The sequence below is a fragment of the Mytilus californianus genome, unplaced genomic scaffold, assembly GCF_021869535.1.
Source record: "Mytilus californianus isolate M0D057914Y unplaced genomic scaffold, xbMytCali1.0.p SCAF_3, whole genome shotgun sequence".
Classification (NCBI taxonomy): Eukaryota; Metazoa; Mollusca; class Bivalvia; order Mytilida; family Mytilidae; genus Mytilus; species Mytilus californianus.
Window position 1 is genome coordinate 35103911 of NW_026262679.1, and position 144179 is coordinate 35248089.

The 144179-nt window shown below is 32.0% G+C and overlaps 3 protein-coding genes and 2 long non-coding RNA genes across 8 annotated transcripts; 2 read left to right on the forward strand and 3 right to left on the reverse strand.

Moving 5' to 3' along the window:
- Positions 1-12234: 12234 nt before the first annotated feature.
- On the reverse strand, positions 12235-48387 carry LOC127734436 (probable ATP-dependent RNA helicase DHX34). Of its 4 annotated transcripts, none has more exons than XM_052244291.1 (28): positions 48340-48387; positions 43564-44221; positions 42668-42765; positions 42049-42183; positions 41375-41466; positions 40947-41084; positions 39330-39464; positions 38719-38773; positions 37325-37542; positions 36995-37114; positions 35936-36091; positions 34759-34866; positions 33220-33316; positions 31064-31211; positions 30130-30196; positions 29421-29528; positions 26283-26369; positions 25547-25621; positions 22736-22846; positions 19997-20152; positions 19536-19637; positions 18225-18371; positions 17587-17732; positions 16639-16871; positions 15904-16071; positions 14327-14435; positions 13705-13856; positions 12235-12490 (listed from the first exon to the last, which is right to left on the reverse strand). In XM_052244291.1, the coding sequence occupies exons 2-28, from the start codon at positions 44217-44219 to the stop codon at positions 12336-12338; spliced, it is 3972 nt and encodes a 1323-aa protein (XP_052100251.1). In that variant the 5' UTR covers positions 44220-44221; positions 48340-48387; the 3' UTR covers positions 12235-12335. The 4 variants fall into 4 exon arrangements, with proteins under 4 accessions (XP_052100251.1, XP_052100252.1, XP_052100249.1 ...); XM_052244292.1 differs by having other exon boundaries at positions 48286-48376; XM_052244289.1 differs by having other exon boundaries at positions 42049-42180; positions 48303-48358.
- Positions 48388-48614: 227 nt separating this feature from the next.
- LOC127734440 (kxDL motif-containing protein 1-like) lies at positions 48615-57080 on the forward strand. Its single transcript, XM_052244304.1, has 4 exons — positions 48615-48753; positions 51183-51335; positions 51715-51761; positions 54675-57080. Exons 1-4 carry the CDS (start codon positions 48644-48646, stop codon positions 55037-55039), a joined length of 675 nt encoding a protein of 224 aa, XP_052100264.1. The 5' UTR covers positions 48615-48643; the 3' UTR covers positions 55040-57080.
- A 7265-nt stretch (positions 57081-64345) lies between these two features.
- LOC127734441 (NADH dehydrogenase [ubiquinone] iron-sulfur protein 4, mitochondrial-like) lies at positions 64346-80666 on the reverse strand. The gene is made up of 5 exons (XM_052244305.1): positions 80526-80666; positions 76913-76994; positions 76046-76221; positions 74713-74786; positions 64346-64512 (listed from the first exon to the last, which is right to left on the reverse strand). Exons 1-5 carry the CDS (start codon positions 80588-80590, stop codon positions 64409-64411), a joined length of 501 nt encoding a protein of 166 aa, XP_052100265.1. The 5' UTR covers positions 80591-80666; the 3' UTR covers positions 64346-64408.
- LOC127734443 (uncharacterized) lies at positions 69527-73590 on the reverse strand. Its single transcript, XR_007997600.1, has 2 exons — positions 73460-73590; positions 69527-70102 (listed from the first exon to the last, which is right to left on the reverse strand). It is a non-coding gene; the product is annotated as an uncharacterized LOC127734443 (long non-coding RNA).
- Positions 80667-80714: 48 nt separating the features above from the next.
- On the forward strand, positions 80715-81757 carry LOC127734442 (uncharacterized). The gene is made up of 2 exons (XR_007997599.1): positions 80715-80905; positions 81627-81757. It is a non-coding gene; the product is annotated as an uncharacterized LOC127734442 (long non-coding RNA).
- The last annotated feature ends 62422 nt before the right edge of the window (positions 81758-144179 follow it).

A 144179-nucleotide genomic window follows, 5' to 3' on the forward strand; every position in this document is an offset into this window, starting at 1 on the left:
ACGGCCACTTTTAAGTCTTGACTTATAAGTAAGGGATATAAATCTAAGATGTTTTCAAGGTGATTGTATTGAGCCTGTATTATTAAATGTTAATACTGCATGTAAGACTTTAAGTACAAATGTATAGTTAATATCGAAAGTCCATATATCTATTTTTTGCCAAGGCAAATGATCGCAGAACTCTCTCGGTGAAACAGGTATGAGCGCCAACGAAGATACAGTACTACCTGTGACATTATCTTATTGATGGTGGCCCTAAAAATAATGTTCACCATGATGGCCCTATATGTCCATCATTATACCCCCTGTTGCTTAATTAATACACAATGTATTAATCAAAAACTAGTCAAGGATAAAGGGAAGTCATGACTGCATTGAAGTGTTAAAATTATATAACTTACAGGTAAAGTGTCTCAGGTAAAATATATGTGTTTGTCAAATTTAGTTAATGTGATTATGAAATGAAAATTCAAAAATAAAATGAAATAATAAAACTAGTTGAACATATTGCTTGATAAAAAAATATTGAAAAAATTGTCATGACAGTTTGTTTTTGATATTATACCTTTTAAATAATTCTATCAATGTAAGTAATTTTTTACATGTATTTTTTTGGCAAGTTAAGAAAAAATGAATATCAGTCTATCATCATCTGATATAATGCAAATATAGATCTGCCTTTTTCTATTGAAAAGGTGCTTCTTAAATTAATTTTCTAAAATCAAAATTGTTTATACTTAGAGAGACTGATCTGCATTCAACATTGTTTAACAAATGTTTAAGATTATCTTTATGACTTATTCTAAATAAAATTTAGGTAATTCATTATTTCTCTATTTAATAAATATGTTCAGAATAATCATTACAGCAAAATTTGATAATATTTTTGTCATATAAACATATTATAATTAGTTTGTGACAAAAAAATACAAAACGGAACAATATAATACGAAGAAATAACAATTCTATAAGAAATCAAAACACATGGAAAAAAAATATTATGTTTCTGCCCTCAGTTCTAATGACTATTTGATAATGGAGCCAATATTTTAAACATGTTCCATGTTATAGAGGTTTAGCATTTCTTTTACTTTTTATACGACCGCAAAAAAATTTTTGTGGTCGTATATTGGTATGACGTTGGCGTCGTCGTCCGAAGACGCATTAGTTTTCGCACTCTAACTTTAGTTTAAGTGAATGGATCTCTGTGAAATTTTACCATAAGGTTCAATACCACAAAAGGAAGGTGGGGATTGATTTTGGGGGTTATGGTACCAACAGTTAAGGAATTAGGGGCCAAATATAAGCATTTTCTAGTTTCCAGACTATAACTGTGGAACGGTGTATGGATCTCTCTGAAATTATACTACAAGTTTCCATACCACAAAGGGATGGTTAGGATTTGCTTTGGGGGGTTATGGCTCAAACCGTTTAAGAATTAGGGGCAAAAAAGGGGGAAAAACAAGGTTGTCCTGGTTAATGGACAAATACTTTAGTACAAAACATAATTTAAAGCAGTGTAAGGGAGATAAATCAAATACATCATTGAAATTATCTCCCTTACACTGCTTTTAAATTATGTATAAAGTAATGGTTAATGAACAATTAAGATAATTTAAAACAGTGTAAGGGAGGTAATCCAAATACAACGTTTTGGTTACTTCCCTTACACTGCTTTTAAATTATGTTTAAAGAAATGCATATTTATAAAGGAAGACCAGTAAAAATATCTGCAAATGTTGCATCTTTTTTTTTACAAAAAAATCCATATGAAAGATTTGACACTATATTTTAAATTTTATTATAAAATAGATTAAGTTAGCACTATGGTAAATTTAAATGGGTAATTATGGTTGCAAATTCCATTGGAAATTTGAATTGAGATTATGACCATATCTTGACGGAAAGAATTTTTTGGGGGAAAAAAAGGGGGGGGGGGGGGGGGGGGGTAAAAAGAAATTGTGGGGGGTCAATTTTTTCTCATTTCAGATTTCTGAAATTAAAAAGAATTATTCTTCAAATATTTTTTTTTTCTTCAAATTTCAAATATTGAAAAATTTCAAGAAGTAATCTTTAATTGCACAGTATGGCGCATTAGATTTGTAAAATCTTTGACCACATTTATTTATTTGTTATGCCGAATCTAACCGTGTATTTAGATTTTTAATTTTGGGTCCAGTTTTCAAATTGGTCTACATTAAGGTCCAAAGGGTCCAAAATTAAACTTTGTTTGATTTTAACAAAAATTGAATATATGGGGTTCTTTGATATGCTGAATCTAAACATGTGTTTAGATTTGTGATTTTTGGCCCAGTTTTCAAGTTGGTCCAAATTGGGGTCCAAAATTAAACTTTGTTTGATTTCAACAAAAATTGAATATATGGGGTTCTTTGATATGCTGAATCTAACCATGTATTTAGATTTTTTATTTGTGGACCCCGCTATCAAATTGGTTCATATTGAGGTCAAAAGGGTCCAAAATTAAACATTGTTTGATTTCATCAAAAATTGAATTATTGGGGTTCTTTGATATGCCAAATCTAACCGTGTATTTAGATTTTTAATTTTGGGTCCAGTTTTTTTAAATTTGTCTACATTAAGGTCCAAAGGGTCCAATATTAAACTTAGTTTGATTTTAAAAAAAATTGAATTCTTGGGGTACTTTGATATGCTGAATCTAAACATGTGTTTAGATTTTTGATTATGGGCCCAGTTTTCAAGTTGGTCCAAGTTGGGGTCCAAAATTAAACTTTGTTTGATTTCAACAAAAATTGAATATATGGGGTTCTTTGATATGCTGAATCTAAACATGTATTTAGATTTTTGGCCCAGTTTTCAAGTTGGTCCAAATTGGGGTCCAAAATTAAACTTTGTTTGATTTCAACAAAAATTGAATATATGGGGTTCTTTGATATGCTGAATCTTACCATGTATTTAGATTTTTTATTTGTGGGCCGGCTATCAAATTGGTTCATATTGAGCATGTGTTGAGGTCAAAAGGGTCCAAAATTAAACTTTGTTTTATTTCATCAAAAATTGAATTATTGGGGTTCTTTGATATGCCAAATCTAACCGTGTTTTCAGATTTTTAATTTTGGGTCCCGTTTTTTAAATTGGTCTACATTAAGGTCCAAAGGGTCCAAAATTAAACTTAGTTTGATTTTAACAAAAATTGAATTCTTGGGGTACTTTGATATGCTGAATCTAAACATGTGTTTAGATTTTTGATTATGGGACCAGTTTTCAAGTTGGTCCAAGTTAGGGTCCAAAATTAAACTTTGTTTGATTTCAACAAAAATTGAATATATGGGGTTCTTTGATATGCTGAATCTAACCATGTATTATGATAGGTAAATTAAAAAAATTGAAGTTCTTAGACCAGATTCTTTCTGTGTCAGAAACCTATGCTGTGTCAAATATTTCATCACAATCCAAATTCAGAGCTGTATCAAGCTTGAATGTTGTGTCCATACTTGCCCCAACTGTTCAGGGTTCGACCTCTGCGGTCGTATCAAGCTGCGCCCAGCGAAGCATTTTATTGTTCTTTGTTAAGATTTTATAAGATGTAAGATTTTATTCATAACCTGGTTAAGAGACATTATCATGAGAAGGTAAACAATTTTCAAATAGATTGTCTCTAAGTTATTATGTTAATTTTACAATCAAGGCGGAAGTGTTCTTCATCTTCCAGCAAGAGGCACAGTTTACATATATATTCTATCCTTTCTAGACATTTTATCCACTAATTTCTATTTCTAAATTATGACCACTAATTCTTACATTTGAGTTTACTGTTTTCATCATAGGTTTTTATTTTATTTTCAAAAATATTCTTAGTTTTGTCAAAGATTTGTATACAAATCCTTGGTTTTGTTCTTAAAATTCATTTTTAATCAAAGGCTTCAAAGAGTCTAATTCATTCAAGTCCCTGCAATTATTAACTTTATCTAAAAGGCCTGGGTTGAGTGAAATATTCTTTGCAAATGTATACCAAGAATATGTATCATGCCAGTCCTGCAGTTTTGATAATATAATACACAGAACAAAAAGTGATTAAATTAATAGACTATAATTATATAAAAATGCCACAATCTATAGAAGTGTACTTTATTTTTTCTGGAGACAGAAATTAGCCAAACTGAAGATAACATAATTGATAAGTAAACAATTGTTTCAAAAAGCAAGACATTTTTTTCTTTAAATAAATTCTTGTCATAAGATTTACTTTATTTAGAAATAAGAACATATCTCATTATGATTAGCATTTTTGATGATAACTAGGTAGCCATTTGGAAAATTGAAGTCTCCAGTTTTGAGATTTGAAAAATATAAAAGATAAACAAAAATAGTGTTTTCCTATACCATATGGTGATATTTGTAGTTTTGCTGAATAATAATAGACTGTACAACTTTGTTAACAAAATTTATTGTAAAAGGATTGATATTGATAATTTAAATTGTTAAGAAACAGGCTTTTTAAATAACTTGCTTCATGGTTCCTTTAAACTTATCATTTGCATGATTATAACTTATAATTAATAATACATTTTGTAATTCATTTAATAATGCAAATGAACAATTGAATACAATGTAATGTACATCATGTACAATAACTTTTTTTTTACTGAAAAATAATTATTTATGGATTCTCGATTTTGTTTTCACAAAGTGCTAGTCAATAACTTGACTTTTTGTAATTTCTACTCAAGATTCTTACCAAGAAGCGATTAAAAGAATAAAATGCCAAAAAAATAAAAAAATAAGAAAATAAAATAAAATAAAAACATTAGAAAAAAAGGAAAATATATTAATATTTAAAAAATCAACAAATAATATGAATTAACAAAGACTAAAACAACATTCTAATCTACTTTTTCAAGAAAAGGTGAAATGTCAATTTTAGAATCTCAGTTACCTGTACAGGTAAATTTTAATGAAACATACAAGCTGAAAACTTCAACCCTGATTGATTTCAACAGGTAACATAATTAGATAAAACATCAACCTATGTTTTATAACCCCAATAAATGGCCAACATCTCAAGATTGAATACCCCAATAAATGGCCACCATTTGATGGTGACCATACAAGAGGGTGGACATAATTAAGAGGAAGTCACAGGTTGTACTGTAGTCTGTCCTGTACCATGGTTGAACGGAGATAAGTTTTCGGTCGCCTTAATGCACTAAATGACCATTCAGTAGTTGATGTAGTTACTGGCATTGTAACTAGAATTGAGAAGATTGCGAATATTGAAGGATATATAGTTCCTTATTAGTCACTGCTACAGACGACATCAGAGATTTGGGCTTTAAACACCGCCCGACACGATAATCTGTAAAGACTAAAGACTATCCGTAATTCAATTTCAGAATTATTTTTTTTTGGTGAAAAAAATGTGCAAGCAAATGATTTTTTGCGTAAAGGCAGCTACGCGCCTGATCTAGAAATACAATAAAGTAGTGTTAGTCAACAACAGCATTTGAATGCAAGGTCTCAGGAGTTGAATTTGACAGTAAATAATTACAAAGTTGAAGATGGTAGATTAAATTCTATGGGGAAAATGTAACATCAATATAATTGAAATACAGTTCCAGTGTGTCCAGGCTTAAAACACAGAAAACATATATACATGTATGATATACAGGAACGAACAACAACCACTGAATTACAGGCTCCTGACTTGGGACAGCGTTTATAAATGGTTAAACATTTTTGTTGGGGCCAAACCCTTCCCCTAACCAGTGACAGTGGTGTAATAGTATACATACAATATCAGAATAAACTATAAAAATCAGTGGAAAAGGGCTTAACTCATCAAATCGATACAAGGCACAAAAACACAAAAGACAAAGTACAAACTACAAATCTGAGAGTACTTGCAAATACTGAGAGCTACATGTAGTTCAAAAACAATACCCAATTATTAATTAGGATCTGTCCAAACCTGGTAATTCAATTTAATAGAAGTCTCAAAATGTCTTGTCTGCAGCCAAGTTGCTTAATACACTACAGGGAAATAAAACTCATTTTAGAGAGAAAAAAAACATTTTTGAATAACTCTATGTTCACTGTCTGTGTCATTTGGTTAAAAGTAAATGTAATTATTTGACCTACATGTATGTGAATTGAAAAAAAAATACTGTAGAAAGTCATTTGTTTTGTTTAGACAACTTGTTCTTAAGTTAGAGGTCATAAAGTTGATACAGTTAAACCATGTGTAAACTACATGTACACATGCTGCTCCTTCAGGTATTGTTGTGTCAAAGCAGTACTTTGATAGGTTTGTTAAATTAATCCATGAGACACTTATTAAATGTCCCATAAACATGTACATTCAGTAATTGTCTAAACCATTAATTTAAAAAATAAATTTTAGTTGCTTTAGTGATAAACAAAATGTACCCGTGGAGTTGACACCACAAGTACATGTACATTGTATCAGTCTGAAAGGATGGATTTTTAAAGATAAAACATTGATAGATATATTTCAGCAGCTCACAGGGTTCTCACTAAGGCAAGTCCTTGTATCCTGGACTCATGAAAATCTGGTAACATCTCCTGATATACATGTATTGACAGGTGCCATCACTTATCAAAAATAAATCTGTTCCAAAGTGACACACTGGCATTGTAACAAGGGTGACTAAACTGACTATCTGTACATTGATGATTGATAATTGTTTTCATAGAATTTCTTGTTCTCATACAATGTTGTCCAGGCCATATCTTTTTATATTTTGACATTGATTTATTTCTGGTATGAATGAGTATTACCATGTGTTGCTTATCCTTATGAACTTCATGTGATCTTGAGGACGAATATCTGATGTTTTCTGGACATTTTGTTGTTTGGGCCACAGCTTATTATACAAATTTTGCAGACTGATAATGGTATGACGTTGTCGTTGTCATCTAAAGACATTTGGTTACTAGACAATAATTTGACTTTTTTTAGTACAAGTGTATGGATCTCTATGAAATTGTACCACAAGGTTTCAAACCAGAAAAGGAAGGTTGGGATTGATTTTGGAAGTTATTGTCCTAACTGTTTAGGAATTAGGGGACAAAAAACAATAATTTTTCTTGTTTCAGGACAACAACTTGTGTATAAGTGTATGGATCACTATGAAATTGTACCACAAGGTTCCATACCTCAAAAGCAAGGGACCACAAAACTAATTTTCTGGTTTCCAGACAATAACTTGAATATAAGTTTATGGATCTCTATGAAATTGTACATTGTACCACAAGGTTCCATATCAAAAAAGGAAGGTTGGGATTGTTTTGGGGGTTATGACCCTAACCGTTTAGGAAAAAGGGGCCAAAACAATACTTTTCTAATACTTTGTATAAATTGCTTATTTCTTGACCAATTTCAATGGGGTTTAATTCAAAGTCTAGAATACTTGGGGTTCTTTAATATTCTGAATCTAACTGTGTATTTAAATTTTGGATTTTTGGGCCCCATTTTTAAATTGGTCCACTTTGAGGTCCAAAGGGTCCATTTAAATTAAACTTTGTTTGATTTCATCAAAAATTGAATTATTGGTGTTCTTTGATATGCCAAATCTAACCGTATTAAGATTTTTAATGTTTGGGCCCGTTTTCAAATTGGTCCACATTAAGGTCCAAAATTAAACTTTGTTTGATTTCTTAAAAAATTGTATTCTTGGTTTTCTTTCATATGCTGAATCTATTTAAACCATATATTTAGATTTTTGATTTTGGGACTGGTTTTCAAATTGGTCCATATTAAGGTCTATAGGGTCCAAAATTAAACTCAAGTTCGTTTTTAAGAAAAAAATAATTGAGTTCTTTGATATGGTGTATTTTAACATGTATTTGGATTTTGGGCCCAGTTTTCAAGTTGGTCCAAATCAGGGTCCAAAATATAACTTTGTTTGATTTCAACAAAAATTGAATATATTGGGTTCTTTGATATGCTGAATCTAACCGTGTATTTAGATTTTGGATTTTGTGTCCCGTTATTAAATTGGTTCACATTGATGTCTAAACCTTTGTTTGATTTCATCAAAAAGTGAATTCTTTGGGTTCTTTGATATGCTGAATCTAACCATATAGTTAGATGTTGGATATTAGACCATAATAGGTAAATGTCCAATTTCAAATTTTTAAGTTCTTAGACCACATTAATTCTGTCATTGTCAGTGTCAGAAACCTATGCTATGTCAAATATGTGATCAAAATCCAAGTTCAGAGCTGTATTTCACAATTAATAGAAATTGTAAGTAGATTCATAGTTACAGCATCAAATTCTAATTTTAGAGGAGAAATTATGAATAAATATAGGTTGAAATTAACTGTTCATTTATATTAGATATTTTGAAAAATAATTGAAGGTAAGTTTTATAGATTTTTTAAAGACATTGTATTACATGTATTAATGATGAATATTTTGAAAAAATTTCAAAATTTTTTTTTCATTTTTTTGGAAATTTTTTGAAGAACTTGGAGGTATTCTGTATAAAAATAATTTGCAGAATGCTATTTATATATATATATATTTTTTATGGAGGGAACACTTTTAGAAACTTGGCTATTAAATATTGTCTATTAATAAATAATTAAATTAAATTCTTGGTGTACTTTGATATGCTGAATCTAACCGTGTTTTTAGATTTTGGATATTGGACCATAATAGGTAAAAGTCCAATTTCAATTTTTTCATTTATTTGACCACATTCATTCTGTGTCAGAAACCTATGCTGTGTCAAATATTTAATCACAATCAAAATTCAGAGCTGTATCAAGCTTGAATGTAGATTTTATACTTGCCCAAACTGTTCAGGGTTCGACCTCTGCAGTCGTAACGAGCTGCGCCCCGCTGAGCATTATTATCCTTTGATATATAGGTTTGATCACATCCAAGCAAGACATTTGTAGCTCATAAAAGATCACTTCAGACCGTGGCCTTTGGTGGCTTATTCACATAAGTTTGTGAGTTCGAACCTTACTTGTGGCAAGTGTGTTCGACTGATCTAGGATTGCCAGTTTCCCAGCCAAAGGTCTTTGGGACTCATGCTTTCTTCACCAAAAATAACTTGCCGCCAATACATATCCAAGGGTGTTGAAAGTGGTGGTAAACATAACAATAACTCAATCAAATTCAAATTCATTTTTTTTCCAGGAAAATTTTGTGCCTTTCCATACCAGTTTGAAAGTCAGTGGGGATCAACTATTTTTAAATGAGTTATACTCATTGGAAATATTAATTATATACGAAATTGCTTTGTAACCACTCTCACACCTACATTTCTTGTAGGATTGTTATGAAATTTATATCAAAGATTTATATTTGCAATGTCTTGGGCGAGATCGAAAATCAGTACTGATTTATTATTTTTACAGGACTTAATTCTCTTTGAAATGGAATCTATATTGAGCATTGCATTGTTGGTACTTTTACACCTACATTTGTTGTCAAATTTTTAGGAAGTTATATCAAAGGCATATATCAGCAAGGTCTTGGAAGAGTGCAGACTAACATTTTTTATTGGAATTATGCCCCTTGGAAATAGAAATTTATAGAATATAACATTGTTAGTGATCTCATGCCTACATTTCATGTAAGAATAAGTTTATAAGCACAAAAAAAATGGAAAATGGTTGCATGACCTCAAGACAGTGTGTTCAACTGTAGATGATCTCTGATCTTAATCCCAGGTTTAAACAATTCTTTTTTGTTTTGTGTCCAATCCATAATTTGATATCTTTTGTTACTTGACGAGTTGATGCATCATTTAAAAACATTATGTCACACACAATTTCAAATGATATTTGCCCTTGACCTTTGACTGAAAGGTAAAAATTTAAGTACATGTACTGTGGATTTATTAATATTCGTTGGATACTAATTTTAGTGGATTTAGTGGGAACAAGGGAACCACGAATTTAAATTTCAACGAATTACAAATTTTCTAAAAGAATATATGCAGACTCTGCCAAAACCACGAAATTTAGTATCCACGAAAATGCAAGTTTTCCTCAATCCATGAAAATTGGTACCCACGAAAATAAATGAATCCACAGTAATTGATTTGGCGGCTTTTTGGCCATATCTGTGTACATTGGCCTTTGGTGTTTAGAATGTGGTGCATCATTCCAAGACAATGTGTCACATACAATTGTAAATGACCTTAACCTTAAAAAGTGAAAATTAATAACTTTCTTAGATGCATCATCATTTTCTTTCACTGAAGTGGAGATGTATGGTTAAGTCTGCTTAAACAGTTCCTCCTAGTTTGATTTTTTCAATGAATTGTCATATCTTTTAGTATCAATCTGTCACATAATCACAGGTGAATGAAAAACAAAATGCCAAGAGTGCAAATAAAAAACCCACATATAGAGGATAGGTGGACATCATCATGGCTAAAAGAAAAACACATCAGCCCAGAAAAGTAAAGATTGAGCAAAATGAGCCCAACAAAAACAAGGGTTTTCGTAAAAGTCAGCAGTTCCTCCTCTACTAGTAACTATTGCCTTGTTTCTCCTGTTTAAATCTGTTGATGACAAAGCATTGTACAATTGCGGGTTGGTAAACCTTGGATATAACATAATTTCCAAGAGTGCATACACTGAATTTGAAATGTTTTACCTGCCTTACTGATTATAATTGAATATGTTTTCAGTTATTTAGATAAGATTTTACAAACTTAACATTACCAATGATTCATATGATGAGGTTAAGGTCATATGAAAACTGACAGACATAATTCCATAAAACAAATATAGATGACCTATTGCTTAAAGAGTATCTGAGAAACTGACCCAACCACAAAACTGAATAGATCTGTGCATGAAATGAGGTTTAGGTCAGATGAACAATTATTCCATACACAAAATATAGCTGACTTAGAAATAGACATGACCATTTAAATTTAACATCATCCAATGTACCATGAAAATAATGTCAAGGTCAGAGGGACGACATGAACGCCTTACAATCATTTCATCAACCAAATATAGTTGACCTATTTCTTGTAGCATCTTAGAAATGGACCTTACCACTTCACTTAACGTTGTAAAAGAGTGAAACATGACAATGAGGTCTATGTCAGATGGACAAGTACACCTTGCAGTCATTCCACACATCAAATATTTATCTATTGCTAACAGTATCTGAGCAACTGATATAACCACCAAAATTTCATAAAAACTATTATTTCAGAGGCAATAACTCTAAATTGAGTTGTCAGATTTGGCTGAAAATTTCCTAGCAAATACATCTGCTGATCATATTTAACCATGTCAGTTATGCTCTTACTGCTTTATTTTTAAAGGTATAAGCCAAAAATAGCATTTTACCCCTATGTTCTATTTTTAGTCATGGTGGCCATGTTTGTTGACTGACTGAAATAAAAAACACAAACTCTATACTAGATACCAAAAAGATCATTTACCCTAAGTTTGGTTGAAATTGGTTAAGTAGTTGCAGAGGAGAAGATCTTTGAAAAAGTATACGACAATGATGTCAGGCAACAAAGACGGACACCAAGTGCTGGCAATTGCTCACATGGCCCTTTTGACCAAGTAAACTAATAAAAAGGAAAAATCATGTTAGAAGTTAAAAAAAATCCAAAATGGCTGGGCCTTATATTCTGCTTGCCATTTTGAGCATAATTGCTAATTGTACAAAAAAATCAAATCTGATATTTAACAATCAGCTGTTTTTTATTGCTGTTACTATAATAAAGACACCCTAAAAGTAGCAAAGTTTTTCTCCAAAGGCACAATAGGCTAATATCAAGATTTGAGCTGTAAACTTTTTTTTTTATAATTAATTTTTTTTCTTTATCATGGATTGACAGGCATCTATCTATAGTGGCATATAATTCAGCAAGTGAGATAAATAAGCATAATCCAGCAAATGAAAGGAAAAAAATTATTTAAATAATAATACAATATAACAAAAATAAAATATATGGACGAATGTTTTAACTTTTTTTTTAATATAATGATAATTGTAATTACAGTACAAGCACATTTATACATTAATAATTCATCATTAAAATATAAACAGGAAACTTTTAACCATATTTGGTTTCTTGTTGGTTCATCATTTTAGCAAATTTTTTTGTATTTGTTTCCCAAAAGTTCCAATCTAAAATCTAATAATATAATTAGGGAGGTCTGTACTTGGACAATTGATACATTAGCAAACTCTCAATCATTACTTTACATGGATCAGAGTAATTACTACAAACTAAGTTTTATTTATAATACTTTTATTTAGACATAACTTTTTAGTAAAACTTAATTTCATGACAAAAAGTATTTATGAAGCTAATTTTGTTGCAGTTCTACAAGATTCAGCTTCCACTGCAACTTTTTTTATGTTTCAATATTTCTGTATTTGTAAAATGATAATCCTTGTCACATTTATCACAGTGATAAGACTTTCTTAATGGATTCAGTTGTATATTCTTCTCTTCCTCTATTTCCTTCTTCACTTCTTCTTTTGTTGCTGAAGTAAAAAAAAAAATTATCACAAAACTAGTGTGTTATCAAATCACAATACCTCATGCATGATATTGTAAGAACAAATGAAAAAAGTTCAGAACTTAAAAATCCTTTTGGGATTTCTTGGATAATAGATAATGCCGTTTCAATGTTAACATTTGAATAATCAAACCACAAGATATTTTTTTAGGCATTGGCCACATCTATTTAAATGTGAATTAAGCAAATTGATTGAATTTAAAATTTTTCAGTAAAATATATCACCTATTTTGTAATTATACCCTCATGATCCTGTAAACCTAAGAACTCTCTAAGAAGTACTGTATTATAAAGTATGGACTATTATCTATCTTGTTTTTCCTTACTCAGATGAAATAACGTCTTAGAATTAGGATAGAAATAAATTAAACTTAAGAGTTGTTACAGAAATAAATGTAGCATAGGTGTCAACTTTCAAAACATCCAACAAAAATGTTTTAGGGGGAGATTTACTGTTGCACCATTTTTTGTGCTATTTCATTGGCTACTTTCTGTTACAGGGTATGTGTAATAACAACATAAATGTAAGTTACATATTTTATTTTGACATTTAACAATTAGTTAGATTTTTGGTTGATGTACATAACAGCAGCTGATTTAGCAGCTTTTAACAGACTTTCAGACAGTTCTAAATCCTAGCAAGGCACGTCTGTGTTTTATTTACAACATATTAATAAGCAAATTGTCATTGCAAAGTTCACTTCAAAATTCAGTTTGAATATTTTTCAACATTGAAAATATCACACAAGACATGCTTTAGCTAATTTTGACAAAATCATCATACAACCCTCTTGAAGTGACCAATATATTTATCTTGCATAAACTGCAGTGAAACAACTTGGCTGTATAAAATATAAAGCTTTTGTCGATTCTGGGCAAAATTTACATGAATATATTTTTAATTTTTTTGTGTCCCCTCTAGTCCAAAAAGCAGCTGGTGAATAAAAACTTATGACCAACTTACAATTGGGTTAACTAAGACTGGTTCTGAATAGCAGGAGATTTATCTCCTGGGCAGAAGACTGAGCAGCAGACTCTGGAAATTTCAGAAAAATATCTGTAGGCTCCTGATGAGATTAGGAGAGTTGACACCTATGATGTTGAGATGTTCAACCTGATACCCTCCTTTCCCCCTTAATATCTATAGAACAATGTTAAAGTCTAAGCTTTCTTTCTTACCATTAATATTTGCACTTTGGCATTCTGATTCATGTTGTAACCTTTCTAAGACTGTGATGATTAGAGAAGCTTTACATCTAGGACAGGTCCAATGTTTCTGCATACTAGATGTGTATTCTCCCCAAACAGCGGCTGAAGCTTCATCTATCAAGCTGTATAAAAACATATCAACTTATAGCAATGGTTCAGTACAAATATTTGTGAAATGTGTAGACCTTTTGAAATAAATTGTGTTACTTGATAACTATTCTTGCTTCAATAATTTAAGTTCACCCCGTAAAAATAATAAGCAGATCTTGGATAGCGTAAAATGGCATATTATCAATATCACCAAAACAGTAATCAACATTTTGAATAACAGTTTTAAATTGTAATTATATTGAAAATTAGTAATTTTTACCACTCAACAGATTACTGACCGGGTCAGAATTTAAAGGATGACTGTCATTGACCAAACCTCGGTTACCATGAATAGTTTATATAAAATTACCCATTATCTGTCAGTCTTTTTTTAAAGATGTCCTTTCTTTCACAGAAATGTTACACTTATATTTGTTATGTATCTGACAAGTATTTTGTACGTAAGAATATGTATGGCAATAAAACATACTGAGCAACTCACCAGTTATAACATAAGTAATCGTTAATTTGAATTCCACCTTTCACTGGATGGATATCATTCTTCATGTTTGACAAAAATAATCCACTTGGTAGATCTGAATTTTCATCAACTGAAACAAAAGTAAGATATCTTAAGGGAATATTGAAATAAAACCCACCTTTCATTTGAAAAAAGTAAAAACATGTGTATTCCTGCCCTTCAAGGGGGTCTCATTGAGGGGATATGATCCCGGATCCCGCTTATTGTTTTATCAGATTCCTGTATCCCGTTTATCGTTGTAATAATAACACTTATAATTTCACGTGTCCCGCCCTACTTCGTTTCCCGTTTTCGTGCTTAATAATTTGACTTTTAGGTGTCACGCTTACAAAAAATCAGCCAATCCCGCGTCACGCTTAAGACCCCAATGAGACCCACATTCAAGTGTCTGGCCACCACTGCTAATGATAAGGTACACTTCTGATATATGTTTAATCAATCAAAAGATTAAGATGGCCATTTTACTATATAATTTGATATTACTTCTTTCTGAACTGGTTTAGTTAGTTATGCCTTTTATAGTTATCCTCGTCTCATGGGTTTTTGTGCTAATAAGAATGCATTGTGACGTCACAATTTCCGTTGAAAAAACATGCATAGTACTAATTCATATGATATATAAAAACATATGATCTGACCATATGTGCTAATTAAAACATCTCAAATTCATTGGAGTGGGTATTACTTTTAGAAATTAAAATAAGATATTGCTTTCTTTAGTATGAAGAAATCATCTGACTGGGAACTGTATCAAGCTAATTAGCATCCTATTTCCTTGGAGTCGATTCTCACTGGACTACTTCAAGAAAACAATAGAGCCTTCATAAAGGTCAGCTTATTCCCTTGCCTGGTATTTATTTTATTTGTTTTATTCAAATCAATATGAAGATCACTGTGACTTAAATTCAGTGCGGATCTTCATCCTTAACAAGATGCATCAATTGACAAAAGATTATATACCTCTTTGAGTTGTAGGTATTTATATTTGGACTTAACCGAAGCCATTGAAGTGTAAAATAAAGGTCAGTCTTTATCTAAGTGTGGACTTTGCTCACATAACATGATAAATTATGTGACAAAAGATGTATATAACTTGTAGTTGCTTATATCTGGACCTCAACACAAATCGTGATCAGGTTGGAAGAAACACTTTTATCCCTCTTTAACTTAATTGGTTGAGGGGGACAATCAATAAGATATAATTAACTGTGTTTTACAATGATTAAATAACAAGATTTCAAAAAGGAGATAAAAAAACTCTTATATAGATGATAGAGAGCAAATATCATCTAAAGATATTATAGGCAGGATAATTTCATCATAAAAGTTTAAAATGTTAGTATATATGCTTCACTAGTCATTTTTGGGGCCCTTTATAGCTTGCTGTTTGGTGTGAGCCAAGGCTCCGCGTTGAAGGCTGTACTTTGACCTATAATGGTTTACTTTTACAAATTGTGACTTGGATGGAGAGTTGTCTCATTGGCACTCATACCACATCTTCTTATATCTACTTCTTGTAAAAACATGTAGAAACCAACCTCTTCCAGGTCCCTTGTAAACATATTTCATTTCAGCAGTCATAACTCTTCTGACAGCATACAACACATCACTACTCAGGAACTGACTCAATTTCTCTGCTAATATCTTCTCAAGTTTTCTAGCTCTAGGGTTTATCTTTTTTTCACTGTTAAAATTTTTAAATGTATCTGCAACAAAATATGAATGAATTTTCATTAAAGTAAATTTGAATGCATATTTGCTATTGAACTTGTCACACAAAATTCCAATATTATATAAAGTAGAAATATAAAGGAAAGATGATCCTATGAGCAAAAGCAATAAAGAGGCATTACACTACAAAATCACTTATATGCTAAATGACAAATCTCACAATGAAGTACATAGTCCCTGAGTAATCTGCCATGAAATTTTTTTTACAAAACAAATAGTAAATAAATATAAAGAGTAAATATGTTATTCAAGAATCATAGTAACAAAAAGCCATTAAAATGTATATCAACTAACAGTTCTAAAACATCATACTTATTTCTAAATTTCTAAATCTGCTACAAAAATGTCTATCTTGCATACACACAATCAACAAAAAAAATCTTTTTTTTTCAGATCAATAAAAGAGAAAGAGTTTCTTCTTATACAAAGTTATAGAGAAAGTGTATTGGAAACTTTATATTATCATAAAATATAAACATTACTCATCCTGCTATCCAAGTTTTTGCAATGTAGCTCTAAGCATTAAAACATTAAATACTCACCCTGCAATCTTAACTGAAGCAAGTTTTGCCATGTAGCTCTGAGCATTATAACACTAGACAGGATATCCTGGGCGATCTCAGCATCAGGGAATTTTATTTCTAACCATCCATCACAGATGAGTCTGGTACAATCAGAACTTGTATCCAGGAAGTTAGAGAATAGGGTAACAGTCTGTAGAGCAGGAACTCTCATTGTGTTCACTAAGTATGGTTTGTCTGTTTCCAGTAATTTTCTATAAAATATAACAATTACTGTGTTATCTTACTGATCAGAGTATAGACAATGTGTCAGATAAGTATCAGAAAAAATAAATTCTAGATATATTTTGAACAATAATTGGTGCCCATACGACAACATGACCCTCACTCTATCACTTTTCCATATTCAGTATACCACAAATCTAAATCAAAACCCTAATTTGGTTGTATTTTAAACAGTGTACATCATAATGAATTTGTGTACTAAATTTCAAGTTGCTGTGACTAAAACACCCACCCAACTATCACAGATGGGCATTAAAACTAATGTCCATTTATATTCTGGCCACTTTCAAGACAATCTTTCATAATAATCACTATTGGAACAAGTGGTGATTAACTGATAGTCCTGACAGAATACCAGGCACTTTGCAAACAAAATTTCATTTATCTTCCAACTTTCTGCTGCATATAACAAGACAGCTGTGTTGCTCTCATAACACTCAGTATCACAATAAATGTAGCTGAATTATCTGGTTATACATTGTTGATAAAGTTGTTCTATTTTGTCTCTTTGAAAACGTATTTATTTAAATCTCAGATAATTGGATTATTTGTTTTGCATCCAGAATATCAAAATTTGGAATCCTGATAACTCCATTGTTTATACAAGTAAGATTTAAAGTTTAATCAATTAAAATTGCTGAACTTGATATAACACATTTACATGTAAGTGGTTTTGATACCTACACATAAGTTAGTAACTGGTGTTTGTTACTTAGTTTCCCTCTTAAATCACTTGGTCCAACATTCTGCTTTTCTGGCTCTGGTGGCTGAAGTAACTCTGGCTGACTTGCAAACACAGAAGTTGGATGAAGAAGCAAAAATGGTTTGTTCTGTAAAATACATTGAGTTCAAAATAATTCAAAAGTAAGACTGTCAATACTAAATTATAACTACAGTGTGTCAACTTTACAGATAATTCATGCTAATTTCATATGAACCAATCCATAAAAAGTCTGAGATTTACATTTATAGATTTATGCATATTCATTGTACTGTAAAACTACAAAACTGCTTAATTAAGTCACCATTTTAATTTTTTTGAAATCCCTGTATCAAGTTAATCATCTTCTTAATTCAGTCTACAGTTGTTTGATAAGTCATTTCTTTCTTTTGTCCCCTTTCAGCATTAGGGATTATACCTGCATTTTAGATTGTGGTAGATTGTGGTTTCTTTTTTTCAATTTTTTCGAATTTACTATTTTTGATTTAACTATGTTATCATTTTATGTCATCCCTTACTGAATCCAAAGACAGGCTTTGTGAATGACATTTTCACATCAATGTGACTTTCAGTTTACACTACACTATAAGATATAACCAACCTTTGTATGGAAGGATTGTTCCGAGTCAGATTTATAGGAGTTTGTATCATCATTTATAGCTACTTGTGGATAAAGTCCACTACACAATATAATCTTCAACAAATTTATATCCTTTAAGGTGAAACTTCTACTTTGGTTTGAAATAGTCTGCAAAAGATAGATGTAATATATATATGTATATACGATAGGTTGATTTATTTCAGCACAATATGCCATATCATGGTGACCACTTTTTTCTGGAGGAGGAATCATAAATATATAATCCAGAGACCAACAAAATATTGAATCTTTTTGAGTGATGCCATCAGACATTCTTCCCTTTTTAACATGCTGTCATAATAACTACATCATAGAATGGTTAGGGAGTTAAAATAACTGAACTTTCTGTTTCAAAAAATTACAACAGATATACACATATATAATACAAATTGGTGCAAAATTAGATAAAAAAAAAAACATTTACTATAAATTTCAAAATTTTTTCAATGTTTATATAATTGCAAAAATTGCAAAAGGATAGGTTTTGCACAAATAAAAACGTAACTCATTGCGGGGGACATGGAAATACCGGGCGTATGTCCGTGTGTCCGTCCAGTCTTGTTAGCGACTCACAGCTACAATTCTTGCCAGATTTTTATAAAACTTACACTATAGGTTAATATCAGCAATATCTCAGACAAGTTCTATAGTCATGGCCGATCAACTTCTTTTAAAAGAGTTATGCCCTTGGAAATATTAAATTTATGGAAAATGGCCTTTTTAGCGCTCTCACAGAAAAAAAGAATAACTAATCAAAGAATTCAAATATCGTGAATGAACAACACTGATAATTAACTCATGCGCCTCACGCATTCGTGAATTAATGTGTTGTTCGGTCACTCGTTGAATATTTTTCTCTATTTGAATTCTTCGATTAGTTATTCTATAAATCTTGGACAAGTTCTATAATGGTGGATGATCAGTTTTTTTTAAAAAGAGTTATGCCCCTTGGAAATATTAAATTTATGGAAAATGGCCTCGTTAGCGCTCTCACAGGTACAATTCTTGCCAGATTTTTATAAAACTTATACTATAGGTTAATATCAGCAATATCTCGGACAAGTTCTGTAATGATGGCCGATCAACTTTTTTAAAAAGAGTTATGCCCTTGGAAATATAAAATATGTGCAACACGGGGGACATTGGAACTCTGTTCTTTTATTTATCTTGCATTTATTGTCTGTTGTTCAACAATCACAATATTAAATAAATGCCAGCAAAAATTTCAGAATTTACAGTAATATTTATAACACTAGAGTATAGTTACTTTACCTGTAATTTATTTAGGTCATGTGATAACCTGAATTCTAGATCTTTGATATCTGTTCCTTCATTGTCATCATCTTCTTCTTCTCCTTCACTCAATCTGTACTCCTGAAAATACAATGTGTCTCCTTTCAAACATTTTTTGAAAAAAAAAAAAGCTTTTCAAAGGTCATTTAACTGAAGCAAATAAGTTTCAAGTTTGTTTTTGACACAAAAATATAACGTTTCCCCTTTTTCCCCAGCTTAGATATAAAGGACAGTAACTAGAAAATCAATAGAAATACATAGTCACATATGTTATGACTCAAATCTTTCTGTAGGTTATTTCTAATTCAACTTCCTTAGTGATCTCTCTGTAGCTGCTAGCATAATCTTTTCAAAGCCATTAAATCTTATAAGTCATCCAAAATGCATGAATAAAATTAATTAGATCTCATTCATATATATGTGACAAATTTTGAACATACTGAATCTTCCAACTTCAGAACTTTTCTTTTCTTTGATTCATTTCGTTGTTCCTTCTTTAATTCTCCCAATCTCCTTCTGTCTCCATGCTGCCTTCTCCTTTCTTCACTTGTCAAATATCTTTCTCCTATTAAAGTTTTGTCCAACAAATGGTGATCCTGAAAAGACCAGAAAATCTTAATTAGAACTCATGAAAAACAACTGACTTGACAATACTAAGTAACTGTTGCGGTTTGTCTTCCCTTCTAGTTTTCTGATGAATTTTTATTAACAATCATGAGGGTCATGTATGATCAGTCTTTTTTATCTTTAATAAAAGTTATTTAAATGATCTTTATTTTTTCTGTACCAAAATATTTTTGGAAGTGCCAAATATCTGAAGGATGTTGAAATACCCATATCTATGGATAACAAATTTATCCCTGGTCTTATTTTGAATTGGGCGATTTTTTTAGGGAAATTCTGGCACAAAGTGTAATGTGAAAGCAACGTTTTTTTTAATTATTTCAAAAAGCTTAATCAAAATTTGGAAATTTGACATAATTTTTACAAGGTGTAGGGCACTACTTTTGGTAGAAACCTACAGATAGTCAAATATAAGACGTTTTTAGTCCAAAGACAAGAGAAACTAAAATAAATCAAATTTGGCACTCAATGTTGCAACACTGTGGCTTTAATTTGTTATAAATGTTTTACAATAAAAAAAAAACTGCTATAGTTAAATCTATATTATCATAAGCATTATCATTATTGTTTTTTTTATATGTCTATTTGTAATCATTATATGAGATGCATTGGATAGAAATCGACCTTATGTAAGTGCACATACTTAAATGTATACATGTACATGTAAAGACTTTGATTGATTTTGGAACATTTAAATACGAAACAAAAGATGAATTTTGGTCTGTTTTGTAGGGTTCTTATAACAACTCAATTTTCAAACTGTTACAGACTTTCTGTAGAGAATTTTTCAACTCGAAAAAGGTTAACAGATGTATTGATATTCATTTGCATAAGGTTGGTGCAGCTCATATGTAACATGCCCTTTATGGTTCGATAATTGGTTTAATAAATAAAATTGAGAATGGAGATGGGGAATGTGTCAAAGAGACAACAACCCGACCAAAGAGCAGAAAACAGCCACCAAGGCCACCAATGGGTCTTCAACACAGTGAGAAAATCCCACACAGAGAGGCGGGCCTCAGCAGGCCCCTAAACAAAAATGTGTACTAGTTTAGTGAAAATGGACGTCATACTAAACTCCAAAACATATAATTGAACTAAAATTAAAAATCATACAAGACTAACAAAGGCCAGAGGCTCCTGACTTGGGACAGGCACAAAAATGGGATGGGGTTAAACATGTTTTGTGAGATCTCAACCTTCCCCCTATACCTCTAGCCAATGTAGAAAAAACAAACACACAGCAATTCACACAGTAAAACTCAGTTTAAAAGAAGTCTGAGTCTGATGTCAGAATAGGTAACCAAAGAAACTAAGCAAAATGACAATGATACATAAATTAACAAAGGACTACTAGCAGTTACTGACATGCCAGCTCCAGACCTCAATTAAACGGGTTGAAAGATTATGTCTTCATCATATGAAAATCAAGCACAATCCCTCCTGTTAGGGGTTTAGTATCATACCATCATAAAATATATGAGATGAACATAACCCGTATCATGCCAACAACTGGTTTTAGAATAAATGTGTTTATTTCCGATGCAAAGACCCTATGAGTGAATCAATATTAACACCAAAATATGCCATCTTTAATGACCTGACAACAGTATCGTAACTATATCAATTCTGAATAAGTCTGTTTAAAGGTTTGGTTAGCTTTTGAGGTGAATGCTGACATTTTTGTGCTTTGTAAAGAATATTTCCATAAAAGATTGGATGTGAAATACCTGAACATACAAGACGTCTACATGTCGAAGGCTCGACAAAAATGGATAATTAACAATAGGAAATGAAAAATCCTCTCTTTTATCATAAATTTTGGTATTAAGCTTCCTGTATTCATATTCGTATTCGTATTTGTAGACGGTGTGACGTCAACTTGGGTCATTTGTATAACTAGGTCAGTACTCAGTAGTCCCTTTCATTGATGACGTGGTAGTCAAGTGATGCATTTACTAAAATGAATGCCATAATAGCATAATAGGATAAAATTGTTAGTGGATTACATATTTAATTCAGACAACATGGATAATCTACAGAATTAAGTTTTTCACTGGGAACCACCACAGAACTTAGGAAAGGGCACGTGAAGTTCCCTGGGGTAATGGGTGGCAACGCCCAGGTATATGGGTTAGCAACACCCTGGGCTACCGGTTTTTTAAAAAAGGCCATTAGCCAATCAAAATCCGAGAAATATACTAAGCCGGGATAAACAGATAGTATTGGTTTCCTAGTATTTGAGTTTTTGTTGTCTTTTGTACCATTATCATATGAGTTTTGATTTTTCTCAACTGAATTTTGTAGTATACTCTAATATGTATCTTTTGATATTTCATTGATTGAGATTAATTCAATGACAGTTGCGACTCAATTCATAAAATATCAATTGGAATTAACTTTTTAAAAATATATTTGTGGTGAGGATTTAAAAAAAAGGTCTGCAAAGAAGTGGTTCCTTTTGCAATCATATTGTTGGTATAAAAAAGCAACCTAGAGAAGCAGATGATCTACATGCAGAACATTTAACCAGAAGGCTGTTTGACAGTACTTACTTTCAGCAATTCCTTAAACTGATTACGAAGTCTTATTATTTCATAAAATCTTTGTTCCTCAAGTCCTCTCCTCTTACACCATTTCTTTGTACCTCTTCCTTCAGCTTTTACCTGAATTATATAGCAATCTTAATATCATATATCAATCATAATGTTATATAGAGGTAGAAAAAGACAATTCAGAAACACATTGTAGCTCAGTAATAACCTTTTGTATATTTAACTGAGGTTACAAGTTTCTAAAAGGGTGTTTGTATTCAGAACCATTTTAGTTCTGCAGCTCCTTACATATTTAACCATTTTTGGCTGCTCCAACTGTTGTCTCAAGCTTTTCTGCTGAAAGTAAATTCAAAAATGTGCTTCAAATTCAGCAAACCTGATTCTTTTTACTTTTCACTTGTACCTCCTTGTGATTAACTACTGACTAATCATGGTAAAAGCTTTTGTGATATTTCATAGAATGATTTTGAACAACTTGCTGCAAATCTTATGATAAATTAAATTAGGTGAAACATTATTGACTGGCACAAATAGTAGAACCAAAACTCCTCACCATACAAGAACACCAGAATTCACCTCTGGTTTTTCATTTCACTTCATTTTAAACATTTAATTGATACACTCTAATAAATCAAAAGGATTTGATCAACCTCTGTTTTTTTATGTGGTACCTGTATGTCAACTTGAAGTTATCCCTGTGGCATTTTGTGAACTGGTGTTTGATCCTCTCTTTCTTTTACCAGTAATTAAAAAATGTGAACCCTGCCAGTCACACATGTACACCTCACAATTGTTCCATACACTAAATATAATTGACCTAATGCTTATAAATTTGAGGAATACACCAAACTACAAAAACTAAAAATTGTCCGATGAACCATGAAAATTAGGTTGAGGTCAGATGAAACCTGCCAGACAGACATGTACATCTAACAATCATTCCATACATCATTTATAGTGGCCCTATTGCTTATGGTATCTGAGAAATAGATCAAACCACAAAAACTAAACATTGTCCAATGAACCATGAAATTGAGGTCAAGGTCAGATTAATCCTGTCAGTCGGACATGTACACCTTAAAATCATTCCATACACCAAATAGTTTGAGTTTGACCTACTGCTTATAATATCTGAGATATGGACTTGACCATGTAACTTTAACCTTGATCACTGATCTATGGAATAAGGTCTAGGTTATGTGAATCCTACCTGATGGACATGAGACGTTGCAAGGAACCTATATACCAAATATTGTTTTCCTATTACTCTTAATAAATAAAGACAACAGTAGTATACCGGTGTTCAAAAGTCATAAATCGATTGAGAGAAAACAAATCCTGGTTACAAACCAAAACCGAGGAAAACACATCAACTATAAGAGGAAAACAAAGGAACAACAGGAACACCGAAGTGCAACAAAAACAAACACCAACACACATAGAAACGAACTATTTGATAACAACTGCCATATTCCTGACTTGGTACAGGACATTTTAAGAAAAAATGATGAGTATTTCACTTAACAAAATAAACTGTTAACACAGAGATATGTCTCGCCTATTTGTTATTTTGATAATGCAAATGTTGAAATTAAAATAGCAATACTTTAACATGTAAGTTATGCAAATATTCAAAGTCAATGAACCATGACTGAAGGTACAGGGCTAAACAATCTCCATTGAAATGAGATGTGCCAATGCTAATAAAACTGCAAACCAAATACCATTGACTATTCATAAGTCGTTCCCTTTAAACAAACCTAAACACAAACATTAACTTGTAAACTATGTAAAAGTTTCAAAGTTAATGAACCATAATAAGGGGGTGTGGTTATATAATCTCCATGGAAATGAAACTTGCAAATGCCAATACATTTGTATACTGAATATCATTGACTTAACATTAGTGGTTCATCTTAAACTTAACTAATCACAAACTAATACATGTAAACTAAGCAAAAGTTTCAAAGTCAATAGACCATGACTGAGGGGTAGGGACCAACATTCTCCATGGAAATGAGATGTGCTAATGCTTATAATACAACTGCATACCAATTATCATTGACCTACCACTAACGGTTCCCCTTAAACTGAACTTATCACAAATTAATACATGTAAACTAAGCAAAGTTTCAAAGTCAATTGACCTTGAATGAGGGGGCGGGGCCAAATAATCTCCATGTTAATGAGATGTGCCAATGCTAATACAACTGCATACCAAATATCATTGACCTACCACTAGTGATTCACCATGAACTAGACCTAATCACAAACTAATACATTGTTGACGCTGCCGCCGGAAACAGCATACCTATGTCTCGCTTTTTGACTCCGTCAAGGCAAGACAAAAACTGTAAAAAAATTTTCAAGCTGTCACTGAATCATGAAAATGAGGTCAAGGACATATGACAGACAGAAACTTCATAGCATAAGGTATCGCACACAAGGTATGAAGCATCCAGGTCTTTTAACTTCTGAAATATAAAGCTTTACACAAAAAGTTTACATTGTTGCCCGATTGTAATACCTATGTCTAACATACTGCGACAGACGAGGCAAAAACCCCATTAGTTTATTCATACTTTTTTCTCACCAAAAAAGGTCTGTTGTATTAAAAAAATGATATTTTAAAATATAAACAGACACTTGTCAGATCATTTTGCCAAGATGTGAAGTAATTCTAAACTTAACAGATGGCATAAAATCATGTTTTCTTTTAATGACAGTATTTTGTCTTCTTTATTTATTTTATTGTGTTGTTGAGTTACTGTCTCATTAGCATATTCCACGTCGCCTTATATTTTCACACACCTGTATCCATTCATCAAAAGTTTCTAGTAAGGTGAATGGGTCGCCATGGTCTGATTCTAGTGGTTTTCTTGCTTCCTAAAATATAAAACACTTATAAACAAGGATTGGAGTAGTCAATATTCATCTAGATTCTGTATAAAATGCTAACTTGCTTTAATACAGATATTCTAAGGGCTATTCATGGAAAAAATTTAGGGAAGGGGTGGGACAACACTTTTTACATACACCACCACGTATAATTTTTATTTTCATTTGCTTCCACCCCTATAATACCCACAGAAATAAATATCATGTGGTGTCTTAACACTCCCATACATTTTTTCCTGCAATAGCCCTAGCCTAAGGAGGACTTTGGTAAACCTTATTTGGTTCAGATCAAAAGTTTAGATTTATCCAGATCTAGAAGACTCAGTGTAAAAGTATACTCTTCAAGGACAGCAACAAAGATACAGGTAAAGGTCATTTCACTTTTTCTTAACTTACAAACATTCCTCCCATTTGGTGCAAGTTTTTCAAATCAATTATTTTATAAACAAAAAAATTTGAATATTTTTCCAATATTAGAACATTTACCATATTAATCTACTTTCTCATTCATCTATTATAAGCTTGTGAAAATCGAAACATATGCTTCCCTAGCTGGAAAACCTTTGACTGCAATCATATCTTTTTTATCTTTTTCAGTACAAAACATGTATAACCATAACCTCATATGAAATAAATAACAAAATATTACCATAGCATCTCTATCAACGTAAGCTCTATTCGTAAATGGAGACTGAACACTCATAGCTGCTGCTATTGATAGTACTGCATCTATCATCTGAAAAATAAGATGAATTTATCCAAAATCAATAAAAAGCAAGATGTGGTGTGACTGCTTGTGAGACAACGTTCCACCAGATTCCAAATGGCGTGGATTTAAGCAATTATCAGTCACTGTATGGCCTTAAACAATGAGCAAAACCAATACCATATAGTCAGCTATAAAAGACCCTGACATGACAAAATTTGAGACAATTCAAACGTAAAAAGCGACAGCTTGATCTAAGCTTGATCTAAGCCTAAAACAATGATGGAAAAACAAATATGACAGACAGCAACCAACCACAACCACTGATTTACAGGCACATATAGAATTTGGGAGTGGTTAAACTTGTTTGTGAGTATTTAACCCTCACCTAACCTATTTCTGTATTGTAACAGAACAGCATAAGAAAAAACTGTAAAATTTCAATAGGAACTGGCTTGACTCTTCAGATTGGCACGAAGCACAAAAAACAATTAACACGAAGCCAAAAGACACAAAGTATTGATCTAAAAGTACTTCTAGTGACAGAAAGTTAATTCAAAGCCAATAATAACTTATAAATAAAATATATTCTCCCAGATTAAAGGTATGGTTTTCTTTGAAAAATAAGAGGTTGCCATAACACATTTTTCTGTTTTTCATAAAATACTATATTGAATCCCAAACATATTTCAATAAAATGCTCCGCAGGGCGCAGCTTGATACGACCGCAGAGGTCGAACCCTGAACAGTTGGGGCAAGTATGGACACAACATTCAAGCTTGATACAGCTCTGAATTTGGATTGTGATTAAATATTTGACACAGCATAGGTTTCTGACACAGAATGAATGTGGTCTAAGAACTTAAACATTTTAAATTGGACATTCACCTATTATGGTCCAATATCCAAAATCTAAATACATGGTTAGATTCAGCATATCAAAGAACCCAAAGAATTCAATTTTTGATGAAATCAAACAAAGTTTAATTTTGGACCCTTTTGACCTCAATGTGGACAAAGTTGATAACGGGGCCCAAAAATCAAAAATCTAAATACATGGTTAAATTCAGCATATCAAAGAACCCCATATATTCAATTTTTGTTGAAATCAAACAAAGTTTAATTTTGGACCCCGATTTGGACCAACTTGAAAACTGGGCCCATAATCAAAAATCTAAATACATGTTTAGATTCAGCATATCAAAGAACCCTAAAAATTCAATTTTTGTTAAAATCAAACTAAGTTTAATTTTGGACCCTTTGGACCTTAATGTAGACCAATTTGAAAACGGAACCAAAAATTAAGAATCTAAATACACGGTTAGATTCGGCATATCAAAGAACCCCAATAATTCAATTTTTGATGAAATCAAACAAAGTTAAATTTTGGACCCTTTGGACCTCAATGTGGACCAATTTAAAAAAACAGGGCCCAAAATCCAAAAACTTAATACACGGTTAGATTCAGCATATTAAAAAACCCCAAGAATTCAAGAATAAAACCCCATTGAAATTGATCAAGAAATAAGCAACTTATATGAAGTATCTTCTTTTGCACAATACTGTGCAATTGAATATTTCTTGCTATTGCGCAATACTGTACAATTGACAATTTCTTGCTATTGCGCAATATTGTGCTATTGGATATTTCTTGCTATTGTGCAATACTGTGCAATTGAAGATTTCTTGCTATTGCGCAATACTGTGCAATTGAAGATTTCTTGCTATTGTGCAATACTGTGCAATTGAAAATTTCTTGCTATTGCACAATACTTATTATATAATAATTTACACATCCTGTTTGGTGTGTATCTCCTACCATATCATTATTATTTGCTTTTAAATATTAATCAGAAATAACCAACTTAAAATGGAAATTTTTAAAAGAAAAAAAAAAGGAAAAAAAGAAAAAAAAAGTAAAAAAAAATCCCCCCCCCAAATTTTTTGAACCCCCTTATGATTCATCACCCCCAAACTCAATCCCAGCCTTCCCTTTGTGGTATGGTACCTTGCAGTACAATTTCAGAGAGATCCATACACTTGAACACAAGTTATTGTCTGGAAACTAGAAAAATGCTTATTTTTGGCCCCTTTTTGGCCCCCAATTCCTAACGTTTCGGGCAATTACCCCCAAACTCAATTCCAGCTTTCCCTTTGTGATATGGAACCTTGTAGTACAATTTCAGAAATATCCAAACACTTACACACAAGTTATTGTCATGAAACTAGAAAAATGCTTGTTTTTTGCCCCTTTTTTGGTCCCTAATTCCTAAAATTTTGAGGCAATTACCCCCAAAATCAATTACAGCCTTTCCTTTGTGATATTGAACCTTGTGGTACAATGTCAGAGAGATCCATACACTTACACACAAGTTATTGTCTGGAAGTTACAAAAATGCTTATTTTTGGCCCCTTTTTGGCCCCTAATTCCTTAACTGTTGGTACCATAACCCCCAAAATCAATCCCAACCTTCCTTTCGTGGTATTGAACCTTATGGTAAAATTTCATGGAGATCCATTCACTTAAACTAAAGTTAGAGTGCGAAAACCAATGTGTCTTCTGACGACGCCGGACGACGCCAGAAGACGACGACGCCAACGTCATACCAATATACGACCAAAAACGGTCGTATAAAAATGTTTTTACATTGTGTGAACTGTTTCTGGATATACTTAAGCCATTATCATTTTTTTCTATCTATCCATTGAGACGACTATCCACCAGAGTTCAAATGAAGTCAATGTAAGTCTTTATAGGTCACTGTAAATTGATTACTAAAAGCTTAAAAACTAAAGTAAACAATACCTACTTACCTCACTTCCTATTCTACATAAGTGATCTCAATGAATATGTACAGTTATGGGGAAAAAATGTACCGCATGCTATGATTTCTTATCTATTCATATATTAAAAAATAAATTTGGAATTACATCACTTCTCAACTAATTTTAATGAAATTTCTTTTTTCATCTCATTTAGGGTAAAACTCTTCATAACTTTTTGGAGTATTAATTTATATTTTACTTATATCACCACTGGTAAATAATCACCAAACAAATTCAGTGTCCTGTAAAACTTACATGAAATATAGAACCCATGATTAACATTTTACCAATAACAACATCCACTGGTAGCCTTGATAACATATTACCAATGGGTGTTAATGTCTCATCATCTTTCATAGCTCCCTGAAAAATATACACAATGAACTGTATTATACCGATTATTTGTTGGCTTTCTGTCTTTCTGTCCTAAGATAGAAATCTAGTCTGTCTACTTCCAGTTTAATGTTTGTATCATAGTTTTGGTTCTATCTATTGAATTTATAAACAACTTGCTTACAATAAATATGAAGAGTGTTAGCACACGTCTTTAGATGACAAAATGTGATCTTAAGATGTATATTTTAGTTTATATCTGTTCTTGGGTTGCTGACTAACTTTAACCCCACATCTCCATTTATTTATACATATTTGTATTTGAATGAATTTCACATTTAATGACAAAACTTGTATCATTGTCATAAATGAAGTTTGTTGGAGAATTTGGTGTTGCTGACAGAACTTTGGTAGCACTTTAGATGTCTTTTCTATTTATACAATGTTTAAGGATCGCTGGGTCATTGACATACACCCTACTGCATCTCTTTTTATTTATAATTCTTTTGAATAAAATCTTAATGTGAAAAGAAAACAGTATTATATAATATCTTTAGCAATTCTATGTCTATCAATCATCAAAATTATTATGCAATAAATCAAATAAGTTGGAAAAATTAATAACACTTACTTGTTCTTTAAGAAATATAATTGCATTTTCAATACTAGTTATGTCTGGTGCCTCTAGAAATGGAAATCTGAAAAACATAAGATTAGAAATTGTAAGTTTACCTTGAAATATGAAAAGATTAGCCATAATCATGAAATAGTCCATTGGTTAGACTTTCTGCTTTTAGCACATATAATAAATATTACGACACTCAGGAATCTTGTTAGTGGTTGCATTTTGTTATACATGTATCTTTAATATATGTTTTGTCATTTATGAAATTAAGTATTGATGGCAGATCTTCTATAGTTGATTGCCAGTTTTCCTGCCGAAAGTCAGTGGTTCTATCTGGGCACTCCGGCTGCTTCAACCAATATAAACTGGTTGCCATGATATAGCCAAATGTGCTGAAAAAATCGCTGAACACCAACAATTACAGTATATACAGAAATTATTTTGTGCATTTATCGTTGCCATTTTTGAAACTGAACTAAAATGTGAGATTATTTTTTGCAATTTCAGGAAAAGCTTCATACAGATATATGTATCAGATATCAGAATGCAAGTTTTTTTATTGTGATAATCACTGTCGCATTATTCGCATTAATAAAAACCTTCTGAATTTACAGTAATCAATCAATTGATCTTCAATATCTCTGTTAAATAAATTCACTCAAAACTTACAAGGTAATTCAGAGCTTAACAGATTATATAAAGAGACTCGTATATAGTGGAAGACCATATGTTTACTTTCAGTTGTCTTATGGTTTGATGTGTTATTAGGATGTTGTCTTCTTATCTATACCCATTATATCATTTTATTTTGATTAAAATTTCACAACATTTAAATATTTCTGATGTCCTTTTGACAATGTCCTATGTAACCCAATTGTAGTAATGACATATATATTAACACAAAAATCTATAAGTAAACTATTTTTTCATAGACACATACTTCCTAGCATCAGGAAGACCCATGGAGACCATCTGTAGGATTAAAGAGTCCAGAGTGACCCGCTGTATTTCTGGTGTAGCATATTCTTGAAAGGCATCATAATCAGGACTATCATACAGTCTATAACATACTCCTGGTCCTGTTCTACCTACAAATCAAATATCATATCCAAATTAATAATGATTCCTAACATAACACTTAGTCCTGCTTAACCTAGATAATTATTTAGTAACTATGTTCATTCTCAGGGGACTCGCCCTTTCATTTGATTTGTTTTTTTGTCCCAAACAAGAATATATATGGTTTAGGGGTGGGGATCTCGACCGTTTACAAGTTCTCAAACAGGAAGGGGATGGGAGTGACCCCAGGGGACTTGCCTTTTATTTCATTTGATTTGTTTTATTGTCCCATACAAGAATATATATGGTTTAGGGGTGGGGATCTCGACCGTTTACAAGTTCTCAAACAGGAAGGGGATGGGAGTGACCCCAGGAGACTCGCCTTTTATTACATTTGATTTGTTTTATTGTCCCATACAAGAATATATATGGTTTAGGGGTGGGGATCTCAACCATTAACAAGTTCTCAAACAGGAGGGGGTGGGGAGTCCTCCAGGGACTTCCCCTATATTTCATTTGATTTGTTTTATTGTCCCACACAAGAAATATATATGGTTTCCGGATGGGGATCTCAACCGTTTACAAGTTCTCAAACAGGATGGGGTGGGGGTAACCCAAAAGGACTCCCGCTATATTTCATTTAATTTGTATTATTGTCGCATACATGAATATATATGGTTTAGGGGTGGGGGTCTCGACTGTTTACAAGTTCTCAAACAGAAGTGGATGGGGTGACCCCAGGGACTCAACCTATATTTTATTTGATTTGTTTTATTGTCCTGTGATCATTACTGAAGACCGTGTGTGTCTATCACTTACTGTTTTCAAGTTATAGTCATTTGAAAATTTAAAAAAAATATATCCCATAGGGTTCTATAGTAAAACCCTCCCTTCTGTAGGCCCCTCAAAACCCCTAAATAGACCCCAAGAAGAAAAATAATAAGAACTGAGCAAAAACTAAAAGTCTCCAAACTTTGTTTTGGAGACTTAATAACAAAAAGTATATATACGAATTTTGTTATAGTCCGATTTTGTTATAGTCCGATTGTGATGAGATGAGATACCAGGATGTTTTCGATACACTCAGGCTTTTACGTCTTTAATAAACATTTGTAAAAATCGTAGTAAAAATAGCGTCGAAAAATGTGCATTCATGAAATATTTTAAACACGGTATTTATTTTCTCTTCAACCGGAGGACGGGAGGAAACCCCTGAAACTGGGATTATTGTACTCTTGTCGGGAGGCACACATATACATGGATCTCACGCATGTCTGAGGAATACTGATAAAAGCATAACGTAGAAACTGCTGTCTCGTGTAGATGTGTATTGATTTTATATTCCGTGCAGCGCAGATCCGCGAAGTAGTGTTTGTGATAGCCATTTTCAAAATGAAGTTGAATTCATTTGAATTATCGATGAACATTCAGTACATTTTAATTCAATCTGTAAGCTAATCAAAATAGAAGTAACTCAAAATTTCAAAAGCATCTTCCTAGAATTAGTATTCAAAACTAGTACTACATTATCTAATAGAACACACATCCTATAGTAAGATAGCCTGTCCAACTTCCGGTTTGAGGCTGATGCCTTAGGAAAGTATATTGCTATAACAAACTTTCCAAAAACACTGAGACATGGCAACATAATCTATGACAATGAAAGTTGAAAATCTGAATTGGTCAAGTAATTTCAAACTTAAAATAAAGCTTAAAGTAAGACCATAATATAAAATACGTAATTTCATAGAATTTTAATTTTGCTAGTTTAAAGTTATTCCTTATGTTAAAACAAAACAAAAATTACAAAAAAATATTTATTGAGTGTGTATTAAGTTGCTTAAATTAACTTTATTTGAACTGTGTTGGATAGTTCTCTCATTGGCAATAATACCACATCTTCTTATTTTCATACTAAAATGGTAAATTGTAATGCTCCAAGTAATGTTTGAAATTTGCTCAGCAGAACACCAACTGATACTGAAAACTTTCTGTGTATATTGGAAGACGTGGAAAAAGGAAGAAACATTTACATACCAGCTCTTCCTTTTCTTTGTTCAGCACTTGCTCTACTGATCCAAAATTCTTGTAATCTTTGCATTTTATACTTTGGATCAAAACTCATCTCTTTGACCTAAATCAATATTTAAAATGATTTAAAAAAATAATAATAATTAATGCTGTTATATCAAACTTGTTCATGATTTAAGATACTTTACATTTTAATACTATTTCAGAAACAGTTTTGACTAAAACTTGAAAAATCAACTGCATACCTGATAAAATTAATATTTCTGAATTATTATGAAAAGATATATATATAAATTAAATCTAACACATTCATTTTGTTACTTCATAATGACCTTGGTTGCCTATAATTGCTTACATCCACTTCATTTGAACTTGGGTGGATAGTTGTCTCATTGGCAATCATACCACATCTCCTTATTTTTATATTGATCTTGACTTTTTAAACCATTATAAATTCATACAAATGTCATTTAAAACCAGCATTCTCAAAACATATAATGAATCAAATTTGTTGGTTTTTAGAGTTCTTTTTTATGGTAAATCCAGAAAATCATTTTAGACACAGCAAAACAATAAAGTGTTATTTTCATTTTTTTTACCATCATAATTTGACTTAAAAAGCTTTCAGGCATGTACAATGCATTTTTTTTTTTATCAAATTCAAGTAGAAATAAAGCACCTTTGAAGTGAATACAAAATCAAATTAAAATTATTTTAATAGAAAGTCACTTGATATCTAATAAACTCTTAAAATGCAACAAAAACCACATAAATATTAAGCACAAGCACTGCATCCCATCTTTTCTTGTTTTATAAAATCCTTCAGAAATTGACCTTTACTTTAATATTGTTTAAATACATTTTTTTTAATACTAACTTAAGTGTTATGCCAAAAGTATTTGTCAACTTAAATTTTTTTGCTATGTATATATACCGGGTAATACTATTGTAAATTTAGAAATTATCGCAAACATTTATTATTGCGATTTTGGCATGACCAACCTGAATTCAGGATTAAAAATTGTGATTTCTTGAAAAGTTGCATACAAATATATAAGCATCAATAAAAACCTTGCAACAATTTCTGAATTCATAGTATGTTTTTTTTTCTAAGAATTATCGTGAGGTCATTTCTGATTTAATTTTAATCAACATAAAATAAAAAGAAGTAGAATTGTCACAGGTTTATTTATTCATTTAGTTGTATTTTTTTCTGAAGCAGTCTCATTTTGTTGGTTATTTAAACACAAGTATAATTTTTTACCAGATATTTGCAGTATTTATCAACCAAATAAATTGTACAAAAATATTATACATGTTTGCTTCACAACAACTAAGGACAAAACTATGATGAAACAAAGAAACATACTTCAGAGAATTTTGAATCTTGCAATACATAATTTGCTTCAAAAAAACAATAAATGCCTGCAAAATATTTTTTCTAATAATTTTGTACTTATAGGAAATATAAAAGCAAAAAATTAAAGGAGATGAATACTTGTGGTATAACGCTGTATATATATATATGAATAAAAGTTGCCATACTTTTCCTGAATCCACTATAAATCTAACTCCATCTATTGTTACAGAAGTCTCTGCTATGTTTGTAGATACAATGCATTTTCTCACTCCTTCTGGGGAAATATCAAACACCTGGGAACATAAAACAGAAACCATTGTAAAAAGAAAGTTTTGGAGAAACTATCATTGTATGACCTTTATTTTGTAAAGGTCGTCAGCTCTAATGATTGCCTATTTTCCAATCATGTTTCAGTGATTAAACTAGAGGCTTTCAACAATGGACACTCTCCAACATTGTGGACTAGAATAGAATTCATGACAAAAACCTCTTTTTTGTTGATCTTGTATTGCTGATCATTTTTTCTGTTTACTTACTATGAGTTTCTCTCTATCTTCTTAAGTTTTTTCCCAAAACACAAAACAGTATAAACAAATTGTCATTCATGAGCAATATCCCCTATAAAGAGTAAATTTAGCCCTGTGTTCTTTTTTTAGCCCAGTTAGCTATGTTGGTTGCACTTGGCAGGCAGGGTTGTTCGACAAAGATTTTAAATCCTTGTGACCAAATTTGATTCCAATTGGCCCAGTTATTTCGGGGGAGAAGATTTTTGTAAAAGTTGTACATATGGATGTTTAACAAAGTATTTGGTGTACACAGGGTTCACTTTAATCAGGTATTTGGTGTACACAGGGTTCAGTTTAGTCAAGTATTTGGTGTTCACATGGTTCAATTGTGTCAGGTTTCACTGTATCATCAAAGATTCCAAAAAATAAAGTATCAAATCAATGAGACAGTCCTGAAGCAAATCTTTGATGGCACCAAAAATTAACATGAGTTAGTGAGTACATAAAGCTTGTAGCTCTAGCTCTTTGAAAATGTTTGAAATGTCATGAGGTTACATCTATCATTTTTCAGTGCTTTAGTGTTATTAACAAAACCACAATACTAGAGGCTCCTACATTCAGGTAAAGTTTGATCACATTTGGCACTGTAGTTTCAAAGGAGAATTTTGTTTTAAGCTAAGGATATCAGACTGGAAAACGAAGGAAGACAATGACAGACACCAAGTGATGACAATAGATCACATGGTCCTTTGGGTCAAATGACCTAAAAAAAAACCACACAATTTTATGGTCTGCTTCCTAGAACATGTTTACCAAGTTATGTATCAATTATTTATAAAATAAATCTATCAATCACCTTATCCTGTTCATCAGCAGACAGTGCACTGTGTAGAGGCAGTATGATCCATCTCTTGGTATTTGTTGCATATGTTTTGGCTGCCTCTACTACCGACATAATTTCTGACATACCACTCAGAAATATAAGTAAGTCACCTCTTTCTGATTCTGGGTACTAAAAAACATAAGAAAAATAGGTTAGCACATATCCTCTCTGAATTTAAAAGAAAGAGATAACGAAAACTAAATGATGTTCTGCATAAAATACAAATAGATATTTAAAATATTTGCACTTTATATGAAACAAGTAAGATATGCCATGGAAAAGAAGTTTTAAATAAAAAGATGATCACAAAACATGATCCTGTGAGTTTCTGCTAGGTCATCTTGATTTTGTTTTAATTACTAACAACAGAAATACTGTTAGGCCAAAAAAAAAATATGTCTGTTAAAGGTTACATTATTAAAAAAATAGGGTAGGTAGGTCGGTATTTCCATTTAATTTTTTTGGGACATGATTTTGAGTTGTGCGGTCCATCTTGCCGTGGTCCGAGTTCTTAATGGGCCAAGTTTACCTGTATTTTTAATAACTGGATTATTTCCCTTGGTTACTGGTTGGAAAAATATGGCGGCAAAGTGTTTATTTCATCACACAAGTCGCGAATTTCTTAAAACAGCTGTCATATTCACGATTGTGAACATTAAGATGTATCAGGAAATTGATTTATTTTATTGGCAACTCTAACTTTGCTTTTGACATGAGTTCAGTTAATTTTTCACTTTACAACGGGAATAAAATGACTTAAGGTCGGAGCTCAAAAGTAGGATCGGTCGAGTAACCGTAAACAGACAAATATTTTTTTTTGGCCCTTATTTTAGTGGATTCCAATTTTCATGGATTGAGGAAAAACTGTTTTCATGAATACCTGATTCCTAGTTTTAATAAAATTGCATTCAAACTTATAGAAAATTTGTGTTTTGTTGAACATTTAAATTCATGGTTCATACCCTCGAAATAAAAACAAAAATAGTACCCAGGAATAGTAGTGAATTCACAGTGCCATTAAACATTGAATACCTTATGATCAATTAGCTGCATAATCTTTAGATAAGGAGAAGGATCTAATCTTTCTGCTTTGGAATCGTCTCTCTGTATTGGTTTGTATTCTAGTTCTATCGGATATAATCTGCCAGGAACCTGAAATAAAACATACCTTTTCTTATTTATATAATGAAGGAGAGGAGATTTAACCATTTTACAAAAATAATTAAATAAGAAAAAACAATATCCTGTATACTCTGCATAAGTTATTAAATGTAAAATGTATTGTGAAAAGAATTTGGAATATTGCGAATGGATCAATTTCATTACAAACATTACCCCTGCAAATAAGAAGGCCAAATATACCTTAACTACAGGTGCATCATCAAAGTATCCACTAAATAAGTCAATGTTAATGGTAGCAGACATAAGAACTAGTTTGAGATCATCCCTATGTTTCAGCAGACACTTTATAACACCTAACAGAAAGTCAGTATGTATGTGTCTCTCATGGACTTCATCTATTACTACCACACTGTACTGCTTCAGATGTTGATCCTCCGACATCTGTCTTAAAAGCAGACCTGAAATACAAATGAAATTCAAGAATGTTTCTTTAAAGGAATAAATCTGTTTTCTTTTCTAAATTAACTTTCTGTGACCTTTAACATCTAGAATTTTGTGAATCCATTTATTGGTTAATGTCACTCTTATAAATAATAAAAAATGGGGAATGTGTACATGGGACACAGATGATGCCCCTGCTTGCATATCATATAAAGATATAAAGGGACATAACTGAAGAACAGTAAAAGTGACACTACCCAAATTTGAACTTGATCTGATTTTGTGGTAATAAGTATTGTGTATAAGTTTCATAACATTTGGATGAGGCAAACTAAAGTTTTAGAACGGAACCGAAAAATTCAGCAATTTTTCCATTTACAAAAGGGCATAACTCTAGAACGGTTAAAGTGACGCCACCAAAATTCAAACTTGATCTGTGTTTTGTGGTAATAAGCATTGTGTATAAGTTTCATAACATTTGGTTGAGGCAAACTAAAGTAAGAGAATGGAAAAGAAAAATTCAGCAATTTTTCCATTTGTAAAGGGGCATAACTCTAGAACGGTTAAAGTGACGCCACCAAAATTCAAACTTGATCTGTGTTTTGTGTTAATAAGCATTGTGTATAAGTGACATAACATTTGGTTGAGGCAAACTAAAGTTAGAGAACGGAAACCAACTTTGGGACGTACGTACGGACGGACAAGGGTAAAACTTAATGCTCCCTCCACTACGGCAGGGGCATAAAATCAGTTACCTATAAAAGACAGCAAACCTGTTTTCTGTTAATTTGTTATTGACCCTGATATATCATTTTTTGTCAAAACAAAGCAATCTAAATTCAATGTTTAAGGTTCTAGTTTGATACTAAACTGTAGTTCTGTGAAATGTCTGAACCGCTCGAACACTTGATGGTAGTTGAAAATTGATGAAGGATGTAGCTCAATTTCATGTTAACAGGTGAAACATATCTTAGTGTGATTTTGTATTTGTGATAACATGAAAATTCTTCTAATAAACAGATTTATAAAGTAACTTAGGGGCAAACATTTCATGGTAAAAAGGGCCAGTATTTATTCTGATTTACAATAAAATCTCTAATCAACTAACAATACAAAGTATATTTTAGTGATTTCTATACTGTGCTATTTCAAATTCTATTTGTGTGATTTCATTACATACTAATACAACATACCTTCTGTGAGGAATAAAATTTTAGTAGATCTTGTCTTTGTCTTCTCAAATCTAACCTGAAGGATAAGAAAGGAAGTTACTTATTTTATTGCTTCGTACTTCTGACAGAAACTGATATTCAGTCTTGTTTTGTTTGTTTGTATCTTTTACATAATGTAGAAAGATGCATTTTTTTTAAATAGTCATAAAATTATTATTTACTCTTAATACTGCACTGAAAGATAACAACTGCATTATGATGATGACACTATTTAAATCTAGATGAAAAAAAAAATTAAATTAAAATACTGTTCGCCATATCAAATTAAGAAAGGAAACAAAAAAAATTGTTTTTTGTTGCTGTTTATCATATTTCTTTTACGTTTATTGGTTTGTACATAAATTTGTTTGAATTGTTTTTCGTTTGCCATTTTGCTGCCTTTTATAGCTTGCTATGCAGTATGGGTTTTCCTCATGGTTGAAGGCCATATGGTGACCTATAGTTGCAAACTTCTATGTCATTTGATCTCTGGTGGAGAGTTGTCTCATTGGCAATCATACCTCATCTTCTTATTTTTATATTATATGTATCAATTATGAATAAGTTTTAGATCTTAAACGTCATTGACCTACTTGATAAGCAACATCTGATCCATATTCATTTAAAGTTTCATATCCAACTCTCTTAGACAGAGATATACATGCTATCCTCCTAGGCTGTGTACAGGCTATCTTTGTAAATCCTGCTTCTAGTAAATACTGTGGAGTCTGAAATAATGTAAAAAAATATGTATTTTACATGTTTTTAGTGAAAACATATGTAGCAGTTTGGGTGCAGCAAGAATATCTTTTAAGTAAATATTCTTTTGATATTTCATTATGGAAAGATTGGTTCTGTTACTTGAATGCTTGGAATTATTAAGTGAAACATACAATTTCCAAATGTAAATAAGAAGTAGCCAGTGCACACTAATTCCACAGCATATGATATAAAGCTTTCAAGTTACAAAAGTTTGCTGATTTCAACAGTAAAGGTTTCATATACCAATAAAACAGTAAGACAATAAATCATCCAGCGTTGGCATAAAAGATTGATATTATGGACCATGTTTTTACGAAATACTAGTATATGTATTATAGATACAATGAATCAATGCTTATCCATTGTATCTCTAACTTAAACTATTGTGTTGATGTCTTTTCAAAATTAAAGCCTTTTCTTCTTAAAGAAGGTGTTGTAAGTGAGTTTAAATAACCATGTTATCATGTTCAACGATGCATTAATAAATCTAAGTTTACAATTAATTGGTTAGAGAAATACAAATATAACATAACACGTCTGTCTTTAAATTATCAGGCATCTGAATATCATCCATAATTTACAAAATAAGACATATTCGATCTTATTTTTAAGTACATGTATATATAATAAGTATGCTACCGAAAATTCTATCAAGAAGCCTAATTCTAGGCACATCACGATTTAATACTTGCATAGAGATTTGAGAATAAACGTTTGTAAAGATATGTAGTAAAACAGATGAAAGCATACTTTATCTATAAAACAAAAATGGACAAATTGAATGTAATCATTTTCTTTTCAAATATGTGAAATAGCCAATAATAATCCAAAAATAAACGGGAAAACATCCGCAATAACATACAAAATGAGAAAAACGGAAAAACTAAAAAATAGGGACAACAAAGAGAATACAGGGATTTGAACCTGAACCGACAAGTCTCTACCTTTAACTTGACTATTAATCTCATTAATCTTAACCATGTTAACCTCGCGGCTACCAACTTATACTATACGATTGTCTAATTTGTATACATAAAGGTACAAACCCTGTGTGTCCGTTGTACCGATGTGTATCATATGTTCATTTATATATATAAAATAGACATTCAAATTGCAACCCATTGGTAGCCGAGAGGTTTCGTCGATGTGTTGATGTGAGTCACACATAACAGATTCCAAGGAGGGGTTCGAATCCCAGTGAAGGCATATAAAAATTACAAAAATTAAAGGTAAGTTTTTACATTAATTTTATTAGTGAAGAGAAATCAGTAAATTAGCAAATTCAAATTTAATGAAATTAGACACACAAAGGAAACAATTGATATGATTTGGTGAGTCCATTTCAGCGACAGATTTAGGAAGCGTTGATTCTAGAAAAAGAATCCAAGGTAAATGAATAAGCTGACGTCACGACAATGGTTTAAGGGATGTTACTACAGTAAACCAACCTGTGTAGATTTTCCACATCCAGTATCTCCAGCGACAACCACCACCTGATGTCTTTGTACCATTCCTTGAATCATCTGCTTGTACTGGAAGATGGGTAAATTTTCTTGGTCTGTCTTTATCTTCTTCAGTTTATTAAACTTAAACCAAATACATCATATCAAATCATACGTCTGAATTTTCATCAATTCTATATTCTAATGTGGGAATAATAAAATTATATTGATAAAGCTTCAAACTGGTAGATCAAAATTTACATGTACCTATACAGATCATCGTCATAAATGTATTATACTCTTAACATGATACAAATTCTATGCTCATAGTGATGGACTATGATGAATAGTCAGCATAGATATTATTTATTGTGTGCTCTAAGTCTTTGGTGAATACATTTGTATGTGTCTCATTGGTAAAAAAATTATTATACCTTTTGTTTTTGAAGGAAATCCACATAATGGATCAAGATATTTCTGAACTGTCTCACTCTGTGTTTTGTTAGGTCTCTAGAAACATCAGCATCTGTTACAAATGAAAATTTTAAAAATATGAATTATGAAATACACATATAAATTTAGTCTGACCATGCTTATAGGAAATTCGATCAATAGTAACTACTCTAAAATCAAGACAATTTCTACAATTTGATATTTACATATATATTAAAAGTGAAATTTGCCTAAATAAAAGATGAATGCGTCCATGGGACAGAGATGCCCCCGCTTGTAAATATGCAAGAGTCAATGTACTGCATTGTATTTCAAGCTTGCTGTTCGGTGTGAGCCAAGGCTCTGTGTTGAAGGCCGTACTTTGATCTATAATGGTTTACTTTTACAAATTGTGACTTGGATGGAGAGTTCCACATTTTCTTATATCTAATCACTATAAACTGAATGTATGTTTGATCAAACAAAACCTTAATTTCAAACGGAATCTGATAGACACTGCTCTTAATTTAATCTAAGAAACATTAATGTTATTGCTGTTCTTCAATCAAGCATTTTTGCCCATACAATGACCTGTAGCAATTTCAAGACATATCCTTGTTAGAGAGTCTGAAATGGTTGCTAACAAACAAATCAAAGTTAAGTAATGTGTACAAACCTACAAGTCTTCCTTTCTTTAAGAAATCATCCACATTTTTACTTTTGATACTAAAACTAATTCTGTATCTGTTGTCATAGTGTTGTGGAATATCAAGATCCCCTGTTGATTCTGTTGTTTTCTTGTCTTTTTCTACTTAAAGAAAATCACACACACACAGATTACAAAAAAACACAAGCCTTAACAGAACATTTGAAGAGAATACATTATTTACTTCCAAAAGAGAGTCAAAGATTTGTATTTTTGGCATCATGAACTACTATAACAATTGAGTTATATATCAAAAGACCCATTAGTTTATTGCTTAAGGTCCTCAACACTGACTTCAAAAGCTTGCAACTCACAGCAAGATCAAGACTAGGCTAGTGCTAGCGCTGTACTGACTGATATTTATAGTAAAGTTTATAAATATTACTTATTAATTTGATATTATTAGAGAAGTTTTCCAATATTACTTAGTAATTTTTCATATTTATAGTGAAGATTTCCGACATTACTTCCAAATTTTGATATTCCCATATGTGTAACCCTCTTTAAATAAAGAATTTTTATAATTATTATTATACCTTACCAGTACTAATGTTGATATCTATACAGAAGAATTTCTAATAATACTTACTAATTTCTTGTTTATCTTTCTCTCTGTAATATTTTTTCCTCTGGAACTGTTGATATTTCAACAAAAATGACCAAAAGTCATCATATTCCTTTGATGGCCTGAATTATACAATATAAAAATTAACAAATCTGAATTGTAATGGACAGAAAGTTAGCAAATTATTTCTATAATTTTCTTGTGACCCAAATTTAACCTGACTTCTTTTAAAGTCCTTTCCAACAACTAACAATTAATAGTTTTTCTAATTTCATCTATACAATGCAACTAAATATATAAAAAAAATTCCATAACAGACTTTTATCCTCTTAATGTTAACTTTTCACTATTGACTTTGTGATTATGGCCATGAGAGAACAATCCCTTTCCCACTGTGACATCGAAAAGTTCTCTTGCGATGCAAAAGTATTTGGAAAACTTATATATTTGCTGTTCTGGAAGACAACTGGAAAGTCTTGTTTTAAAAATATCAGGAGCCTGTGATTATCATATGTTGCTGTGTTATATTTGTTTTTCATTTATTGTTTTGTAATAAATCAGGTCGTTGGTTTTCTGGTTTGAATTGTTTTACATTTGTCATTTCTGGGCCTTTTATAGCTGACTATGCAGTATGGGTTTTGCTCATTGTTGAAGGCTGTACAGTGACCTATAGTTGTTAACTTATATGTAATTTGGAAATGTCAGGCATTATATTGCTGACTATATGGTATGGGGTATGCTCAGTATTGAAGGCTTCACTGTGTCCTATAGCTGCTTACATCAAAATAGTTTGGACTGTGGTGAATGGTTGTCTCATAGGCAATCATACCACATCTCCTTATTTCTATATTTTATAATAATGTTATTTGTAATCTTATTAGCTTTACATGTATATATATTTAAAATTGTTTTGTACATACCTTTTAATGAATTCATCATCTCTGAAAAATATTCTGTTAAGATCTGATCTGTATTGATGAAAATCAAATGCAAAATCTCTATCCTCTTCCCTTTCTTCCTCATTATCTGATTCAACAGCATGTTTCTCTTTGATAACATACTCCATTTCATTCAAAGCTTCTGGGTGATGATGATTTGAGTTCCTTTCTTTTCTCCTTCGCAGATAATTTAAATCTTCCTTTTCATCTAATTCTCTCCGTCTTACTCTCTTATCAGGTTTCTCAGGTGATTGTTCAGTTGTTGATAAACGAGACTTATGAGTCCTTGAGTTATATTCTTTATTACTTGATCTTTTATTATCATTGTCTTTAATTTCGTCATGCATTTTGTCCTTGTCATGCCTTCTGTATGAATATGAATCTTTATATTCACACAGTTTGTTGCTCTCTAAATCTTTTTCTGGTTTTTCACTAGACAATTTTACCTCCTTATTGACTTCTCTTTTGCTAGTATGGTCTGACTTTTTACTCTTATGTCTTTCATCTTCTTCCTTTTCTCTATGGTAATCTTTCCTTTTCTTTTTATAGACAGACCATGACTCTTCATCATCAGAATGATCTTCTCTGCTGTGGTGTCTCTTGTGTTTTTTATGCTTATGTTTATGATCTTTCCCCATCTCTATAAATACAATATAATTGTGGTCAGTTTAGGAATATTAAAGGCAGATTAAAAACAAAAAATAATTCACAAAAGAACATAAATGTACTGGTAATATTTCTGTTGCTTAAATCATTTTGGCTAATTACTTATGGCAAGAAAAAAATAGTTAGACAATGGTAAGTTTTAAAACAAATTTTTCATGATTGAAAACTTAAAATATACTAAAGGTTTTGAATAGACCTTATTGCTATTTAGGAATATGCGATACTTGACCCGAGAATTTGCGACACTTGAACTATTGACGTCATACAACAATCACTTTTCCTTTGTGGCTTTAGACATTTTCTCTTGTGACGTCAAAATTTTACGGGAGTTTCTGTGATACCCAGTAAGGGGGACAAATAGCGATAAGGTGTATTACACTAAAGATTTTAAAGGACTACATTTTAGGCCATTTTTTACTACCGTACTAAATATTAGGAATAGTTAAGTAATGCCAATGTAAGAATAGTTCAATACAAACTTAACTATGTTCTAATTTCAGAGACAAATCACTACCAAGACTTTTACTAACACCTTGTGACACTTGTATGAACCTTTCCGTAGTAGATTGCCAATTAGCCACAGTATTTGGTACCCATTATTTATGTTATTTAAAACACATTAATGACGTTATTCATGTTATTGCTGTGATGAATATTTTTTGTTAAATTCTGAATTACATTATTACATGTACTCCCAACAATCCTTTCACAAAACACTCCAACTGTTACATTTTGATGTATGTCATATATATGTATACCATTTATCAATTGCTAAAAAAGCCTACCGGGGTACATCCTGTCTTTTATTACAAAGTGAATATAAAACTATTTTAACGGTGCCAAACATTATTCTGGCTGTCACTTTTTTCTTCCTTTAAATTTGGAGGTATTGGCCTACATGTTTATTTCATAGTCTCCATTAAAAGAGTGGTTGCTGTAAGGGTTCTTTCTAACCCCAAATATTACGTTCATTATTTCAAGATGAAAAGTGTTGCAAGTTGAATATAATGTTGTGAGAAAAATGAAATAATTTTTGTTGTTTTTCTTATAAAGTGTTGACATTTACTTCCAAAGTTAGACCAACAATCAAGATTTGGTGGAATTTGGGAAAATATTATGGATTTCATCAACATTTAGGCCTAGGAAACATAGAGTGCCAGGTTCAACAAACAAAACATTAAAATCAGATACATTGTGGGTTATTTGTCATAAAAACATAATGCTAACATATCTTTTTTGTTGATGCTATATTTGTTTCTGTATGGACCTAGAAACCAATAAAAATTTGCCTTTTTCATTGAATGAAAGGTCATAAACACATCACTAATACATGTATGTTATATGTTATACATCTATAAAAAATAGCTATGTGTTTTCTGTCTAATCATTGTTTTAACAGTGAATGATTGTAATTACAAAAAATGTACATTGATAATGATCATTATTTGAAATTTTATCTAGAAATAAGAGACCCTTTACAATTGATGCCATTTGAACTTACTAGTACTCCTTTATTCAGAACTCTAGTCTTTGGACAATTTATAACTTGACATATGGTATGAACATTTGACCACATGTTGCCTTATAGGTGTTTTTTCTAGTCATGCTAATTGTATTATGTTTAACAGTTGCTGTCTTATTGATATTTTCCCTCATCTCTTTTGATTTATACCATATAGCAAAAAACGAATGAGGTAAAACTTTTTTATACATAGGCATGAATGGGGCCATCATGTTTATTTACACAATCATAGCATATAATAGGCACTTGACTTTCTTTCACAATATCATTGTATTAAAAGTGATTTCTCAAAAAGGCAGTCTGATTTAAGGTTTTTGATATAAGTTTATTAGCTAGTTTCTTTTTTTTGTAATTGAAAACACTTCATGACAAGACTTTGATGCAATGCCAATACAACTTCACATTTTTGTATATATGTAGCATTGACATGATTGAACGATGTATATATTAAGCCATATTTCACTTTAGCAATTATGTGATGTTGTTATGTTTGTGGATAAATTTTAAGGTTATCAAATTGTTCACTAATAACTATGAATGTTCAACATGTTCAAAGCATTCCTTTTCAGGCTTCTTTCTTAAAATTATTATAAGTGCTTTTCCAGTACATATGTCATGTATGTAATTTTTCATTTTACCATGTTTGAAACTATGTATCTTTTGTCATTCCACAGATCAAGTTTAAATGAGAGAGGATTAAGATCTCAAAAAAATATTTAAAACTTGTCCCATATTTATCTGAATGTCCCAAGTCAAGAACCTTGGAGCTGTTGTTTTTTTAGTTAAGTCTTAAAATGTTGTCAGGTTCTTTTTACATTTTTTTTTTTTTGGAGGCGGTCATTTTTGGAGTTTGTTGATTATGGCAGATCTAATAATATAGCTGTATAGTCTCTGTTTGAATTATTCACAGCTTTTAATATGTTTAAAGACTGTGGGCAATTTAGAACTTGGCATGTTGTATCTATTTATAGTTTTCAATTCATGTATTACAGTAAACCTTCTATAGAAAACTTGTCTGTTTTTTTTAAATCTGTATCAAATATTGACCTAAATATATAACAATGTATAAGTAAATCCCTTTTTGGATCCAGTGTCTGGAGTCATATTCTGATTTGGCTGCCCTCAGATCAGAAAAATTGCTCTTGACACAGAATCCCAAATAGGATTTTGTATAAGTTTGATGCTTTTTGAATTTAATTGAGGCATAACTTTTGTTTACTCTTGTTCATATCATCACATCCTAATTCATGAACATGTATAAAGTAATACCTAAAGTAGAAGACAAACTGTAGAAAATGATAAGATTCTGGGGGAAACTCATGTTCAGTAAAATTAATAGTGTATTTGTGGTGTCAGATCACTTGATAAACTTTGGGCCAGAGAGCTTTAGGGATTGAGATGAATATGGGACAATGGAATCAATTTGCAGCAAGTCAACTCTAATCGACTAATAAGTCAACTAAGACGATCTATTTTAGTCAACTTCAAGTTGAACTGTCTACTATGCCAACTCAGACAAATTATAAACAAAGTTTGTGCTATTTGAATTATTAACTGTTATATTTCACATAAAAGTATCCTTTATACTTTGCTGCATTTGCAAATGAAGCGCCATGCCAAAAGTTATTGGTTTAATTTAAAATCAAATTTCTACTTCATCACATCAAATTGGCATCAAACAACGTTAATAATGATGTAATTTATGGTTCTTACTGTGACATAATTGCATAAGGATTAAGCATTGTGATATAGGAAATGTATGGGAAAGTTAACAAATTCAAAAGTTAACTACAAAATTATAATAATTTAAAGGAGTAGGTCCGGTAAGGGCCGATTTTGGCCTCAAATTTCAGGTTCATCTGATGAAAGATTTTGATCACTTTTTAAACACTAAAGTGTCTACTTCAGTCGATATAATTAGTTTATGTGACAGATTTTAACTGATTTTATCATTAAAGACGCTCAGATTTAAGCTTAAATATGAAAAATCTATCAAATATGCCATAATATGTCACTTTTCAGATGGTTTTTGTCAAAAATGAAAGTGGCCGCAACCGTGTTCACTCTCAACCTTTATATATGTTATGTATTATCATCAAATACATCTTGCATTTAAATATTAAGAATGAACACAAATGCGGCCACTTCCATTTAAGACGGAAACCGTCTAAAATTTAACTCAAATGCTAAAATTGTGAAGATTTCAGTAATTTAGCATGACTTAATGATGCTAATATCCGATATATATGCATTGTATTTTCAAAAACTGCCCATATTTATGTAGCAGAAGTATTCTACTTTCCAATAAATAGCTAAAAGTTTACATTTTAACAATTTTGTAAAACTGATATATTTTGGGGCCAAAAAGGGGTCTTACTGGACCTACTCCTTTACCAACATCATTTTCTTATCCTTTTTTGAACTTTATAGCAAATTTAGTTGGACAGCCTATGTATTATTACTTATATAAAAACCATGGAGATGCTAAGTTTTAAGTTTGAGTAATGCCTCTCCACCTCTGATTTCATATTACCCATACAATCTTCTTTAGTTAAATATCATATGTTTACCCTGAGAGATTATTTAGTCTTTTACAGAGTTGTCTCCCCACAGAGATGTTAAATCACAAAATTATGTCTGTCAAAAATTCGATAACTAAAAAAGAGCTGTTGGTTTATTTTCACTTTTAATTCACGTGTATTATTTATGGAATACACATTTATTATTGAAAATAAAATAATGATATTATACTTAGGTTTATCATAAAAAAGATCATATAATATTAGTTACAAAACTAAGAAAGAAATATTTTCAATCCGGAAAATAGATTCACCGATTTGATTACCATTTAGTATCGCCAACCAAAAATAAATAATGGAAGAGGAGGATGAAAGTGATAACTCCTCAACAAAATTTGCCCAGTCTATTGTAGAACAAGTGAATAGGTCGGATATTGAAGCAATGGTCCAGGTTCAGCGTGACATGTACGATATTTAAGTTTTCTCTCATAAAGTATTTCTAAAACGAACAGATGAAGGTGTAAAATGCACTTGCCTCACAGGCTCTTTTCTCAAAGGTGCCTGTTTCTATCCATGGGAAGGTATTCGACCTTCCCATGGATAGAAACAAGAGCCAGTGACTTGTCTCTAAAAAAAATGCTGTATCTATAAATATATATATATACCTTTACTTTACACAAAGTACTCGTGTTGAATTTTAGTGAAATGATACTCGATAACAACTTTTGGCTGTTTTCTATTTTGTGGTCTTCTATCCCAGTAAAACTTGTTATGTCATGAACCTATACTGCATAGTATTTTTGTACATGAAGTTTTATGAAAAAGGGTAAAATTGCATTGAATATAGGTCTGCCAACTAGCCCCACTGATGAAAAAAGAATAACATCTAAATCTCCGCACCAGTTAGTGATGCTATAAGTGTACACAACAGGGGTCCAGTTTATTTAATCCCATTGAATAAAAGTCTGCCAACTCGCCCCACTAATGAATAAAAGAATTAAACTGTACTGAATTAAGGCCAACAAATTCTCCCCACTTATGAATTAAATCAGAATACTGATGAAAACCTTAAAATGCATCTTGTTTTTTTAACTCTTTCTTTTGGTTAAAATAAAGCAGAAAAGAAGTAAGTATCAGCATTTCTGTAACGTACGATGTTATTGACTATTGTAACTGTTTATGATGTTTGTTTTCTGGTAAATGTAATCACTGTTTTACTAGATAAGTCAAGGATTGTGGGTGTTTATGATAATAATAAAGTTATTCTCCAATAAATACTAAGATTATATATAATAAATAATGTATCTGCAATTTTATTTTAAGAAATGAAGCATCATTTAATTTCGATCATAATCATATATTAAATTTTTGATTTTTATTAGTATCACAAGTGATTATTTTTATTCTGTGTAGATAAGTTTTCATAAGTGTGGCGAGTTGGCAGACCTTTATTATATATTATCAGGATTTTACCCTTTTTATAAGTGGGGCGAGTTGGCAGGAGTAAATTTAACGGGATTTAAACCTTTTTCATGAGTGGGGCGAGTTGGTTAAATAGAGTGGAGCGATTTTTTAGAAAGTAGGGCGAGTTGGTGAAAAAGTGAGGCGATTTGGCAGAGGGGCTAGTTGTCTTGCTTCCATATTTTTCATATCATGCTACTCGCTTGAGATAGAAAATTAATGGTAGAAACTAAGGGCGCATGTGCCATTGTCAATCTAAACCTCAATGAGGTCCTAGACAAAATATTGAGATAAACAGATTATCAATGGTCTTTCAAACTCTAGGATGTTTCTCAATACGCCAGTTCCAAGATATAGTAGCTATTTAGTTAGTTGAATCTGTCATGTGACTTCCATCACCACCAAATTGTAGGCATTGTCACTTCCAACAAATGTTGAGCGAATGGGTGAAAAAGTTTGATGCTATTCTGCACAAAATTTTCTAGCAATAAAAATCTAGCTACATGTAGTTGGTCACCCTCTCTTCTGTTGAATGGGATGTAAATTATTTCTAGACTATCCTGCAGAATGACAATCCTGAAGATGCTTGAAACTTAAAAGTGCAAGGATACAGGCACGCCTTCTATCTGGTAAATGATGTCATAAGGGCGTGCATAATTGACATTCTTCCCCTGCGAAAGACATAATTAGAGAAATAGCCTATGGTGTATAACATGCCTATATGCCATTATTCTTAATGGCATTCCATGTAGGCCATATAAATAAGAAGATGTGGTATGAGTGCCAATGAAACAACTATCCATCCAAGTCACAATGTGTAAAAAGTAAACAATTATAGGTCAAAGTACGGCCTTCAACACGGAGCCTTGGTTCACAACGAACAGCAAACTATAAAGGGCCCCAAAATGACTAGTGTAAAACAATTCAAACAGGAAAACCAACGGTCTAATCTATATAAAAAATGAGAAACACTTATGAACCACACCTACAAACAACAACCACTGAACAACAGGCTCCTGACTTAGGACAGGTGCATGTCCTCTTTTCACAATGAATTGACAAGAACACGTTCACTACATGTCATTTTATTTAACGTATTGATTTTAATGAAATTTATTTGAGTTTTAGTTCATATTTCATGTACATGATGTACATGTATATGCTATCATCCTTTATATTCATGTAAAATTTGCAGCTGCAATTGTGGATCAATCTTTCACTTTGTTCAATATACCAATAATGCAGGACATTTAGGCATAATTTTCTAAATAATCTTATTATTAAAAAAAAAACACAATAATAACTGTTATCATAATTATTGTATCAATACAATAATGATGTCATCCTTAACCTGCATGAAATATTTGCCACTGGACATTAAGCAACAATCAATCAATCAATAAGGATGTTTAATTTGCTTGATATTTTTACAGGTTATCAAGATATGAGAAAACAAATGAAATGTTGATCAATTTCAACCTGTTGTCATTATCTCGGTATGAGGCTACAAGTCAGGAATTCAAAAAGCACACACAAGTTTTATATGAAATGAAGAAAGATTTAGACAGTGTATTTCGAAGAATAAGGTAAGAAATGTTGTCTTTTCGTTTGAATTGTTTCAATTTGTCAATTCAGGGCCTATTATAGCCTACTTTAGGGTATGTGTTTTGCTCATTGTTGAAGGCTGTACAGTGACCTAGAGATGCTACCATAATTTCATTTTGACTTATGTGGGTAGTTGTCTCATTTGCAATCATACCACATCTCCTTATTTTAAATGGTAAACATTTACTTATTTTTATATGTGTGCATATATTCTGAGATTATAAAAAAATGGAAGGAAAGTGTACAAAGTCCTAAATGCCAAAATGAAGTAAATTATGTCATTAATAAGGAAAGGATTTTTGGTAGATTATGACTTGCAGAACATTCTGATTAATTAATTGATATTGTTACTTTTCACAGGCAATTAAAGCAAAGATTAGGCTCAATGTATCCAGAAGCCTTTTCAGGTAAGGAAAATAACAGATAGATACCATTAAATATATATGTATTCACATGTATTATGTTACAGCACAAACTGGAATTTAGTAGTATCTATAATCCTCCTAGTACAAATCAGAATTTCAATATCTATTGTCAGAAATTGGAATTCTGATTTATACTAATGTATCTTCCACGGTATATGACAGTATTTTTTTTCATAGAAAGTTGACAGGGTCCTCTTAATCATTTTAATACTCCAGTTCAACTTATGTCAGACTCTTTTTTTCTAAAATCCATTTGCAGGATATAAAAAAAATTCAGAACAAATCAGAATTCCAATATCTACTGGTGAAATTGGAATATCCAGATTTGTACCAGGAGGATCCTGGATTGAACCAGATGATTACTTTACTAAAAAGAAATAATAAAAGAAATATTTAGTTTTTTTATAATGAAATGAATTAATATAATCAAACTTATCTGAACTAAATAGAAAAGAGGTAGAGCCAATTTTCTATAAATTTATTTCACAGCAGAGCCTTTTTCTTAGTCCTTCCATCATTACAAACAGTATCATAAGTTCATATGAGGCACTTTAAAATTTTAAGAACTCATTAGTGTACATGTATTTCAGAAAATTTGATCAAATTATAGATACCTATATATGGTTAAAATTTACAATTGTGGCAAATTGTGAGTAACTATAAGGAAATTCTTAATTAAAACCAAAATTTCATTGGAAGTTTTTTAGATACATGTATTGTCTATGAGATGAAAATTAATTCATTTATGTTAATGATGCCTTTCAATACAAAATTTAACAAAAATGTGTTTAAAAATTTACAATAATGTCTCAAGATTAATTTTCAGAAGACAATCTTGTTAATTTACTGAAAATCTGTTTCCGTGAACTATGTTGTAAAGTCAAATTGTTTGCCTATCTAAATACAAATAAACAAAATATATGCAAATATTATTATAGATAAAAAGAATTTCATGAAAGTCTATGTTTTTACCATATTTTGTTTTTCTACAAGACAAGTGCATCGGTAAAAATAATGGATAACTTTAAAAAATCTAGTATAATCTTGGATCTTACTAACTATTGTTTTAGTAATATCCTTGATCCTACTAGAAATTACTACAATCTTGAATCCTCTTAGTACAAATCTGGATATACTAATATCTGAATTTCTACTACATCTAGTAGATGTTGGAATTCCAGTTTATACTACATTGTACCTAGTAGGATTTTGGATCCTTCTGAATTACAATTTGTATTGTAACACATATTTTGCACAGTAATGATTTGAGATTACAATTTCCACTGGCAGTGCTCATGAATATTTATGTTGGTTTCTTACTGCTTACAAAGGAGTACTAGTAATTGCTTATTGCATGATTATTATTCCAGATGTATTTATGCCCTTTGCAATTTGTATCATACATAACTTAGCAGTGGGTCTGTTTTATAAATGTTGGACTGACAGTCCCAAAAGTATCATCTGTAATGTTAATTAAAGTCAATAATACTTCCTAGGGGCAATGTTGGGGACCTGTGTTTTATTGCTGATAATATACAAAGATTACAATAAAATCCACTGATTTAAATAGTATCTTGTCAATGATATGAATAACTTTAACAAAAAATCTAAACTTTGTAAGTATTAAGGACAAAACTGGTGAAAGGGAAAACAATTGAGTACAATTTTCACCATTTTAAAGGGGAGATAATTTGAATTTACTTGCTTCAATATTGCAATATATAAGTGGTAATCATAGTAAACGTCTCTTCTTAGTAAAACCTCTACTAAATGGCTTGAACAATATTGATGAAACTTAACATAGTTGTAGAACACTACTTTAGGATGTACAGAAAGGAATATATAATTCAGATTCCACATGTTAAAGGGGAGATAATGGTATTTACTTAATACAATATAGCAACATATGGTAATTGTCTCTCCTAAGCTCAACTCCTCCTAAACAGCTAGACAAATATTACTGAAACTTAATACAGTTGTAGGATATGTTTAAAGGAATATATTACTGGTCCCACATGATGAAGGGGGGATAATCAAATTTGCTTACTTCAATATCAGTGGCGGATCCAGAAATTTTCATAAGAGGGGGCCCACTGACTGCTTAAGAAGGGGCCCGCTCCAGTCATGCTTCAGTGATTCCCTATATAATCAACCAAATTTTTTCCACAAAAGGGGGGGCCCGGGCCCCCTGAAAAACCCTCTAAATCTGCCTCTGAATATTGCAATAAGTAGTAATAGTCATTGTAATCTATTGACTAGAGTAAATAAGTTAAGGCATTTTGCGTCATCACACAATCTAAGAGTTTCAATTGTCAGAAACAAATTGGGGAATAAAATCTTTAGTGTATGATGAATTAAGGTTACATATCGATAGAACACTTTTATCATGGCTTTGAAATGAAATATCCTTTATATTTCATGGTAATGCATGATAAGAATTGCAAAGACCGGAAAACAACTAAGTGGATAAACAAATAAATAAATAAGTATATTTTACCTGTGTATTATCTAAATCTATATATTTTTACTTTAAAATGAATGTGTGCTAATTTCATAAATTGCTGTGCGAACATAATGATTTTTAAGCTCAAATGTAATTGGTTATGCGATTGCGTGCAAATGAAATGAACCACACTGAAATGCATTTTTGTGCAAACTATGGAATGATTCAAGCATGGGTGAGAAGTAACCAAGTTATCCAATTGTTTACAAAAGATTATTCTGCCTTTAAAGAATTATTGGAAAAAATGAAGATATTGGAATTTCCTCTAAAAATGACTTTCAGTTTTCATCCGTATAAAATGTATGTATTAAGCAATAATATACTACGAAACTAGAACAATTCTGTGTTAAAAATAAGCTTGTAACAGTAATGTTTTTTTTGTTTTTTTTTAGTTTGTAGTGATGTTTACAATATGTTGAGTGAGGATGAAGAAGATGGAGAAAATAAAAGTAAAAACAAAGACAAAAATAAACATGATAACAAACATTCCAGTGATCATGATTCTCCAGAAACAGCAGATGGAATGAATGACATGCTAGGGAATCATGGGAAAAAAAGGATTGAACAAAATGGAGGCATTAACTGTGATAAAACAGACAGTGAAGCAAAAACAAAAATAATAAACAACATATCAAATACAGACCAAATTGAACAAATACATATATGTAATTCTGAAATGAATTGTACAAACATTGAGGTCAATAATGGAAGTAGTGTGAAAAGTTCTATACAAAAACAAACAGAAGATAATGGATGAATAATTTCTCTTGATTGTTTTAATCTTATTAGTTTAAAATATTGTATGCACATTGAAGTTGATATGCCTATCATTATGCATTTCTTTATTATTAGCACTAAGGCAATGAGTATTCATCTTTTGTGGTGGATTCAGGTTTTTTATGTTGACAAAATTTCTTCAGTAATGGAGGATTAAGAACTGTTTTTTTTTTTAAATCAAAGTTTTTAATATATTTACAAATTTTCATAACAGACAAATCATTTATATTTAATCACTTCGTTCCTTAAGAAAACTCTATTTTCAAGAAATTTAGAATCAAACATTTTATTTATGAAAAAAATATGCCCCCAACACATGATGAATGGTTGTTGCCTATATTACTTTGACATCTTTATTAGAAAAACCAATGTGAGCATCATAGTAGGAAATGTAGGTTTGTTGACATCAATGAATACACTTTGTCATACATTTTAATATCATCAATATAACAAAAAATGTCATAAAAACTTTAAATTATGACACGATACTTAAAAAAAACAGCTACTCCTTTCACAAAAATTGTTATTAAGGAAAAAAAAATTGTCATACTTAACAAACAATTTTAATCGTAAGATATATTTTTATAAAATATATTCAGCCATTGATTTAATTTTCTTACCAAAGACTTCAAAGTTCAAAGGTTAAATAATTTGATGTACATTGCAGGATTTTCTGTTTCCATTCTCTTTCTCATGAAAAATCTTCTTTAACAGTCTGTAGTATACGTAGAACTTACTATATCAAAGAATGATTCTCAGCGAAAAACAAAGAAAAGAAGAAAAATATAAATGCAAAAAACAATTATGCATCACACCAGTAGCCAGGTGGGTTTTGGGGGTTCAATTGAATCCCCAAGAAGACCAAAAATACTATTTAAGATGAAATTCCGATTAAAGTCAGAACCTCATGACCTTATTAAATGAATGATGGTCTTATTTAGATATTTTCAAATCAATATCACTGTGTTGCTTTCTAGAATGGCCTGATTGTTCTAGTAAACCATGCCCATGTTGGTGAAATCAATATCACTGTGTTGCTTTCTAGAATGGCCTGATTGTTCTAGTAAACCATGCCCATGTTGGTGAAATCAATATCACTGTGTTGCTTTCTAGAATGGCCTGATTGTTCTAGTAAACCATGCCCATGTTGGTGAAATCAACACTGTGTTGCTTTCTAGAATGGCCTGATTGTTCTAGTAAACCATGCCCATGTTGGTGAAATCAATATCACTGTGTTGCTTTCTAGAATGGCCTGATTGTTCTAGTAAACCATACCCAGGTTGGTGAAATCAATAATCTATGCTTTGTTACAAAACATACAATTTTTAGATTAAAAGTCCATATTTTGATGAAATAGAGATGTTTGATGAAAGACCACAGTAGCTAAAAGATATAAAGATTGAAAATATTAGACCAGACAAGATAAAAAAAGAAAGCTCAACAATGACTGAGATCATAAACCCATACTAAACAAATTTTGATATCTAGCAAACCATAGGATATTGAAATAAATACCAGTAATCATTTGTTTAATGAATATGTCACCATTGGAAATAAAAATAACTGACTTTCTTTAGGTTAGCTGACACCATGTTAAAGTCCCCAAGTATGGCCAGATAAAATAACTGAAAGGCTTATTGGAGTGTATTTTTTGAAAGATGAATGTATTTTTCTTTATAAAAAAAATGCATGCAGCATGTGGTATTCTAAGTTGCTTCACATTATTTATTAAATTTGTGAGTAGGCATTTTCATTTTCTGCTTTTTAATTGTGCGTTTAAATCAGATTATTACAGAAATAAAATTCCAAATTATAAAATTTCTGGATGACTGAGATTTATTTTTGGACTGAATGCATTCAGTCGAAAACTTACATAATGAAGTAAAACGGGTTTGAAGCTATACAAGGCAAGGTACCATTTTGATATATGAAGCAAATACTTAATATGTATGCTTTTTTTATATTGTTTTGTAATTTAAATGCCATGCTATTGGAAATGTGCAATAAAAAATCTGACATTATTTCATCTTAGTATTTTATATTGTATTGAATAATTTTTTTTGGAGCTTATTGCATTTCAAATTAACCTGTCATGGATAGGCAATAGAGTTATTTAGTAACAATTACATTTATTTGGCAAGTAAAATATCCTTGAAATTGCGTTTCTAACTCTATCGACTCACCTGCAGCAGATGTTGAATGATAATACGACGACTGCTTCTGAGATAGCTCTTGGTATGATTTCATAATTCAAATGAATGCTCTTTCGATTAATTTAGTAGTTTGTTATTTTAGAGTTATTGGACTGCAATTGTCAGATTTACATGAATTCTTCACATGTTGTACCATATCGTGAGTTTGCTTTGATTGATTTAATGGAAACTTTACATTTCGGTGGAATTGTTGAATATAACACACTGTTCGATTTAAAAAAAATTCAGAAATGTCATTCCAGAGTTATTGGGCTTTGAACATTAGATGAATAAAAGGCAATTAAGGGTTTCCTCATGCATGTTTTTCTACAGAGCCATTTTATTTGCTTCTGACTAAATGCTTTCTAAATAACTAATTCTATTTTTGCAATTATTTCAATAGGCACAAAAAGGGCCTATCATGCACTCTTGGCTCAGCTGTTTATTTCCCATTTTTGCATTTTTTGCAAAAACTATAAAATATAAAGAAAAGCTTTAAACAGCACATAGTGACAAGCAAGACAAGATCTAAAAATAAGTCCACATTGCCGAAATTGTCTTGACTTCTTATTGCCCTGAAATGACAATTTTAACCCTTTTTATACGACCGCAAAAAATTTTGCAGTCGTATATTGGTTTCACGTCGTCGTCGTCCGAAGACATTTGGTTTCCGGACAAAAACTTTAGTAAATGTAAATAGAAATCTATGAAATTAAAACACAAGGTTTATAACCACAAAAGGAAGGTTGGGATTGATTTCGGGGGTTATATTCCTAACAGTTTAGGAATTAGGGGCCAAAAAGGGGCCTAAATAAGCATTTTTCTAGTTTCCAGACAATAACTTGTGGAACGGTGTATGGATCTCTCTGAAGTTAGACCACAAGTTTCTATACCACAAAGGGATCGTTAGGATTGGCTTTGGGGGTAATGGCTCAAACCGTTTAGGAATTAGGGGCAAAAAAGGGGGAAAAACAAGGGTTTCCTGGTTAATGGACAATTAAAAAAAAGTACAATGTTATGTTTGGATTACCTCCCTTACACTGCTTTTAAATTATGTACATTGTATAAAGAAATGTTGTATTTTCTTGAGGTGATTAGCTGTCAATTTATTTTTAGAAGTTACTATTTAAAAATGCTGATTAAGGAATATTACTTTTAGCCATGTCATTTCAGATTTCAGAAATTAAAAAAAAAAAATTTTTTTGCCAAAAAAAAGGGGGGGGGGGCATTGGGAGGGGGGTCAATTTGCAACAGCAAAGTGTATTGCACAAAGCAAAAAAAAAGGGGGGGTAAAATTTTTTTTTTTTGGGGGGGGGGGGGGAGGGGTCAATTGGCAACAGCATAGTGTATTGCACAAAAGCAAAAAATTGAATATAAATTCAAATCATATAACCAATTCTAAGTTCTTTGACTACAGTTATTCTGTGTCAGAAACCTATTATGTGTCATATATTTAATTATAATCCAAATTCAGACCTGTATCAAGCGCGAATATTGTGTCCATTTTTGCCCCAACTGTTCAGGGTTGGACCTCTGCGGTCGTATCCAGCTGCGCTCGGCGAAGCAATTTATTTTAATGTGTTGGGCTATAACCATAGAAGATAAATAAAAACTGTAAACACAAAAAAAAAGAAGTTGAAAATTTGAGTCCAATTCTGTTAAAAGTTATTGCCCTTGAATGATTTATTTTTCCAATTTTTATACGACTGCAAAAAAATTTTGCGGTTGTATATTGGTATGACGTTGGCGTCGTTGTCGTCCGAAGACACATTGGTTTTTGCACTCTAACTTTAGTTTAAGTGAATGGATCTCTATGAAATTTTACCATAAGGTTCAATACCACAAAAGGAAGGTTGGGATTGATTTTGGGGGTTATGGTACCAACAGTTAAGGAATTAGGGGCCAAAAATAAGCATTTTTGTAACTTCCAGACAATAACTTGTGAGTTAGTGTATGGATCTCTCTGACATTATACCACAAGTTTCCATATCACCAAGGGAATGCTGGGATTGATTTTGGGGGTAATTGCCCAAAACGTTTAGGAATAAGGGGCCAAAAAAGGGGCAAAAAACAACAAGGATTTTTCTAGTTTCATGATAATAACTTGTGTGTAAGTGTATGGATCTTTCTGAAATTGTACTACAAGGTTCCATATCACAAAGGGAAAGCTGGAATTGAGTTTGGGTGTAATTGCCCAAAACGTTTAGGAATAAGGGGCCAAAAAGGGGCCAAAAATAAGCATTCTTCTAGTTTCCAGACAATAACTTGTGTTCAAGTGTATGGATCTGTCTGAAATTGTACTGCAACCTACCATACCACAAAGGGAAGGCTGGGATTGATTTTGGGGGTAATTGCCTCAAAATTTTAGGAATTACTCCTGTGGCCAAAAAGGGGCAAAAAACAAGCATTTTTCTAGTTTCAGGACAATAACTTGTGTGTAAGTGTATGGATCTTTATGAAATTGTACTTCAAGGTTCCATATCACAAAGGGAAAGCTGTTTTGAGTTTGGGGGTAATTGCCTTAAACGTTTAGGAATTTGGGGCCAAAAAACAAGCATCTTCTAGTTTCCAGACAATAACTTGTGTTCAAGTGAATGGATCTCTCTGAAATTGTACTGCAAGGTACCATACCACAAAGGGAAGGTTGGGATTGAGTTTGGGGGTGATGAATCATAAGGGGGTTCAAAAAATTTGGGGGAGGGATTTTTTTTTCCTTTTTTCCCTTTTTATTCTTTAAAATTTTCAATTTTAAATTGGTTATTTCTGATTTGTATATAAAAGCAAATAATAATGATATGGTTTGAATAGGTAAATTAAATTTTTTTAAGTTCTTAGACCACATTCATTCTTTGTCAGAAACCTATGCTGTGTCAAATATTTAATCACAATCCAAATTCAGTGCTGTATCAAGCTTGAATGTTGTGTCCATACTTGCCCCATCTGTTCAGGGTGTTCGACCTCTGTGGTCGTATCAAGCTGCGCCCAGCAGAGCATTTTATTTTTTTTATTTTGGACAGAAACTATTGTAGATTAAATTTAAGAAAAACTAAAAACATTAAAATTATCAGGAATACAAGATCAACAACAAGTAGATCTTAGTCATGAATTTTATTATAGTCTTTCATTCTGTGCGGCCATAATATGAAAAAACACATATATTGTAGGTCCAGGTGATAGACACAGGTTCTTGAGAGCTTCTAGTTTTATCCGTTATAAGTAGTAATAGGATAACTAATTTTGGTATATAAAGTAATTGCAAAGTATACCATTCTGCAAGCAGGGTTCACATGACCTTGACCTTATTTCGTAGATCAGTGATCAAGGTTAAAGCTATTTTATTAGGTCCGTTTCTAAGATACTATAAACAGTAAGTAGGTCATCTATATTTGGTGTATGGATTGATTGTAAAGTGTACATGTCTGAAAGGCAGGTTTCATCTGACCGTGACCTCATTTTCATGGTGCATTGATCAATATTAAGTTCTTCTCTTTTGATCTGTTTTCCAGAATATAATATATAAGTTATAAATAAGTAGGTCATCTATATTTGATGCATGGAATGATTGTATAGTGTACTTGCTCTTCTTGCAAGGTTCTTCAGACCTTGCACTTGTGTTCATGGTTCATTGGTCAATGCTAAGTTAATGTGGTTTGGTTTTTTGTATAAGCAAGTTTTTTTTGGTGTATGGAATGATTGTAAGTTTCAGTGATTTTTGTCTCTCCTTGACGGAGTCAAAAAGCGAGATATAGGTATGCTGTTTCGGGTGGCGGTGGCGGCAGCGTCAACAATGTATTAGTTTGTGATTAGGTCTAGTTTATGGTGAACCACTAGTGGTAGGTCAATGATATTTTGTATGCAGTTGTATTAGCATTGGCACATCTCATTTTCATGGAGAATATTTGACCCTGCCCTCTCAGTCGTGGTCTATTGACTTTGAAACTTTTGCTTAATTTACATGTATTAGTTCGTGATCAGGTCAGTTTATGGGGAACCACTAGTGGTAAGTCTATGATATTTGGTATGCAGTTGTATAAGCATTGGCATATCTCATTTCCATGGAGATTACTTTGCTTTGCCCCCTCAGTCATGGTCTATTGACTTTGAAACTTTTGCTTAGTTTACATGTATTAGTTTGTGATTAGGTCAGTTCAAGGGGAACTATTAGTGGTAGGCCAATGTTAATTCGTATGCAGTTGTATAAGCACTAGCACATCTCATTTCCATGGAGAATATTTGGCCCCGCCCTCTCAGTCATGGTCTATTGACTTTGAAATTTTTGATTAGTTTACATGTATTATCTTGTGATTAGATCAGTTTAAGATGAACCGCTAATGTTAAGTCAATATTTATTATGCAAATTTTATTGGCATTTGCAAGTCTCGTTTCCATGCAGATTATATAGCCCCACCCCCTCATCATGGTTCACTGACTTTGAAACTTTTACATGTCATGTCAATGGTATTTGGTATGCAGTTGTATTAGCATTAGCACATCTCATTTCCATGGAGATTGTTTAGCCATGTACCTTCAGTCATGGTTCATTGACTCTGAATATTTGCATAACTTACATGTTAAAGTATTTTAATTTCAACATTTGCATTATCAAAATTATGTAAGAATGATTTGTATAGACTCTTCCATACTCTGAATTCATCATTTTATCCAATCCTTAATCACTATTTATTAAAAAAAAATGGTAGTATTGGGTCAATGTATATCACACTTCTTGAATCAGTTTAAAGTGCTAAAAAAAGCAAAAGCTCCATCATTGAACTTCTATAAATGCACATATATATTCAAACATGTTATTTCATAAATGTTTTCATTCGAATCGTCCTGAACATGTATGAAATATTTGCCACTGGACATTAAGCAACCAACAATCATTCAATTTTTATTAGTAAAATATATACCCAGAAATTGCATCTGAAGAGAAGATTGATTTCTTTACATTCTCTCATTTTACAGACAAGTTGACTTAGTGTTTTGAAGAAAATGAAAATGTGATTTATCATAAGTTTTAATTGGAAATATGTGCAACCATTGCCTGTTTGCAACCTGATAAAAATTAAACAAGATGTACTGTGGGCTATTGCTAACTGAAGATACCCTCACTGTAAGAATTTGATAAACAGGGAGTTGCATCATACAATATAGCATTCTCAACTGAAGCTTGATATCAAATTTCAGGAAGATTTAATATTTTGTTTCTGAGAAAATAAACCAAAATTTCTTACATGGCCATGAAGTGTAAGAATATATAGGTACTGAAATTCAGAAATTATTTCGTGCATTTATGATTATGATTTCTGAAGAATGGACAGAAATACAATTTCAGGAAAAACCAGACACAGATACATGTTTCAGATATCCAAATTTTTATAATTTCCAAACGAAGTAGCATTATTCGCCTTAATAAAAACCTTGCAATAATTTCTGATTATAACAGTATTTGGTTAAACAATAAATGTCAGAGCAGGGGTATAATTAGGATTGTTTGTATTAGGTTTCACAATCATCAATCTTATAAAATTCTAAAATATTTCACCTTGTTGTTTCAGAGTAGATTTTTTAGAAAAGTCCTATCAGAATCCAAGATTGCCTGTAGGGGTCATGTTTTTTATCTGATCAAAACCAATAACAGGAACATGTAAGAATGATTTGTATAGACCCTTCCATACTGTGGATTCATTTATTTTCATGGGTACCAATTTTCATGGATTAAGAACAAATTGTATTTTCGTGGATATTTGATTGCGTGATTTTATAAAAGTCTGCATACAAACCTATAGAAAATTTGAACTTAGTTGAACATTTAAATTAGTGGTTCACCTGTAGCCATGAAATCGACGAAAATTGGTATCCAACGAATAATAATGATTCCACAGTATATCATTTCTGCCAATTCATTTTTGAATTTTGCAATAAGTTTCAGAGAAGATGAAAATGTGAATAGTTTAAAGAGGATTGACAACAGAGGGTGATGATTGATGCCAAGTAATTGCAACAGCTCATATGGCTTTTTTTGGCTAGGTGACCTAATAAGGTTTAGAACCACTAAATCGGGCAAGGTCAGAAAGAACATATAAGAAAGTAGTACACATTTGTTCTTAAGATTTGCTGTCAAAATACCGGTATATGTAAAATATTTGGACCATTTTGAAATGAAAGCTCACGGACCTTGGATCACTGTTGAGCACTTGTTGAATGTTTATTTTGAATAATAAAAAAGTTGTATGTTATTGAAATAGAAAGGCATAGTTTCTCAGATCAGAAGTACCTGTATTTTACAGTGTGCTCTTATATAGAATTAAAGGTATACTAAATGTTTTAGCACAAGCCAGGCTAAGGTATTGTTTTCACTTGAAATGACTGTCACTTTATTTAAACTTAAGACAAAACGGCTATGAATGCCCAAAATTGGTGAATTTAACATAGAAAGCAATGGGGCGATGAATTAGTGGATTGATACCATGACAAGATAAGTGTTAATTAGGCATTTTTCTACACCTAAGGATTTTTTCAAACTGGAACATAAAATAATACCAGGAGCATAATCTGTTTTTGTTGTCATTGAAGGAGTATACTGCTAGAAGTCTTATATTTTTGCTTTGTGTCTATTATTTTTATGTAATTTGTTTTTTCCTCGTATTGATCGTTTGAATTTAAAAATCAATTGCAACTGATTTTTAGTTTGTTTTTATGTTGTGCTATTACACCACTGTATAAGGTTAGGTGGAGGGAGCACTCACAAACAATTTTAACCCTGACACATTCTTTATGTGCTTGTAATTCTTTGTTTGTTGTTGGTTCATATCTGTCATATTTGTTTTTCCTGAAACATTTTGTTATAGGCCTATGGTTTTCTAGTTTGAATTTTTTCAGATATTTCATGTGGGGCTCTTTCTAACCAACCATATGGTATGGGTTTTTCTCATTGTAGAAGGGTATAGGATGGCTCTCAATTGCTTATACCCACTTCATTTGAACTCTGGTGGATAGGAGTCTCCTTGGCCATCATACCACATCTCCATATTTTTATATTGTTGAGTACATAAAAACAGCAAAAATATTAAAATATATAAATAAACATGTTTGCAAACTGATATTTTAATATATACAAAGAACAAACAAGTATAAATATTGGAAAATTGTTATTATTTTGTTGATACTCGACATCTTTTGTCCCAGCTAAAGTTTGCTCCGTATGATTTTGGTTTAAACTTTGTTTCTTTCATTTCCTCCACATGATACTTCCATCCTAAAAATAGAAAAAAATCACAAAACCTTAGTTGATGGTATCAATTTCATCAGTTACCCTGTTTAATTGTCATATACAGAATATCCCTGTGTCAGCACTTTTTGTTATGTACAGTGTACAGTCAAAAATTGCTCTTACTAATGTTTAACCTTGTAAAACAGGGTGATTACTGGTGGTTTGAAACAATACTGATTGACAACCTTGTTATATATTTTACATATGGAATATACAGAGACATACTTCAGAGTGAATGACCAACAATCATCAACATTCTCTGTGAAAGTTCACTATCAAGAATATTTTTTGTAACTAAATCATCTTGTATGTACCGTACATCATGAATAGGTTTATGCCTTCTTTTAAGTACTTTTGTATGTCTTCTCCTACAAGACTTACTTTGTCAGAGGTACAAAAAATAATTGATGTTTGAGCTTTCGATTTTGCCATTTGATAAAGGACTTTCCGTTTTGAGTTTTCCTTGGAGTTCAGTATTTTTGTTATTTATTTTTTTGTTGAGAGTTATTTGATTATCCCAAATCATGACCATTAAGATTTCTAAATAACACTGTAATATTTCAAAATCAAGTTTGAATAAATCACTCTATATCATATAATGAAAATTAATATTATTTATTCATCTCTGATTCTGCCAAAAAAAAATGCTAAAACTTTCATTTACTTTTTGCCTTGATTCAGTGGTTCTGAGTGTTCAATATTTTTCTACAAATTAAGGTGGCTCGGCCCTTTAACAGTGCGCATATTTTAACGCATGTTACTAACGACGAGCGCCTTGGAAACGGTCGCCTTGAGGGGTTTTCTCAAAAATAGTTTTGACGACATTGGAACGCGGGCGTGTATGAAAGCACCCTTTCCCGATGTCAACAAACCACGCAAAACGTTCTACAAAAGCCACAAAACAGGAAATACGTACGGTCAGGACTACAGAGTGGTTTGTTCATTTTTCGCATAAAAAGGACAGAATTATACATGATATATTAAAGCATAACATTAAAAAAAAGAAAATATAAATATTGACTTGTACGACGGTATCTGCCGGGTGCGTTCGCTCCAAAAACACATTCTCACCCTACACGTTCGCCCCTTGGATCCGTTCACACCCTATTTTCATTTAAATACTGGTTGAATATATCAAAAGATGTCTTTTAGATGTATTAGTATGATATATGAAAATATTTTGCCAATGATGCAATGTTTAACCGTAAACAAAGGATAGCGATGTAAACTGCATGTCACCTTTCGGCTTTCAAAAACAAGTAAAACCCATATAGTATGCTATAGTATAACGGCATCGGGGTTCATCTGCACGCTATATAAAATAATAAATAAATGAAAAATAATAAATAAGCTTTATTTAGAGTCGGCAAAGTGTACAAACAGAGTCAACATAAGCTCTAATGAGCTTTTAACCGTTTTATCCGTTTGGCGTTTTATAACATTTTGTTACTGTCATAAATCTCTTTTTTACTTGAAATATCTTCATTTCCAAGTATTGCTGGGATCTTATTCCGGAGTATGTGAAATATTTTCCCACTGCAAAATTTTGATAATATATATAGTTACGTATTTTTTATTTGCCAAACATTTTTGAACAATTCCGGAGTATGGGAAATATTTTAACACTGCAAAATTTTGATAATAGTTAAGTATTTTTTATTTTCCAAAATTTTTTTTGGACATTACAATTTTCAAACAAAGACTAAATACTTGACATTCACACATAACATTTTAATTTAAAGATTTATATACTTTATCAAATAATGGGCACGAAAATATCTAACAAATTTTCTCGTATCATGATTCTATGAAATTTGGAACTCTAGTACTATAACATGAGACCTCGGGGCCAATGTTTTCTATTTATAATATTTTCCTTTTACTTATTTTGCTATTTGTTAATTTTCTATTTTCTGTTGTATCTATCAATATGCCAACAGAGTTCGCATTAAAAAAAGAAAGAGGAAATATCAGCGTAAAAACTAAAATAATTGATTAAGAATGAGTTATTATAATAGACTAACGGAACTCGAGCAACACATTTTTTGTTTTACGCAGAAAAAAAACCGGACATTTCAATAATTTGCAGTTTTCAACCTTTGATCATGTAGATGAAAATTGGTCAATAGCAACCGGGACCTTACTAGTATTCCGGCCTTATATATCGGTATATGCTATTATCCCTCAATACCACATGCTTTGCGGTGCAAAATATTTGGCTTGACCAAGTCGGGATTTTGCCTAGGACACACATCCGCAGTCTACCGGGCAGTTCCAAACACTACCAGTTAAAGACATTATATATACACAAAATCTATACTACTTACTAGGTTCAGGAAAAGTTGGGATTGTAATTTTAAAACTCCGCCCAGTACACAGGGACGCTATAATAGTCGGTGATATTGGCAAACTTTAACTTCTGTCTTACTTTTTGACATGCATTTTTTTCAAAAGGGAAGCTAATAAGGAAAGTTCTTGATTTAAAAAAATTAAAGTGGAGTGTGTCATTGCGGCAAGAAATATGCATGACAACTTTTTTTAATGATGTGTGAACACTGGTTTGACCCACCTGCTAGCTGCAAAGAAATTTAATTATCGGCCTATGATGATAATATGGAGATGCAATTTTTTTTAATATTGACTTTTAAATTTGAACTTTGGTGGATAGTTGTCTCATTGGCAATCATACCACATCTCCTTATTTTCATATCGTAGGGTATAGAAATATGACTTCCCTAATCTGACAGATAATCCCATGCTATGGCAGGGTGTTCATACAGCTGGATGTATAAATACCTCCGGGGGTGGGTGGTAGGAGGGGGCACTTCAATACTTAATTGATAAGGGGTGCCGCTGGGGCCCACCTTTTTCAAAAATGTATACCTTTTCATATATTGCGTAGGTAAAAATGTAACCTTTTCCCTATATTGTTTGGGTTTCATGTAGTGTAATGTAAGACTAGAATACCAAAGTGTTAAAAAAGAAAATTTGGTTGATAAAATCACACCCGGGAACACCAAGAAAGATGACGGACGAAGAAGTTATGGAAACTTTATTGACCTTATCATATATTTTTGATAGTTTTCCCGACCTTTTCACATATTTTCAAGCTTGAAAAGGTGACCTATTCCAGCGGCACGTCCCATCACCTTGAATATAGGAAGTGCCCCTTACCCCACCCCCACCCGAGATAAATACGCAGCCTCGTATGGTAAAAAGGAGGAATTTTGTCCATACCAAGCATGCATTGTCCATTCATTTTCTAGCGACAGTCCATATAATTTTTGTGTTAACAAGAGTGCACAAGCTGAAATGTCTCACCTGCTTTACTAATCATCATTCATGAATATTGGTTTTATGTTGATATTCCTAAAGATAAAGTTTCACTACAAGTATCAGAAAAAAATAATATTATCAATGATCATGAAAATGATCAGATAAACCAATCCAAGCCAGCCTTACACAGTGGCGGAGCCAGAATTTTTCATGAAAAAGGGGGGGGGTGACTGCCTAAGAGAGGCCTGCTCCAGTCATGCTTCAGTGATTCCCTATATAATCAACCAATGGGCCCTCCCCCTAAATCCGCCTCTGTTACAATCACCCCATCAACCAAATATTTTAAACATATATACATGTATAGTATGCCAGTATAAACAGACAAAACCATGAACATAAGGTTAAGTTCAGATTGACCCTGCAAGACGGGCATATTTGTTTTTCATTCATTATTTTGTACATAAGTATGCCATTAGTTTTCTCATTTGAATTGTTTTAAATTGTACATTTGTCATTTGGAGGCCTTTTATACCCAACTATGCAGTATAGGTTTTACTCATTGTCGAAGGTCGTATGGTGACATTTAGTTGTTTATTTCTGTGTCATTTGGTCTCTTGTGGAGTGTCTCATTTACAATCATATCACATCTTTTTACTTAATATTTCAATATATACATTTAATAATCATACCATACACCAAATATAATAACCCATTGATTACACAATGTAGCATGTTAAAAGAGGACTTACCATTGACCAATGAACCATGCAAATGTGGTCAATGACAATTGCCAGACAGACATGTACTCCTTACATTTGTGAATCATTGCATACATATAGTTTATCTACTACATGTACTTTTAGTATTAGAAAAAACAGACAAAAACACAAAAACATGACATTGACAAATGACCTATTGCTAACAGTATCTGATAAACAACCCTAATCAGGTAACTTTAACCTTGAAATGTGCTTGAGATTTTTGTAGCAATCTGTATTAATTTGAGTGCATATCTAAATTTACAAAACAAAATTAATCTGGATTATTGTGATACTGTAAATTTAGAAATTATTGCGAGGTTATTATTAATGCAAATAATGCGACAGGGTGAATATCGCAATAATAAGAACTTGCATTCTGATAACTGAATTATAGATCTTTATGCAGATTTTTTTGTAATCGCAATAATTAAACTCGCAATTTAGTCCATTCGTCAAAAATCGCAATAATAAATGCACGCAATAATTTCTGAATTTACAGTCGGTAAAAATGTTGTCAGTTAATAGTGAGACACAAGTTTTCCCAGACAATATATAATTCTTTTGGTTGTTTTGTTTGGTTGCTGTCTCATTGAACAAAACTGTATTTTATTTCTCCTTTTATCCAGAAAATATAACTTTTGAAATAGAAACTGAATAGCATATGGATGGAAAACAAATGCCAAATGATGTAAAATAATTCAAGTGGCCATTTAGGTCAGGGGTTGGTGAGGTAAAAGATGAGGCAAAGGCATGTGCATTTACCACAACTGCCACTTGGTATTATGATTTCCAAAATTTCCAAATCTCATAGCTACCTTCTGTATTAAAGACAACTGCATATATTGCAGTTTGCATATCATGAATTGTGTTTGCAGCAAAATTCACTACAGAAAGCAAAAAAAGCTCTATTAAAATTCATTTTTTGAAAATTTTTGATTTTTATTCCTAAAATGTCTATGAGATCAAATTTATAAAACATTTATTAGCATTGTAAATTTCAATATACTAGTAATTGTTGACATGTATACATCATGTACATGTACAATCATTAGCTGATCAGCTCTATATTTTCATTATTTTTATATCAATATTCTTCATCAGTGTTTTTTATAAGACTCAATAATCTGTATTCATCATTGGGACAGGTAGGTAAAGTAGGTCCTTTTGATCTTGGATTTTTTTTTATGGATTTTGACAGCACTAAAGCATATAGTTCCAAATTATAGTTGATCTTGGCTTCTTAAGTGGATTCTGACAACACTTTGCATATAGACACCAAGTGTAGATGATCTTGGGTTCTCTCATATGGATTCTGACAGTACTTTGATTATACATGTAGTTCCAAGTATTGTTGATCTTGGCTTCTAATGTTGTGGTTATGTTTCTGCACTTTACATATAGTTCCCAATTGCAAGACAAGATGATACTGGCTTCTCGTGTAAATTCTGTCAGTTCTTTGCCAATAGTTTACAAGTAAAGTTGAACATTCCAGGATCTTTCACAACAAATCACTCCTTCCTCTTACATGTACTTGAAGCCTGAAATTAAATGTCAGAGTAATTCTGTCAGAAAATCAACCATGATTGACATTTAAAAGCATAATGCAGTTCATATTTTAAATAAATGGGGAATGTGTCCATGGGACACAGATGATGTCCCCACTTGCATATAAAGTTATAAAGGAGCATAACTAAAGAACGGTAAGAGTGACACTACCCAAAGTTTTACTTGATCTGAATTTTGTTGTAATAAGTAATGTGTATAAGTTTCATAACATTTGGATGAGGCAAACTAAAGTTAGAGAACAGAAACAAAAAATTCAGCAATTTTTTCCATTTGTAAAGGGGCATAACTCTAGAACAGTAAAAGTGACACCACCAAAAAAAATTCAAACTTGATCTGTGTTTGTTGGTAATAAGCATTGTGTATAAGTTTCATAACATTTGGTTGAGGCAAACTGAAGTTAGAGAACGGACACCAATTTTGGGACATACGTACAGACAGCCAAGGGTAAAACTTAATGCCCACTCCACTACGGCGTAAAAAAATGAAGAATTTGTGGCAACAATAATGAGCAAACAAAATAAAATTACATGCACAGCAAGTGTAAATAGTGATTTTGTTTTTATACATATGTTGAATACAGAATTCTCAGGGCATGCTGTTTCGATGCCAGGGAAAAGTTATTTCTATGCCTAAAAATTCTAAAATGCAGCTGAGCTACATTTGTACTCCTCGTCAACCAAATTATGCTGAGGTGTCTTGTAACCTGTTTGGAATATGGGATATACAAATTTTGTGTTTATAAATACTAAGCACAAAACAATAATGAATTTTTCAACTCAAATGTATGTGTTATTTGGTAAACAAGATAAGCCCTACGTGTATGTTTAAACCTGATACTTGACGTTATGAAATTTTTTATACAAAAGAGAGACAGGGGGGGAGGTGTTTAATTGTAAACAAATTGTGATCAAGACGAATCCATCAATAAAATGTATTGCCTCGTACTGTAGTGGTTATAATTTACAAATCAGGCCATTTATATATTCTCAAGAAAACAAACGAAACAATCGAACCCCTTCAGCGGGTAGTCCTATAATATATGCCTTCGCATTATATATTCACTATTTAACGTTTTCATGCTGATATTTTCATTTTTTTTTTGGAGGCAAATTGACAATAAAAAAAAAGAAGAAAAATAGCAAAATCAGTAAAAAGAAAACAGAAATAGAAAATAATGCCCCCGAGTTCATATATTATAGGACTACTTGAGCGGGTGGACAGGGATAAGGGAATATGGGAATGAGAGATCAGGAAGCGAGAAAAGGGGGTATCATGTGCAGGTCCGTTACCGTTAATTAGCCTGGTCTGAGTGAAAATAAAAGTAACCAATTTGGTAGGAGTAAATCTTATGAAGATTATAAATAGAAAAAAAAGCCTTAGATCTCGTGTGAGTCACTTTATTTTTAAACAATAAAAATAAACTTAATATATCTTTATTTTATTGTTATAGAACTATAGTAACAAAAGCATGATTTAGATAAAAGGAAGGGTACAAACAGACTCAGGGTGGGAATGTAAAAGGGATGAACGTGAATTGGAGCGAACATGATTTTGGGTGAAAGGACAAGAATTCGAAAAGAGGGGGGGATGAATAATCTGGGAAATATATTTTGCAATTTTTTTGTCTGGGAGCAAGGGGGATGGAAGTAGAAGTTAGGGGAGAAAATTTTAGAGTAAAAGGGAAGAGAAATGGGAGTTGGGGATAGGGAGTGGTAATCATGAACCCCTGTCCGAGGGAAGTTATGGGGTACCCCATTTTACAGGTTGGGACCAAACCCTCTATATGGTTTTCAGGGGTGGATCCAGCCATTTATAAAAAGGGGGGGGGGGGGTTCCTAACCCAGGATAAAGGGGGAGTTCCAACTATATGTCCCCATTCAAATGCATTGAACGTCAAAAAAAAAGGGGGGGTTCCAACCCCCCTGAACCCCCCCCCCCCCCCCCCTGGATCCGCCACTGGTGTTTAAATCTGTATAGAGGAATAATCCTTCTATAGAGGGGAATTTTTGTTTAGACTGGATTTAAAGCAAAATAGGGCAGAATGGCATTTTCTACTTATTATGGCAGTAACCTGCTACATTTGATGCACCAATTGATGTACTTAATTTCATTTCACATGCCCAGTTTACTGCTAAACTGACTGAATATACAATCTATTGTACACCATAATTGAAAGCTGTGATGATCAGGTAAATTCCACTCAGTTATGCCTCACTGAACAGAATTTCTATTGTTAGATTTAACATAAAATTTAAAGGTCAACTGCATGTCCCTTTTGTTGTTGATCAGGTGTTCAGATAGGTATACAATAGATTGCAAGTTCTGTCACTTTAGCAGAAAACTGGGCATCCCAGGCCATTTTTTGGTAAAGAAATACAGAATACAGTAAAGTGCAATAATTGATGCATATATAGTGCTATAGATTATAGCAAATATAACTAGAAAATGCCATTCTGCCCTATTTTGCTTTAAATCCAGTCTAAACAAAAATACCCCTCTTTTATCCCACTATAGAAGGATTATTCCTCTATACAGGTATAAACACCATGTAGAGGGTTTGTTCCCAACCTGTTTTACTAGTCATTATAGACGCTAACGATAAATATTTAACTTCATTTGACCCTAAAGGTGCTACCATTTGATTTTTATGGGGGGGGGGGGGGGGGGGGGGGGGGGGGGGGCTAGGATGAAATTTGAAAAAATAGGCAGGACAGGAGTTTGGAGTAAAAAAAAAAGGCAGGATGAGCAACACGGGTAAAAAAAAAAAAGGCAGGATGACAATTTGTGTAAAAAAATTCAGGATAAACTAGTAAAAAAAAAGGCAGGACCGAATAGAGTAAAAAAATAAAAAGGCAGGACAGAGATTACAACTAAAAAAAGCAGGACAACATTTTTCATCCTAGCCCCCCCCCCCCCCCCCATAAAAATCAAATGGTAGCTCCCTAACGTGGCTACGAAATTAGATTTTACGAATGACGATATAAAATCAAGACTTATTTGACGCTAACGATAGCGCTGATCATGAGATGCTGAAAATGACCATCCCCTCCTCTTTGACTGTTTGACACGGATATTTTTTCAAAACAGGCTATACATGTTCACAACTTGCCAGTTAAGAGGTTAAGGGTCAAGTAAACACATAAATAAGATACCAGCCATAACGATTATACATAGAACAGAAATTTAGCCCATGCAAGGTTTCAGCCGCAGTGATTTTCTACAGTATCGAGTATTTTGAGATAACCCCCCACTTTGTATTTTTCGTGATACTGATAACATTTGGCTGTCTAATATATTAAAACCTATGTTTTCTTATGTAATGACTCTACCTTCATCGTTGTCTATTCGCCACTATGTCTGTTATTCATGCACATGGTCGAATTTATCAGTGCAGTATGCTGCTCAGCAATGGCGACCCTGAAATTTCTGTTGTCCGATTATGGCGCCAGATTAGAGGGAAGCAACTCGTGCCAGACAAAATTACCGTATTTCACCAAAATAATCAAAATTTCGCTTTTTTATAACAAACAGTAAAATGTTCATCACATTTATATTCAGCTTTCGTCCATTGATATAATTACAAACATTATTTATTTAAAGACATTAATAAAAAAATCACAATCAAGTAATTAATGGAGTGCATTGAAATCAGACCTCATGGGGTAGAGTGTTAAACAAAAGCTCGTAACTTTTTTAAAAGCCTGGTGACCCCCATTTTATTTTACCTTAAAATGCTCGAAAAGTTCATAGCTTTGACATATCCGTTTTTTTTAAAAAATCTACCGGGGAAATTTTACGAAAAATCGATTTAACCAATATTTTTAGCCTTAAACTGAAATTAAAAAATGCCAAATTTAGACATAAATCTGAAAATAAAAGGATTTTTAAGTCTAAAACAACCAAGGGGAACGTTTACATTTCAAATTTAATTGTTTTTTCACATAATAATCATACTGACATGGTTCTAAAAGTCTTTGAATTTGATGTAGTCGTTATTGTTGAAAGGGTGTAAAAGTTTGGAAATAGGGTCAAAATCGCACATTTCGCTTCCATTTGAGGGGAAAACGAGCCTGGTGACCCCCTTTTTTCTTTGCATTTTTGGATTCAGCATAAAAAAATCTACAAAATATGTGAAAATAAAAAAATTCTACCGGGGGTCCTTATTGGGGTGAGCCACCTTAAGCCAGTAAAATGAGCAGCCTTTGCTGGTTTAACTCAGCATTATATCATACTTTTCATTGACACATCTGTCTATCACTAAAATCTATTGCTGTAATAATATGATACACATATAATTGATCCGTAAATACAAATAGGGATTAGGGTGCAATTTAATGTATTATTGTCCAAATACAGATTAAAATCAAGAATCAAACAAAATTCAAATGATTATAGTACTTTTAAACATGAATGATGAAAAAGGCATCAGTTGGAAGAATTACAAATAACTTCCATTCATCTTAAACAAACAAGTTTGATGGCATTTGACTATATTTTTTTAAGTTTATGTTAAGTTATATATGATATTGTTTGATCCAACTTATTTTACTATAAATTAAAAAAAAAACTTTTAATGACCTACCATTTTTCTCTACAAAGGCTATTGCATCATCTGGTGTTAAGAAAGTACAGTTCAAATTAGAGAGAGGATCACCTCTGAAAAATAAATCTTTCTTTAATTAGTTACAATGACAAGAAAATCTACCAGTAATAATGTCATATCAAGATGATCAAAACATTCTGGCAAAAATTGCCAAGAGTTTGTATATAGCAAAAAGAAAAAGATGTTGTATCAAAATAGCTACCACATATGAAATTTTTATTTTTAATTAAAGAACCTATGTGAGCATGCTCACATACCACACGCCCCCACATTGTCACTGGGCGAACAAGATCTCACCTGATTGGTAAATTCAAAGACTAATAACTTCTACAAAAGTCAACCGATTAAAATTTCTTGTGGATATGCATATCTACATACTATGTCCTTATTATCTACAAAGTTTCATGAAATTCTGTGTGGTTTCAGAGGAGTTTCGAGGACAAACAATTGTAGTAGTATATTAAGGCCAAGATTTTAAGTTCAAAGAGGCATAACTCCTAGAAAAAAAATTGAATCAAAATTTCCTGTCGAACTGCACATCTACATAGTATGTCCTAATTATCTACAAAGTTTCATAAAATTCTGTTGTGTGGTTTCAGAGGAGTTGTGATGACAAGAACAGGACAGACGGACGGACTGAAGAACTGTCTGACGGACGGGTCAAAAACATTATACCCTACAGAACTTGGGGTATAATTATTCAGTCTTGAAGATTAATTGAACTCAACAGGACAATATCAGCACCCAGGTAAGTTTCAAAGAGCACCACAATAGTTGACACTAGGGACTCTTGATTTTTCTGTCAGGTGTGAGCACATCACTGTGGACAGTCAGGAAGAAGAACATTAAAATAGCAATGTTACTAAAATAATTTGTGTTTTCCCCCAATCTGATTAAAATACATATCCTGTGTCCACGCTACACTTACAAGAATCTGACAACACTCTAACAACACTCTGTCCTACTTTCCATTCTGATAACTTTTACATCAACAAATAAAATGTCTGCCTCCAAATTTTTGAGGGTGTGTATCATTTATAAAATCTGAGGATCCCCAAAGGTTGTTTAAACAGCGAGTCGAATGGAGCCTTTCCGTATCCTTGAAAGCATGCGTGGACACAGCATCTGTATTTTAATAAGATTGGTTTCCCCTTAATCTGTATTTATTTGAAATATTGTCTCATGTACATTTACATGAGACATCTTCCCATTAGCTACAAAAATACATATTCCTTATTTTATAATAAAATACATTTTTTTTTTGTAATTTATAATACAGTGCACGTAAATACTCCAAATTAAGATGACATACGAAGATGTCCATCCCATCAATGGATTTTCCCATCTCTCTTGAGTATCAAACTCAATTTTCCAGCGTCTTTGACTATATGTTCCTGACTGCATAGCATTTTTGGCTGGTAGAAATATTCTAACTTGACGAGTCTTTATCTGTTCATCTGGTACTCCTGACAATACTGCAAGATCAGGCTACAAAAAACAATTACATGACATTTTTTTCTTTTTCTTCGAAGAACCAATCCATTTCAAAAATTATTAGCTTGATAAGAGAGTAATGTATTGATTTACTTCGGGATATTAATTGAATAACTACATACATTCTTCTTGGTGCAATGATTCACAGAAACACACTGAATTATGATAATTTTCCTTATAGTTCAATTGGTCCAAATTCGATGTTGGCCATTACTGTTCAATAAATCGACAACCTGTCAGATCTTCAGATTGACTTGTAAACATTGTAGGTCTTTGTCCTTGATAAAATAATGCATGGTAACTTTAAGCTGTTAATTTTGGTAAATGTTAATTTTGTGTTGTTGGGTTGCTGTCTCAATAAATTTGACTTAAAATCTCCCCTTTTTTAATATCAAAGTGATTTTAGGAAAAACATGTGTGCACTTAATCAATAGCCTATCAGTAAACAATGCTAAAACATAAATCATTTATGTATACAAATACATGTATTAATACAACTGAAAAATCAAAACAGGAAAAGGAATATACTTGTCTTTAGTAAAAGAATTGTCTCCATTTTTAAATGCAACAATTTTAACATAAATAGAAGTAGAAACATAAAAAAAATCTGGATAAACTATGTGTTCAGGTCTATATATATATATTAATATCTTGTTAAAGAAATCAAAGATAAATTCTAAATTACCTTTTCATCAACTATCACTTCATTTTTTTCACTCGTCTTCAGAGATTTATTTGAAGCCCTTTCAGCAGACACTAAAATTCCTCTAAAAATAAAAATAATTTTTTTTTAAATGGAAAGGAAAAGATATAGTTTGGATGTACATCTGCTGTCAGAGCATTATGATCATGATTAGCACATTCTTATCAATATTATTTTCAATGGAAATAAAAGGAAAGTCCATGACAACAAATAGAAAATGAAGGAAAGTAAATTGCTGGTTGTCAAATTTTATGTCATTTGACGTAACCATTATCTCACAATAAATGAAAACTTGATACTTGATACACCCCCCCCCCCACAATTTAAATCAAAGAGCTGATCTGATAGCTTTGAGGTGGAAGAAGATACATGAAAGGATAACTTGAATTACAATGAAAGCAGACTAAAATAATATACTTACTCATGTCTCCACCAAATCAGATTAAACTAAACATAAAAATCTCATAATATTGTTGATTCAAATAACTTTTCTTTAATTCCACACATTGCACCTCAGCATGTTCAAATTGAGGGAAGCAAATATACCAGGAACTGATTAATAGGATTTACTTGAAAAATTTTCTGTCGAAGGTGGGCATTCAATTTAGGTATTCCGGCTTCCTTTGTCAATAAAAACTAACAAATTAACAATAGGAAATGGAAAATCATCTCTTTTGTCCTTATTTTTTGGTTTTCATTTTCCTGTATAAAACTAAAATATCCAAATCTAGGATTAGGACAATTATTGCTGATAATATTAGATTTATTTAAACAAAGTACGGTAAATTTCTGCAGAAAATCAAACAATAAAAAAGACTGTAATTACATTTAAAAATACCAGCATCTTCTATAAAACAAAAGATTAGCATTTAATCATTTATTTTCACCGGAAAAACATAACACTACAATTTCTCCACGGACTTAAACTTTTGCTATTATTTTACTGTTAAACATATTTCAGGACTTGATTGTGGTTTGTATACTTTAACGATATAATCCGGCTTCCTTTGTCAATAAAAACTTGCCACCATGATTTCATGTACTGAAAGTGTGTGGATTAACACCAACATCAATCATGAATCGGTATAGTTGTTCACGGTGTTAATTGTTTTTTGTTTCATAATAGAAGTACTAAATATATCCAATGTAGATTTTGATAGTTGGCATGAATTCACACTCAAGTGTCCTCAGAAACTTAAATGTGAGGTCCTGTGTTCCAATCCGGGAGTAGACAATTATGTGATTTTAAAATAAAAAGTATGCTCTCCAAAGAGGGGCATCATTTTGTCTTTGTGGGACAGGGACATGAAATCTGATGTCTTGTGTAGAAAGAATTCACTCTTTCGGGAGCATCTTTTTACCACAGAACACCACAGAATACCACAGAACACCACAGAATACCACAGAACACCCAAAATTTACCACAGAACTTCGAAATATTAATACTTCAGACATTATTATCATGTTATTGTTCATTCTTTTAACAATTTGACATTTATTATTCAAATAAATTTAATTTTTCTATTTAGGGTCGACTCACTATCGCTACGCCCCCAACTAAATGGCCAATAATTGGGATCATACCGAAAAACCCCAGCTATTAAAACCATAATATACAAAGATTATTTATATTTGTGACATTTATATTTTAAATACATTTTAATCTTTTTTTTTTAATATACGTAATTATTTGTTAAATTTATTTTGTTTATCAGTTTTTTTTTCACTATTTTATTATTTTTATGTTAAGAGTTGTTACAATAAATAATAAAAATGGTTAATGTGACATTTAATTAAAGTTGTTGTCAACAAATAATTAAACTTTATAAAAGTGATTAAAGGAGTTTGTTAAGCTGATATCTAGAGTTGTTTCAAACAATTATTTAAACTTGACTAATGTTTGTACATCAAAGTTTTCTCCTTTAGAGTTATATATAAAACAATCCTGTGTTAAGGGCTACAAATACTTTCAAAAAGATATCTGAACTTGTTGTAGGACAGTTATATTTGAGTTGACTAATAACATATTATAAGTGTGTCTTTTAAATTATCAAAAAGTTCAAGTTCGATGACTGTTTTTGGATTCTTATGTTGTGTGTGTATCTTCTCTAATCATTTGACAATATTTCGGATTTTTACCAAATTTTGTATGCATTTAGAAATTGTTGAACTGAAACTTTATATCGAAAAAACTTGTATATGTAGCATTTACATATAGATTCTATATTTTTGAGTCCCAAATTAATGTTGACCTTAGCAAGTTCACCGACACAATTTTTAAAAGTTCCAAAATTTAATTAGATTAGCCAATTTTGACACTTGTTATCACCAATCAAGCTAATTAACATGTCATTTAAGTTTTCACACCTGAGACATCAAATACATTTATTGTCTTATAGGTTTATTCATTTCACAGAAAAAATAGTTACATATGAGAAATATTAACTCTTTCTGCCAATCAAGCCAATATTATTCATAGCGTGATTCGCGCCGGTAAAATCCGTCAGGTCAACTTTTTTTGTAGAAAAACATTTTTTTTACTATAAAGGTTATATTTTCATATAAAATATTCATTAATCTCGCAAATTTCTTAATTTAATGAAAAAATGTTTAAAAAGAAAAAGCAAAATTAGCACTTTCTGTCGATCAGATCAATATTATTCGTAGCGTAATATTCGTTGGTAAAATCCGTCAGATCAACTTTTTTTGTAGAAAAACATGTTTTATTTATATAAAGTTTTTACTGGTAAACAACATATTTAATAAACTCGCAGATTTCTTAATTTCACGAAAAAATATTGTAAAACAAAAGAGATATTGACACTTTTTATCGATCAGTTCAATATATTCAAAGCAAATATTGATCAGCGACTGTGAAAACCGTGCGGTAAATGTTTTTTGCTCAAAACTATTTTTTTAAATGTTTATTTTAGATTTTCATTATTACAATGCATTAGTTTAGTGTCTCAAAGGTCTCCAAATGTAAAAAAAAATATGCCAAAAAACAAAAAAATTATATCTCATCCAGTCAATGTCATGTCATTGGTGTAACCCGAATTAAAGAAATAATATAATTCTGAATTATTAGATTTGCGTTTTATAAAGTAAGTTTAATGTTCTGTGGTATATTTCAGTAGTTTTATTGTATTTTGTGTAGTTCTGTGGTATATTTTGAGTGTTCTGTGGTATTCTGTGGTGTTCTGTGGTAAAAAGACGCTCCGCACTCTTTCTGCAAGTTTAACAACCCTTGCAACAACTCAGATAATAACTTTTGGGATTCTGTGTCAGAAGCGATTTTCTTATTTGGCCACAGTATCCGAAAAGGGATTATAACTCTGAGGGATATTCTGGCCTGTTACAAGGCAAAATCTCTGTCAATAATGAATACACTTCCAGTGCCATTTCCGTTATCAGGTTTGGAACAACCAAATGAGGGAAGCTCTACTGTGATAGTCGAGTTTTACATTTTATATCCACCGTTATCCGCTAAGATTTCAAAGTCCTGTGGATTTACAAAATTGAGTATTAGTAAAAATCAATCATTTGACGCAAAAAAAATAACAGAGATTTTTTTGTTCACTTAAGTTATACATACCTGCAGTTTTGGGGAGAAATATATTTCTTTAGACCATTACGGAGACCAAGGGCAAGCGATGTCATTTTTTTCAACAGGAAGTGCCAAGTGTGTTGTTTCCCTTTAATTTATATGACATTTTCTTCCTCCCAAACGTGGAACACCGCATATGGTTACGCGATTCACTCGTGACCACTGTATACGTGCTGAGACTACTATAACACAGAGATTGGTCACTTCCCGTACTGACCAGTCAAATGGTAATTAATTGTAAGTCTTCGATCACGTGACTCGGCACGTGACTCGCAATGATTGACAAGAAGGATTCGACCGCCATTTTTGACAGCGAAAGAGAAAATAATAATTAACAAATGTGGATTTATAAAGAGTGTTATGTTCCGGTAAGTGTGAATATAAGATTTGACATGTTCATAAATGTTGGTTTATAAGCACTTTAAATAAAATAAGTGTAGTTATAGACTTGAATTTACCGACCAAACCGGAAAGTAACCTCGAGTTATTACCAGTCCGTGGGACAGGGTGCATGAGCAACTCACCCATAACTTACATTCAGATGAACAATCTGTTTTCCGGATAATGTATGTGCAAGCCTTAGTAATTAACCGATGTAATGATGTAAAATTTGTAATTATATGAAATTCCAATTTTTGTGTATCAGTAAGTTCCCGCTGCAGAACTGAGAAACACACGAGACAAGTTGCACACACACAACATGAGGTCTGATAGGTGAATTTGTATTGTTAGTGAAAGAAATTTAGATTTATATTGGTTCCTTTGATAATATATATGCAGTCTATACATGCTAGTATAATAATATTATGCAATGAAAATGTGTCACCATGTGAAATACCAGTACATCATGAGTTCCTAAATAGACGTATTTTTTTTTTAAATAATTGACCCAAACATGATGTAAAAAGTACATGCACCTTTGGTCTGCATCCTTTATCAGTTTAACTATTTTGATCCATATTGACATGATTGGTCAATTACTGCTGAGTCTCAAGTCTCAGATTACTGTCTTAAAAATTAATGAATTGCCTATGCTATAAACTTGACAAAGATTATTTCTTTTTATTTATAATATATTCTTTATTGTAGGAATACCCCCAGAAAGAAATCACGCATTAGAAGAAGGGAGAAGTACTACAGGAGAAAATGACTTTTTTAGTATTTTTTTTAATTTCATTGAATTTGTCATGCTTGGAGAAATAAATATTTAAGTCTTTGAATATACGTTTTTATTATTATATACATTAAAACTAAGACAGGAATGCAGAAATTCACTAACACGCTCAGTTTGGATAACAGTTCAATGAAAGAAAAAAAAACAAGTAACCACACATTTTTATATATCAAAGGAATAGCCACTTGAAGCAAACTTTAAGGAGATTTTTATATATTTTTGCTAATGATCATCAGACAACTCCTTTAGTCCAAATGAAGTTCAGTGAAGTGGATGTAAGTTATTGGAATGCACCGTAATTACCTTCAAGAATGAGAAAACCTATACCATGCAGTCAGCTTCAAAAGTCCCCGACATGGAAAATATATAACAATTCACTAGAGAAAACGAAGTGTCTACAATAACAAAGCTACAGGCTCCTGACTTGAGACGGGCACATAAAGAATGTGACAATGTTAAATATTTTTAGGCGCTCATCACCACCACTAGCCTGGGACATTGGTGTAACGACATAACATAAAAACAAACTTTAAACATAATTTGAAAATAGTTCATTTCTGATTAATCAGGCTGACTGTACATGAAATATTTGCCATTGACAAGCAGTTGTGAATCGAAGTTGAATTTACAGAAAGGTGACATCAATATATGCTATCATATTTAACATTCTTGTTTAGATCTGACATTGCTACGTATTAATACATTCCGCATTATTTTTGGCTTCTCAGAATTTTCACATGGTAAACTGTCAGCAGTTACCCAACAAAAAATGTTATAGGGAACCTATTTACAAAGCATCATGCTGACAACAATTAACATGGTTTGTCACCAAACATTGAACAAACACATTTATATTTGCTGTGGCTAAAAAAAACTAAAGCAAATCACAACTCTTTTCATCTGAGTTGCTCAATTATTAGGGTTACAAAAAGCATAGCGATATAACTAAAACATACGACACTTTAACAATAGACAATATTCAAATTTTCAAAAACTTTACGGCTCTCTATTGAAGCACAAAATTTCTTGTCCGGGATTTTGAAAGAGGGCACATATTTCTGGTGTTGAAAAAATGTCATCGTAATTTACACTAATGTGGTTCTATTTATGTTAACATAGAGATAATTTAATTATTCAGTCACGTAATTTTGAAGCTTCTAACTTCTGATTTACATGTACTTGCGGTTGATGCTTCTTTTGGAGTTTTTGTAGTCTTTGCAGCAGGGACGTATAGTCATCCTCAGATTCAATATCTGATGCAGTATATTCACCACGTAAAAGATCAAGATTGAGATCACTATCATCCCAAGATAAAAAATCAATGTTACTGGACATTGTGAATTGAAAAATGAAAATGCCGGCGATATTTTTGGAACATATATATAATTTGTAGGGCTTATGTTTGCTGCTTTATGTATCCATTGCAGTTATAACCTCTTTGCTGATCTGTTACGTAAGGAAATTACTCATTTACCTTTAATGAATTTTTTTTCTCTCTTCTGTGATCGCCGCTTATTACATTGTTTGCAAAAACTTGACCTAATTATCAGACGGAAATTTGAAAAAAGTGGTGGGGGGGTTGAAACTTGTTTGAAAAAAAAAAAAATTACGTTGGAAAATCTGAATGAGGGTCTGGATGGGGGTTCTTTATTTCCTATAATTTCTATGCCATTTTTCTCTATTCTTTAAATCTTAATAAATTATTATTTTCTCTTCTCTATTCTTTATTTGTCGGTCCATTTTTCTCCATTCTATACTTTTTTTGTCCCTATTTCTCCATTCTATAAAACCCCACCCACACCCTCCTGAATCCTACCACAAGTGCACCGACGATATTTGACAAGGTTTACTACAATAAACATGTATATTGGGCACTCAGCAGTGAAATACCTTACAAGTATAGAATAAAAGTTTACTGCAATAAACGGAGCCTCGTGTACCTTGGGCACCCAGCTGTGAAACAAAATTCATCTCCCATGCTTATGAGACTACCTGTCTTTACAGGTAAAATAATTGTATATTAGATACAATTAACGGACGTGTAGCAAAACAATGTAACTGTAAGATTGATAAGATTAATCACATTCACATTTTCAAGAGTGGCCGCATAATAACAAACTATTAACAAATTATTAATGATTAAAAACAAAAATTTAAATATGAATAGATATAACTGCATTTGAAAGATAAAAACTATATTTTTTTTTTTTTTTTTTTTGATTAATTCAATTTTGTTTTTAAATTATTTTTAAAAGAAAAATAATAATATCCGATACTGTTATAGTATTCTCAGTGATAGGTGATATATGTCGTCTGCTACGGTCGAATACGAAACTACGTTAAAATAACGTAGCTAACTACCGGAGACTCAGATAATCCGATAAATCTATAGTGACCAATCTCTGTGTTATAGTAGTCTCAGATACGTGCTACTGTGTACAATGTATTGTGCTGATATTCTGTTTAAATAAAAACCTTTCTATTTGAGAAGGAGAAATATAGATCAAAATGTCATATCTGCAGTTTTTTTTTACATCTAATCTATTAATCACCTAAAGCTAGATGTCGGTTTAAAGGTCATGCCGGTAACTCTAAATACTGAGATTATGTATGATCATTTATTATGATATCACAGGCACTTGACGCATAGCGCATAGAGTTGGGAAGTATATACACATTAAGGAGAGACCAAAGGAACATCGCCGTTCAAAAAGGGAAAATTAACAATAGGAAACAGAAAATCGTCTTTTTTGTCAAAATTATTTGTTTTCATTTTCCCGCTGATATTCTGTTGAAATTAAACCTTTCTATTTGAGAAGGAGAAATATTGGTCAAAATGTCATATCTGGAGTTTTTTACATCTAATCTATTAATCACCTAAAGCTAGATGTCGGTTAAAAGTTCATGCCGGCGACTCTAAATAAAGATTATTTATGATTATTTATTATGATATCACAGGCACTTGACGCATAGCGCATAAAGTTGAGCAGGAAGAGACAAAAGGAACATCGCCGTTCAAAAAGGGAAAATTAACAATAGGAAACAGAAAATCGTCGCTTTTTTTATTTTCATTTTCCCGTGTAAAACGAAATATCCCAATCTAGAAAGGGACAATTATTGCTTTTAATATTAGATTTATTTAAACAAAGTACGGTAAATTTCTGCAGTATACTATACAATAAAAAAATACTGTAATTACTTCTAAAAATACGGCATCTTCTATAAAAAAAAGATCAGCATTCAATCATTTATTTACATCCGAAAAACATAGTACTACAAATTTTCCACGGACAGAAACTTTTGCTTTTATTTTACTGTTAAACATATTTCAGGACTTTAAGAATTGTGGTTTGTATACCTAAACGCCGATATGTTTACAGTTTATATAACCATAAAGAATTCTGGCCTTGTTTCTAGTTTAACAGAAGCACTTGATCCTTTTGCTTCAAAACGACATTGAAGGACAGGTACTGAATAATCCATTTCGGACTGTATATTGTTTTATAGTTACAAGTCTAAATTGAAAACAACGTTCATATATAAAGCTCTCTTATTTGTCGCGTAAAGTAATTCCGGTCTATTGCTATTTTTTTTTATATTAAACAGAAACATCTTCTCTTGGAGTGTCTGCATATCTACAATTTCATATTAGAAAATATCGCTACTACATAAGAAACAGTTTTCTCGATTCCACGCCTGGTAAACATCCAATCTCAACCAGGTTTACTTGTATCGTGACTAAAAGTCCGGAATCAAGATTCCAATGGTACTAAGAATAACTCATGATACATTTACAGTATAGTAAGATTACCTCGAAATTTATTTCTAAAGTTAGAGGTAACATAAATAAGCGTCCACTGAACTTTAACTTTGAATCTTGATATTTGTGATATAGAAGAAGAAAAGAAGAATATGTTATTGGCTTTTAATCCAAAATTATAAGATTCGACCAAAATTTAAAAAAAAACTTGAAACTTTTTGGCCGTGAACTTTTATTTTCCCTCGCATAAGACAAACAATATAAATAAACAAGCTGTTCAAACAAACATATGTACATGTACAGAATCTCGCAGGAAGGTAATTATAACTTGAATATAATGAGACGTTACAATTTGACAGAATTTTGCAAAACCAAAAAGAATGAGTTTATCTTTATCATTCATTCATTCATTCATTCATTCATTCATTCAGAGAAACTAACAACTTTTATTTTTGAATGTCTCTGCACTCATTGAAGAAAATACAATTCTAAATATATTTAATGAAATGACATAGAAAAGTTACCGTTTTTCAAGTTAGAGTTGTCCTCCTTTTACCAAAAGATATCAAATGTTTTACGTCTAAATACTCGTCACTAAACGATTGTGAAATATTAAAATACAGCTTGATCTTAAAATTCTGCTTGCGGATTATTGGCTACAAAACGGGGCGCCTGAAAGTGAAACGAAAAAGATTTGTTTTTAATATTTAAGGTCTATTATAAGTTAGCGAAAGTCCAAATACTCGGTTGTGTATTCTATTCTAGAAATGCACAGTTAATTCGACTTTCTTTATAGCAAATAATGTCTTACATCATCAGGCTTTCACAACACAAATGTTACTTTCAACGTCCAGCAGCAAGTATTACATCAAATTAGGGACAGGTACATGTAACTGAGACAGGTTTGAATAGAACCCTACTTTGTATTATACCAACACACTGAGACGTATCTTTAACATCCTATATCTAACTTTGAACGTATCTTGCTTTTTCTTGCTTGTTCTTTGCGGTATTTTTTTAACTGTATCATTTTGTGCTTCCAATGACAGAGATAAAAGGGTGGTGAGTCTGGTTTTTGCTTCCGATGACAGAGATAAATGGGTGGTGTGTCTGGTTTGTGCTTCCGAAGACAGAGATAAAAGAGTGGTGAGTCTGGTTTGTGCATCCGATGACTGAGATAAAAGGGTGGTGAGTCTGGTTTGTGCTTCCGATGACAGAGATAAAAGGGTGGTGAGTCTGGTTTGTGCTTCCAATGACAGAGATAAAAGGGTGGTGAGTCTGGTTTGTGCTTCTGATGACAGAGGTAAAAGAGTGGTGAGTCTAGAACCTCGTCAGTGGTTGTCTTAACTTATATTTTAATGTTTTGTTACATATGGAGAATTTGTGTTCATATCAAATTTATGTTTAATTTATTTACAACTTTTATCAGACAGGGACAATTTCGATTTTGACATATGGTTAAGACAGACACCTTTTATATACATGCCTATTGTTGAGGAATGTATGTTGAATATAAAAATAAGAAGATGTGGTATGATTGCCAATGAAACAACTCTCCACAAGAGACCAAATGAAACAGAAATTAACAACTATAGGTCACCGTACGGCCTTCAACAATGAGCAAAGCCCATACCGCATAGTCAGCTATAAAAGGCCCCGAAATGACAAATGTAAAACAATTCAAGCGAGAAAACTAACGGCCTAAACTATGTACAAAATAATGAACGAAAAACAAATATGTTTCACAGTAACAAAAGACAACCACCGAATTACAGGCTCCTGACTTGGTCCAGATGCATTATTGGTATTAATGTAGGTGGGTTGTTCCCTCGTCGACTTATACCTCACATCTACTTTTATTTATATGAGAGACGAGTGCTGATTTACCAGATGTTTTGTAATCGTCGCAAGCCGTTGTTTTAGTAGTTGGCCTCTTTTTTTTTTATAACTTTCAATGAATGTTTATTTTAGATCATCGGTCAGCTCAGTCAGACATATTTGCGACTTTTAACTTTGCATATAGTTTCGGCTACTTCTCCATCGTTCCTGAGGCTGTATATATGGTAGTTTCTAGATTTCTATTTTTGGTTACTTGTTTTGTTGGTAAATTTGTGTTGTTTGGTTACTGTCTCGTTGACGTTCAATATTTCCGTCATCTCCTTATAAAATATTCCGATATCAAACCTACAGCAGCACTATCATAGGTTGTCATTATAACTTATTATTCAACCATATATAGGATCTCACATCGATGAAAACCGCATGACTTACAATATTTTCCTCGTTTCAATTTATGGGATCATTTTTCTATTTTATTTTATTTGATGCCTCACGAATGTGTGTCCAAATTTTATATTGCTAGTAGATCTTTTAAACGTCTTATTTTCACAAGTGTTTTAGACCTGGGGTTATTTTTTTTCGTAGTTGGGTTGCTGTCTTGTTGACGTTTACCCTTCACCTACATGCCTCAGGCTACTTTCATTCGTATCAAAGATATTAAACAAAGACCTTACGTCACTCAGTTTTAATTTCATATAGAATAAGGAGATGTGGGATGATTGCAAAGACAACTATTCACCAGAGACCAAATGACGTAGATGTTAACAATTCTATAGGCCACCGTACGGCCTTCACCGATGAGCAAAACCCATACCGCATAGCAACCTATAAATGCTACTAAATAGCAAAGAGGGACGAAAGATACCAGAGGGACAGTCAAACTCATAGATCGAAAACAAACTGACAAAGCCATGACAAAAAAAAAAAAGACATACTGACAAATAATAGAACAGATGACACAACATGAAAACTAAAGACTAAGCAACACGAACCCCACCAAAAACTGGGGGTGATCTCAGGTGCCCCGGAAGGGTAAGCAGATCCTGCTCCACATGTGGCACCCGTCGTGTTGCTTATGTTATTACAAATCCGGTAAATAGTCTAATTCGGTAGGTCACATTCGTGAAAAGGGAAGGGTATTGTAGTTACGACATAAGGAACATATCCGATATCATCTGTGAAACGGTTATTCCATAACGGTCAACCAACTCGTGATGGCGTCCGTAAAATTTACGAAAGGGATGATTTTAACTTCACCATTTGGAACTCTTGGTTTAATAGCTTCCTTGTGAGCAGCAATCCTCTATCAAGGAAATCATGATAGGAAATACAAGCCCGGGAATATCGTATCAATTGGGAGATATATACTCCGTATGCAGGCGCTGCTGGGATGTTGCTACATAGAAATGGAAAGTTCACAATTGGGAAGCTGAAATCATCTCTTTTGTCTTAAAGTTTTGTTTTCAACCGACCCTCATTGTCAATTTCTAGATGTAAGTCAAGATATGAGGCAGACTTAACTGTATATGTAGTGTCCTTTATCTCTAGTTCGATGGGATAGATTCGTTCAACATAGTCATCAAATTTTGTATTATTTAGTGAGAGAACATCATCTATATAGCGGAACGTAAAGATAAAGGATATTGCTAACTTCTTATCTTTCTTCCTAAGAAGTTCCTGTATGAAGTCAGCCTCATAATAATAAAGAAACAAGTCGGCAAGAAGAGGGGCACAATTGGTTCCCATTGGAATTCCGACAGTCTGTTGAAAAACACGTCCTCCAAAGGTACAAATATGTTGTCAATCAAGAAATCAAGCATCTTGATAATGTCAGTTTCAGAGAATTTTTTGTTTGAATCAGAGTGATTCTTTACAAAGTAGGATTTATCCCTCCCCAAGACAAGATACTTGTATCTACGTTCGCCATTCTTTTTAATGAAACAAAGTAATACCAACTCTTTCAATTTGTCTTTTAGTTTGAAATGGGGAATACTTGCGTAAAGTGTAGAAAAGTCAAATGTTTTAATACTATTGCAAGATGAGACAGTCTTAGATTGTATGTACTCTAAAAGATCTTTGGAATTTATTAGTATCCACATCTGATTCACACCACCTCTAGAATAGGCAGTTTCACAATAACTTTGGAGCCCGGTTTTGATTGCTGATAGAATAGATGCTAATAATTTAGAAAGAGGTTTCGTGGAGCACTTGGAAGACCCAGCAATATACCGTTGTGTGTAAGGACACTTATGTAGTTTAGGTATCTAGTACAGTGATGGAAGATCCAGTTCTTCATCTTTGGTTGAAATTCCAAAGGAACATAGAACAGACCTATGATTATCCAGGATTTCCTCTTTGGTAAGTGTCGTGAAGGTATAAGCTGAGTTTCCAAGTGAATTGTCAATACCTAATTCATTTATCAAGCAGTTTATGTAATGATATTTACACACAAAAACGATGTTGTTTTGGGCTTTATCTGCGTGGACAACAACATATACTTGTCATGGAGGTAGGATAAGTGTTTTGCAACATATGGGTCTTTAAAAATTGACGTAGCGTGGGTATTGATAGACCCATTTAGATTCTTAATTCTGATTTTAATCAACGACCTCACAGCCTTAATCCATTCTGAAAGAGTATCTACGTCTTCTTTCTCGCGTTTAGCCCATTGTCTGGCATACTCCTCGACTGAATCCAACAGTATTTTGAAGCAAATGTAAAACAATTCAAACGAGAATAGTTCGTGTTTTATATTTAAACGTGGCCATGACCATCTATCGGATCTAATCTTTTCAATAACTAGATATTTCTGCTTGATTCAAATATAGAAATGGGCTGTGTCCTAATTTGGATGTATATGTGTCTCATGAATAAGATGTTTTATCGCTTCTCCCAATAAAGTCATAAAAAACGTTATCATCTATACAATGAAGTTTACAAAAAGGACGAGGATCTTAACAATGAATGCATAAACAGGACAAAACATGTATTATGTAATATGCAACCAAATAAAAATTCATATAAATCATATGAAGATAAAATATAAGTGAACTATACTATCAGCAGTCATCACACAGTGCTAATCAAGTACGTCGCACCAGGCCTACACGTGTACGTGCTGTCTTTACCGTATGCCATAAATTATATAATTCATATGTATATAATCTTATTTCTGAAACATATATTGCTATATTATCCATATTTATACCTGACCGTAAATCATTTCACTGCAAGTTCAGTTGAGAAACAATTCAGAAGATGTGGTATGATTACTAATGAGAAAACTGTCTATAAAAGCAAAGGTCGCATCAAAGTCTGTTCAGACAATATAAACTTAACACACCTCCAATACATACATGGCACGTGCATGTACTTTAGAAAAAAAACTGTACCTTTTCAACTGCATAGAAAGTAATTGAATCTTGATTACTGAGTTAACAGATTCCCTAGCTCGACATCTGACGGAGAGAAATTAAAATCTTTTATCTTCCCCTAATTGATACAGGTGTTTTACATGATAAGGACCATACGTATGGCAAGCCGTTTTTCTATTTATTCAATTTCAAGATATCTTAAAAAGTTAACAAGATGTCTAATAAAGTATATAAGATATCTTTTTAATTTGAAACTAGTAAAAAGTAAAATAACAAAAATACTGAACTCCAAGGAAAATTCAAAACGGAAAATCCCTATCAAATGGCAAAACCAACAGCCCAAACACATCAAACGAATGGAAAACAACTGTCATATTCCTGAATTGGTACAGGTATTTCCGTATGTAGAAAATGGTGGATTAAACCTGGTTTTATAGCTAGCTAAACCTCTCACTTGTGTGACAGTCGCATAAAATTCCATTATATTGACAACAATGTGGGAACAAAACAAACAGGCATGATAGGTAAAAATGTCAAAAATAGGGGTACAGCAGTCAACATTGTGTTATAATCTTAATCACTATAAGCATGATAAAAACAAACAAATATGTCAACAAAGAAAATTAAAATAGCATATAGACAAAGCACATAAGCAAAAATGAAAGACAATAATACAAAATGACCATAGTACAATAACACAATGGCGGGATGTATAAGTACAAAACCACGGCAAAAAAATATTAACAAAAATGGACTAAAAAGTAAAGGTTAATGATTTAAAAAGACAAATAAAAGAACACTGTAAGACGTAATTAAGATGACAAACAACGTCAGTACCTAGAATCTATACTAATCTGTACCACCTTTGATAAGTTTTTAGTATGACGATAAATTTTCACTTCTGTACTCGTACTGTGAACAACAAATGTATTTATTTTGAAAAAAATATTTCCGCACTCCTAACAACAAAATTATTATATTTTTAAATTTTCCTGTGTACGTTATTTCATTTAACGCCATTTTGTCCCAGGTTAGAGTCGTCTTTTTGACATTGTTCTACAACATTTTTTATTAATATTGTATATATATTATGTCATAGATCAAACTTATTCGTTCAGTGTATGTTTACCTGTTTTTTGTTTATATGTCTTTTTGATCGAGTTAAGCCATTTTAATTGATATTTTATAGTGTGTCTTTTTATGTTGTAATGTTACACTACTGTTTCAGGTTAGGGTGAAGGTTGGCGCCTGTTAAATCGTTAAAACCCGCTGAATGTGTATGCACCTGTCCTAAGTCAGGAGCCTGCTGTTCAGTGGTTGTCGTTTGTTGATGTGGTTCATAAGTGTTTCTCGTTTCTCGTTTTTTTATATAGATTAGACCGTTGGTTTTCCTACACTAGTCATTTTGGGACCCTTAATAGTTTGCTGTTCGATGTGAGCCAAGGCTCCGTGTTGTTGGCCGTACTTTGACCTATAATTGTTTGGAGGATATATTAATGGAACTCAGTGGCGGATCCAGCCATTTTTAAAAGGGGGAGTTCCCAACCCAGAATAAAAGGAGGGGGGGGGGTGTTCCAACCATATGTCCCCATTCTAAAGCATTGATCGTCAAAAAAAATGGGCCCGGAAACTCCAGCATTCTGATCACTTGTTCCTCTGTGTAGCATGTTTTACCTTTTTGTTCATTATTAACAAAATATGCCGTATGGTATCCTAAAGTAATACATTTATAACGTATGCTATCATTTTTATATTGAAAGCATTGTGAATAATTCTTTTAGATGATTTTTCAATTTCACATGGGAAATGGTAGTATACAGGGTTGAAAAATCAAAAGTTTTGATAGAATTAATTTCAGAGAAAGATCGAGATTTAATATTGTCCAGATGTTCATTAGAGGTTTTTAGAATCCACATATGGTTAATACCACTACGCGAGTAAACAGCTTCACAGTATTTCTGAAGACCCTCTTTCACTGCGTATAGAATTTTTTTCAATCTAATGGACAAATCCTTTGTAGAACACGCAGAAGAGCCGGCAATGTACCGTTGTTTGTACGGAATTTTGTGAAGCTTGGGTATCCAATACAAACAAGGTAAGTCCTCAGATTTGCTGTTCAATGTAATGTTCATTGAAGCCATGAAGGACTTATGATTCGCCAAAATCTCATCCTTGTCAAATGATATGTTTTTGTATGTGGGATTACCTGAGTGCTCATTTATTCCTAATTCTTTTACAAGACACTCGTACTACATGTAGTACGATTTACACACAAAAACAATATCACTTGAAGCTTTGTCCGCAGGAACAACAACATATTTATCGTGAAGAGATGATAGACATTTCACAGCTTCTTTGTCTCTGACAACGAACTTAGGTCGATCATTCACACAGTTTTTCAACTTATGAATTCGACGTTTTATCAGAGACCTTATTGTTTTGACCCATTCTGACAAAGTGTCCAGTTCAACATCTTCTCGTTTAGCCCATGCTCTGGCGTTGTCCTCAGTGGAATCCATAATTATATTGAAGTTATGGTTCCAATTGAAGATGTTCAAATCATGTTGAATTATGTTTAGATCCCCAGTCATGAATATCATGTCCTGAGGGGCTGTAAATATAAGGCGAGTGGGAACAGTCACATGTCAGAGGGTGTTTTAGGTATTCTTCTAAATCAAGGGCCTGCAATGCTTGCTTATAGTTAAATACTTTAGGTGCAATGTTATTGGTGTAACTGTAGGATACAATAGGAACAGAATGATTTTGAAAATAAAGTGGAATTTTAGATGTTACCTCCTTGTGATGAAGAACGTTTTCTGATGTTGATTGCATCAATTCCTTTATTATAAAGCTGAACTGGAAGGAATTTCCTCCTTTTCATCATGTAAAGGTTCCGACCTTACTGGTTTAAAAAGACGAAAAAGAGCTACATCACAAATTATACTGATCTTATATACGTTATAAGATATCTTTTAAATTAAATTAGATATCCTATATAGGTAAAAAGAGATCTTATATAGTTTATAGACAAATATTTTTTGAGATATCTTGTTTAGTTTATAAGATATCTTTAAAAATATATAAGACATATAGTTTCTCATATATCTAGTTTCTTATATATCTTTTAAAATAAATAGGATATATTTTTAACTAAATAAGATATTTGTTATAACCTTAATAAGATGTCTTTATAAATTATTTAATAAGATATCTTATCAAAATAATTAGATATCTTATATGCTAAATGAGATATCAAATTTTGTTTATAAGTTATTTGTATAAGATATCTTGGAAATGAAATAATTATGAAAACGGATTGCCAAACCCACAAGCCCCCAAATCATTGAGCCTCGTCAGTCGTAGCTAGATAGCTAGAGGATCATTCGATTCTTACAGTAAGAAAAAACAGTTTTCTTAGTTGTGTTACTCATGAAGAATGTGCATTTCGACAAAAAATGTCGCTTCAGTTGTGCATTTCGAAATTTGAAAACATCTGACCTAGCTAAGAAACATAAAAATAAAATAAAATAAAACACAAAACTACTCCCCAAACGGAAAAAATTACACAAAAACATTTATTATGTGCTATCAGAGACATATAATACAACGCTTCCGTATGGCGTAACCATAAATCGCCGGGCCACACAAGTAATTTTTTCAATTATCATGCTTATAAGCAATAATTAAGGGAAACGTTCAGTGGCATAGCCACTGGAAAATATATTGTAAGCAAGTGGTCTGGGCAGCAGCCCCCAAGAAGATCAACGATAATCGTTAAATTCTTAATGAAAAAAAAAACAAACAAAATTACTCAAATTATTGGTAAGCACATGCTCACAATGCTACGCTGCAGCTACGCCACTGACGTTCATCAACATTAGCTAGCAGATTATTTTTCGAAGACATCGAAGACTATTATAAAGTTTAAATCACCGTTTTTTACCTCAATTTACCCAATTTCAGTCGGCACTATTTTGCCTGGGACTAAAATTATGTCCCAGAACTGAGATTATACTAACAATAAATTATGAGTTATTATGAGGCGCCTCATGGGGTGTCCAAGTAATCATATAATCACAATTATTTTGCCAATATAATCACATAATCATTAATTATTTTTTTAAACAAGATAATCAAATAATAAAAAATACAGTCCTAGATTATCAAATAATCAAATAATCATGAAATATTTGGTCTGGTAATCAAATAATCACTATAAAAACGGCCAAGTAATCACATAATCAAAAACCCCACGAGGAGGCTCTATTATGTCCCAGATTTTAGCATGTATTATTTGGTATAGACAGAGACATTATGTGTCTCCGGTATAGATTGTAAAATTTTTCATGAATATCCATAAATCTGCAGTAAGTCAGGACAGGAGACATGTGATACATTGTATTATATGTCTCTGGTCAGGATAATCTGGGCATATAATTTTATGACAAGTCAATAAGGATTTAAAATATGTTCCCGCCAAAAAGAAATCAGCGATAAAAACTCCGATTCCCTTCCTCTCCATATGCTCCCTTACAGTGGATACACGAAAGTTTACAACACTATTAAAGTGGTATTGTGGAACTGTTCAGTTGTAGAATATAAGTAAGTAAAGAGAAACAGAAATATTCAGTCTTAAAGTGATAAAAGCATAGACAAAGAAAGCATGGGAAAGCACAACTGATTGAATTTATTGATGATGTAACTAAAAACTTAGATCAGGGGAAACAAACAGATTGTCTCATAATGGACTTCTCCAAGGCATTTGATAAGGTTAGTCATAGCCTTCTCATCCACAAACTGAAGCATTATGGGATAACCGGTAAAACAAATGAGTGGATAAACAACTTCCTCAGTGATAGAATACAGTCAGTAGTTGTAGAGGGTGAAACATCGACCTCCATACCTGTAGAGTCCGGCGTACCACAAGGATCCGTCCTGGGACCTAGCCTATTTTTGTTTTATATAAACGATATGCTCCAGGGGATTCAATCAACTGTACGACTGTTTGCCGATGACACTATTGCTTATCTCACCATCTCATCCAATGCAGATGCCGCAAACTTACAAAAGGACCTTGACCAACTGGCTGTATGGGAAACAACATGGCTTATGAAGTTCCATCCAGACAAATGTAATGTACTCACCATCTCCAAGAAGCGAACTCCATCAAAGTACAATTACACACTACATGGCCATAACCTCGAACATGTAACATCAGCTAAATACCTGGGATGCACCATTTCATCAGATCTTAAATGGGGGAAACACATAAGCTCCATCTGCTCCAAAGCCAACAACACCATTAGCTTCTTAAAAAGGAATGTTAACATCTCAAACAAGTCAATTAAAGAAAAAGCATACATGTCCCTCGTCAGGCCTACTTTAGAATATGCTAGTGCAGTATGGGATCCATACCAACAAAACGACATCCACAGATTGGACATGGTGCAAAGACGGGCAGCAAGGTATGTTACTAACAGATATCACAACACCTCATCTGTTAGTAGCATGCTTGAACATCTTGAATGGTCTACCCTACAAGAACGAAGGAAACATAGCCGCTTAATAATGATGTATAAGCTACAAAACAACTTTGTCAAAATCGATACATCCAGTAAGCTAATACCGAATGAACGCCCTTCCAGAAATAATAACGAAAAGGCACTTAGAATACCATCGTGTAAAACAACTGTACGGAAGGAGTCGTTCTATCCCAGAACAATCAGAGAGTGGAACACCTTACCCAACTCTACTGTCTCCGCCCTGAGTCCTGAATCCTTCAAGGCTCAGCTCCGTCATTAGATTAAATGCCATGTTTTTAATTGCACCTGTATATATATTAAATTGCACCCATTCTCTTTTTGTTTAATAAATTTCAAAAATATTTCATGCGCTCACTCCAAAATGTGGCAGAATAGTCAACCAGTTGACGGTGGCCGCTTACCGGAAGAAGAAGAAGAAGAAATGAAAATGTTCACAGAAAGCACTATGTAAAAAAAGCATTAAAAAAAACAACAAAAAAAAACTCACAAGAACAAATTAGAGCATATTGCAAGATATTGGAATCAACAATATCAAGTAAAAACTAAAATAGAAAAAAATAAAATTTCAGCCAAAAAAAGCAAAACCCCCTTCTTCAGTTTCAGAAAACCATCAACATACTGATGAGGGGCGTAAAGGGGGGGTATCTGCACGGAAGAACGCGAAATAAAATTGCCATTTCACTATGAACGAACAATTAAAAATTTCTTGCACGTTGATCTTTTTACCGATTTCACGAAACATGGTGAATAACGAACCTTTTTCACGGCTGCACATGAAATAAAAATGGCAAAACACGTTGCACGAAAATAACCCTTTACCACCCTCACTGATGTTTACTTTCCGGCGCATGCCTGGTAAATGTTTCCAAATTTATAATTTATTAAGTATTTTTAAACATAGATTGACAAATTTTTGTTATCCATATTTTTGTTATGTTATTCATTTATTATATTTTCAATTTTTACAATTTTTTCTTTGTTTTTAGATTTTTCGTTTTTATCTAGGATTTGTATAGTACTATACAAATACAAATCCCTGTTTTATTTAATTTTTTCTAATATTTGATTTTTTATTTAATTTTTTAATTTAAGATAAAAACATGATTGCCTGTTAACTTCAGGTGTGGATAGGTATCAAGGAGCACATCGTGAGTGAGTGCACCCTGAAGGTTTCTGTAGTGGTGTTTTTGGTAATGTCGGAGGATAATTTGTTCCAGTCTTTAATGGTTTGACATAAGAAAGAAAATTTGTAGCTGTCTTTGTTACATTGGATTTGTCGGTGGGGTATCTTTATTGCCAGGTGGAATTGTATTGGACTGACTCTGCTTTAATAAATTTTGCGATGGAATGGCAATATTTTCGTTTATATTAAATTTTGTGGAACATTATAAGCCTTGTTCTTAGTTGGCGTTCTTGTAATGTTTGCCATTTCATGGTGTCTAGCATCTCAGACACACTGCTGGTGGTGTGATGACTGTTACATGCATACCTTGCTGCTCGTCTCTGTACTTTTTCTAATGATCTTATGTTTTCATTTGTATATGTGTCCCATACAGTTCAACAGTATTCTAATTTGGGTCTTATAAGTAATTGGTATGCACGTTCTTTAATTTTTTGTGATTGGACTTTGAGATTTCTTCTGATAAAACATAAAGATTTATTTGCTTTAGCGGCTGTTTGTTGGATGTGGGTGTTCCATTTTAGATCTGAAGAAATTGTGATACCTAAATATTTTGCATGTTTTACTGATTCTAAGATGTGTCCATACATGTTGTCTAGGGACATACCACAGAGGCAGATTTAGGGGGGTGCCTTACAAATTATGTCTAGTTTGGGGGCCAGTAGGCCCCCCCTTTTTTAAAATCCTGGATCCGCATCTGCACCAGAAACACAGGCACTTGGGTACTTGATTGAAAGGTTTACTTATCAGACAGCAAGAAACGTTCAAGCTCTCAGGCAGCTCTGGTTGGAATTTGGCAAAATTAACACTCTTTCTGCCTCAAACTTTGTAGTTTTCATACCATATTTTAATTGTAGTAGTTCTGGGGCAAGAGTACAACCTCTGTAACAAAATACCAACAAACAAACAAATGGCAAAAGATAGACAACACCATGGTCAAAAGGAAAAAACAGAAGAAAAAAACACTACACACAAAACTAAATATTGAGCAACATGAACCTTAAAATATTACTTTTAACAGTTTTAAATATAACAAAATTTAGGTCACTTGCATCTTTTTTTAAATTCCTGAGACAGAATATTTCAGTAGAATGACTTCATATATTAAAAGTTTTACATGATATGTAAATTCACTAATATTTGAAAAGTTTTCTGTATGATATTGGTACCTTAGATTATAATTGTCATGTAGTTGTACAGTATGTCCTTGATTAATCTAATATGTGTATCTGTACTACAAATATCAGCCTTGGTGCCTCAATACTGTCCTTGATTAATCTTATATGTGTATCTGTACTACAAATATCAGCCTTGGTGCCTCAATACTGTCCTTGATTAATCTAATATGTGTATCTGTACTACAAATATCAGCCTTGGTCCTCACATATTAACCAAACTGAAAATATACCAATGAAGATAGGAGGTCAAATTTCCTAACATTGTAGAAACAGATCTGTAGAAATACACAAATAGTAATTTATATTATATTAAGAGTTGTTTTTTTTCTTCAGCATGTTTCTACCTGACAAGACCACATGCTCAACTTGTTTCAGCAGTTTCATTTTAAAATATATATGATTCTTTTGAATGTTCATTCGTATTAAGAATTTCTTAAACACTTATATAACTGTAAAAGGTATGGAAGATTCCAGTGAAAACAATGTGAAACAGATTCTCTGTTTACAATTTTCTTCAGTTCTTGATGGTATATAGACTTGAGTCTTATATTTATTTAGTTTCCTATACAAATAACCATGATTGTCAATATTCATGAGAACATATTCTTGATGACCAGATTGTTAATTTTCTTTAGAAGCTATATAATGGTTTTCTTGAGCCAAATAAGACGGGATTAATATTTCCAATCTCTTTAATGTCACCCTTGACAGAATATTATTGGTCATTTCATTTTGTTTTTGTCACTGAGAAATGAGATAATGATGTCTCTTTCATCTAAACAGTGGAGTGAATAAAACATTTGACATACAGACAGGAAATGATGATAATCTTTTATATAAAGAAAATATGATGTCTTCAACCAGAATATGCAGAACAAACCTACACAAGAAGGCAATGATACATTTTTATGTGTTTAAATAAACTCTACTTCAAAGATGTACATAAAGTTTTTCAAATAGGTGAGCCACTCTTTTCTCAGAAAGTCTTTCAAGAAAAAATACTTATGTTGTCATGAACATTTTTTAATCAGTTGATATTTACGGAAAAGAGACATTGATCTGTCCTGTCCTGTCTTCTCGTCAGTCTTTCCATCACTTATTTGTTTGAATGAATAATTGACATTTGAATTTAAGGAAATTGGTTGAACTTCTTCATAACATGTGTAGTTTTCCATTTCAATGTTTATTTGCCTATAAGTTAACAATAGTTAAGCTTCAGTTTTAAGAGTAACTCCCTATTGAAGCTTAGACAGAAGGAGTTAGTGGTGAATTATGCTTTTTGAGAGATTTTGTGTCAAGACAAAGCAGAATTTAATTGTAATATATGGAGGAAATTTACGAGAACAGGGGTAGAAGGTATGGTATTTTTAAGTTTTTTCACTTGTCAGAATGCCTAGTTGATATTTATGGTATTCAATTCCTTCCTTTTCATATTGCTAAAGTTGTTTAAAAAATGAAAACAACACATTATAAATTTCATGTTTCTGAAGCACCTATCTGGATTTACCTTCATCAGGAACGCTCAAAGCCAAATATTTGAAAACCAAAGATGTATAAGAATAGAAACAGTCGAAGAGCTATATGACCAAAAACGAACCTGAAAAAATAGCAAAATCCATCTAAGGTCAACTTTGCCTGGGGGAGTTGAAACCTTAGTTTCTATATATTTTTAAAATTTATAAACTGACAATTTTAGAAAGGATTGTTATAAATCATGTCAGTACCAATGTACTGATTACTGAGCTGAAGATACCCTCAGGGACTGATAGTCCCCCAGCAGAGGTTTTTTTTTTTAAGTTTGAAGAGTACTCCTTCAAAAAATGGAAATAACTATAGCTGAACATGGATAATAAAAATGGTAAAATTTACATTGAGCCGATTGAATTAACCAAAAGATCTTCCTATGAAATAAAGTATATGAGTTTTTGATTGCATTACTGCCAAGGCCCTTTATAAATACCTGTTATGGGCTACTGGATTTCATTGTGAACTGGCCCAAATGGTTGACAAATTTCAAGTGTGAAAGGTGTGACATATATATTAAAAAAAAAAATTTTTTTTAATTAATTTTATTCATTATATATTTTATTCTAAAAGAACCCATCCTACATAGTTACTTATACATTTTATTCTTACAGAATCCATCCAACATATATAACAACAAAAAAGGGGGCACTGTTGAAAGCTGCAGTTTGCTGGAAGATTTTACATTGTGTAAAGTATCTTATTGCCACATATACAGACATTTCATTATTTTTATGTGGATTTGAAATTTTCTGATTTTTGCAAGTACTTTTCTATGTTTTTTCTATGAATACCTTGAAAAAAAATTCCTTAACTGAAAGGGTACCGATCACTTTTTAGAAGGATAAAGGTACTGGGTACATCCTCGATGAAAAAGCCTGCATATATATGGTCACTGATCTGTCATTGCAGCACTTTTGTTAAACATGTTTACATAGATGAAGATGTTAAAATAATAATTAGCTAAGTTTGGACCTTGAACAAGATGAATAGACTTTTACCTGGTCCATTTTGTAAATATTATATTGTTTTTTTACATTCAGATCTATTTTCTGCTGAATTTTCACACTTGTGGTATAATGACACATGATTTATCTCCATATTTATATGCAAAATAATGTCTATATATATATAATTATTGTTGTGTATTAATTTCTTTTATATTTGGAAAATAAGCACACTGTTTATGTTTTATAGTGCACAAACATTAAAAAAGATGATTTCACAGATACCATATAATTTGAAACTATAGGTTTCATAACTAGTGAGAATGGACTATTACAATATATATTATAAAATACATTGTAATAGTAAAACGAGCATTTGACAAGTTAGTTATTAGTATTGAAATAAGTTACTAGTAGAAAGAGTTTATATCACGTCATATCCAAGTCTCACAAGTTGTTAACCCTATTTATTTTATGTAAAAATTCTCTTTGTGTTAAATAGAAAATTCAACAAAACAAAACATTGTTCTCATCTTTGGCACCTTAAAAGTTTAAGGTCATAGGTCAGCTTTTTCTGTCAAACTCTTTAAGTCGTATGCTTTCAAGCTTTTTGTATGCTTCAGAATGGAATCAAAATTTGACAAAAAGAAGATTTTCGGTGAAATATGTGTCTTGAGTGTTTTGTAGATTATCAAATTAATCACATATTTTTTAACAGTCATCATTGACCTAACGAATAACCATTGGAAATGTCACAATTTTGTTTTTTACATTGCAGGATAGACCAACACAATTCAGTGTGATACTAAAAATATATCTTCCAGTGAAATAAAAACTGATAATTTCATGTCTAAAATAAATCAGTAATTTCACTCCTCAAGGCTCAAGACATTGACATTGTCAAAGACGTTGCCTCAAAAGGAATTGAGAATGTGTAGAAAAGATATACTTCCTTGCATTTTCCACTTTATTTCTATTAAAAAGTCCATGGTCATTTGTAATAAAAGGAATGGCTAATCCAAGAATTTAAATATAAAAAAGTGTTCAACTCATCACCAAACAACACAGATATTTACTGTAAATTTTACAGCACTCTTATTATTGCAATTGTTGAAACTATTGACAAAAATGCAAGATTAATAATTTAATATTGTGATTTTTAAAATGCTTCATATATGCTGCAGCTAAAGTACACAGAATGTATGATCTGACATAGTACAATGAATCAAGTGGAATTAGTAAATAGAGTTTCCTAACTTAAGAAATTTATTAACTTGTAAAAGACTTTATTTGCTTATACAATTTATATTTTCAGAGTCCATCCAACAAACAAGCCTATAATAACAAGAAAGGTACACTGTAGAAAGCTGCAGTTTAAGAAAAGATTTTAGACTGTAAGTATTATAAAAATAATACCTTTACTTGAGGGAGTTATGGTAGATTACCACATGAAGAAACAATAAAACCTCAAATGAAGTTTAATGATGTTATTTTTATGCCCCATCTAGGGGCATTATGTTTTTTGGTCTGTGCGTACATTCCTTCGTCCGTCCTTTCGTTGGTTCGTCCATCTGTCCCGCTTCAGGTTAAAGTTTTTGTCAAAGTAGTTTTTGATGAAGTTGAAGTCCAATCAACTTGAAACTTAGTACACATGTTCCCTATGATATGATCTTTCTTATTTTAATGCCAAATTAGAGTTTTGGCCACAATTTTACGGTCCACTGAACATAGAAGATGATAGTGCGAGTGGGTCATCCGTGTACTATGGACACATTCTTGTTTTTTAAAGATTGAGGGTGTTATTGAAAAACGGCATTAAGAATGATACATGTATAAACCATACTGCCTTTAGGTTAGGGTGTTGTGGTAGATTACCACATGTGCCTCTGGTAATATTTTTAAACGCAATTTCTGCCTGTTATGCTGTAGCTGGTCTAACTAGATTAAAGTTCTGCTATGTTGAATATCCTATATCTTCTGGTCAAATAAATTTTGAAAATACTTTTTAAAACAGTTATTTACCAAATAGTTATGTAACTCCTTGATAAAAGAGGTAAAATAAATTGTAAAGCGTATTATATAATATTATTTCTTCCAGCGGCTTGATTACCTGTTAACGTGAATATGAGTGAATAAGTTCAGTTTTTTCATTGCTTATGATATTACATTCTTTACTTGTTATCAAGATTTTAAAAGTCATCATATAAATCTTTGGATCATATTCGCTTAGGTTCCAGGCTCAGTGATGTGTGATTATTTGTTTCGTGAACATAGAAAAAGTCTATATAAAACTTCAAACCTGTTTGAGTAAATAAAGGATTAACGGAATGCAACAGTTAAAATTTAAATGATTTTAATGACATAAAATTTTGAATATTCTAACGAATCGACAATTTTAAGTCTTAATTAAATAAAAAACAGAAATTTCAAATTAATTATAAATTAGGAATGGATTCAGATTTGCAAACAGTGTGTCTTCTGACTTTCGAGTGGCAGTTACATACCATATTTATAATTTCATACTTGTAAAAGTGTTTGATATGGCTTGTAATAGTTTTACTTGTGCACTTTTGACATGGAAACAGTTACAATAGGTAGCAATAGTTGAATGTTACAAAATGTATAATAACTCACCAGTTTAATGCATCAATTATATATAGTACTTGTAGTACAATATAAGAATAGTACATTGTAACTATTATTGTCATGAAATTAACACATTCTGACGTATTGGTATACCATTAATAGAAAAGAAATAGCAGAGATATAAAAAAAAACATTAATTAATAGACAATCATTATTATATTCATACAGTATATTGAAAATAGAAAAATTATTTATAACTCAACCACACCAATTTATATGTCTGCCATCAATGGATTTTAAAAGACAACTCCAGAATGTTTCCTAAAACTGTATCAGGTGCACGTGAGTACACCCCTAGTTTATAGTGGAGTTCAATTTACTAAATTTTATTAATTTTTTTGTGTAAAGTATTTTTGGTATATTATGTTAACCATTATCCACACTTTACTGAAGAGGGCCTGAGTTCAGTCCTGGTTCATGTTGCTCAATGTTTATTGTTTTGCTGACTTTTGTTCACCAGTATATAAAAAGGTTATTACTAATAGAAAGCAAAACATCCACAGACAGACCTGGGTATTAAACCAAATAATATTTTTTTGATATATTTTTGTTTAAATTATAGTGTTCTTAAATTTAGCACATTATCAAAAATTCAGAGCTATAAATTAAGAGAGTCCTAGTAACTCACAATCCCTGAAATTTCAACTTGGCTAATGAACAATTCAGTAGGTACAATGTAGGCAAAATGACAGGTGATAATATTTTAGTTGTGGAACTTGAAAAAAAATAAAAATTGTATGACTAAGAAAAGATAGAAAATAGTGTTTTCAAGCTACAACTTTTATATTATGGAGTGTTTGTGCTAAAGGTGTGCCTGTTATCAGGATTTTCCTTTTCTTCTATTTTTAATAGCCCATTTATCGGGACGTATTATGGTATACCGTTGTCCGTCCGTCCGTCGTCAACATGTCAGACAATAACTCAAAAACCCTTGAACCAATTCGCATGAAACTTTGGTGAATTGTTTATATCTATTGACTTGAGCTCCCTTTCGTTTTTTTATAAATTTAAGATTTAATGTTTTCAAGTTTTTGGGTTTTTTTCATTAAAAAAGGGGGATTTTCCAGTTTTTGGACAATAACTCAAAAACACTTTCACCAATCTGCAAGAAACTTTAGTGAGTTGTTTATATCTGTTGCCATGAGCTCCCTTTGGATTTTTATAAATTTTAGATTTTACGTTTCCGAGTTATGGGGTTTTATTCATTAAAAAAAGTGGGGTTTTCCAGTTTTCGGAAAATAACTCAAAAATGCTTTCAGCAGTTTTCATGAAACTTTGGTGAATTTTTTATATTTATTGACGTAAGCTCCCTTTCGATTTTTATAAATTTTAGATTTTACATTTCGGAGTTATGTGATTGTAAACATAAAAAAGGGGGTATTTTTCAGTTTTCGGTCAATGCTTTGAGCAGTTATCATGAAACTTTGGTGACTGGTTTATATCTATTAAGATAACCTCCCTTTAGTTTTTCATGAATTTCTGATATGACATTGAGAAGTTATTGAACTTTATTCTTTGAAAAAGCGACATGCGTATCATGCGCTCATGGCGCAGCTGTTTAATTTGCACATGAGAGAATGTTGAAACTTAGTCTATGCACCTGCAATGAAAAGCCCATTAGTTTACCTTTCTCAATAGATAAGGAAGTACACATTGCTAGTGTGAGTGGTTGCCATCACTTGGCATTCATCATCTGTTGTTATCCATCATCTTCTTCTATGATAATTTTTATCAATTTTTTCTTTTTGTTTTTAGTCATAATCTTGAAAACCATAATAGATAGAGAGAAATTGTAATCAGCAAAAATGATCACCAAATTAAGATCTTCAAATAAATAAACATATTTTCATTACTGACAAAACTTTTACAATAGGGATTTGATATTATGAAATTATCAATATTTTACTAGATTTTATCACAAATATTGAAATTATTGATTCATTGTGAAAGTATGATTGGGTATTTCACATCTAGTTTTTGATAATATCATTAATAAAGCTCACAAGTTTAAGAATTGTCCTGCGAATCTTTCCTTTTGGCTTGATATAATTTTTGACTAAGGTTATTTTTTTACTGTTGACTGTTGTTCAGTCATTGCCTACATCTATTTTGGTGATAAACACCAATTTGCTAACTTATATAGTTTGAAACAATATACAATTATGGCCCGTTGAAAAGGTGAATATCCAAAATTGTCAACACGAGAAGGTTATTTCACTGAGGGCGCAGCCCGAAGTGAAATAACTTTTAAGGGTTGACAATTTTGGATATTCATCGCTTCTAAGGGGCCACAATTGTTTTATTATACCGAACTAACAGTGGAAGGGCATTTTGAATCATTGTAAAAGCATTTACCCTTGAGTCAGTAACAAACACAAGTTGACGTTCAAAAATACATGTAATTTGTGTCTTAGAATTCTCGTATGTAGGTACAACAAAGGTAGATTCTTTTTGTAAAATATTGATGGCCCTGAAAAGGACCGTTATTAGAGATATCATCAGCACAAGATGCACGTTAAAAGCCTTATTTCCTCTTCTCTCGATCAATGAGCTCATCAATGGGCTTCCTGTAACTTGAACGTTGCCATTTTGTTTATTTACGTCTGTGACGTCATTTTCATGAGTACAAATCAACAAACTAAAAAGGTTATTTGCCGGTGAATAAAAGGGTTATTCAACGCTGTTGTAAATTTTTAGGGTTATTCGTTCTTCCTTGCAATTGAATGAAAATTAACTGAATTATTCCATGTCACGTGATAACGTTTTACCCAATAGAATTTGTTTGAAATATATGTAAGGTGTAATAAGACAAATTAAATATACTGCCAAAATTTATCCAAAGGACATTACTTGAAATAAATCAAATATAAATGGTGATAACTGTCCTTTCCAAGATTTCAATATTTCAGTTTTACATGGGGAAACTACACAAAAATTTACAACAAAAGGGAAGATTTTTCGTCTATTGTTAAGTTTCCTTTTTTGGACGGTGGTTTTCCTTTGGCGCCATCATACAGTGTTTATTTATCGCAACTCATTCACTATGCCTGTGTCTTTAGTGCATTTTGGATTTCAATGAATGTAATCTATGTATTCCTAGTAAATTATTAAGTCAGGGATTTCGTTACCACAAATTACTTAAAACCTTTACTAAATTCTTCAATAGATACATAGATTTGGTTTGGAAGTTTGGCTGTACCTGTAGAAAACTGATTTCAAAAGGGATAGCACATCCTAATTTTTACTGAGATGTTGTTTATAGAGCCTGGAAATTTAGATACAATCTGGGTGAACTTATTGATCCTTTAAATAAACTTATTCTTAAAGGTTACCAATTCAACACTGTAAATAGATCTTTGAATATTGTTTTTATTGGTATGAATATTGATTTTGTTACCAGTAAATTAAAATCAAAATAAATATTATTGTTATATACAAATGCACATTCATGGCTCTACATTCTGTTGATACCTATATTCTGGCATTGCACAAGGTCATGACATTGTTTTTCTGTGACAGTTAATGATGTCTTTACACTAAATCCATTGGATGTTGGATGTGTACTGATTAATATTTTAGTCTTCTATGCATAATTTTTTAATTGATTTATTTAAGCTTTGAACTAGCTGTCAGTAACTTTTAGTACTCTCAGATCTGTACTTAGTGTCTTTTTTGTTGTGGTGATAATAAATACCCTGCCACATTAGGTCTGTGTTTTTATTAGATGTTTTTCTGCTTTGTATTGATCTGATGAGTTAAGCCCTTTTCAACTGATTTTTGTCGAGACTGTGACTACTGTCGCAGAAAGCTTGACATAGGAATAGTGATCCGGCAGCAGCGTTTACTAACTTCTTGAAAGCTTAATATTTCAGACGGCAGAAGACCTGGATACTTCATACTTTGTATATAAATGCCTTATGTTATGAAGTTTCTGTCTGTCATATGTCCTATGTCCTTGACCGCATTTTCATGGTTCAGTGACTACTGAAAAAAAGTTATGATTTTTTGTGATGTTATTTTCTCTCTTATTATGAGTAATAGGATATCTATATTTGGTATGTGCGTACCTTGCATAGTCCTCATGCCTGTCAGACAGTTTTCACTTGACCTCAACCTCATTTCATAGATCAGTGAACAAGGTTAAGTTTTCTTGGTCAAGTCCATATCTCAGATACTACAAGCAATAGGTCTTCTTTATTTGGTGTATGGAATGATTGTAAGATGTACATGTCCAACAGGCAGGTGTCAATCTCACCTTGACCTCATTTTCATGGTTCAGTGGTTAAAGTTAAGTTTTTGTGTTTTGGTCTGTTTTTCTAATACTATATGCAATAGGTCGGATATATTTGGAAATATTTTACAATGTGCATGTCAGTCTGGCAGGTTTTATTTGAGCTTTCAATGTATGGAATGATTGTAAGGTGTACATGTATTTCTGGCTTGGTTTATCTGACCTTGACCTTTTTTTCTTGGATCATGTTAAGTTAATGCAAGGATTTGTCTTACTATACAAATCCTTGGTTAATGTGATACTTGCAGTAAAACTTTATATTTAGGGCTATCAACATAAAATCAATAGTAGTAAAGCAGGCGAGACATTTCAGCATGTGCACTCTTGTTGTAGTTTGTTCTTATGTTGTACTGTTACACCAAGGTTAGGGGGAGTTGGGGGAGGGTTTGGCGCCAGCAAACTAGTTTTAACCCCGCCACATTCTGTATGTGCCTGTCCCAAGTCAGGAGCCTGTAATTCAGTGGTTGTCGTTTATTGTTGTATATTATTTTTAGCTCACCATTCCGAAGGAACGGTTAGCTTTTGCCATCACTTGGCGTTCGTTGTAGTCTGCCGTTGTCCGTCTGGTGTAAACTATTTCAAACATCTTCTCCTCTGAAACTACTGAACCAATTCCAACCAAACTTCAGCTGAATGCTGCTTAGGATATCTAGATTAGAATAAAGTGTGTGTTTTATTTACTGTTTCGTCAAATAACATGGCCGCCATGGCTAAAAAAAGAACATAGGGGTAAAATGGCTTATATCTCAATACCAAAGCATTTAGAGCAAATCTGACATGGGGTTAAAGTGTTCAATAGGTGAAGTTCTATCAGCCCTGAAATTTTCAGTTGAATCTGATAACCCATTGTTTGGTTGCTGCCACTAAATTGGTAATTTTAAGGAAATTTTGCAGTTTTTGGTTATTATCTTGAATATTATTAATGATAAAGATAAACTGTAAACAGCAAAAATGTTCAGCAAAGTAAGATCTACATAATAAATAAATAAATTCCCATGACCAAAATTGTCAATCGTTAGTTTTCTTGTTTGATTTGTGTTACATTTGTCATTTCGAGGCTTTTTATAGCTTACTATGCAGTATGGGTTCTTCTCATTGTTTAAGACCAGACAGTGACCATTTAGTTGTTAACTTCTATGTCATTTGGTCTTTGGTGGAGAGCTGTCTCAATGTCAATCATACCACATCTTCTTTTTTTTATAAAATGAATGTTTTTTTTTTCATTTTTTCTGCATTTCAATTTATTCACTTTGAAATGTTTTTCTCTGATACAGCTGTTATAAGGCATTTAAAACAACAAAATATAGATCTAAAGGATCATCTTATGAGATTGTGTTTTGTAGCTGTTATCTGGTGCTGGTAGTGGCTGTTAATAGAATCGAGAATAGAAACAGGGAATGTGTCGAAAAGACAACAACCCAACCAAAGAGCAGAAAACAACCTAATGCCACAAATGGGTCTTCAACGCAGAGAGAAAATCCTGCACCCATTAGTGTTGAATATGTTGTTATTAGGAGAATCTGTGACTTTGCAAAATCTTTTTGCAAGTTTCAACATGCATTTGGCCTAAGTTTATAGAAAGAAATAATATGTCATTTTCCTAAAAAGCAAAATCAAGCCAGCTTGTAATTGAAATGTCAGTCAAGTTAGAGATAAATTTCTCAGCTGTTTCACTAAACAGTGCAATAGAGTATGAAAAGCCACCATCAGTTGTAACTAGAATAATAAAGATTTTTGAAAATGACATTAATTTGGAAGAGACAGGCAATCCTTATTGAAAATTTTGTTTGGTGATTATTGAAAATTTCTGGTTTTACAATAAATAATTGGATTACATGCATGTGTAGAAAAAGAAAGACATTTAAAGGGAAACTTCGCAAAAAAATGAAAAATTCATATTCTGTTCATTATGTATAAAAAAGCACAAATTCATAGATATTAAAGTTTTATTCTGCAAGTTAAGAGATCACCATCGATTTTAAATTTAGAGTATCAATTCTCCGCATGCGGCCATTTTGTCATCCTCCCCGAATATTGACCTCGATATATCTATAAACCACAAAGGACCAAAACAAGCAGTAACCTAACGTAGCCGTCATTGAGTGTCGATATCTTGTCAAGCGTACGGTTGTTTTATCCGACAAGGAAAGCATAAACAGTTTCCCGGGTCACAAAAAAGATTATGATAGACATGGTTGTGCAACCTTTCCTAACTAACTTGATACGGAAAATGTAATTTTATATATATTATTTTTTAAATAACTAGTACTAATAGTATGGTCTGTCGTTTTGAAACTGTTTTGTTTACGAAGTATTTAAAACAAGAAATTGAAATTAGTTAAAAAGTCAAAGTTATAAATAAGTGTTCCGTGTAAAATTGTTTCTGAAAATCTAGTTTGTTCATAATTGTTTTATGTAATAAAGTTTTTAAAATAAATTCGGACCTTCCCTTATCTGATCACCAGAATGGCTAAAGGAATTGTTACCAGAGGTATTGTGAGGTGACACGTACAGGTATTCAAGCGATTTCCTGTCGGGCTTTAAAACTGTTATTACACAATTACATAAAACAAGTTCGTGCATCACTTCTTTTCTGGGGGTATTGATCAGTGTACACGGCCGATAACATGTAACTTCCATTTTGAATCTATCAGGTGTAATATACAACTTTGTATAGCGTATCCGATTGTGATATACTAGTCATTGCTAAACTCATACGCTTGTTTATAAATAACATTTTTGGTGTAAAGTATGATATTTAAGAAAATTTAAATAATTAAAAAAAAAAAGATTTGATGAAATAAAAATCTATTTACACATTTTCCAAGGGTAAATTGGGGAAAATGTAAGTATATACTCGTTGTCAATAATTATGGACATTTTGAAACATACAAATATTGATTAAACAAAATGTGCGGCACTTGTCGATCATTGGTTTATACGCCTAGATGGAAGGTTTAATAAGGAACTATGAATAGTCGCAATATAGAACTAATATCATACAAGTATATTGAATATACAAGAGAAACATCCAGAACTAATCTGATTTAAATACAGGTCGATTTCTAACTTGCTTTGGTTCATCGAAGCTCAAGACATAGTAAAATCACAGATTTATATTTCAATAAGATTATTTCGAACAGTTTAAGAAATTCGTCATCATCACATTTTCCTGGTCCGACATGCATGTTATATATATATGCCACTGGACGTGCACTAATGATCCCCAAAAGCCTATTTGAAGAAATAAAGAATCTTCACTCCGGATAGACTGATGGTAGTTGTATTAACGTCTGGTCAGCTAGAGGGTTGATTTATTTATTTAGTTAGCTTGTAGGGGATTTAACTACTCTTAATATTGCACTTATGCATTAGATATTAAATGACAGTACCGGTAATATAAGAGAAAATATAAATATGAAAAGTCGCATATCTGATAGAAAAGGACTCACCATGAACTATAGGATTGTACGTACGATTGTCATTCTAAATCGCATAACGGACAGTCATTTAAATGCATGCATGTACGCTGTGATAAAAAGGGGTGTCGCAGTTTCAAAGTATTCATCATAAATCTATTTCAAGTTTATTATTTCCTGTTATTTTTTATAAGTTAACGCAGAGACATGTATACACTAGATCTCTATTTAACGACAAGCAACTATATAAATATCTGAATCTTATGTGACTTACCGTTCATCTCTTTCTTTTTTCTCATTTTATTTTTATTTTTGCAGGAATATACACATTGTAAGATATACTGTTCCTCGATTTGGGGGGGATCTGAGGTCATGTCTATCTATCTATGATTAACCTTGACATTTCCGGGTATAACAGAGCTACTTGTATATTACCTGAATGTGGTTAGGTGACGTCCCATGACGTCTTACATATACATATTCATATTTATAATGGTTTCTGATATAACAATTAGGTTTTATAACATTCACACTTCTGCATGTTCTGTATACCAAATTCGTATCTTTTTTTCAGACCGAATGAGGATGTGAATATTTTCCAGGATCAAATTCATTTCGGGATTTCTTTGTATTAAATCTCAGAAATTTACAGAATATACTGCTTGTCCGCTTTAAGAGTTTTCTTGTCAGTTTAAACAGACGTATATATGTCTCTGGTTTAGAGTGGGTTTATGAATGAATGATAAGTCTTACAAAGGTACAAGATATCAAGCACATTGAAAATTGATTTCGCCATTCTGTCACCATTTAAAAAAGGAAAGTTGACGTTAGATTGATTCTGTTAATTTTTTTTAAACATCGTTGGTCAAATAGCTTAAGAATTATATAAATACGTTGTGAGATTTATAATATTTTAATAAGGGCATTTCTGATTAGGTAAATGAAGATCGCTTTGGACGACAAAACTATATTTTTGTAACTGATAATTTTCTCTGCACATTTAAATATTCAAGGTTACCGATGATAATTTAAAATAGTACTGTTTTGATTTATACGCTCGTTTTCGTGGGCCATTTATAATATTTATATAATTATTTTATTAAAAGTGATTCAGAATTTCGATGTTACAACAAAATACTCACCTATTTATTTAAAAACTGAGCAAATGCAAAATGTTAAAAAAATATATATATAACGGCGATTAAGGTATTTTGCCACCATATTCCTCCCTTAATAATTAAAAAAAATCTGTCTCATACCTGCAACGGTGAACCCTTGAGGACAAACACCACTCTAGTGAAGATCAAAGGATTAAAATTACATAATGCTAATCTTTTAATTACCGTGAATTTAACCATGCCTTTACCAGGTGGTGTCAGCATAATACACATGCATTGTATTTACACAGTACTAGACTGAAGCAAGGATATGTATAGTAAGACAAATCCTCGACTGAAGTAATAGGGGGGAATACAAACGTGAATTTCTATTATACTATCAGTTATATATGTTGTTCAAAATATCCGTCGAAAAAAAATCATAAAAAAATTCTATTGTATGATTTGCTTTTATTACTATAATCATATCAGAAATCCTTAAAATATAAATCGTAAATTTTAATTTAAAAAAATGTGATTTGCTTTTATTACTATAATCATATCAGAAATCCTTAAAATATAAATCGTAAATTTTAATTTAAAAAAATGCACGGCTGATCACTTTTCTTTCTCAATTGTTAGTTTGTTAATAGCTACACCAAAAGTCGTTGATGCGCTTTAAATCGCGTTATTAGATGATTAACGCAAAAGACTTTAAATGAGATTAATCCACTCCCGGCATGCAAATAGACTTAAACTACGTCACATAAGTCAGGAAGTTTGAATAAATAGAATTAATAATTCCCAATTTTCTTCTTTATTAGTTTTCATATCTAGATAAAACTTGGTGAATATGTTTTTAATGGTATTATGAACATAATAAGATGATAAGTAAAAAATCGCGAATTTTCCCTTTAATTTGTGAAGTAAAAATCAAATGATCAATTATGTTATAGATGTTTTGTACATACAATAGAATTAAATGAAAATTTGTTATGATTTGACTTTTCAAAGAAAAGTATTGTTTACCTTTGTTTTGTACATTTTTAAGAGAAAACAAATATTTCATGGTTCTGTGGATTTCTTATTATTATAATTTCAAATTTAAAATTGTCTGTGAACTAAAATAAAGTGAAGTAAGGAGTTCCTAAATTATTTCTTACAGGAAGGGGTTATTTTACCAAGTTATCATAAAAGGAACAATTGAACAGATCTGTATTATTCAAAACGTTAAATACACAATCTGAAATTTAAATTAGTATGAAGATAAATGGAAACTTTATAACAGTTTGAAATTGACTTCAATATGAAATTATGCTATGATAGAGTTATTTCCCTTTAGGAGAAGAAAGTCATAGTTAAAAGTGATTGATTGATAGAGTGGCAAATGTTTCATGCATTGAGTGCAATATCATGATATTTTCAAATATTTATACCCTTTAATTTGTTTTTGACCCACAAGTTGTCAGTCCTACCTGGACTCATTATTATGACTCCTAGACCCTGAATCTGATCTTTTTTTCTCATTAATGCTTCTTCCTTAGCTGTAAGCATCAAATACCAATTTTGAAGTATTTGGTTAGCCCCCCTCCCCTTGCATCTTAAGGATTGAAACCTGGACATCTGCACTTGTGATGAGTATGATACCATAAAACCAATGAGAATAAATTCAAATGCATCAAAGTTATTGAAAAAATTAAGATAGGTCAGTGTTCTTAACTTTTCCCCTGAGATACAAGCATTTTAAAAGTATAATTTTTGGCATGAAAAAGCGCCTGATTTATAAATAGACATGGATTTTTCTAGCACTCCAGAGGATCGGATATTCAGACTTATTCCCTATGGCAAAATCCCTACATTTTTCCCAATTTCGAGAGGAAAAATTCCCAAACAATCTTAAAATTTCAAACAGAAATTAATCCGAAAGATATCCTTACTTAAATTACACTCTTCACTTTTATGGTGAAAAAGGCTGTAAATCCTTATCACATGTGTGCTATAAGAAATCTGGTAATTTGATACTAAAGTAAAATGTTTTCAAACTTGCTTTCGTTGTTGTACACAAAAAGAGTTTGCACAATTGAAAATACTATGTTAAGAAATTTAAAATTCTGATGGCGACAAATCCAGGAAAATCCTAAGCATTGGATTTGAAAAAAAAGAAGATAAATTCTAAATGAACAATACACACTAAAACCCACAACTGGTATATTTGGTTTTTTCCCGATTTTGTTGAAAATCACATAAAAAATTACCAAAATTGCTTGGGTCCTATTTCCCAAAATACAAAAAAAAAACCCTAACTGAAATTAAAAAAAAACTCTATGCAATGATATTGGACATGACCCTATTTTTAGTAATTGACCTATCTTAACCATTTGTGCTTTTTGGAAGAACAGAAGACAATTAAATAAAGATTTAGATATGTTTAGGGTTATTATAAGTTTGTAAAGAACTGAATTTTCAAAGAATTTAACTGTGTGAAAATAGGGAATTTTTACTTGCTGAAGTCGCATCACATGGGGCCTTTTAGATTTTCCAATTTGTGAAAAATTTAATCACACTTCATAACCCAAAAATTTAATCACATGTGGACAATATCTCAGCTTAGAAACAAGCCATCATACATATCCAAGTTTACGATATAGACAGAGGAATGGAAGAAAAGGCTACCATTACCGCCTACCTGAAATGAATTGCGCATATTGAGCCAATTGCTGAGGAAAAGTCTTGCATGGTTGCAAATTTGTTTGTGTTATAATAGAGGAGTCTGTACTGGCATAAACTGATTGTTGTTTGTTTGAAATGTTCAAATTGATCTCTATTATCAAAGTGTCGAACCAAAATCCTATTTGTCAGGAAGAGGGGCAATAAACACCTTATTGTTTATACCTGATAGTAGACTTAATATTGAACGATAAACTTTAGTCATCATTTAATAAGTTAGTGATAAGATTATTTGGGTGATTATAATTTAATAAGGTTTTGGTTTTAATTCATGGGTTACAATGGGTTCAGTAAAGAATAAGTAGCAAAATGAGGGTGATATCTTAGTGTTTGACGTGGGCAATAAACGTGAGCGATGAAATGATTGGATGCTTTGGAAAGAGTTTTAAATAGAAGTACTGGTAATTAAAAAAAACATTAATTATGACATTAATTATAAGATAAACACAAAAGTTAACAAAAAAAACAAAAAACAAATGATCATTTAATTAGATCATATATAGATATTGCATAATAGAAGACCAAACACCGAAAAATAAAAATAATTCATTTGGGTGGTTTCAAATTTGATAAGGTCTAAGACTGCTTATACTAAAGCAACAAAAAAAGGACTAAAACTAATTGGTATTTACGTAACAGGTGACATTGAAATAAATAAAAAATGATAACCTGATGATCAGTTAACTATAGATATTGCATTAAAGTAGACTACAGTGAAGGATAATCAGTAAACCATCATTTAATAGGTTTATGATCAACAGATCTGGGTGGTTGAAATGAAATTAGGTCTAAAATAAACTTCTTTGGTTCAACTTGAGATTAGATATTAAAGGAGCGCTAAATACTATGTTCTGATGTAAGAGATTAGTATGAAATATGAAATAGTTGGAAATGAAGGAAAAAGGTAGCAGTAGCAGTACTATACCTAAAAAAATTAAAAATAAAGATGTAGTCTGATTTCAGAATTCAGCATCAGAAAAAACAGTTATTAATTTAATTAAATCTGAAATAATGACAGAAAGACATCAATTTCCTGATTAGATGTAATATAATAACAGGATAATCATTTAATAAGGTATTGATTCGATGATCAGGATGAAAATCTTATTAGATCTTAGATATATTAATCTGTACATGTATTATATTATATCTATCAAAGGTGGTATAACTGGTAAATGGAAATATGTCCTGATTTGGTTGGGATGATTTGATATTAAATTGATATTTGATCAGTTTGACGATTTGTGTAATTCATTGCAGATTAATTAAATTAACCTTATGACCTTGTTGTATGGTGTCTGTTTGACAGACTTGTACACCACAGTAGCTGTATTATAGCCTCTGAATTAGGTTTATAAAAATGAGAAGATGTGGTATGATTGCCAATGAGACAACTCTCCACCAGAGACCAAATGACATAGACGTTAATAACTACAGGTCACCATACAGCCATTAACAATGAACAAAACCAATACCACATAGTAAGCTATTAAATGCCCCGAAATTTTGCATGTTTTATTAAAAGATAAAAAATGTAAACTCTGACAAAAATATTACAGCTGCTTTTTATAACCAACGGTTTGATGATGCATTTGGCCAATTGTGTATATTCTTTGCAGATTAATTGAATTAACCTTATAAAATTGTAGCATGGTGTCTGTTTGACAGATTTGTGCATAACAGTAGCTGGATAACAGCCTCCTGATTACGTTGGCATGTTTTATTAAAAGATAAAAAATGTATACTTGTGACAAAAATAGAATAGCTGCTTTTTATAACCAATGGTGTTAAGATTCATTTAGCCAGTTGTCTGCCATTGTGTTTTTAATCACCGATTAATCTAATTAACCTTATGACATTGTTGTCTGGTGTCTGTTTGACAAACTTGTACACCACAGTACCTGGATATAGATTCCTAATTATGTTGGCATGTTTTATTAAAAGAACAAAAATGGAAAGTCGTGACAAAAATATAGTAGCTGCTTTTTATAACCAATGGTGTAAAGATGTATTTGGTCAGTTGTCTGACATTGTCATGCTTTTTATAAAACTTAAACATAGTAAAAAACAGTTAAGCAATGATTGAGCAACTTTCCAGCAATTTCTTTTTTAAAGGTCCATATACCATGAATTAATAGTGGTCTCTCACTGATTGTGTTTAATATCTTACAGTAATAATTGCTTATAATTGTTCAATAAAGTTAGAGGGGTATTCTCAAAACTAGAGGTTTAATCAATTTAGTGCTCCAGTTTCATCCACAAATGAAACTTACTACATGTTTAATGAAGATGTGATAATGAGAAGAATGGTGTATTAAACCCAAAACAGACTATTTGTACAAATCTGAAAAAAAAATTGTAGCAAGGAAAAAATTGTTAAAGGTGATATCTAATTCCTTCATTTACAGGGTTATTGTTTTTATGATTTAAAATTGTTGGTATATGTTAAAATAATGAATAGCTGAGTAGAATGGAATTTACCCTTTTTATTAAAAAGCATATTTTTGTAGATCAGTATATTTGCTTTATTTTCAGGTCAGTACAGTTGATTTCTTGTGTTATATGAGATTTCCACTAGGAAAAGTACAAGCAATAGATAGCTGTCCCTTCAAATAAGGTAATTTTTTTTTTTGAATTCCCCAAATTAAAAGATAAGTGAAAAGTTAGAACAATTGTGTTTTAAAAAAATACTGTATCATATAAGGTAACCTATACCCATCATAAAGTTTGGTGAACTGATGCCCTTTATATGTTATATGACTTGTAATTTTATCCAGATATTCACTTTCTGAGCATTACTTGTGTCAGAAATAGATACCATTGCTAAGTTTGATTTATAATTACCCTTGAAAATCACACATTCACCATTACATAGCGTTTTGCAATATGAATTATGACATAGGATTTTGGAAGATTATCAACCATTTTCTTTTTGCAACTTGTAATTTATTGTGGGTGTTTGTAACCTTGTCACATTATTTACTTTTCAATACCAAATTTTTAATGTAAAATCTATTCAATTTCTTTCAATTAATTGGTGACAATGTTCCTTTTTAGACTCACAAACACCCCTGTTGAGTTTGAATCATATATTTTATTTTACCAAACTTGGATGGATAGTTCCCCTTAGGGAGAAAACTCTTTGATTTTGAGATCAGTAGGTCAAAGGTAAATTCTCATCCTGAGTATTTGTGAAATATTTGCCACTGGATGTTAAGCAAATAACAATCAATTAATTAAAGGTAAATTTAGCAGCTGATATGTATATATGCTGCCTGTGTTGTCTCATGGTAGCTAGCCTCCTTGTCTAGGAGGTATATTGTGAGAGGTCGTGAATTTATTTCCCAGAATTTGAAACTGTTTTCTGCTTCTCATCATTCAAGCATATATATATATATATATATATATATATATATATGTTAAAGCAAAGACGGGTTAGCTTTGAGTCAGAGTATACCTTATCTTGTATTGAGATAACATGTTATAAATTTGGACTAGTGTGATTGAAAGCAGGGGTACCAAGGTACATCACTATTATGTTTTTAGGTCTATTTCATAGTAGCTATCTGAAATTGGGTGATAGAAATTTTGTTATGCAGGGACTTCTATTACCTTTTCACTTAGCCTTTTGATATTTGATCTGTTTTGCAGATGCAGGTACCATTTGATCTTTCTTTTACCTCTTCTATACTTAAAATGAAATGAGTTGTAACTTGTTAATAACTTAATATCACTTAAAGTATGCATTTGTATAATTCTTGCAGATCTTCAATATATGGTGGCAGTCAAGTTTCAGAGCAAGACACATTCTCAATGAAGGGTATGTATCCATGTTTTTCGAGGAATATCTGTTTAAGCTTACTGATATATAACTTGGAAGACTTTAGTTTTCCTTATTTATTCTAATTTCTTGAAATCTATAGTTATCAACTTTCTTTCTAGCATTCAAAAAGATACTTTGAAAAGCATTTCAGTTACTATTTCATTACTAATCTATATGGCTATTCAAATTACAACACATTGGTGTTGCAAACAAATGGAAGTTTTTAACGACCTTGACTGGCTATACAGCCCTTGCACGGTCGGAACATAGTGTTGCAACCGGGCCATTTGAGTCTTTGACCAATTTGGCAAAATGTCATGTATGGTGAAGAAAGACAATAGAATAAAGAAACAATATGGCCTCCTTCTTGAAATTACATTTTCAAGGCATCACATGAAAATTTCCAATGATAACATTAAAATTATCTTCATTTCTATCAAACTGCTGACTTTGGCTCTCAGTGCCTTTTATATTACTTTTGATGCTTGCTTATACATTGTTAATATACAAAATGAAATATCAACTATCTTAAGAACAAAAATGGTGGGCATGGGGATTGAAAAATATGAATGGCAAAATATGAATGATACATTTTTATAGAGCATGGCTAAACTGATGTGTTGATAGAAATTTTAGAGTCCAGTGGCTGAATTATATGAACAAAATTATGATTTTCTTCACAACAAAAAAAAATAAACCAACAAAAAAACACATTCAGAAATGAAAGAAAGAAAATTAATGATAGCATGATTGTCAGTAGGGCAAATATACTTTGAATCAAAAATCTCTTTGTTGTAGACTTTTGACTAAATTTAATACCAAGTCAAAAAATGATCAGACTTTAACATTAAAGTTTAGTAAGCTTTAGAATATTGCCCTTTATGGGAAGGAAAATATAATGACAGTCATTGGTAACATATGTATGTAAATATCTTTATAGACATTTAAATGGATTTTACGTTTTCGCTTACTTAAGAAAGATGATCAACAAAATAGATAAAATTGGGTATAATTATAGTTTCAAATGTACGTCAATCATAAAAAACCTGTAAAGTGACTTATAATCATCATTTACAATTTTAAGGGGACTTGGTTATATATTTTCCAAAAGAGAAGATAATATATTGAGCATTCAGGCATTGAGCCAATGACAAAATTTTTCCCTCTAAAATAAAAAAAAAGAATTGAATTATTTCCTAAATTTGTTGTGAAAAGCTGCCAAGTTAAGTCCTATACACTTCTAATTATATACTCAAGAAGGTATGTATTTACTAATTACTTTCATAATATACAAGTTTATTATTTAAACCATAGTTAAGTTAATTATTTAAACCATAGTTAAGTTTATCATTTAAACCATAGTTAAGTATATTATTTAAACCAAGTTTATTATTTAAACTATAGTTCTACTAGTTTTCTGCTCACAACTCCACAAATGAACTTTTGGAAATTATATTCAACCATAAATATGTAAAGTGGTACGTTTTCATGGACTTAAAAATTTTCAGATTTCTAGGGTCGAACCTATTAGCAAGGTTTTATTTTCATGTTTTTTCGTGTCAAAATCAAATTTACACAAGAAGATATTTATATCATTTTATTATTGGAGAAGTTGGGAATAATAAACCCATTGCACAAATTTTCCTGTTTACATTATAATGATTTTGCATTGTGGTTCAAAGAATTCAGCTGTATATCAAATTCCAAAATAAGTTTACCATTGTGTATAACCTTTATTGCACCTCAAAGAAAGGAAGAAGTGTTAAAATTAATGATATTCACGGACAAATGAATAACTTTTTTTCTGTATAGACTAAAATAACTGATCATTTTACTATCATTTTAAAGATGTTTTAAAGCCATAATTTATGTGAATAAAATTTATGAGATGTATATATTTTTCTGACGATTTTTCATTTTATTTTGTGCATTGTTCAAGGTTGCATTTCCATCATAAAAGGGTAATAAAATGCATATATATGTACACTTTATGATGATGAAGAAAGAAGGTACTACAAACATTAATGATTTATATTGTGAACAAAATGGATGTTTGAGGATACAGACTATCCATTTAGCAATATTAGTTGAGGATGTGGTTACTTTACGAAACCAAAAATTAACGATTTCTCATGATTACTATTATGTAGTTCTAATTATTTCCTTTTAGATATATCAATAAGTATAATATCCTTTTTTAATGTAAGAGATTTCACATGCAGGACTAAAAATAGAATTGATTCTGATAATTAAGTTCAATTTAGATGGGAAAAGGGTGTAGATTAACAATAATATTTTGAAATCAGTTTTATGTAAAGAATAAATGTTCTTATATGTATTAAGATATTATTAAAACTTTACCCTTCAAATCTTAAGATGCTATTTTATGGTTGTCACAGATCATGAAATATTCTTATCATTTTGATATTTCTTTTAAAAATGAAAATAATCAGACAAAGATGATTTATTGTAGAGTTGATTGCTTGTTTCAGTGCCTTTTTAGCTCACCTGGCCAAAAGGCCAAGTTAGCTTTTCTCATCAATTGGTGTCCATCGTCCTTTTACTTTTACAAAAATCTTCTCTGAAACTACTTGTCTAAATTTAACCAAACTTGGCCACAATCATCATAAGATATCTAGATATAAAAATGTGTCAGATGACCTGGCCTGCCATCCAAGATGGCTGACATGGCTAATAATAGAACATAGGGGTAAAATGCAAGCTTTGTCAATTATTTTGAAAACCGCTATAAATAGAGATAATCTTACAAGGGCTAAAATGTTCATAATGTTGAGCTCTACCTATTGTCCATTTAAGTCAAAACTGTTAGATGACTTCTTGTAGAAGTAATTACCCTTAAATGACCACGTGCATCTATTAAGTACTGACACTGTCAGAATCCCTTTACTGGAAAATTTTGTTGAAAACTGTGAAACCTATAGAATCCTTATGTTTCCATTAGGAATGACCCACACATCCCTCTCTCCCTTATCATAATTGCAGGATCTTTTCTTGTGTTGTGTAAATTATTGATTTATTATTCAAAACTGTTTTGCATATTTATCAAAAGTAATTTTATGCAACATTTTTAAATGTTGCAATTTAACATAATGTTGCACCAATTTTATTATTTCGCCTGAAGTGCAGTAATTATTTTGACAGTCTACCATTAAAAGTGCACTGGATTTTTCATATAAATGTACTATAAATTACATAAACAAAAGCAGTTTTAACAAGGTCATTAAGTGACCTTTCATTGTAAATTGTAGGTCTCTCAGGTACAGTTCACGTTAAAATTCAAATTAAAAACAAACAAACTTTATATAAATAGGAAATTGACATGGAAAGGAGCATAAAACTGCAGTTGAATCATAAAACATGTATTGATGTTACAATCAAGCTTTTAATGGGGAAGTAGTGTGCCAAAGTACATAATACTCTGACACAACTTATTAAGGAAAACCACAGAAGTGTGAGTAAGATGTATGGTTTTTTTTCAATTTTGCCCAGCAACCTTAATATTTCTCACATTTTTTAAAGAGGTCAATTACATCTCTAATATACTTTTTACACAATTAGACATCATTTCTGCTCATACATTTCATATAAACAATCTAGAAACAACTTTTTCTTGCCAAAAATTATAATTAAAAAAAACCAAGCATGTGGACCAATATATATATATATATATATATATTTTTATTCAAATAATTTTACATTATCTTTTTTTAAAGATGCCTTTTATGAACAAGTTGTCATAAAATTGTACATACATAGCTAGAACTGAAAATATTTATCTGGTTACAGGTATATCAAATTTCTGGACGATTGAAAACTTTTGAGCTGTGACAAAGATAAGATATTCCCCAATATTACAAGAGCATTCAACTAGTTGCATATATTCTACTTTCATTTAACAAAAACTGAAGATATTTTAAGTGTGCACACCTGACTTGCATTTCATCCATGAAATTGGATAAAAATTATGTTACAAAAATATGCATGTTCAAAGGCTTATTTAATTTCTGGTTAATTACAAGATAAGTTACCGTTGGGGCTGCTTGAATACCTTATCAGCAGTTGAAATGAGAGTTGTGTGTATGTTTATAGGAAATCATGATGTATCCAGGGTATATTTTGCCAAAAATATAATGACAGATGTATGAGGCTCTGAAATATTTTTGGTGAGAAAAAAATGTTTATTGAATCAATCTATTGAAGAAATCACTGGAGATAAATTTCGGTCCAGTTTGTGAATGTCAATTTACATATTTTATTGTATAAAAGATATATTCTCTAATAATAAATATAAGGTTACGCTGCATAATTTTGTATATAAAGATCATGTTTCTATTTATTGGAGAGATGATACCTACCTACCTATATAATGTGATTAAGATTGTCTTTTAAAAGTCCCATCTGATCTCATGTGTTGAAGTCATAAAAACTTAATTGAATTTTACAGGTAGTTGGTAATGTGAAACCTCTTTTTTATAGTACTTTTTTTTTGCTACCTTAAAAAAGTACTTTTCCTTTTGCCAAGTACCTATGTTTTTAATACATAGAATTATCTCCCTTTGACATTGAAAAAAATATTGATTTTTTTTTTCAAATTATGTTGTGGATACACCCTATATCACTTCTTTTATCATGAAATTCATTAATTATTAATGTTAAAAGGTGTGGTTTGATTTATTGATAAGTTTTTCCAATTTTTCCAATGTCACCTTTTATAATTCAACATCAAATTTTTATTTGGGGTGGGGGGGGGGGGGGATGATATTCATGTATCACATTTATACAGTAATGGTTTGATGGCTCCTTTACCACATTGTATCCTCTCATTTTCTCAGCAACAGTATTGAAAAAAGTTATGAAAAACATTAAGTACTTCTTTTTAATCATTTACTGTTTCATTTTCTTCACATAAAAAATTTGTTTTCCCCTCCATATTTGTACTTTTTAGCTCACCAGGGCCCGAAGGGCCGCATGTGAGCTTATGCCATCACATGGCGTCCGTCGTCGTCTGTCGTCGTAAACTATTTCAAAAATCTTCTCCTCTGAAACTACTGGGCCAAATACCTTCAAACTTTAACCAAATGTTCCTTAGGGTATCTAGTTTATAAATTTTATCCGAATTTTTGATCCATCGACAAACATGGCCGCCATGGCTAAAAATAGAACATAGGGGTCAAAAACAGTTTTTGGCTTATATCTCAAAAACTAAAGCTTTTAGAGCAAATCTGACACAGGGGTAAAATTGTTCAATTGGTCAAGATCTATCAGCTCTTAAATTTTCAGACGAATCAAATAACCCATTGTTGGGTTGCTGCCACCGAATTGGTAGTTTTAACAAAATTTTGCAGTTTTTGTCGAGCCTGCGACTTTTGTCGCAGAAAGCTCGACATAGGGATAGTGATCCGGCGGCGGCGGCGGCGGCGGCGGCGTTAGCTAACTTCTTAAAAGCTTTATATTTTAGAAGGTGGAAGGTCTGGATGCTTCATACTTTGTATATGGATGCCTCATGTTACGAAGTTTCCGTCAGTCACATGTCCAATGTCCTTGACCTCATTTTCATGGTTCAGTGACTACTTGAAAAAAAAGTTAAGATTTTTTGTAATGTTAGATTCTCTCTTATTATAAGTAATAGGATAACTCTATTTGGTATGTGCGTACCTTGCAAGGTCCTCATGCCCGTCAGACAGTTTTCACTTGACCTCGACCTCATTTCATGGATCAGTGAACAAGGTTAAGTTTTGGTGGTCAAGTCCATATCTCAGATACTATAAGCAATAGGTCTAGTATATTCGGTGTATGGAAGGACTGTAAGGTGTACATGCCCAACTGGCAGGTGTCATCTGACCTTGACCTCATTTTCATGGTTCAGTGGTTATAGTTAAGTTTTTGTGTTTTGGTCTGTTTTTCCTATACTGTATGCCATAGGTCTACTATATTTGGTGTATGGAATGATTGTAAGGTGTACATGTCTAGCGGGCAGGTGTCATCTGACCTTGACCTCATTTTCATGGTTCAGTGGTCAAAGTTAAGTTTTTGAGTTTTGGTCTTTTTTTCTAATACTATATGCAATAGTTCAACTATATTTGGTGTATGGAAATATTTTATGATCTATTTGTCAGTCACACAGTTTTTTTTTACCTTGACCTCTTTTTCAAGGTTCATTGCTCAGTGTTAAGTTTTTGTGTTTTGGTCTGTTTTTCTTAAACTAAAAGCAATAGGTCAACTATATTTGTTGTATGGAAGAATTGTTAGCTGTACATGCCTGCCTAGCATGGTTCATCTGACCTTGACCTCATTTTCATGGTTCATTGGTCAATGTTTAGTTAACTTGGTTAATAAAAAGTTTATGTGACAGTTGTAATAAAGCTTTATATTTAGGACTATCAACATAATATCAATGATAAGTAAAGAAGGCGAGACATTTCAGTGTGTGCACTCTTGTTTGTTATTATTTTGAATATTATTATAGATATATATAAACTGCAAGCAGCAATAATGTTCAGCAAAGTAAGATCTACAAAAACGTTAATATGACCATAATTGTCAATTGACCCCTTAAGGAGTTATTGCCCTTTAAAGACAATTTTACACAATTTGTTCATCAAGTTTTCTAACATTTAAAAATCTTCTCCTCAAAAAAGTTAATATGACCATAATTGTCAATTGACCCCTTAAGGAGTTATTGCCCTTTAAAGACAATTTTACACAATTTGTTCATCGTTTGCTAACATTTAAAAATCTTCTCCTCTGAAACTGCTGGGCCAATTACCTTCAAACTTTATCTAAATGTTCCTTAGGGTATCTTGTTTATAAATTGTATCCGAAGTTTGTATCCATCGACAAACATGGCCACCATGGCTAAAAATAGAACATAAGGGTCAAATGCAGTTTTTGGCTTATATCTCAAAAAACTAAATCTTTTAGAGCAAATGTGACATGGAGTAAAATTGTTTAATTGGTCAAGATCTATCGGCCCTGAAATTATCAGACGAATAGAACAACCCATTGTTGGGTTGCTAACACCGAATTGGTAGTTTAACAAAATTTTGCAGTTTTTTGTTATTATTTTGAATATTATTATAGATATATATAAACTGTAAGCAGCAATAATGTTCAGCAAAGTAAGATCTACAAAAAAGTTAATATGACCAAATTGTCAATTGACCCCTTAAGGAGTTATTGCCCTTTAAAGACAATTTTACACAATTTGTTCATCAAGTTTGCTAACATTTAAAAATCTTCTCCTCTGAAATACAGGTGAGCGATTCAGGCTCTTGAGAGCCTCTTGTTTAAAGACAGGTTTAACAGTATTCCAAAATACAGAGCTCTTTAAACCTCCAGAGCTGAACATCCTAAAAAATATATATATCCAATAAAAAAAATTAAAGAAAAAATAAACTGTGTTTTTGAAATTCTTATTCACTGAAAGGAGTGCTATCTCAACTGTTTTCGTGGACATATAAAAATAAGATGTGGTATGATTGCCAATGAGACAACTCTCCAACAGAGACCAAATGACATAGAAGCTAACAACTACAGGTCACCGATCGGCCTTCAACACTGAGAAAAAACCCATACCGCATAGTAAGCTTTAAAAGGCCCGAGATGAAAAATGTAAAACAAATCAAACGAGAAAACTAATGGCCTGATTTATACATACAAAACAAAGAAAGAAAAACAAATATGATATACAACAACAAACGACAACCACTGAAATACAGGCTCCTGACTTTGGACAGGCACATGTATACAGAATGTGGCAGGGTTAAACCAATTTGTTGGCGCCAAACCCTCCCCATAACCTGGGATAACAACATAAGAACAAACTATACTATATATGTATTTTTAATCTTTACATTAATAATATAACATTGAAGTTTTATAAAGAAAAGAATTGCGGAATTTGCCAAAGTACGTACATTATTGTATTTTTTCAGGTGAAATTAATCTATATATGCATCTAATGATAAATGATGCATCAGTAATAATATTTATATGTGTCAAGGGCAAAGAAAGCTGATTTTTTATCACAGGATACATGTCCTCAACATGTAGCAAGTATTATTTAAGGATAATGTATACAAAAAATAGAGTCAAAACTGAAGTTAATGCATTGCAAATGTATTCAAAGGGCAGACAATTTGATAAAATCATAGCAAATTGCTATATTTTTTATCATATGATAAACATTTGCATATAATGATTCCTATTTGTAATAGTAATATAGTATCTAATATTTATTGTAAGTTTGTAGTAAGAAACTACTCAATTACCATATATATTGCACAACATCCTGATTAAGTATGCTAATTTATAGTATAGTGTCAAAAGTGTGAAGTTTTTTTATGAAGAAACCTGTAAGAAACATTAATATACAAGATAACGCCTGTAAAATGAGTTTAATGTGCTGACAGACCTTGACTGGATCCTGTTAAAAGACGGATCCCATTGTTTATTGCAGGTTACTGAGTGGATAGACTGATCCTGAATAATATTCTTAAATTTCTGTCGCTCTTAATAGGAAAGTCTGGCATAGACATTTTCTGAAAAGTCTCCCTAAAGACCTTCCTGACAAAATCGTTATTCCTTTCTTGCTTAATGTATCTTGTAAACCATTAAAATGGCTGTACAAAATACATGTCATCTAATTCTTCATATGTCACATAGCTGACAATTCTTGTGCCTGCTGTCTCTTTTAATTGTTTATCACAAAATTTACAACATAAGGTTACAAGATGAGCAGCTCTCATTTCAAAATTTGCAGATAATAAAGTCTGTTGTAAATTGCAAAGCTTTCTTTGACCAAGTGACAACAATCAAAAAAACTTTGATGGGATAGAATCTGTACAAACTTTGAACTCCCGTACATAAATTGCTAACAAAAGCACATAAGTTTCACATGTGAAGCACATGAGATGCAAGTAAGAATTGTATGCAAATCAGATTGCTCACATGTGCAGTTTGGTAGTTCATATGTGCCCACAAAAATCTAACATAATGCTCATATGTGCAATTCAAACCTCAGGTGAGCTTTTATCATTCATGTTAGTTTTGTACTTTGAAAAGTTTGTCCATTCTTCTAACCATTAAAAACTAACCTAGATCATTGCTCATATGAGCTTTTTCAAAATGACATGCCCAGTCATGTACTTCCTGTAAATTCAAATTCAAAGCATCAATTTGGAGGGAGATGGAGATGAAAAATGTTAAGCCATATTTTGTGCTATTTGAAGTTCATGACATTGTTGGAATCTGATAAAACCATGTGTGGCTGTGGTTAATTGTAAGTTATCATTTCTATTTCATTATGTTCATTTTTGTGTCAAGATTCTGAAATATATTACAATTCTAAGTCCTTTATGGGAGTATATATATACAGGTTGCTTAAAATAAGTACTACATGTATATAGATAATTCCTTTTTAAACTTTTTGAAATACAGTACTTAATCAGACATTCATTATGTACTTAACTTGCAAGTCCCTCCATTAGTTTTATAATGTAATGTTATGTTTTTAGTCATTATTGTTTAAATAACAAAAAAGACAAAATATATGAAAATCATAATTAACTGACAGTTAATTAAAGAATAGCACTTAACATGATGTGTCAGTTATTTTATTTTCAATTAAATTATTTAAGATTTTCATTTAAATTTGAAAAATATTCCTATTTTGAAGCAGCCATTTTGTTTTGATCTTTAGATACAATTAAATCATCATCATCTGGAAATAATTAGATAACACAATCAAATGGGTCAACTAATATTCATGTGTGCAACATGTGAGCAGCTGCTCATATGAGCAATCTGATAAAGTGCACATGTGAAACAAAAGCTCATATGAGCATTTGCACGTGAGGTTTTTAACATGCAAATTAGGTTAGTTTCATATGTGCAATTTTTTTGCTCACAAAATGCTCACCTAATTTGCATGTTAAAAACCTCATGTGCAATCATGTTAGTTTCTAACGTGAGCATCTTATGTGCAACATGTTAGCACCGTTTGGTAAGGGTCCCTCCTTTTTTTGACCAAGTTTTGAATGAAAAACTTTTAATATTGACAACAGGGCTTAGTATTGAATTTCTTGCAACAGATTTTCAATATTCTGATGACTGTTGCATTAATTCATATTTTGAGGCAACCAATCATTACCCGGCACCAAACTTAGTTTGATACTTGTAAGTCATTTTGGAAGACCCCCTGTTGATTTTTAGGTCACAAGGTCAAAGGTCATGGGCACATCAACAATTTTTTTTTTATTTCTTGACAATATCTTTTGAATTATATGTCTGACCTTAACATAATGTTTTGATAGAAGTGCTCACAGGATCCTTATTGAGTTTTGGCAGTGGCATCATAAATTTGTTGGTTTAAATTAACATGTCTAATTTATTCATATTAAATAGAAATGTTTCCAGGTTTAGTTGTATAAAAATGTTGATTTTAAGGGATTGAGCTCAGCTTATAACCTAGCATCCCATACCCACACACAGACATTTAATTTACTTTGGATTACAACCTTTACTTTTTAATAGTACAGATTTTAATTCTTTTTATTGTCCGTAATAATAAAACATGGCACCATCTCTATTCTTCAATGACTATGCAAACTCTCCAAATCTGTGTTTTATTGTATTATAATTGAGGTATTATCCTTATATTTAGATTTTATTGACCCAAATATTGGTTTATTATTAGATGTGAAAACAATACTTCAAAAGACCAGCACAAAGAAAGCACTCCAAGCATAAAGTGAATGGGTGTATGGTTATAACCCTGTGTAGGGGACCTGAGCTTCACTGTGTATGGTTATAACCCTGTGTAGGGGACCTGAGCTTCACTTTGTATGTAAAGGACAAGATAAGGTGTCGCCAGTCTGATACCAGATAAAAACCGCACAGGTTTGGCAGAAACTCAGGTAAATGTCCCAGGTTTTGTGACTGCGATTATGGACAGTTTTACTATTGTAGAAGCTGTCAACGGAGTTGCCCTACTGTAAAATTCTTCAATTACACTTTTGATTTGTGTTTACTTATCATTTTGGATTAAGTTACAAGCCATGTAAAGTTATATTGTAAACAATTCTTGACATTTATGCTTGGGTACATCCCATAGTTTGAAATTTGTTTTTAAAGACTTGCTGTGATTTTAAATCAATAAAGATGCAACTGGTTTTGAATATTAATGAAAAGTTTGTGATGTAGCATAGTGAAACTGATAAAAAAAACAAGTTTAAAATTCAATTTATTAGTGATTTTTAAAAATATTTCTTCAAACAGAAAATGATTTTTAAAAATCTTTAGGCAATACATGACATGCAGAAAGTAAATGAATCCTAATTAACTTCCCAATTTGATACTAGATTAAAATTTATCCAAAAGTCTTTGAAGTTTCTTAGGTGAACTTGGTTAGTAATAGGAAAATCTGTGATGTGAGAAATAAGAGTAATAACGAAGTCAGTTATATTCTAGGAGAGTTAACATAATGAAATAGCTGTGTTTAAATTGTTGAATGAACATTAAATGTTGTTTTTTCCTGCTAATATGATGTGAAAGTTTGGTTTAATTAGGGTCTTTTATACGAAAAAGGTAATAAAATGTTTAAAATAAAATAATTGAATAATACACACTGTTGAAGGTTGGTCTTGTCCTTGGCCTCATTTTCATCAATTAATGACTGAATAAAGAATTCCATAGAGAGGGATACAAAAATTCTAGGCAAATGTCAAGGCTACATTTTGATGAAAAATAAATATAAGTAATATGTCAGTCCAGTTTAAAATTTAGTGCCGATTAGAATTTGCTTTTGAGTGTATTGCTCTTTGTAATATGATTTAAGTGACAAATTGTATTTTAAGGTCTCCCATGCACATATTTCTATGGAATTTGACCAGTCAAAAAACATTTGTAGTGTTTATCTCATAAATTTGAAAATTAGTTCCAATCCATATTTTTAAGGGAGTGAAACCCTTAGAAAGTTTATGTATGCTTTCAGTTTGAGGTCCTTGAAATAACAATTGAACACAATGCCACAAAAGTATTGGACAATTTCATTTATGCATAGATGATAGGCTAGTTGCTAGTTTTAAAACATCTGCTCAGTACTGTGATAAAAACCTTTAATATCTTTCTCTTTTCTTTGATCAGATGTCAGTAGAAATAAGAAGATGTGTTATGAGTGCCAATGAGACAACTCTCCATCCAAGTCACAATGTGTAAAAAGCAAATAATTATATGTCAAAGTACGGCCTTCAACACAGAGCCTTGGCTCACACCGAACAGCAAGCTATAAAGGGCCCCAAAATGACTAGTGTAAAACAATTCAAACAGGAAAACCAAGTCTATTTTGAAGGGATATGTGTGGAAGGCCTAGAATTCTTATTTCATGACTTCTTATAAAGATTGAACATGAAATACTATTCTCTTTACATTGAGAAATTAACTGTCTTTTAAGTGAATTTGATTTTAATTTTTTGATATGCTTTAATGGAATCTTGACGTGTAGCTATCATCAGCCATCAGCATAAAATAAAGCATCTTTTTGATGTGACTTCAAGTTAAACTTCTAATTTATGATCAAAATGTACAATTTATAGATTGAACTGATATAGATTAAAGACATACATCCTCATCTCTAGATAATACATTAAGGTAAATAATATAAAAATATGGAGATGAGGTAAGATTGCCAATGAGACAACTATCCACCAAAATTCAAATAAAGTGGATAATTATAGGCAACCGTATGGCCTTCAACAATGAGAAAACCCATACCGTATAGTCGGCTATCAAAGGCCCTGACATGAAAAATATGAAACAATTCAATTGAGAAAACTAAGAGCCTAATTTATAGCAAAACAATTAACGAAAAACAAATATCACAGACATGAACCAACGACAACCACTGAACTATAGGCTCCTGACTTGGGACAGGCACTTAAAGAATGTGGCCGGGTTAAACATGTTTGTTAGCGCTCAACCCTCCCCTAACCTGGGACAGTGGTGTAACAGCACAACATAAGAACAAACTATAATAAGCTTGATTTCTTTTTAAAACGGTCAATAGATATGAGGACAGGGGACTCTTAAGATATTTACTGAAATGTCGTATATTGATGTTGTTTTTGTTGATGTTATGTCACATGCTATAGTTATAGTATGATAAAACTAACTATTTGTAACTTTTAACTTAATTCTTAATTTTGAATGGGTGATTTTCAGTTGTCTTCTTCTATGACATATGGAGACCATAGAAGTTAACTTGAAGTCACGTTGTAAAGATGCCTAATTTTAGGCTGATGGCTGATGATAGCTACACATGCTCCAAGATTCCATTGAAGCATTTTGGATATTGAAAAAAAAAGCTTCAAGGCCCTTTTGTTAACCAAATCTTATAATGCATGTTGATTTGAACTCTTGTCTGTAAACAATCTAATATCTGTGTTAATATCTTTAAGCTTTTGACACTATGTCAATAAAAACCTGACATTAGGATAACTTATTTTCTTTTTTCATGCATAATTTGTAAACAGAAGCAGATTAACATGATGTTCAAATAATGTTATAACATGTGCATGATAATCTTCAAGTCCCTGACCTACTAATGTATCCAAAATAGTTCATAGTAGATTAAAATTAACGATAGTGTATATAAACACTAAACTGGCAGCAAAATATTGATAGGTATCAAAATCAAGGTAGATATAGGTAGTAAAAGGTCTTGGGAGCTTGATTAGAAGCTGGGTCTTTGTATTATTTAATCAGTAATGTCTTCTTATCTGCTCAGTAAGACAATAAGGGTATTGTTGATCATGAAAGTTACATACGAGGCTTTGTCTTTACCCATCATGCTTTGATGTAATACTGCACTATGGGATGAAAGCTATTACTGTAAATTCAGAAATTATTGCGAGGTTTTTATTAATGCGAATAACGCTACTACTTGAGTATTGCAAAAATAAAAACTCCCATTCTGATATCAAATACATATATTTGTATATAGCTTTTCCAAAATTCGCAATTGTTAAAATCGCATTTTTGTTAATTTTTCAAAAATCACAATAATAAATGCATGCAATAATTTCTGAATTTACAGTATATAAACATTTTTTGATAAAAGGCCCAAAAGCTTCAATTTTCTCAGCAGGCACCATCATTCAACCTATTACTGAACTGTTAAATGAAAACAGTCAGAGCATTTGTGGTTGAAAGATTCTTGAAGATTTATTGAAACTTCATTTTAAATTGAAAGCAGCTGCAACATGCATCATGTTGAATCGTTTGATGAAAATTATGAAGGAATAATTTATGCAAAACTTCCTGCAAGCTAAATTATAAACCATTTTTATAATTAAGCAAGCAGCGATAACATTTGGTATACTGCTGAATTGTTAAATTGAAAAACAAAATGAAATTTTAGAGTAGAAGGTTATCAGAAGCTATCTTAAAAACTTTTTTTACAATTAAGCAGATATATAATCTGATAAAAAGTTGAATGATTAAAAAAAATCAGGGAGTTGTTGGGCGAAAGTTCCTGAAAGTTAATTAAAAATTTGATTGTTACACGAAATCAGCGATATCTATTGATAAATTGTCAGTGATGCACATATTTGATGAAGGTAATTATGTCAAGACAGAAAAAATTTGGAAACAAAGCAACTACAAAAAGTGCAAAATAGCAGAAAACTGTACAGATGCATTTAGTTGTCCATGGTTTTGGTTTCTTTGATTATTCATGTGAGTAGCTGAATGGTAGATTATACGGTTACAAAAGCAAATTTATTTGTATACATTTTACTGGCTAGTTTTTAGCACAAGATGGCACTCAGAATAAAATCGTGTACAGCTTCAGATTGGGTGAAACAGGATTGGAATTACTTCTAATCGAAAGCTTATCTGTTTAGGTTTAAAAAATTCAGAAAGTCAAATTCAAAAGTATAAAAATTATATTCAATTTCTGCATGAAGAAGCCATTAAAAATTAGCCTTTTTCATAAAGCAAAACAAAATAGATGTTGTATTCAACTGCATTATAAGTCAACTTTTGCCGCATGACCATTTATATTTTTTTGGCTGTTATACAACACTGACATTTCAAGTAACAGGAACTGCTACCAATTTTTTTTCTAGTTTGTGTAGTCTCCGAGAAATAGTTTTTGGAACTCCACTGGTACCCTTTGGAAAATAAATGCATTACAAATAATTACGTTCTTGTAATTATAAGTTGAGGAGGAGAACCAAATAAATCGATTATATCATATAAATGAAATAAAATTAGCAAGTTATTGCTTGCTCCAACAATTTAGTTTAAATTAATTGGGATTTTTTTTTACTCCTGAATTATAAATTTTCTTTAAGGAAATAAGTAACACAATTTTTTCTAACAACTCCATTTAGAATTGTTTAAAGGATTAACAAACAAACAAAAGCTAAAAAAAAATGTTTTTGTTTCCTTGTATCTTTCTACAATTCAGAGCTGACGATTATTTTGCTTTGCCTTAAAGCAGTTCACTTATATCAGACTGTTTCCTTGAAATTGATGAAGTGGAAATTTAAAAATATTGCATATGAGATATTCTATTCATAAGTCACAAAAACCAAATAAAACATTTTTCAACAGCTTAAAAAGCCATGAACTGCGAAAATACATGTTTACTTTGATGGATCATTGTCTTTGAAGCGAGCCAAAAATTCATCAGTATAAAAATTGTTTGGAATTAACAAGGTACACAAAATTGACAGTTAATACATCTTACACAAAAAGCAATTTGTTATCTGATAGAGACATTTTAGTGTTTGTAAACAAAGTAAAGTTTGCCAGAAATGTCATCAAGTGTGTGTACACAGACAGACACTATTTGGGAGACACAGAAATAGATGAAAAGTAATGGGGTATTGAGTACAGACTCATCCTATTATTATAATTTTGGTTATTTTGGTTACTTTTGAGATGTGTCAGCTAGTTTGTAGCTGAGTAGTACTTAAGTCTAAGTATTCTTGTAAGAATCTGCCAATATTGTTAAAGGTTGATTATCCTCTAGTCTATACCTACTAAAAACCTTGCTCTAATTCTTATCTAACATATGCTTTTCTTGACCAGTTGTTTATTTCTTGAACGTTAACAGATGGTTTTCTTTTTTCCCCTCTCTTCATCAGACAGTTGTTAGTTAATTATTTGATGTCAAATTTTATTGCTGTATTCTGATTTTGTCGTTGTGATAGCTTGTATAAAAGGTAATTATGCCTGACATACAGTAGTAGGTTTTGCTGGTCAAGTTCATATCTTAGATACTTTAAGCTGTAGGTCAACTATATTTAGTGTATGGAATGATTGTTAGGTGTACATGTCTGTCTAGAGGGTTTCATCTGACCTTGACTTCATTGTCATGGTTCATTAGTCAATGTAATTTTTTTGTGTTTAAGTCCATATCTCAGATACTATAAGCAGTAGGTCAACTATATTTGTTGGTTGTAGTGATTGTAAGGTGTATAGTCTGTTTGGCTGGGTTCATCTGACGTTGACCTCATCTCCATGGTTCATTGGTCAATGTTTTCATGGATGAGTCTATTTCTCAGCTGCTGTAAGCAATTGATTAACTATATTTGGTGTATGGAATGACTATAAGGTGTTCATGTCTGTCTGACAAGGTTCATCTGACCTTGACCTCATTTACAAGGATGATTGATCATGTTTATCTTATGTTATACTTGTTGTGTAACCTTTTTTTAAGGACTTTCAGCATAAGTTCAATCATGATCAGTAAAGCAGGAGATACATTTCAGCGTATGCACTCTTGTTTCATTGTTAATTCTGAATTCATTTCACCAGCTGTCATCTGTACAAACTTTCCTTTTCTTTCCTCTGTTTGGCTTTTTTCCAATTGATGCATAACATTTGTCAATGCCAGTGTCAATGAATAGAATTAGCATGGTGTCAAAAAGTGCATAGCAGTAAACTGTTGTCTTTATGGAACAACCTGCACTCTGTTGACTGCACCAGAACGGATTTGTAGCAAATTAGAGTCACAGGATAAACATATACTTTTTATAACTTTTTTTTTACAAGCTTTCAAAGATTTGTACATTTGAATTATTACTTTGAATTTTAAACAAAACATTCCATATAATACCAAGCATTTTTTCAAATTAAAGGTCTTGCTACAAATCTAGACTGTGTTGTAGAATCTCAAGCAGGAAATGTCAACCTTAACATTTTGTTCATGCAGGAAATCATAAATGTCAAACTGATCCATACAATGGGAGAACACTACAGAATATATGATTCCTTACTGACTTTAAACTTTAGGGTGCTGTAAAACTAAAGCATTCCTTTTTCCACCTTTCTTTCAATTTTCAAGGAAATGCTGTATATTCAGAAATTTTCCAATGTTCTTATTATTGCAAAAATTGTGACAGGATACTAAGGTATCACAAAAATTAAGACTCACAATTTAAATTTTCATAGCTTTATTTGTTTGCAGCATTTCCTGAAATTGCAATAATTTATATCATATTTTTGTTAATTTTTTAACAATCGCAATAATAAGTGCACACAAAATTTCTGAATTTTTAGTAATCAATTGGACATCAAAACAGATTTACTTACTAATTCTCTAGCATTGTATGCTTTATTTGTTCTTGTGTGACTCTCCTACATTACTATTGAAATGGCAATCTACAATCTAATTACCATTTCTTCACATTAACATGACACTTATGCTGTCTTGTTTTTGAAATTTTATCACCCTGTACTGTAACCAAATCGTGGTATTTAAAGTACATAGAACAATAGTTGTAGAATATTAGAGCATGCCGCCAAATTGGCTACTACAGTTAGTATATAGTAGTCATAGTGTCATTGCTGTGAATAGAATGTCATTACAAATCTTTTTGATCAGTACTTTAATATGTTCACAGATCATCACTTATAAAAAGGATCAGATTTTGTTATGATTCATTTTTTTCATTGCTTTATATATCAGCTTAGGTCTAAACAGTACTTTTGTACAACTCTAATTATTACCTCATATCATGAATATCTCCATGTTTTTATGTATTACTATTTTTACAATGACATTTTACAGTACCAATTCTGCACTAGATGCACATTTTGACAAATAATAATCTTCAGTTTAATGCTCTCAAGGACAAAATAATTGTCAATCTAAAACAAAATACATTGAAGAGCTGATATAAATGAAAAGGACCAAAAGTGCAACCATGCCTAGAAAAGGAATCAAGGCTTAAAACCTAAAAGAAATACATTCCTTAATTTCATACAATTTCTTAGTTGTATCACTACAAATTTTATAAAATGGAGAGCCATTGGCATATTCTAAATTACAATTTGGATAAAATATATATGTATGCCTTTTATTCAGCTGTGGAAATTATGGTCAGAAAATAAAAAAAAACAATCAAGTATCATTAGTTCTATACTTTTACCATAAGTTCTATAGTTTAAACCCTGAGGGATATAGATGTTTTAATATCAACATTATGCATCCATGAAGCTCTTGATTTCACTATTTTTCATAGAGTTATGTCCCTTTAGGGATTGTTTGTAGTGCTGAGTTATTAGGCCCATCTTATATGCTGCATACTGTTTTTAGCTCACATGGCCTGAAGGGCCAAGTGAGCTTTTCTTACACTTGTCAACGTTGTCGTTGTCGTCGTTAACTTTTTACCATTTGAACTTCTTCAAGAGAACCACTGAATGGAATGAAACCAAACATGGCATGAATGTTCCTTATGAGGTGCTGACCAAGTGTTGTTACTTTGAAGCCAATCCATCATCCAAGATGGCCGCCAGCGGGGGACTTAGTTTAACATAGGACCCTATGGGAAATACATACAAATGTCTTCTTTTAGAGAACCACTGAATGGAATGAAACCAAACATGGCATGAATGTTCCTTATGAGGTGCTGACCGAGTGTTGTTACTTTGAAGCCAATCCATCATCCAATATGGCCGCCAGCGGGGGGACTTATTTTAACATAGGACCCTATGAGAAATACATACAAATGTCTTCTTTTAGAGAACCACTGAATGGAATGAAACCAAACATGGCATGAATGTTCCTTATGAGGTGCTGACTGAGTGTTGTTACTTTGAAGCCTATCCATAATCCAAGATGGCCGCCAGCGGGGGACTTAGTTTAACATGGGACCCTATGGGAAATACATACAAATGTCTTCTTTTAGAGAACCACTGAATGGAATGAAACCAAACATGGCATGAATGTTCCTTATGAGGTGCTGACTAAGTGTTGTTACTATGAAGCCGATCCATAATCCAAGATGGCCGCCAGCAGGGGACTTAGTTTAACATTGGACCCTATGGGAAATACAAACAAATGTCTTCTTTTAGAGAACCACTGAATGGAATGAAACCAAACATGGCATGAATGTTTCTTATGAGGTGCTGACAGAGTGTTGTTACTTTGAAGCTGATCCATAATCCAAGATGGCCGCCAGCAGGGGACTTAGTTTAACATGGGACCCTATGAGAAATACATACAAATGTCTTCTTTTAGAGAACCACTGAATGGAATGAAACCAAACATGGCATGAATGTTACTTATGTAGTGCTGAACGAGTGTTGTTACTTTGAAGCCGATCCATAATCCAAGATGGCCGCCAGCGGGGGACTTAGTTTAACATGGGACCCTATGGGAAATACATACAAACGTCTTCTTTTAGAGAACCACTGAATGGAATGAAACCAAACATGGCAAGAATGTTCCTTATGAGGTGCTGACCAAGTGTTGTTACTTTGAAGCTGATCCATCATCCAAGATGGCCGCCAGCGGGGGACTTAGTTTAACATAGGAGCCTATGGGAAATACATACAAATGTCTTCTTTTAGAGAACCACTGAATGCAATGAAACCAAACATGGCATGAATGTTCCTTATGAGGTGCTGACCAAGTGTTGTTACTATGAAGCCGATCCATAATCTAAGATGGCTGCCAGCGGAGGACTTAGTTTAACATAGGACCCTACGAGAAATACGTACAAATGTTTTCTTTTAGAGAACCATTGAATGGAATGAAACCAAACATGGCATGCATGTTCCTTTTAAGGTGCTGACCAAGTGTTGTTACTTTGAAGCTGATCCTTCATCCATGATGGCTGCCAGATGGGGACAATGTTTAACAAAGGACCCTATGGACAATACATACAAATGTCTTCTTTTAGAGAACCACATACTGAATTGATTGAAACCAAACATGGCATGAATGTTCCTTATGAGGTGCTGACTAAGTTTTGTTACTTTTAAGCTGATCCTTCATCCATGATGTCCGCCAATGGGGGGACTTCCTTTAACATAAGACCCTATGGGAAATACATACAAATGCTTCTTCTAGAGGTGCACTGAATGGAATGAAACCAAAACATGGCATAAATGTTTCTTATGAGGTGCTGATTAAGTGTTGCTACTTTGTTGCCGATTTACTGTTCAAGATGGCCACCAGGATTTTTTATTAAATTACAGGACCAATATTAAACCAAATTTGGCCTCGCTCATTATTAGGGTATCTGTTATGATTTTAATCTATTTTTACATGATTTCCAAAACCAAAGTAGAATCAGGTGAGCGACACAGGCTCTTGAGAGCCTCTAGTTAGGATTGGTCATCAAAATCCATATTGCCCATGGGAGGTCAATGATAAAAAATGTATGAATGAAAAGGAAGGTTGCATAATTATTGACACAGATTTTCTTTAATTCATATATAATTACCTTTTTGATGTTCTCTACATAGGAAAATCGGGAAAAATCAGTTATCAATTGGGGAAAATCAGTACTGTAATCGGGGGAAAATCACTTTCTGCCGTACTCGGTTACAGGCAGTGGTTACATTTGGCGCTGTGGTGGATAAGAGAGTTTAACTAGTGTTTGAAGTTGGATATTGTCATTATGGTAAAAGACTCTTGAGAAAAAGGAAGTGCAGCGGACCTAATAGATATATAACAGCCTCCATTAGTTGCGTTGGTTGACTTGTTAGTCTTGTATGTTTTTTTAATTTTGGTTAATTTATATGTTTCGGAGTTTAGTGTGACGTCCATTTTCGCTGAACTAGTATACATTATTGTTTAAGGGCCAGCTGGTGCAGGATTTTCTCGCTGTGTTGAAGACCCATTGGTGGCCTTGGGCTGTTTTCTGCTCTTTGGTCAGGTTGTTGTCTCTTTGACGCATTCCCCGTTTCCATTCTCAATTTTATTTGCTAGGTGTCTCTAGTTGGACACCTGGCTCATGTACAGAGGTGATTTTGGAAGGAAATCATACTCTACTGTTACACTATTTTAGCTGTTCAATGTGTTTAAAACAAATTGCTCAGAATGAACTCAAATAAGTTTGAGGTAAAGTCGACTAAAACAAGCTGAATTGATTTTGATACCCAGAAGCTGTTGGGACATCTGCAATACAATTCATAAAGAGATAAACAGATACAAAAAAAATAGTTAACAACTGTATGATTTTGGTTGTAGTTCTAACACTACAAACCTTAACAAAAAGTGTATTCGTAACACATTGTACCTTGTCGTCAATCTGTGTTTACATTATTATGTTGTAATTTTTAACACAATGTTTTGACCAGACATTGAGTTAAAAGTTATATGATACCAGAGTGTTTTATGTCTGTCTGCTATTTTGTCCTTATTTCTATTTTTAATTTTATGCCTTATACAGATTTCCTTGTATTCTATCACTTAGAGTTCAGAGAAAAATACAAATTAAAATGAATCATTTCCTTTTATTGTATTTATCAGAATTAATGGGAATAAATTTATACATGTATATCCAAATATAGTTATATCACGGAATACAAAACAGAAAATGTGGGAAGCAATCTAAACAGGAATATTTTGTTAACTAATTTTTAAAAACAAAAGAATTAAAAAAATGACTGACTTGTTTTATTTCTTCCTTTAAAGAACTAAATTCGAAATTAAAAAAAAAAAAAAAAATATGTCAGTATTAATGCTAATTGATGTTCATAGATCACTGAATCGAGGACAATATAATTCTGTCATATATGTCTGAAATTAGAACACAAAAAATAATTGCAGTGTAATCTCTAATACATAAGAGTCTTATTTTAAGATGATGGTAAATATCTTTAGACCATTGAATTTCAGTGTTGAAATTTAAACAGTACAAGGCACTAATTGAAGCAAGCTCCTGGGTTAAAATTTATTGCCAAGCTAATTACTATGATAGATATTAATATAGAAAAAAAATGAATTGATTGTCTATGAGACAACAATCCACAAAAAGGCAAAAGGACAAAACATTAACAACTACAGGTTACAGTACAACCTTCAACAATATGCAAAACCCCATAGTAAATAAAATAATCATAGATACTAAAGGCTTAAAATTGTATACGGCAGACATGTGTTTCGCCTACAAAAGACTCATCAGTGATGCTCTAATAAAAAAAGTTATAAAGAGCCCTGGATAAAAAATGTAAAAACAAAACAACGGAGGAAACTAACTGCCTGGTTTAAGCTAATTATATTAAATTAAAAGCAAGTTTGTCCAATAGGGAGACAAATTGTTTGCAGTATGGTCTCAATTTTTTAAAGTAATTGTTGGGTTTGATTGAGCCAATGATCTCCTTATATTATTCATTGGATAGTTTTACTGTGCATATATTCAAATAAAATTATTAAAACAACACTTTATAAATTTCATGTGTCCAAAGCACTTTTCTTGACTTGCCTTCATCAGGAAAGCTTAAAGCTGAATTTTTGAAAGCCAAGGAAAGGCTCAATTAGTTTGAGATAATTTCAAACTGCACCTTGAAGAATCTGTTAGCCAAATGGTATTGTGACAAGGCAAACCTTTTCAGATAGGCAACATTATATTTGTTGATGTGAATGTCCATTAGAAATTATGATAAGAAAGCAGTCGGCTTTAATTCTATACATATAAAGTATTTTTACAGGTATTATTAACCTCTGCCAGTGAAATGTGTCATATTCCTACTTTTTTTAATTAATATTCTGAAAAGAACTCTGTAACTGGTAATGCGGATGTTTGTTTTGACTTTTTGACATGCAACTCCTTCTTGACACAGACTTGAGTTACTTTCAACTGAACTTTTCATTAGGTTGGTGTTATATTGAATTTGACCAACAAGCGTGCATAACACTTTCCCTGTCAATAAAATATATATTAATACACTTTAAGAAAACAGTGATCTTTTATATATTTTTCACCAGTCAATAAACGTATTTGAACAATGTTATTGCTGACACTTTGTTTACATCGTAAAAACATTTTGTTTACATTTTAAAAATGGGTACTTATAAAGTTTGTTTGATTAAGTACTTGATTATGGGTCACTGCACCTCTCATTTTAGGATACAGGGGGGAAAGTTAGTTGATTTGGCAGACAAGAAGTTCAAAAGCCTAATCATGAAGATGCCACAGGGCTGTATTTTGTAATTTCATGACAATTATATGATAATGAATGATACAGATCTTTTACACATGGCATTTTTTCAACATCAGAATAATCAAATCAGATCTTTGATTTTAATTAGTCAGGTTTTTTGGCACAAGCTTCCTCAATTATTTGCCAGAGTACATTGTTAGTAACCAATGGTTCATTTGATATCACTAACGTGTGGATTTACACTGTGGTTGGTGACGATTGCCAAACTTATGAATAATCCTTTCAGCTTAATATGAATAATAGGAGATGTAGGTTTTACATCAATGAGACAGCTGTCCAACAACAAAATAACCAGAAGGAATCACGAGGTCAATATACAGTCCTCATTTTTAGACTGGTACAATAACAGTTCAATATGCCAAGGTCTGAATTGTCCAGACTTTTGAAAAACAATGAAAATATATAACATAAGCTGGTGTATACTAGCTTTTTTTGGTCTCCTTCCGTCATACCATTCATTTGTGTGTCTGTCTGTCTGTCATTTCCATCCAATGGACATTGGATACAACAACTCTTGTCAAAGTTTTGTTTGTTGCTATGGAAAGGAATTTTTTTTTTATTTAATCTGCAGCTTAATAATGTTGAGTTTGTAGCATGCAAACATTTTTAAAACTGTTGTGCAGCAATTTTCGTTTTGCTGATAGTTTGAAATATTAAAACACTCATTCTGAAAATATCCACTGTGATAGTGTTCACTGTAATGATGTCCATTGTGATAGTGTTTACTGTAATACTTTTCACTGTGATAGTGTCCACTGTGATAGTGTTCACTGAAATAGTGTCCACTGTGATTGTGTCCACCGTGATAGTGCCCACTGTGATAGTGTCCACTAATTGCGTCCACTGTGATAGTGTCCACTGTGATAGTGTTCACTGAAATAGTGTCCAGTGAAAAGTTTCCACTGTTATAGTGTTCACTGTGATAGTGTTTACTGTGATATCGTTCACTGTGATAGTGTCCACTGTATTAGTTTCCACTGTGATAGTGTTCACTGTGATATTGTCCACTGTAATAGTTTTCACTGTGATAGTGTTCACTGTGAAAGTGTTCAGTGTAAAATTCCACTGTGATAGTGTTCAGTGTAATAGTTTCCACTGTGACAGTGCTCACTGTTATGGTGTCCTCTGTAATGTATCTACTGTGATAGGGTTCACTTTGATGGTGTCCACTGTGATAGTGTTCACTTTGATGGTGTCCACTTAAATGTTTTTACTGTGATAGTGTTCACTGTTATGGTGTCCATTGTAATGGTTACTACTGTGATAGTGTTCGCGGTGATGGTGTCTACTGTAATGGTATCCGCTGTAATAGTGTTAAATAATAGTGTACACTGTAATTGTGTCCACTGTAATAGTGTCCACTGTAATCATGTCCACTGTGATTCTGTCCACTGTGATAGTGTCCTATGTAATAATGTCCACTGTAATAGTTTCCACTGTAATAATGTCCACTGTGATAGTGTCCTCTGTATTAGTGTTCACTGTGGTAGTGTCCACTGCAATGGTGTTCACTGTAATACTTTCCAATGTAATACATTCACTGTGATAGTGTCCACTGTAATATTGGTCATTCAGGTTTTGCTTTAAGATACTGCTGGAATGGAAATCTTACCCTGAAGACAGTAGTAAAATA

What these genes read in the sequence shown, in the direction of transcription:
- LOC127734436 (XM_052244288.1), bottom strand. An exon ending in ACAAAGAAAAGGAAGAGCTG is followed by an intron (nt 31,212 to 33,219) that starts GTATGTAAATGT and finishes TTTGATTTGTAG; the next exon opens with GTAGAACAGGACCAGGAGTA. An exon ending in ACGTTGATAGAGATGCTATG is followed by an intron (nt 25,622 to 26,282) that starts GTAATATTTTGT and finishes TTTATATTTTAG; the next exon opens with GAAGCAAGAAAACCACTAGA.
- LOC127734440 (XM_052244304.1), top strand. Translation starts at nt 48,644, where the DNA reads ATGGAAGAGGAGGATGAAAGTGATAACTCCTCAACAAAATTTGCCCAG. An exon ending in GTCCAGGTTCAGCGTGACAT is followed by an intron (nt 48,754 to 51,182) that starts GTACGATATTTA and finishes ATATTTTTACAG; the next exon opens with GTTATCAAGATATGAGAAAA. An exon ending in GTATCCAGAAGCCTTTTCAG is followed by an intron (nt 51,762 to 54,674) that starts GTAAGGAAAATA and finishes GTTTTTTTTTAG; the next exon opens with TTTGTAGTGATGTTTACAAT.
- LOC127734441 (XM_052244305.1), bottom strand. Translation starts at nt 80,590, where the DNA reads ATGACATCGCTTGCCCTTGGTCTCCGTAATGGTCTAAAGAAATATATT. An exon ending in ATTTCTCCCCAAAACTGCAG is followed by an intron (nt 76,995 to 80,525) that starts GTATGTATAACT and finishes TTTTATTTTTAG; the next exon opens with AGGAATTTTAGTGTCTGCTG. An exon ending in AAGTGATAGTTGATGAAAAG is followed by an intron (nt 76,222 to 76,912) that starts GTAATTTAGAAT and finishes TGTTTTTTGTAG; the next exon opens with CCTGATCTTGCAGTATTGTC.